This window comes from Podarcis tiliguerta (assembly GCF_965153285.1).
Source record: "Podarcis tiliguerta genome assembly, chromosome: Z".
NCBI lineage: Eukaryota > Metazoa > Chordata > Lepidosauria > Squamata > Lacertidae > Podarcis > Podarcis tiliguerta.
In genome coordinates, this window is record NC_139553.1 from 30,560,187 (window position 1) to 30,704,365 (window position 144,179).

General features: G+C 42.6%; 4 protein-coding genes and 1 long non-coding RNA gene across 17 annotated transcripts; 2 read left to right on the top strand and 3 right to left on the bottom strand.

Annotated features, from left to right (window-relative positions):
* Positions 1-361: 361 nt before the first annotated feature.
* LOC310669821 (SLAIN motif-containing protein-like) lies at positions 362-19,666 on the top strand. 7 transcript variants are annotated; one of them, XM_083424228.1, is made up of 10 exons: positions 586-626; positions 1,671-1,721; positions 4,548-5,300; positions 7,406-7,539; positions 10,962-11,111; positions 13,738-13,878; positions 15,463-15,777; positions 15,897-16,034; positions 16,862-17,183; positions 18,815-19,666. In XM_083424228.1, exons 3-10 carry the CDS (start codon positions 4,594-4,596, stop codon positions 18,867-18,869), a joined length of 1,962 nt encoding a protein of 653 aa, XP_083280354.1. In that variant the 5' UTR covers positions 586-626; positions 1,671-1,721; positions 4,548-4,593; the 3' UTR covers positions 18,870-19,666. The 7 variants fall into 7 exon arrangements, with proteins under 7 accessions (XP_083280353.1, XP_083280357.1, XP_083280354.1 ...); XM_083424226.1 differs by lacking the exon at positions 586-626 and adding an exon at positions 737-1,004; XM_083424227.1 differs by lacking the exon at positions 1,671-1,721 and having other exon boundaries at positions 362-626.
* Positions 19,667-21,638: 1,972 nt separating this feature from the next.
* VAMP7 (vesicle associated membrane protein 7) lies at positions 21,639-36,803 on the bottom strand. Of its 6 annotated transcripts, none has more exons than XM_083424277.1 (9): positions 36,675-36,792; positions 35,924-36,069; positions 30,980-31,138; positions 28,777-28,834; positions 27,650-27,787; positions 26,153-26,243; positions 25,561-25,628; positions 23,964-24,056; positions 21,639-23,534 (listed from the first exon to the last, which is right to left on the bottom strand). In XM_083424277.1, exons 2-9 carry the CDS (start codon positions 36,040-36,042, stop codon positions 23,466-23,468), a joined length of 795 nt encoding a protein of 264 aa, XP_083280403.1. In that variant the 5' UTR covers positions 36,043-36,069; positions 36,675-36,792; the 3' UTR covers positions 21,639-23,465. The 6 variants fall into 6 exon arrangements, with proteins under 6 accessions (XP_083280403.1, XP_083280402.1, XP_083280406.1 ...); XM_083424276.1 differs by having other exon boundaries at positions 36,632-36,747; XM_083424280.1 differs by having other exon boundaries at positions 35,983-36,069; positions 36,675-36,723.
* Positions 36,804-37,184: 381 nt separating this feature from the next.
* LOC310669851 (DNA-directed RNA polymerases I and III subunit RPAC2-like) lies at positions 37,185-44,202 on the top strand. 2 transcript variants are annotated; one of them, XM_083424287.1, is made up of 5 exons: positions 37,185-37,341; positions 38,709-38,806; positions 40,415-40,491; positions 42,902-42,984; positions 43,694-44,202. In XM_083424287.1, the coding sequence occupies exons 1-5, from the start codon at positions 37,297-37,299 to the stop codon at positions 43,745-43,747; spliced, it is 357 nt and encodes a 118-aa protein (XP_083280413.1). In that variant the 5' UTR covers positions 37,185-37,296; the 3' UTR covers positions 43,748-44,202. The 2 variants fall into 2 exon arrangements, with proteins under 2 accessions (XP_083280413.1, XP_083280414.1); XM_083424288.1 differs by having other exon boundaries at positions 42,905-42,984.
* Positions 44,203-46,186: 1,984 nt separating this feature from the next.
* On the bottom strand, positions 46,187-66,707 carry LOC310669830 (endothelin receptor type B-like). The gene is made up of 8 exons (XM_083424245.1): positions 66,434-66,707; positions 62,637-63,172; positions 55,019-55,131; positions 54,433-54,637; positions 53,068-53,217; positions 51,813-51,946; positions 50,980-51,088; positions 46,187-49,697 (listed from the first exon to the last, which is right to left on the bottom strand). Exons 2-8 carry the CDS (start codon positions 63,090-63,092, stop codon positions 49,554-49,556), a joined length of 1,311 nt encoding a protein of 436 aa, XP_083280371.1. The 5' UTR covers positions 63,093-63,172; positions 66,434-66,707; the 3' UTR covers positions 46,187-49,553.
* LOC310669865 lies at positions 57,900-58,630 on the bottom strand. Its single transcript, XR_014507435.1, has 2 exons — positions 58,000-58,630; positions 57,900-57,942 (listed from the first exon to the last, which is right to left on the bottom strand). It is a non-coding gene; the product is annotated as an uncharacterized lncRNA (long non-coding RNA).
* Positions 66,708-144,179: the final 77,472 nt, after the last annotated feature.

Here is a 144,179-nt window from a genome sequence, read left to right on the forward strand (position 1 = left end):
CAACACCTTTTGCGCAACTCCGCTTCCTCTCATCCTAATAAACAGTAGTAATGATAAATAATTAAATGTGTAGCGCAGATGCGGCATGAGGCTGCGAGGGCACACCGCTATTGGCAGGGCAGCTCCCCGTCGTCGTCCCCCGACCCCGCGTTCACCTCTAACGCATCAACACAATCTACCCAGCACCTCCTGCCCAGCAAAGCAAACTCCTTGCCTTGTCTTAACTAAGCCACCCTTCTTTGCCCCTAGATCTCCCTGCAGCTATCAACGCGCAGGCGTAAAAGAAGATATACACCTTTAGGACACGCGCGCCGTCAGGAGGCTTCAAAAAGCCGGAGGTGGGCGGGACTTTCTCTGAGCGCTGTCCCTTGTCTCTATCTCTCTCTCACACACACAACGCTTCCATCCCGCCCCTAACTCCGCTTCCCTCCCTCCTGATTCGCTTTCGCTCGGCCGACCGTGCCGTAGATATGCAAATGAGGCTGCGAACGTAGCCAATCAGCCACAAGAGGACGAAACGAGAGGAAAAAAAGAAGGAAAAAAACATAAAGCAGTAGCAGCGGCGGCAAACGGTCGCCGCTGGAAGGAGAGAGAAGAGGCGCGCGCGCGTGGTGTGTGTGTGGCAGGTAATGAGCGCGCTCTCGGGGATGTGGCGGGTGGCGGATGGTGGAGGAGGAGGCGGCGGCGATGATGATAAGGCAACGGTTGGTCGGCAGATGATAAGGCAACGGTTGGTCGGCAGACCCCCCCCCCCCGCCTTCATTTCCCCTGAAGCGATGGGCAGCGGAGCCGGGCCTCTCTCGCTCTGCCTCCTCGCTCTCTTTCCTGCATCCTTCGTGGCTCAGTTTGGGTCCCCGGCGCCTCCTCCATCCGTCCTGCCCTCCGTCCCTTCCCTCCCACCTGCAACATCTCCCTTGAGCGGACGATCCCCTCGGATCTCTCTCTCTTGAGCGGACGATCCGGTGAGGAGCAGGTATCGGAGGGTCTTCTCCGGTGAGGAGCAGGTATGGAAGGGGCGGGGGGAGACCTGACTCGATTGCCTGCGGAAATGTGTGGGGAGGAGTGTTTAAGTCCCATAGCAGGTTCCCTCCCTCTCTATCTCTCCTCTTCATCTTTGGTTAAATTTCCGTGTGTGAAGGATGTGCATATTGTGTGTGGTGTTGCTGCTGCTACTGCTGCTGCTGCTGCTACTAATACAAAACCTTCCCTGCCTGCTCAGCAACTGCTGCTCTCCCCACCCACCATTCCCGGTCATCCTTTAAATAAATGAAATTAATAATAATAATAATAATAATAATTGTATTTAAAAAACTGAAGGGGGAAGGCACCCACCTATCTGTCTCTTCTGGCGGTGGCTGCCTTCATGGTGTTATGGGAAAAGGGGAACACCCCCTCACACAGCTTTTTTGCCCCAATTCTTTCTCCCGAGGAGAGTCACACCTTTCTTTTTTTAAGGGCTTGGCGAAATTAGGTTTTTGTTCGTCTATCTGCCCCTCCTGTTCTCTTAGAAAGGAACCCCATTTTTAGGGCAGGGGGCACTAGCCTCCATTCACAAGTGGAGAGGCCCTCCTTAGACATTAAGTGCTTCTGTTGTTTGACCCAGATCCTGCTTCTTCTGGCAATTGATTTGTTCTTTCTTTTCCTGGTTGTGTGTATCTTTCACTCCTCAGGGCTTCATGCAACGCCTCTGTCAGTCTGTAAGATCATCTATCCCGACCAGGGTGATGCTTTTGCTCTGCTTTGCTCTGACACTTACGCTGGTAACGACTTGACTGTTCTCCTGGAAAAAAGAGAGAGAGGGAGATGGATGCTTGGAGCTTCAGTTGATCTCATGGGTAGTTTAGAGATAATGGTTGCCACTTTCTGCTTAATTGCAGCAGCCTGCTTGAAATAGGGCTAAAAATAGTGGCTGGGAAACATTGATAATTACACTTTAACAGAACTCTTTTTTAAAAAAGAAAACGTAACATCACTACATGTGGCTTTCCTTCAGTTTTGTATGATATACAGTAGGCTCATTTCTGGTCTAAGACGGGACACAAATATAAGAGGGAAAGATGATTTGAATGAGAAAATAAAGAAAGTCAGGTCTCCCCAGAATACTTGGGAGTTATTCAAAACCACAGTAATAGAAACATGAGAAGAATATATACTGCAGATTAGGGAAGGTAGGACTGAGGGCAAGAGGATTCCAGTGTGGTTAAAGAGCAAAATCAAGGAATATATTATGGGTAAAAAGGCTTTCTTTAGAAAATGGAACTGTCCATAGAAGACAATAAAAATGAACACAAGCTTTGGGAAAATAAACACAAGCAGATGATAAGGGATGATAAAAAAGAATTTGAAATGCTCATTGCAGAATACACAAAGATTAAAAGCAAATCTTTAAATACATTTGTAAAAGCAAGCTGACTGGAGAGGCAGTTGGAGTCGCAAGTATGCTAAACAAAGAAATATTGCACAGAAGCTGAATGAATTATTTCCACCTGCCTTCCCTGTGGATTGTAGAAGATGTAGGGCAGATCCCTATATCTGAACTAAGTTTCACAGGAAAAAATTGAGGAACTGAAGCAAATGGTCTTATTGACAAAATAAAAACTGACTTGAGTTCAGATTGCATCAACCTCAGACTTCTTAAGGAACTCAAATGTGAAATTGCTGATATTCTATCAATTATATGTAGTATGTCCCCAAGATCAGCTTCCATACCTGAGGACTGGAAAGTGATTAGTATAATATTATTTTTTAAAAAGGGATTCGGGAGGAATTCAGAAAATTATAGGCCAGTTAGCTGGCTTTATAGTAAATTCAATTTTATGGGAGGGTGTTTTAGGCTCAGAATTGGGACAGATATTTCTCCCCTACAGATAAAGTATTTAATTGGAAATTACACAGTTTTTATATGATGGTTCCTTTAGGGCATGGGTAGGCAAACTAAGGCCCAGGGGCCAGATCCGGCCCAATCACCTTCTAAATCTGGCCTGCGGATGATCCAGGAATCAGCATGTTTTACATAAGTAGAATGTGTCCTTTTAAATTAAAGTGCATCTCTGGGTTATTTGTGGGGCATAGGAATTTGTTCATTTTTTTCTTTCAAAATATGGTCTGGCCTCCCACAAGGTCTGAGGGACAGTGAACCAGCCCCCTGCTGAAAAAGTTTGCTGACCCCTGCTTTAGGGGCTTTGATATCTGTTTTGCTTCCCAAGAGTTGTAAATGTGAGCAGAGAAACCTGTTCACTTTAACACCCTTACTAATAAGTCCCATGTACCACATTAATAATAGAGCCCAGAGAGTCTTGAGCTGTCACCTTGAGTTTTTTCATTGCTTCCTTTTTGTGCTCATCTGTAATTGGGTATGACTTAAATGAAAGACTTAGTGCATACTTATTGGCATCACTCTATACTTTTATGTGTGTCTCGTGCACTTTAAAGTTAATTGACAAAGGTGGTTCTGTACACACCCTTCCATGTGTCAACATAACCACTCAGTTTGAAGTAAAGTACTGAGCCAAAAAAGGCGTATGTGTGTATAATTGTTTTTCCAAAAACATACATACTATGTAAACAGAAGCCCAAGTTCACTGGCTTTTGTCAGGCCAAATTGCTGGAGTGGGGAAAGTATAGTAAAAAGTCGCTTATGGGCAGTGCCATGCATCTAGTTTTAAGTAAACTGCTGGTGTCCTTCATTCTCTTCCACTGTATGATCACTTGTTACCAAAACCTGCAGAAATAAGTTTATGGTTTACTGTTCCAGTGTAAACAATTTCCTCTCCTGCATTTTCATGATCCAATGTTAGCTACTGGCTTGCTTTGTTTCTTGCCTTCAATAAGTAATTTTCCTATGTTTGTGCATACACAATGTATGTAACCAAGCTGTCAGTTAATTGCAGAATTTATCTACTGAACATGGTAATGCAGCTTCACAATATAGAAACTTCCCTCTAATATCAGTGTTTCAGATATTTAACAAGACTTTCCATATCATTCAGTCTTTTTTCTCCCCATTGAAAAAGCTGGGTTACAAAAATCCTAAACACTTGAAATTTAATGCTGGCTGGCAGTAATTCAAGTTATACTTGAAATATCAATTCCATGGTAGTTTGTCTCTGAATCTATCATTTGGCACAGACTTAGGTAAATGTTGTATGTGGTTCTTTTTTGCTAGCTCAGAAGAATTTTGCAAGTTTGAGTTGGTCATGTCCTTTCCAAATTGACCTCACAGATCTAAAGCTGTCTTCCTGAAACCACATTTGCCTTGGCAGCTCCATGTGAAGTTGGGAAGATTATAGAGCACTCTACTTATTTTGTATGTGTTCATTATGGATATCTGCTTACACCATGAACAACAATGAGTTGCCTTTCCCATGGTAGTGATTATGGTTGCTGCTGGGCAAATTTAGTTCATGTCAACATGTCCATTGTAAGTAACATGCACTACCCTTGCGGATAAGTGCCTTCAGATTTTATTAAGGCTTGGCTCTGCACCATTACCCTGAAGACATTGAATTGTTAAAAGAACTGGTATGTTTACTTTATTTTTTTAACAGGTATCTTCTATAGTATCTTTTTCTAGCAAGTCTCCTCAGGGGTTCCATGAAGATGGTTGTCCCTGGGAGTGCCCCTATAATTCAGCCAGACCATAGTCTTGGAACTGAACTCAGCCGGGGCTCAGCAGAGAACTCTGTGATGGGTCCCGATACTGAACCAGTGGATGATCAAGTGGGCCCTGAGCTGGAAGAGGTGCGGAAATTACAAGAACTTGTGAGGAGACTTGAGCTCCAGAATGAGCAGTTGAGAACTAGAAGCCTTCAAAGTGTGCCAGAGGCAAAACTGCTGAGCCAAGCTGGCGCTAGAGTGGATAATTGCAATTCCAGGCTCAATGGGATGGAAATGAATAATAGCATCAACACTCTGATGGATAAACAGGAATTGCAGATAGTGGCAGACTTACACTCTGCACTGAGTAAAATGAGTTCAGAAGCAGAGGAGACTGATGACATCTTGCAAAAGGATGTAGAGGCCACAGAACAGAACAACTGTACCAGTGGTTGTGGGGAACAGCCTCCTAACCCAAAGTTTGTGAGCAGTACAGAAATGCAGAACAGTGATGCTAATACCAATGACTTGTCTAGTTGGAATGGTGGCAGCACAGTGCTAGTAGAAGACTTCATCACAGGTATTGAGCCAGCACTGAGAAAGAGCGAAGGGGATGCAGAAGTAGAACACCTCTTTAATGAGACAACTCTGGATGAAGTGGAGCTGTTAGAACTTGAGAATGCTGACGATGAAGAGGACACCTGGTAAGTCACTCAAAATTATGCCTATCAAGGGAGGAGGGAACTGGACCAAATTTCTGGAGCAGTTTCTATTTTTGTTTTGTTGTTTTGAATTGAGATAAAAGAAATGAGGCCTTCATCTATGTTCAGAGGAATTAAACCAGGACTCCTTGGTTTTGTCAGCAACTTTTCCTAAGTGTAAAGTCAAAGAAAAAAATGGACATTTGGGCAGCCCCTATCCACACATACTCTGGAAGTGGACAGGTTCTAAGGGAAGCAGCCCAAAAAAGTCCACAAAAAGTGTAACTGCTACTGGCCCCTAGAGCTATTAGTTAACACAGCAGTGTAAAATGTTGCATTACAGGTGCATCACTCCTCACATTGTAGTTGTGAGTGAGGCAGGTGGTTGTTTATTTTGGGCCCGGCCCTGATCAGTTCAAGAGACAGCCATAAACTGAGCTGGAAGATATTAAGGAGTGTTTGCCTCCGTAGTGTAGGATGCATTCCCACTACTACTCACATTTGATTTTGCCGAATGTGGTGGGGTGTTATTGCCAGTTCTTGTTCCTCATACAACACGTGTTTGGTACATAAATTATATATAGACATAATAAAACGCGTGGAGGCCCTGAGCCACTACTGCTTGTGACAGTTATTTACTTACTTTAAAAACCTGTATCCTGCTTTTCACCATCTAGGTCTCAAAGCAGCTTACAAAAATAGTAATATACAACATACAACAATTAAAATATCAACCTCATTTTTTTTTGCATGAATCCAGCTATTCATTAGAAAGAAATTATGTATAGTCATTTTTTTTCCTGGCTGGAATATGCTTGCTGTGGAGGCTTGTGCATTTATAATTTTTGTGGAAAGGTATGTGGGAATTGGATGTTAGTTGTATACACCTTGAATTTTTGTGAGAATAGAGAACTTCATTTATCTAAAGCTGTATGTGACTACTTCTCAGGAAGTGAGTCATGATACTGGTTGTAGTTATTGCTCATATGTCAATATCATAGATAGTTACCTAATAATTTGTGGCAGGACTTATATTTCATATAGCCATGGGTCTTGCTAATTCTCTGAAGGAATGTCACACCTGCTGCATTCCAATAAATGCCTGTTTTAAAGATAAGTGCTAGGAAGTTCCATCTTAATTGTTCATTCTGTTTTTCACTAACAAGCCTTTGTGAGTGAAGTGTGGCAGACTTACCAATGAGAAACGGAGGTAGAGGCATCATTTCTGCATTTCTGCACTTGAAGCTGGTATCTAGAGATTACTTAAAACACTGTGGCATACCTGCTTTCTGTGGTGTACCCATATCTTGTCGTGGATATCCTAGCATAATATAGCTTTTTGATAGAAAATGGATTGGAATACAGAAATAAAAGTGCATTATGTGTTTATACTGTAGTACTCTGCTTCAGAACAAGATGTTATAAAATGTAAGAAAAATATTAGTATTTTTTTCTATTTGGAATAAAATGGAAGACTTCCTCAGCTCTTAAAGTAGGGGCTTGTTTTTGTTTTGTGCTAGGACTTTTCCCTTTTAGTTAACCATGATTTTTTCCTTTCTTTGGCTAAAGAACCAGTCTTGTTTAGAAGTTAAACAATGAAATTTGTAAATTCCCAACACTTTCTTTTCCCATCCTTGATGTAGTGTCAGTTTTTTTTTCTCTTAAGCTGTATGAATGAGTAACTCAAAATCTTCCCATTTTGGAACTCCCTTTTAAAACTATTAAAAGGGGTCTCTTTGAGTACTTTACTAAAAATGTATTCGGCAAAAATTATCTGCTCTAACCACAAGCAGTTCAAGTTAGGAAAAGCTGCTGCTGGATAGCTTCTTTTGCTGTAGCACCATTGCTTGTTGGACTCCACCAGAACCACCTAATTCACCAAGTATCATTAGAAAAAATAAAATACAAAAATTATTAACTGACCTTGAAAGCACACTGACTCTCTATTTGCATATTTGTAATAAATGTAGTTATCTATTTGGGGTGGGAATGCATACTGTATATAGTTCATGTTGCTTATTTCAGCAGCTTACCCTGGCTGTAAAGGTGGACAAACTGATATAATTATTTACTGAATCAGCATGTTAAACTTTCTCCCTCTGCTTAAGGCTATATGTGTCTTCAAGAAAAATACCAGCAGATGAAAAGGAGTCTCCCCTGAAGTGGTGTAGGCATGTGTTAGACAATCCTAGTCCTGAGACGGAGGCAGCCTGCCGTACCCTAATTAGCAGACTTGACCAAGGTAGGTGAGCTGAATGTGTTTGAAAGGGTGTTTTAATATTTTGTGTTGTATGGCTGCTGAGAAAAAAAACCAGAAGGGTCAAAATTATTATTGTCAGTGTGATCTTGTCCATGTCTACCAAAAAGAAAGTGCAATTGAGTTCAATATGACTTATTCCCTGGAAGGTGAGTGTAGGATTGAGGCCTTGGTTGTCACAAGAATTACCAAGCAGACAAACCATGAAGGTTCTCAAAGCACGTGCATAGTTAAATTTGATTGGACAATTCTGCTCCTTCCATAGGTAGTATTTGGAATTTTGCAATTGAATTTAGTTCAAAGAGCTTTGATACCTTGATCTCTTGTTTTGCTCTTTAGCATTTTCTTGCCAGAGCTTAAACCACATTGCATTAGCACTAATGGCTGGGCAGGGTGCCATGGAGATAATCTTTCTAAGCTTGCCAGAGGCAAGGTGGTGTACATGATACTTGGGCTGAGGTGGCTTCATCAGTGGATGATAATACTAAGTAAACAGCTTTGGTAACTTCATGTCAAATAGAGAATCACTTTTAACCATAAATAAACATTTTCTTGAATTTTTGATACTGTATTTGCTTCAAACAGTTTTTCAGAATAAAGATAATTAATCATAACATAATCACTGTGTGATGTATTAGTTGTTTCAAAGTATACATGTCTGTTATAATAATAACTGTTCTAGATGTGACCAGTGCTATGGATGGAGCTAAAAGCTCCTGTACCCCAATTAATCTTTGTTTATTTTTTTCAACGTAGGGGAATAATATGGAAAAGTTATGCTTATTACCATATCTGACTCAGTTAGCCCAGGACTGCTAACAATCGTTAATGTTAAAGCCATCAATATTGTAGTAAACAAAAGTAAGGCTTTATGATCTATACTTAAAATCATCATGCAAACCTCATAATTCTTATTCACAAACAGGAGAGTGTTTTTTTTAGAGAGCTCTGAAAAATGAAACTCCTGTGGATTCTAATTCTATCCACATCTAATCAAATGTAAATTCTTTTAGTCCATTAGATTTCGTGTTAACTGTCTACACACCATATAATAATATTGAAGACTTCAATTTCCTATCATTCATAACAAGTAATAGTAGATGGATGATTAGCCTCCTTATGAGAAGTATAAACTTTATATGCCAACTTTCTGTTAAAACTTGTAGGCATCATGGAACAAAATAATAATAAATATGTCAATATAAAAACTGCAGGTGCAAAAGCTTTTTTAAGTTACAAGTTTAAAAGAATTACATTCTTGATTAAATTATGCTATTTTAAAATAAATATCGGGATGGGGTAGAATGCAAATAAAAATCTGTCCTTTTACTCGGAATCAGTATCTGAAAGATTTGTAGTTACTTATTCTGGAAGATTTGCATGTATTTTAACAAGCATCTCAACACTTTTCACACATTTCAGTTTGCTCATTGGTGTGTGAAAATGTTCAAACATTGATCATTTGCTTCATAATGCAGAAAATAGAGGTCTGAGGCAAGTGAGAAGCAAGAAGATTCAGAGGATGTGTTCTACATAGATAATTGTATGTTGCAGTGGCAATCTGCTTGGCAGAATCATTCTCTTGATTGCATTTCTGCTTCAAATACTGAAAATATGTTTTGTATGTACTCTGCAATACTCTTAAGATTGCTTGTTCAGCAATTAAGTCAAGTTGGTAGCCATGTTATAATTGCTAATTTTACTAGCTTTGATCTTGAATATAAAAGTTGCATCCATATGTATTAGCTGTGGTAGCAATATGTTTTAAAAATGCTTTCAGAATGGTTGTGCTTACTGTGAAAAAAAAGTCATAAAAGTCCCTTTTGCTCCATTTTAGGCCTTGGTTATAGGGGAGTAAAGAATTCCCACCCTCTTTTTTAAATGAGCCCTTCAGACTTGTGTTTTCCACAGATCTCCTCTTGCACCAAGGCACCAGGATTTTGTTAGCCTACATACAGCCAGCAACAGAAAACTGACAAGGCTCTGATGACTGGTAGAGTGGAGAGAGACACATCCCTCCAAAGCCCAGTTTTGTCACTTGGCATCTATCAGCCTGCTCAGGGAGGCAGAAACACAGTATAATTGCCTGCTACTGGGTGGCCAAATATTAATCTTACTATTTTCAAAATGGCTCTTAATATGTGTAAGGTGAACACTGTAATCATTTTGTCTTGAACTATTAAACAAGCCTATATTCACACACTGGAAATGTATTCAGACCACCTGGAAATGTGTTATATTGTTCAGGCTTCTACCCATTTCCATTTTATGGCTGAGTTGGTCTCTCTAGAAGGCATTCAGTTAGCTTTCAAAGAATCTAAATATCCATTGTATCATGAGGTACCATTCTGAGTTGAGGGATTTCAAGGACGAGATGGTTCAGAATAAGGCTTGATTGTTCTCTGCACTAATAACGCCACTCCTTTTTGAACTCTCAACATTAACTTGTTTTAGATCTTAGCTGCAACTAATGATGGGAAATCTGTCTTTGATTTTAAATGTCTGTATGCCAAGTACCTGTGGACTATTCATGCAGGGTTTTTATAGCTGTTATTTGCAGCATGTCTTTCAAAACTTCTTAATACACTTTAAATGAAAGTGCTTTAAGAGAGCATTGAGAAGAGGACAATATTATTTTCCCTCATTCCTGTGAGTCCACAGATGGCTGCTTCATGGGACTACTCTGCCTGTATCTGGATCAGCAGAATAGCTGATTCACACTGATTACTCTTGGATGTTTGATTTCTAGAATGCACGATGTATATTGTATATTATTATCCTGTACCACATTGGGTGATGTGAAACAAAGCTTCCTGCCCCTGCTTGGGGTAGGCCAGCTACTTTACCAGCATAAATGTTAATTGCACTAGACTGAGGCTAGCTTTGCTCCTCAGGACTGGCACAAAACGATATTTGTGAACCATTTAAATCCTCACTTTCAGGATGACGTAGAGGTCAAAATTATCTTGTCTTCCCACATAGGGGAGCTATCCCACCTACCCTGTCTATATATTATCTGGGAAGCATGGAAAGAGGAAGCACTATTAGTATTTCAGTATAATGCATGAAGCACTCTCCTTCTGTCTGATATTTTTGATGCTGTCTCAGGTATATATGGGGAGGGCATTATAAGCTGAGGCAGAAGCAATTGTATTGTTTGTCTTTACATTTGCAGGCATGCAGTATTAAGCCAAGGAGAGAACCCTGTATGCAGAACTGAGAACTGTCTTAATTTTTTTCTATATTCCAGACACATTAAACTGTTGGTAATCAAATGATTTGTTTGTATTGTGTTCAGGGTGAGTGTGTCTGGCATGTAATGCATGCAAATGTAGTCTGTCACTCCTTCTGCCCATATCTTTATTTAACTTGGTAAAGTTACATGGCTTTCTTGTATTTTCCTTTAGCCAGTAGGTGGAAATCCATGTATTGCGGTCCACTGGCATCTTCAAGTGTGCATAACTTGAATACAGACACAGGGTCCTGTAGCAATGCACTAAACATACCCGGGTACTGCAAATCAACTAACAAACCGCTACTAACTTGTGGCAGCTCAGGTACGGCATGGCATTGGGGACAGTTTCAGAGGACTGGAGGTGGGAGATGCATGAGGGAGTAGGGGAGGAAGAGGTGAGACTGGCTTGGTATCTTCAGGCTTAACGTGATTGCCTAGTTCTTTTTCTTGCCTTTGCCTAATGCTGATTGTTTAGACCTCTTTGCTTGTTTGTGATAATTCTGGGGAATTCAAAAAGTTTGATTTCTTGAGAGAAAAGTCCACCTCCCAGCACAACTGAGCATTTCATTTCTGGGGCATTTGATTGGTCTTTAAGATAAAGCCCTGATGAAGCCTCCTCTTACAGGACTTCCCTCTGCTGCTTTGCCACTTCATGGTTTGTATGAAGACTTGTTGTTTAACTTGCATGTGTAAAATTCCTTCTGTATTGGGGGAGGATTAGCTTGACATTTGAAGTCAAAGGACTGTATATAAATGGGCATGTGAGTTTCTCTGCTTAGACTTGGGAAAAACCTCAATTGGTCAAAGCGTTTTCCAAAGAGTAGTGTGACCAGTATGCACAGGTGACAACAGCATAACCAGACCACATATCTAGAGGCCAATCAGATGCCTATGGAAAGCCCACAAGCAAGGCATGATAGCAATAGCCCTTTCTTGCTGTTGGTACTCAGCAACAGACAAATTCATGCCTCTGAATACAGTGGTACCTTGGGTTACGAACTTAATTTGTTCCGGAGGTCTGTTCTTAACCCGAGGCGCTATTTCGCTAATGGGGCCTCCCGCTGCCGCCATGCCACCACAGCACGATTTTGTTCTCATCCTGGGGCAAAGTTCGCAACCCGGAGCAACTACTTGCGGGTTAGCGGAGTTTGTAACCTGAAACATTTGTAACCCGAAGCGTTTGTAAACCAAGGTGCCACTGTACCTGATCATAGCTGTCATCATGTCTAAGAGTCTGAGGGAATTAAGATTGCTGAGGTTAGACTTGAATGCACATCCTGCCTAAATACATATGAACCATGTAATATAATTAGCTTAGGTTCTTGGTCTGTGAGTAAGCCTGTATTTTCCTTAAGGTGTCCTAGGGCTTGGTTAGTAGCCATTTACCTGGTTATCTATGATGAGTAAGAATATCTTTCGGCAATCAACCAAAGAAACTTGACAAATATTGGATTGTAGGTTGTTTCCTTTTAGGTCACAAATGAACTAGAAGATGGGTTAGAAAAAAACATGATAAATGAAAGCTTCCTTATATTGAGGTGGTACATCTAGCTCAATATTATCTACACTGACAATGGCTTTCCAGGGTTTCAGAGACTAGGAGGCTTTCTCTGTCCTACCTGAAGATGCCAGGGTTTGAACTCAAGACCTTCTGCATGCAAAGCAAATATTTGACAGCCCTTCTCCACAAACAAGCAAACCTTTGTGGGGACTCGCAGTGGGTTTGGACAGAAAAGGGGCTGTTCTTCTCTCTTGCCCAGTTTTTGTATTGGGCTTTTAAATTTTTTAAATAGTCAATTATTTATGATGTTTTCAGGCAAAAAGTGTTCCCCTCTCTGAAAGTGTCTTATAGGAAACTTAGGACTCAGCCTAAATCCACAGTGTCTGAATCGAGGAGGAAGGGATAACATGGAGGACTCCTAAATCTACCTCCAGCAAGAGGACAAGAAAGGTTTTGATTGTTCAATCTAGGAGGCTTTGACGCATGAAGATTTGGTGATCTGATTTGGTTTATTTGTTTTCACCATAGCCAGAAGAAGGGGTACCTTTTAATTTAAAAAGAACATGTCTACAAATATTGTATGAACACATTTCAGTCTAAAAGACATCTCCCTTTGACTTACAGTGCCTGTTTTCTTATTTGGGAAATGGGGAATGATGGCAGTTAAGAGAGTCACTAGGTCATCATAGGTCTAGCTGTAGCTCCACCAAAATTCTTTCAAGGGCCCTAGACTGTTACCTGCTCCCCTACTCCCCTGCTTAGATACTATATGCCATTGGGCCATTAAATTATTATGACCTTCCCAAAGTGAAGGGCAGGATGTTAACAATAATAGGCAAAAAGGTAAAGGTAAATGACCCCTGGATGGTTAAGTTCGGTCAAAGGGGACCATGGGGTGTGGTGCTCATTTCGCTTCAGGCCGAGGGAGCTGGCCAGTATGACTAAACCGCTTCTAGTGTGATAGGACACCGTGACGAGTGCCAGAGTGCATGGAAACACTGTTTACCTTCCCGCTGCAGCAGTACCTATTTATCTACTCACACTGGCATGCTTTCAAATTGCTAGGTTGGCAGGAGCTGGGACATAGTAATGGGAGCTCATCCTGTCATGGGGATTCGAACCACCAACCATCTGATCAGCAAGCCCAAGAAGTTTGGTGGTTTAGACCACAGCACCACCCGTGTCCCTAGATGAAAACTATGTTAAATGCAAACTCTGTATTTGTGGGCTTTCTCTGTAATTTAGTTACATAAGGAAGTTCTCTTACTCATAAGTAATTGCTAATTAATCTTAATGGTAAACATGAATGCTTTATAAGGAAGTGTCACTGTACTCATTACTAGACTCAAACAAGGCTGTGTACCTAGTATGCTACTACTAGTGAGTTTTAAAGAATACTTTCTAGACCTCCTTTTGACTTTTCTCTCTCCTCCACCACTTCTGAAAGGTTATGTGGGCATGCATTCAGCATTGAGCTCTCAGTCTTCCGTTGACAGTGAACTCAGTACCTCAGATGACTCTATCACGATGGGATACAAACTGCAAGACTTGACAGATGTGCTGGTTATGGCCCGTCTACAGGAAGAAAGTATGTGAAAGCAATTTATTTTCCTCTACATTAGGACAGTATCGCCTACAACAAGAGGTTTTAAAAAACTGCCCAAATAGAGGTTAAATAACATTTTACTTTTGTGTTTTCTCCCTATATGTAACATTTTAATTTTGTTTTCTCGCATTATATGTAACACAGTAACATAAATTCTCCACTTAGATTGGGTAATTGAGTAGCCCTGCTGAATAAATTATATTGATACTAGTAAATGTTGTGAACAGTATATGTGTAAGGACTACTGTTGCTCTGATGAATGTAAAACCTTTCAGACTCATTGCAGCTGCTTCTGGATCAAGAGCACCTTTTCAGTTTAGGTGATGGTCAGGTGTACAGGCTGATTTGGGGGAAGAAAATAAGTTTGACAGCAAACTTAGCATTTGCTGAACAGGAGAACAGGTTGGAATAGCATATCTAGTCCTGGGGCCTTGGTCTGGAAACAGTATCTTTGTGAAAAGTGCAGCAAAATTCCGCCAGCTTCTTTAAACTAAATAAGTCTTTTACTATCTGCAGTGTATGAAACACATATGGAGCATTTGGTTTCTCATACATATATGCACTTCACAGCTAAAAAACTCGTTGAAATCTCCATGGATTTTGTTATGCCCTGAATGTGGGTGTCATGACCTGTAAGCAGCTGCTTTGCAGGGTGTATAGCTTTCACAACTGCAATTTCAATGTTCTGAAGTTACTGAGAAGACATGGGGTTAGAGGCATCAAAAGCTGTGGCATAAATTAGTGTTTTTTGGTGCAAAAATGTGTCCATCTTATATATTGGGATCTTCAGTTGAGCTGTTGTGTTAGCTGTTGTGTTAGTCTGCAGATGTTTTTGCTTAGGTGGGATTTAAAATGGAAACAAAGTAACTTGAATTATCCTATTAAGAGAACTTAAACAGGAGCAAATGGGCTGGGTGGCTGCTTGTTAACAGTATTCTCCCACTGGAAGACAATCCAGTCAAATAGTGGGGAAGCAAAGATCCATAACAAAATAATGGATGCAGTGTGTGTGTGTAAATGCTTTTTGTTGTTGTTTCAACAAATGTCTTGTTAACCTTCCTGCAATTTAAAATTCAAGCGATTCATTTTAAATAACCACACACATCGCTGTAAAACTATATGTGTAGTCAGGGCTTTCCCCCCAGCCGGAATACATAGCAACGCAGTTCTGGCACCTCTCAGGTGGGTGTCATTGCCATTATAAGAGAACATGGTAGGCATTCATGGTGAGTTCTGGCACCAGTCTAGAAATATAGCATTGTGTACACAGTGCTAGTACTGTTTGTACAGTTTGTAACTAGGTTTTAAAAGTAGCATAAAATGTGAGCACCTGATGGGAATATATCTTGCTGAATGATTATCTTCCGTCTCTAGGGTTTGGAACAATATTTCTGATTGCACCACTGTGATTGTGACAAGCAGTGTATTATGTCTTTGCTTTCTGTCTGGTTTAGTAGTTCAGTGGTGGGTCATATCGTAGAAACTTCAGCAAAGATATGTCAGGCAAGAACTCTGGGAAAAAATAATGATCAATAACTGTATCCTTTGTTGTTGGCCATACTTTAGGTCTTCGCCAGGATTATGCCTCCAGCTCAGCCTCCGTTTCCCGTCGTAGTTCCAGTGCTTCTTTGCATTCATTGCGCAAAGGCACCTACAGTGACCAAGACTTTGACACATACAGTCTGGAGGATGAGGATGATGGCGGTTCCTTTTCCTATCATAGTAGCCACAGATACTCACCATCCCCACTGAACTCACCACGGTGCCAGTCCCCATCCACAAACACAGACTTTGGCAGGGCAACAGGCACCCGGATTCACACCTCCCGGAGAGCAGTGCAGAATTCCATTCCGGAAAGGCTGAAATATTCTGGGAATGAAGGTATGTGATTCTCTTGTTGAATCCAATCATGTTTGAGAAGATCACGTGCCTGCAGTGGTTGTGTAAGTGAATACATTAAAGCAGTTGGATTTCTCATTGTCTTTGCATTTCCCTTATAGATGAGCTAAGGCACAGCATGCCTAACCTGGCCAGAACAGGTCGGCGTTCCTTGGAGTCTATAAAGAACAGCCGCAGCTTGGAGTCAGATCTGCAGGTTCCCGGTAGTCGACTCTCCAGAATCAATCAGCCATCAGCTGGTAAGTTAGCTTTTCTTTCTGTGAATGTTGGTTACTTATCTTAAAAACAGATAAGACAGAGGTACTGGTGGGTTGGGGTTATGATAATCTTGCAATAGACATGCAGCCTGTTCTGGATGGGGTTACACTTTCTGAGAAGTAGCTGGTTCACAGCTTGGAGATGCTCTTGGATCCATCTCTGCAAACTAGTTGTACATTTTCACGAGGGTGTTGGACCGAAGTTCATTCATGGCATTGTCATCTCCTGGTTTGATTATTGTAATGTGCTCTGTATGCAGCTGCAGAATACAACTGCTGTCCAGAATACAGCTGCTAAGGTTTTGTCTAGAGCCAGGAGGTGGAACATGCCATCCTAATTTTTACCAACTTGTTTAGCTACCAATTTTGTGTCTAGGATCAATTCATGCTTCGGTCCTAAACAGCCTGGAACAGGTTATCTCAACAATCGCCTTCTTCCATAAAGCATTTCTTGAGAATTCTGCTTCACTTCTGAAGCACTTCTTTCTGTCGCTGCATTGATAATTAGGAATGAAAACAGGGCCTTTTCTGTTGTGTCACTCAGTCTGTGGAACTACCTCCCAAGAGAGGTGCATCTGACTCCCTCGTGGTCTGCTTTTAGGATGGCATTGAAGATTCTCTTCCAATGGGAAGTCTTCAGGAATGAACTGTAATGGCTATTCTTGGGGTTGTTTGGGGGAGGGGGTGTCCTGGTTTTTTTGTTTTGTTAGTGTTTTATTTTAAATTTTGTAATCCTGAGGAGACAGGATATAAACTTTGTAAATCTTTTTGTGGTCTCACTTGTGCTTTTTCTCCCACCCCACTTCAAGGTCTGGCTCCAAGTAAGCTCCGCTATTCTTCGGGTGCTGGGAAGCCACCCTTAATAGTCCGACAGCCAATGAAAGCAGGTTCTTGTGCTAGTAGTCCCATAACACCACAGCAGTCCGTTAGAGCTGCTGGTTTTGCCAGTACTGTTGGCAGAGTTCGAAAGCTACAGTCTTCCACACAGCATCCAAATTCTGCTGGTGGTGGCAGTTTGGTGGCTAGAAGCAATAGTATGGCCACAGGAGCAAAACACACCCTTCCAAAAAGTAGAACGTCCATTGGGGGAGCATCCTCCCTGAAGAGCAAGCTGGCACAGCCAGCCAAGAGGTAAGAGCTAAAAGCTTTAAGTGCAAAGTAAAAAAAGCATGCTCTGGGCTTGTGCCCTGAGAATTAAGAAGTATCTGTGCTGTTGGCTTGGTTGGGATAGCAATATTGGCTTCTAATATTATTTGCATTGGAGTCAGGACTCCACAGTTTTGCTCAACACAGCAAAACACCCATCACCCTTGGGCAAGAGTCCAAAGGCATTCTCCTAGTTCTGGAGATGCAGTGTGGGGCAGAATGATTCCTACCTCCTCAGCTGAAAAATTGGTAAGAAAACTGTAACTTTTTGTTGTTGTTGCTACATGGCCAGGTGCTTGGAGCATCCGGCAAGCACAGGCACAAAGCAAGCTTCTGCCTGCCGTCCACTTTCAAGATGGAAGTTTGTTTCCAACTTCATGACATCTCAGGGACACAGTGCAAAATCAGAGGCAATGCTTGATTTGTGGTTATATGATCCTGGCATCCACAATTTTTTTGGCTCACCAAGGCCAACCAAAATTTGTCGACCAATTGTGATAATTTCCTTCAACTTTAGAGGAAAACACAGAAGCTCTATCAGAATTCAGTGGAACTTCCTTCTGAGTGGTCAGGTTTAGGGGCAGTGTGTTAAGTTTCTTTGCTTCAACCATGAAATGTAAAAGGCAAACATGATGTGGGATTGAGGATTGATCATTCTATGATATTATGGCAGTGGACAAAGCTGTATTGTAACTTTTGAATAAATACTTTTATTTTTTTAAAACGGCAAATATAAGCATGGAGGTGGATGTGAGGGCAGGTGCTTGTAGCAAGAGATTAGGGAGTCATTATAGTCGTGAGTTGCTGTTACTTTTGCTAATTCTGAACTGACTTATTGGGTGAAGTGCTGTCTGCATAATTCTGTCCTCAACAAGCAGTAAGTGGCTGTAGTAAAGGAAGATTGCTTGGTATATGTGAAATATATGGTGCTTAAACCATCTATTTTGAGGTTGGCCTTCTGTTTGGTATAGAATTGATGCTAGTGCACAGGGAAGAATCCTGGTTCTTGGATAGCTACAGGGATGTTGAGAAGCATGCATGTTTTAAAAGCCAACCAATGTACTGTTGCTTTGATGACATTTATTTCAGCTGTAGAGCTCTCTGATATGGTAACCACTGTATCACCTTGGATTTCCTATGTGACAATCAAGGTTCCATATTTGTGCAACATCCCCGGAAAAAAATCACCCCCTATGAAAAGACTGCATTTTTAATTGAACAAAAAAAAGTACTGCTCAATACCTAATGTTTCTCTTTGGTGGATATAAGAGAAGCAGTATACATTGTAGTAGGGAAAGTTGTGTTAGATCTATTTTGCTGCATATCAGTTTTCTGGAACCATCCTTTCATTATAACTTCCCAACACATGCACATGCAGTAAAACACATTAACACCTGTTTTTCTTGCAGCTGTGTAGAAAACAGACGTCCTGAGCACATTTGGGGAGAAGGCTAGTTTTCTTTGTGCTTGGAGTTTTTTTAATACAGCAGAGCATTCAAACATTACTTTAGCAACAGATACAGCACATAAGTGCTAATCATGTATGTTGGCTTTTACTCTATTACAGTAGCATGAGGCTACTCCTCTAAAGTACTTAATTTTTTGTATCCCAACAGATTTCCGAAGGCCAGTGTTTCTGCTGATGACTCTTGGAAAGAAGGGTGCTTCTGAGCCAATGTGAAGTTACAGTGGTACCTCGGGTTACATACGTTTCAGGTTACAGACACCGCTAACCCAGAAATAGTACCTCGGGTTAAGAACTTTGCTTCAGGATGAGAACAGAAATTGTGCTGCGGTGGCAGCGGGAGGCCCCATTAGCTAAAGTGGTACCTCAGGTTAAGAACAGTTTCAGGTTATGAACAGACCTCCAGAACGAATTAATTTCTTAACCCGAGGTACGACTGTACTGATAAACAGTGACTGGTTGTTTTGGGAAATACCGCAGTTGGACCAAGAGCCCAGCTGGCTGGGCAGGAGAGGATCTTAAAAGTCTACTCATCTTTAGCATCAGTGCACCTGAGCAACAGGGATATTTTTCTGAATTCATGCCACCTCTTTGCCTTTGTTTTATTTCAGTGGTAGAAATTGACTGCCTTTATTTTGCTTTAGCTGTTATATTCTTATTGCTTTGTACTTGGGAATATAGAAAGCTTCCTGATTACACTTGAACATTTGTTTGAACATTCCCCCCAAGGGGGGGGAGGAGACGAGCACAGGATAGTACCCCTATGGCTATAAAAGCATTTGATTTTTTGGGGGGTGGGGGTTCCCTCCCAAAAAGCATCTAGAGAAGTAGAAATAATTAGAAATTACAGTGTCATATGGGGTATCTTAACTTTTCTAGGAACTTTTCAGAGGTTTTCTAATTATCCCAAGTATGGGTATCTCAGTTACTTTGATTATAGTAGTGGTTGAAGCTGGTTTTTGATCATTGATAGTACACACTCCCAAATAAATATATCAAAACACCAAGACTCTTATGTGGTTTCTTGAAGGGCTGCTGTGTACCCTGCAGTGAATTCATGTGTACCTATTTGCTCTTTTCCTTGTATTTTAGCTGAGTAATGATGGTCTTTGGTGTATTATTATAATTTTATTATTTATGAAATTTGTATGCCACCCTTCATCACAGGGAGAAGTACAAAATGAGAACATGAAAGACATAAAAACAAACCAATAACCCCCAAACCCATTTAAAAGGCCACAGAATATTTACTCAGCTTAAGTCCTGGTTCTAGAAAAGGGTTTTTGCGTGGCACCTAAAGATATGTAATGAAGGTGCTAGGTAGGACTCTGTGGAGAAAGCATTCCACAAGTGGGAAACCACTGCAGAAAACGCCTGTTTTCATGTTGCCACCCTCTGGAACTCTTGTGGAGGGAACACACAAAGAAGGACCTCTGACGATGATTGCAGAGTCTGGGTTGGAGTATATGGGAAGAGGTGGTCCAAAACTTTCTAGGACAAACCCAGCAGTTTGAAATGAACATGGAAACTAATTGGCAGCCAGTGCAGTTGGGCCAGGATTGGTGTAATATGCTCAAACCACCTTGCCACCGAATTCTGCACCAGCTGAAGTTTCTTAACTCTCTTCAGAGGCAGTCCCACATAATGTGCTGCAGTAATCTAGTGTAGGTAGTACTGCATCTGAAAGCAGAACAAGTGCTTGATGTTTCTCAACTGGTAATCTCAGATACTAAAATTCTCCTTTTCTGCTTTTTGTACAACTCGTTATATTTTACTGTTTTTAATGAAGGAAATTGAATTTTCAGCTAAATCAGTGCCTGCTGGTGCTTGCTATAAATACAACACAATCATACCTGGGAATGCAAACTGGCCTGCCACTCCTAGTTCCTGCCACCAATGTGACTTGATATTGTAGTTAATACCTACCTTCTATTTAATACTAAAGTTCTGTCTTTAGGGAAGCTTTTAATGTTTAATAGGTTATTGTATTTTAGTGTTTTGTTGGAAGTCACCCAGAGTGGCTGGAGAAACCCAGCCAGAAGAGCGAGGTATAAATAATAAATTATTATTATTTCAAAGGGGTATGTGCACAGAGTGGGGCTGTATGGTTTCTTTTGTAAAAGCAAAAAACCCCTTCCCTATGGCACTGTCTTGCCTTGAGGATAATGTGAATTCCCATGAAAAGACCTGCATTTGGTGTAAGTCTCTGGGAAAGTTAATTATATGTAGGTATTCTGCGGGAGGAATATTGCCCTCAAATAATGAAAGCTTTTACTTCAGTACTTGTATATTAATGGTGTCACTGAGATGGCAACAGCTGAACTCACTATTTAAATTTAGCATTTAAGTGGGATGGGCTTGTTGGTAATAAACCTGAACTAGTAATTAACAGTAACTTGCAGCTAAGAGTTAACTAATAAGCAGAAGAGTGGAGTGGACAGTCATGCTTGTGAATAAAGCTGGACTTAACCTAACATAACAAAAATAACAAAAGAGGCTGTATTCATACTAAACAATGCTCAAAGGTAGAAGAGCATGCCAACTCAAGTACTAGTGACTGCCCATTTACAAAAATAAAGCTGTTGCATTGCCAAAAAGCAAGATCTAGACTAAGCTTAATATACCCTCAATCCAGACATCTGAGGGTGAGGTGCAACATCACAGATGCACATTCCAATTGCAGAAGTGGGTCTACAATATAGTTTTACAACACTACCAGCTTGCGCAGTATGTTATTTATATTCTGCCTTTCATGAAGTCTCAAGCCAGAGAGATACAGAATACAGTGAAAGTTCCTCAGAAGCGTTTTAACATACTGTGCGACTTCCACATATATCTACCATACACATTCCCTTTCTCAATGCACTACCTACAGCTGAGATGATCCCATATTACGTTTCTAAGATTTTTAATGTCATTCAAGAAAAACAGTAAGCTCCCCCGCAAAGGTTCACATCAATTATTTGTACAACAGGTTTATTCAAACAGATTAACTTTATTTTACAATGCATCAGTGTAATTTTAAAACAGGAAGAAGCTGTTTCTCTTAAAGGTTTTACATAAAGGCAACAAAAATAAGAAAATTAACTGCTACCAACTAATTCTGAAACATGCACAATTAAGTGAACATTGACATGTGCCTGGAAAAAATATTAGGGGAGCCCTTCTCAGATAGCAGGCCCTGACAAGTGAGGACATGCCCAGGATAGCCCAACTTCTGCAGCACAGTGGATAGGGCATAAAGCAACACTCACCTATGTTGCTGTTGAAAATTACCTCATTACAGAAAAAAAGCATTAGTAAAAGAACAGCACAGAGGGAGTGGCAAAGTGCCACCCTACTTTAGGGAGTTGCCTCAGTTCTTCAGTAGCATATAAACCTGGGGAGGAGGAACGTTAAAATGTCCTATGGCTGCCGTAACCAGCACAAATCAGTGTTCATTTCCTATATAATTTGTTCTTGTCCTATACTCCCAACACACAAGGATGAAGACAGCCAAAGTATCTTGTCAGTTTGAGGTCTTGGGGCTGCATATGTAGAGTATCCCATTGGGACTGCAATCTTGCCTTGCCCACCAACATTTCAAACAGCAGCCCATTATTTTTAGTGCAAGATCCCATAGAAGCTTTAGCTCCCAGGTAGAGTCTGCCACAAAAATCACTCCAAAGTGTCCAGGAGTGCACTCAGCATGCATACAAGCTTTGAAATGGCATCCAATTGCATTTGCGCAATCTACCAGCAGCTGACAATGATGTGAAACTCCTGTATGCAATTAGGGCAATGCATGACAGGAGGGGGGGGGGCGAGGGGGAGAGAAAGTACTTGATGGGTCGATTCCATGGGAATTTTGAGTAAGCCTTAAGCAGTTCTTTTCAGCCTTCCCCCTGCCCCTCCCCCAGATCAGCAGATGAGGATCTCTGTGTTGTTTTCTGGCCCGTCATCTGACTTTACTCATTGCCTGTTAAGAACCCTCCCCTCCCCTCCCCACCCCACCCCACCCCATTCAGAATCAAGTTGACTAATAGCCTATGTTGTGCATTGTGCAAGTGCTCTGTTACAGGGCTTTGTTCACTGGAGCAATATTTTAGCCCCTTCTCACTGACCCTGCAGGTGGAGCCTGAGCCGAGCCCTTTTTCCAGACTGAAAACATTCCAAACCAGGCAGGAGAAAAAACACTTAACACTACAGAGCAGATACATTACAGCAACATCGAAACATTACACACTTGGCAATCACCCAAGTCACAAAGCAGAGCCCACCAGTGTGCACATCAGGTGGCCGCAGGAGGCTCCTCCAAGGACAAGTCACAGCCTGACATGAGTTTAGGAAAGGCACCACTGGGAAAGCAATTGTGGGAGGAGCTGATCACATGCATCTGGGCTACGGTATGTAAACTGGAACCCATTGGCTTCGGTGGTCCCACCCACATTGCCCCCTCAAGGGCCAAAGGATGAACAGGACAAATGACCATCAGCTCTCCCCTCCTCCCAGGAATCAGGACAGTAAAGTGCAAAGCATGGTAATACAGAAGTATGTTTAGACCCTCCCAATGTCAACCACTTTCCTTACTTCTTGGGAAGCCTTGCAATTAAAAGACAAAACTCCCTTCAAGTAGGTAGGTTTAAAAGAAAGATGCCTCCCTCTGGCTTGGGGTCACACACAGGCCCTTTTGGGGTGATAAGGCAAAAAGACCTGAGCGTCCTGGAAGGATGAAGAGCAAGGAGGTCCATGTTTGTTTTATGAGGGTCGTTCCTTCAGAAATTCTTGCTCACGTGTGCTCTCATGTAGACGTGTTCCAACAGCTACTTGTGGACACAACTTGGCCACGAGAGCCCACCACAAGCAGCTGACACAATGATGTAAATTATGACCTGTGGGGAAGATAAAATCAATAGTTGTAAAGAGAGCTACTCTACATTTCAACCAAGGTTGCCTTAAGTTTCCCTCTTGCTTGGGGGGTGGCTGTTCAAAGGCCTATTTGTCTCTTCTGGACAAAAAGTAAAATACTGGAATCCAGGAGTTCAAGGGTACCAAAGGCACTCAGAATTATACAGACCTATTGCTTAATTCACCCTAGCTATAATGTTCCTTCCAAAAGGCCTGGAAAGAATGGGGGCATAGGAGACAGATACCAGCCACAAGGAGGGAAAAGTACTGTAAAGGACTACACAGAATACCCCAAGAATTCGCTTTTGCAGTGCAGGACAGAGGTAAACATTAGTTTATTTCATTTTACACTGAGATCTAGACTCAAGTGTAAAGCCCCCCCCCCCCAATATCTGATGTGAACAACAACTTACAATGGATACTATGGTGATTATGATGGTGAGCTTGAGGTTCTTCATGCACATCGCTCTAGCCAGGTTTCTGCTGGTTGTTTTGAAAGTGACGGACTAAGGGAAAAGCACAGACGAGATGCATGCTATCAGACATCCAACACCATCTTAGCCTTTTGTGAAAGTCCATGCCAGTTTCTCCCTAGCCATCCCCCCAGTGTTAGAAACTGAGATATGAAAGCTAGGAGCTAAATGGCACCTTAATCCTAGGTTATGGGTGCAACAACAGAATGTCTAGGCATGCTTTTTTATAACAAGAATACAAAGCTAAACCGAAAAAAAAAACTACGTACATCTAAAATATTATGTTCATTGTTCCCATGGTCTAGTCCTTCCCCTGCCCACCCCCCTAATATTCTCAAGAGGGTCTCTTCTCCAGTCTTCAGAGAGTAGCTGGAAGTGGGGAGACAGAAAAAGCTCCTCCTTTCCTTCCACTCTGCAGTTTTAATCTGAAATCTTAGGTGCAGTACTGCAGCCAGAGCTCAGAAACTGCTAGTGCTAATGAAATTCAGCCACTAAATGTGCCTATAACAATGTGAGTTTTGAACACTGCATCCCCTACAAAGCTTGCCCAGCTATTACTTGGTTTTGCAATTCAGCCTCAACATATAAGAATAGGCAAGTTTTAATTTGCTTCCTTCCAATACACTCAAATGAACATTTAAGCGGGTCTAGTTGTCATTACTCTCCCCTAGAATAAGCAACCCTTCTGCAAGGATCACTCCCCCCAGAAAGATGCCTCAACCATTAGAAGCACCTGGTCTCAGGGTCAGAACTATTGATTGGGCCCTGCTTTGCACACTGGAGAATTTGAACTCCACTTGGGAATCTATAATCCATTCACAAATTACAGCAAAAAGTGATCCTGTTCATTAGTCTGGTTCTTCTTTTCTGATCCTTGTGATAATTTCCTATGCCCTGAACAGATAATGTTCTCAATCTCTTCCTACTGTGCACCATGCAATGGCTTTCTCACCCTCAACTTGCTTTTCACATAGGACAAAAAAAACAGCCTAGCACCAGGATAAATTCTGGCATGAGGAGGGTCATTATACTGTCTTGGTCTGGAAGCTTCTCTAGACTGGGCTTTAGAGAAATCCTCAAAATGCATCCACTCTTCACTTCTCTTAGTTTTATTTCCGAACACACATTTCTAATTTACACTTGGACTATGGAGGGTCTAGCTATCCAAGGACAGCAGCTGGCAACCTCCACTCTGCTGTTTTGGTCTGCCAAGCTAAAGTTCTGCTAGGTTAAACAGCATCCTATCAAACATTAACTAATTTTGTTCTGAACACCTAGGTTAGAAGGTCTTGTGTGACCTGAGAACATGCAACGTATGTTCTAAGGAGTGGCTGCTCTGAGAAAAAGCATCACCCGATTTGCTCACCTCCCAGCCCCACATCTGTATGCTACTTCTTTCAAAGCATTTTCTTAAGATGGAAACACAGCAAAAGCCTGAGAGCTGGGAAGTCTTCCCTTTTAATCCTGCCTTTTTTTGCATGCGTGTTATACGTACCCTAAAAACCCAACCAATTCCCCCGCCAATTCCAGAACTTACCGAATCCACAAGATTTTCAGTTTTGTCTATCAGCAACTCCAGCTTTTCTCCCCTTTGGGCCACCAGATCTGGGATGAAGAAAGGCTACAGTAAGAATCCAATGGGGAGGAAACGCTTCCTTTCCTGCTGTTAGCTAAACAGGCAGCTTACCCTCAAGACCGCAAACAGTGGCCGACTGCATGGGCATTGTACTCTTGATCTCTGGGGCAGGTATGTGTGGGTTTTACCCTACCTCAGAGCAAGATCTGCAACAGCAGAGCACAAGGCAAAGGGGCTAGCAGCATAAGGGTCAGCTCCATGCCAGGTTCAGGGCGATGGCAGACTGCAAGTAGAACAAGCAGCTTGTATTTTGTCCTATGCAACCTTTTTGCCAGGTGAGCCAGCTGTACAAGAGCTGTGCAAGAGTGTGACAGCCAACACAGAGAGCCATCCCTCCTTTCCCATATTGATCTTTCCCACAACAAAGCAAGGTCCAGGCAGAAGCACAGCTATGCTACTGCAAGAAAGGGACTCTCATCACACCCAAGCAGTCTCATCCTCAGTACACATGCAGGACCTTGCACCATCTTTATGCCAATGAGCGCTACAATACCTATGTTGCGGACCATGATCCCTTTCAGCTCGTCCACCTGGGCCTGTGTCTCTGCCACTTGGTCAGGGCCCTTGTTCTCTGAGTGGTACTTCTGCATGAAAGGAAGAGCAGATGTAACGAATTTCTGGTTCTTGCTTAATTTGATGAAGCAAGAGAAAGTAATGTCTCTGTAGAGCAATCTGAAAAGTCCAACAGGATCCTCTCATAGTTCCTTTTAACTATCCTCAGCATTAAGAGCTGGGCAGGGTGACCCTCAGCTCCACTTTAGTTGCTTCTTCAGCCCTCAGAACAATTCATCTCTGTGCTTCCCAGTACTGTAACTTAAAGAAGGTTTCCCTCTACTGGCTGATCTGAGATTTATCTGCTCAGCATTTAGCCCCAAAATTCCTAAGCTACGTTTCAGGGCAGACCAGCACCATAAGTCCGGAATACCAGCCAACAGAAGAATCTGCTTAAAGCACTGCTGCACAAGTTACTGCAATCAGGACAAAATAGAAATGCTCTCCATCTGAGGTCCAACAAACCCAATGGCAGGGTGACTGCCTGTTTTGGATTGGATTTCCACTGAAATATCAGGTTGGGAGTGCTCCTGATGTCCAAGCAATGACAGCAGCCAGAATACTTTTGCTCAAATTTGAATGTTGTGCCGGCTGTGCCTAAACCCTGAAGATCATGGAGCTTGTGCAAGTCACACATGCCTTTGTTACAGCTGGGCTGATCTAATGTTAACATACCCTCTATGGGGTTGCCCATGAAGATCATCAACTAGTCCAAAATGCTCTGCAAGTGTTCTGACTGTTGTCAGGTTTGGGGAGCATGCTATTCCCAAACCGTACTAATCATGCTATCTACCTGTTCATTTATAGGTGCAATTCAATGAGTCAGTCATTGTCCTTAATAGTTTAAGCTACCCACACTTAAATAACTACACAAACAATGAAACCATATGAGCTCCAAGATAGTTTCATGAGGTTCCTACTTCAGAGTTCTGCCATCGCCTTGAATGGCTTCTTTTGCTGCATGCTTTCAATTTGTCTGCTGCATAGGATTCTCCTTGTTTTCGTCTCAGTTCTTTTCAGTGTTAACTTTAGGTCAGTTACTGCTTTCTCACTTTTTATGGGTTTGCCTGTAATTCTTGATCAAAAAAATTGTTGTATTGTTTTTAATAATTCATTATGTTAAACTACCTTGAGCACCTCAGTTCTGGAGGTGGAAAGGCAGAATCCAAGACTCTTCCTCGGAAACACAACGATGCAGGTTCTTCTAAGAGCAGAGTTTACCCCCTTTTACTATAATGCATGCAAAGAAGCTTTCTTCTGAGGTTGAATAAAAAATCACTGCCAATTTTAAATAAAAGAAGTGTATCACTAGTATTAGAAGCCTGGGGAGGCCCTGATCTAGCTGCAGGATAATTAGCCAAGCACAGACCTATTCCCCAACATCAGGTGCTCTATAGTTGAATGCTGTGTCCAGCAGACTGACATCAATGAACCTCACCAGCTGTGCAGCCAGAACACTGGAAAACTCGCTGTTCATGGCATATGGCAGAGCTGTTTGTGCACGGGAGCCATAGGTGGTCTGAAACCGCTTCTTGATTTCATTCAGGAACGTGAAAGCTCTGGAACGCTCAAAGTCCTAAAAGCAGAACAAATTCATCAGAGCAACAAATGCACTTAGGATAGGTGCATTAACAGCTATGAACTGCGACTGCAAAACAGAAACTCAGTGTACATGGGCAGTACAGTGGTACCTTGGTTTAAGAACAGCTTAGTTTATGAACAACTTGGATTAAGAACGCTGCAAACTTGGAAGTAGGTGTTTTGGTTTGTGAACTTTGCCATGGAAGCAGAACATGTTTTGCTTCCTGTTGAGTGTGTTCCATTTGTAAATTGAGTCCCCCGCTGCTATGGGAAAGTGCGCCTCGGTTTAAGAATGCTTTGGTTTAAGAAGGGACTTCTGGAACGGATTAAGTTCGTAAACCAAGGTATATCTAAACAGGAGGTGCTGGGGACAAACCACAGGGGCACCTGGTTGGGCACTGCTGGAAGATGGGGCCCACAATAACCTTTGTTCTCGAAACAAAATAACCTCAGAACACTGTCACAGCAAAAATTGCCAGAAAACTATTTAAAGCAGAAAGATGGGGGTACAAAGCAAAAGCAATTTCTCTCACTAGCCACACTAGAGTCTTCGATGCAAACAAGACACAAACAAGCAAGCCTGCAAAGACCTAGATAGAGATGAGAACTGGAGGGGAAGAAGCTGCTGGTGGAAAAAGGGCCAACTTCTTAAACCTTAACTACAAGGCCTGGATTGCACTGCGGGGGCGGTGTTGCTGCATATATTCAGTGTGTAAAATAAAATCCAGGTGACTAACCTGTGGCCTTCCAGATGCTGATGGACTTCATTTCCCACCAGCCCCAGCTACCATGGCTAAGAGTCAGTGATGCCAAGAGTTGTAGTCCAACAACATGTGGAAGGCCATAGGATAGCCACTGCTGGTCTAGACCTTGCTCTACATAATGAAGATATATAGCAACTCTACAGTATTTGGGCCCCAGTGGGCATTTCCAGCAATCACCTTCAAAGAGCACAGAAATACATTTTTTGTCCTACATACTTACATCATCAGTGATGCAGAGGTATATAATCCGGTCCTGGCAGATGTAGTGAAACAGATAGCTAGAGGAAGACAAGATACCAGAACCATGTTTAAAGAAGTAGGTGGGTATAGATTTTGACATAACAGCTACTAGGCCATATGTTGCCATACACTCAACGGCATTTCAAGCACACAGGTCTAAGTTTGCACTAAATCTGTACATTAAAAAATTTCTTCTGCTGGCAACCAGACCCCATTAATTCAATGTCTCAAAGACAAGACAGCCAACCAATTCCTCAAAACATGGAGAAAACTTGAAAGCAAAATTACCTGAAAACAAAGCTATATTCACATGGTGCAAAAGCCATTACTGAATAGCACAAAACACAAAGCAGAAACATCAAACATAGCCACCTTTCCAACATGGATCCAAGCAGGCAAAGCTATTGCTAGCACATTTTCATTTCACACAGAAGTTAGAGCTCCCATCCTGAGGTGGGGCACACCTACTTGGCATCAATCATGGAGCAGTGTTATTTTACCCCAAAGCATTCCCTGGACTCAATCAGTAAACTGGTAGTTGGGAAGCTAGGAGATCATGAGAAGACTTCAACAGAATGAGAAGCCCAACCATTTATAGTTCTCTGTAAGAACTGTGGATAGTGCAACTTCCCTCATGCGTTTGAATTAAATCACATGAATACAAACTCTTCTACAATAATGCAGGGGTGGGAATTAATAAATAATAATAATAATAATAATAATAATAATAATAATAATAATAATAAGAAGTTGCCCATCTGACTGACTCTAGGCAGCTCCCAACAAAAATTAAAAACACAATAAAGCATTAAACATTAAAAAAACTTCCCTATACAGGGCTGCCTAAAGTTGTGCAGTTCTTTATCTCCTTGACATCTGATGGGAGGGCATTCCACAGGGCAGGCGCCACTGCCGAGTTTGCTCTCTGCTTGGTTCCCTGTAAGTTTACTTCTCACAGTGAGGGAAGCACCAGAAGACCCTCGGAGAAGGACCTTAGTGCAGAGGCTGAATGATGGGGGTGGAGAGGGCTTTAAAGGTCAGCACCAACACTTTTATTTGTGCCTGGAAACTGTTTTCTGCCTAAGGGCCATATTTTCTCCCAAGCCACCTTCCAGGATTGCATGCTATTGGTGCGTGCAGCCAGAGGCAAACATGTGGAGAGCAATATATGTAAATTCTACATTTATACAGTAGGTTTCTACACACACTACTCTCCCTCCTCCATTCAGGTAGGCAAGAGATATTATCAGAGTTGAAGGACCTGTTCCAGCCAGGCAAAAACTCTCAAGAAGAGTGTGAAGCAGGGCTTGTGAGAGGCATGGCCTGGGAACAGCCCTTAGGGCTATATTTGGCCCCCAGGCCTGATATTCCCCACCCCTGCAATAATGTATTAGTAGTAGTAGTAGTAGTAGTAGTAGAAGGCCACTTTTCATCTGTAGATTTCAAGGTGGTTCACAACATAAAATTATAATATAAAAGAACACAAAATGCAAATTAAAAACAAGAACAATTTTTTTAAAGCAAGCCCTCCTCCCACAACACAACTAAAATGCTATTGGATGTTACTTAGCCAAAGGCCTGGCTAAAGGGAACATTTCTGCCTGGTGCCTAAACATTTATTACAGAGGCACCAGTCAAATCTTTCCGGGAAGAGTATTCCACAAACATGGAGCTACTGCAGAAAAGGTCCCTTCTCGTGTTGCCATCCTCTGGACGTCTCATGGAGGAGGCACATGAAAAAGGGCCTCAGAGGATGACCTCAAGGTCCAGGTAGGTTCATATGGAGAGAGGTGATCCTTGAGATATTGATAGCATCAATTCGATTTGATTAAATAACTTTTATGTTTACAAAAAGTAAGCAGATTCAAAACTCCAGGAGACAGAACTGAGAACCGTAGTTCATGAAAGGAGTCTCCTCTTTAGGTGATTTGTTCCAGTGCTGCTAGATAAACACATGGTCATATACTGATCAAGGCAGGCCTACCCCTAACCACTGCTCTAGTTGGAGAACATAACAGAATGGATCTGGGAAGCATTCCTAGATCAGCTGCATATCACCTGGGGCTATCACACCAACCTTTTCATGAGCAACCACCACCATCCCATCCCGCTTTATTTCCTCATCTGCAACAGATCCATTTCTCCCACCCTGCCACTTCCTTTCTCCCCAGAGTAGTACTCACTTTCCATGGGAGTAGGTGAGTTTGTTGTTCTCAGAGGGTATTTTGGCCAGGATCTGCTCCGTCACTTCCAGGAAGTTTCCTCCACACCAAGCGTGTTTGGCCAGGATCGTGGAGCCCCTGGCTACAACTGCAAACAGGATAGCCATGGCTGTAGGCTGGCTAAAAAGAAAGGGAAAAAAATGCATAAGAAAACTTTTGTCTATCAGAGCAAGGCACACACACACCTCAGCCACTGCCCCATCTTCTTAAGTGTGCAGCCAAGAGCAAAAGAAACACACAGCAACAGAGCATTGGTGGTTCTGCACTTTTCAGATATCTTGCAAACCACAGCCAGTTTTAACTATCATCGGCAGAAATCCACATTTTAGATAAGCAACATCACAAGAGTTGCTTGCAACAATTATTTTCCCCCCTTTCCCCTTACCCAAAGTCTGCATCACTTGCATTCACTCCTAAGAGCTTTGCATTCTGAAATTAATAGTTCTTGCAGGACACAAGGAATGGGGGACCAAAATGAGAACATCATTGTTGCTGCAGGTGGAAGGAGGGGGAAGAAGAGGCTCAGACCTGCAGACACCTCTACTGAAGAGAGCTGGCGCTAGGCACCATTCAAGTAAAACGAAAGGAAACAAAAAGCAGCACCCCACAGAGCATCATTCTATTTGATAATCCTTGCCTATGTGGCAATCCAAGTGGAGTGACTAAGGACTTTCTGAGTTCTCTGCAAGAGCTCGTCTAAGTATTTGAGGGAATCTGAAAGTGATTGGCATACTGCCCTTTTTAGAATTGTTTTGAGTATCATAAATGCATATGGCATATTGCCTTAAATGAGAGTCACATATTGTCATTCCATTGCAGGTTGTATAACTAAACAAAGTCCTCTCCAGGTCTTTTAAGAGGTTTGTTCACATGTTACTGGTGCTATGTGGAGGCCATGTTTCACACAGTAGTGGGTTATTAGTAGGTTCCTCTACACACACCAAGAACTCCTGCGTGGGGGAGGTAAACAAGAAAGGGGTTTGTCCATCTAGCTCAGTATTCTTCATCCTTGAGACATGTAGAGAATTTTTCTGCAACTTTCAGGGTACAGATGCTCAATTATGTATATTTACAGGCAAGTGCAAGGTCCAACTCAGTGTACAGTAAATACCACTTAATCGTAAAAATTCACTAGTCAGGAGGACACAAATTTACATGTTATGCCTTAATCTGCTCAAACTCATATTTGTTGACCTAGCAACTTCCCCACAAAGTCTACTTTTTAAGGATTAAATTAATACTGGCTGTTGTCCACAAAGTATTGACTCTAACGCTCCCTATGAAAAATGTGGATATATGTGACACTTCAACTGGCTTACAAAGGAATTTATAGCCTGCAACTAATGTCAATTACATGCCTACCAGTGGCAAATATGAAGCAGTGCTATTCCAGCTTAAACAACAGTTCTCAGTCTCCCTATGGCATGAACAAAACACCAGGTCATCTCCAGTGATTGTGTGTGTGTGTGTGTGTGTGTGTGTGTGTTGGTAAGCAAAGGAGCACATGATTCAATCCAACTAGCCACCTGACCACCTCAAGATGCTTATGGAATCAAACATCTGGCACAGAAAGGAAAACTCAAACAAAGAAGCAGTCATAGGAGCAGTGAGCTGTGGGTCCCTAGATAGTGAATAAAGTTTCTTATAGATACTGCATACATTAAAATTTTCACATGGAACAATCACAGCATTCCTCTTTCCAAAGGTTTTGCAACTCCAACCACTGAAAGCTAGAGCAAACCTAAAGTGACACTGCAGCGCTGCTCAGAGATTCCCATTATTTGTTTCCATTGGAATTCAGTTCCTTTAAGAAGGGGGGAGAGGAGAGCCACTGAGTACCTCTGTACCAGGACCAACCTAACTTAGTTTGCAACTACAGATCACATTACATCCATCCTTAAAACCATGGACATTTCTCTGTGCCACCTACACTCACGTTCCACACTCTGTGGGCATTCAGCATACATTTTTCTCTTGCTCATCTTCAAACTGGTGAGACTAAACTGTCTACTTTAATTGTTCTCCTCAAGCATGTTGTTTCCAAATTCACACCATCATCCTATTCTTCAGAACACTGTTAGAAGAATTTCTTATTTTTCTCATATTTTTGAGTGTTGGACAGGAGCACTTCACCTTCAAAGTGAATGTACCTTTGTAACTAATGCAATAAATGTATACAGAACAACAAGTTAAATGCTGAATTGGTGAGTAAGCTAACCTTGTTATTGTTAAGTCTTGTCAGTCTTAATTAACTGTACAGTTTAAAACCAATAATAATACAGATTGCTCCAGGTGGAATGAGATGCCAACTAGAAGCCATGCTGGAAATCTGCAGAGCTGCTTTCAGAGGTTGCCTCCAGGACAGAAAAAGCAAGCATTTTTGAATACAACAAAGAAACAATCAAACTGCCTTCACTACTCTTTAAGTGATGTATTAATTTTTGCCCTCTGCCAAAGCTTTAAGGAGAGGAGCTCTGGTATTCAAGAATGCTCAGAAGTCCCAGGCATGGCGAAAAGGCACACAATCTGATCTAGAAGACCCTCCTCACCTCCTAGATGTAACAGGCAAAAGCCACACTTGCTCAGTGTAAGCTTTGCCTTTTTTATTACTATCCATTTCCCATGCTGTTGACCTTGTGTTGAAAAGGTTCGAAAAGTCCCAGGTTTTATTCAACCCTGCTTCTTGCACAAAACCGCACAAATATAAGACAGTTTAATGTGGTATCTCCCAACCACTTCCTAGCTCCCTATCTTGCTAAAGGCAGCAGCTGTTGCTCAACTTGATCCAGCCAAGAAGGGTCTTTCTTGCATGCTTCCCCCAACAGTTTAAATGCCTTCTCTTTGCCCGGCCAACATCACTTGTTTTCTTTTGTTTGTGTTCTAGACCCATATTAAAGTCCAAAGTTCCTTCCTGTCCTTTTCCCTTATTCAGCACAACTGAAAGTCCCCACTCATTGCTTGCACTGGGTACAGATGTTACCTTCTCAATTAAGTTTTTCAGTTTGGAGGATGTTGCATGATTATTTAAGCAGACTGCAATATACTGTTGCTGAGAAAATGCAATTCTTTCTGTCCGCTTAGCAGGGGCCATTGTAATTTGATGCGCTGCATGGTTGTGCAAGTCAGACATCTATGGGAAAGTACCCATGACAATACTGAAAGTAAGCTACATATTTCCACCACCCACCCCATTCTGCAATTACAGTCTGCGCTTCACATATCTGCAAAGAGAAGTTTCACAGAAAAGTGGACACTGACAAGTCTCAAAGCAGAAATGTAGAGAAGTGTCAGTTTTTCTGCTGCTCAGAATCTTCAGACTTTGCCTTGGAAGTTCAGCTGGACTTGCCCACTTTGAATGCCAGTCACACATCACACCTAATTGTTATCAACTTCTCCTCCACATTTCCCATATTTCCCTGGCAGGTGCAATGACTGGACTAGGACTGGGGGCTGTACCCAGATTCAAATTCTACTCAGACATGAAGCTCACAGAATGACTTTGGACTAGTCATTCTCTCACAGGCAAACCTATCACATAGTGGGTTTTTGTTTATATAACAGCAGGGATAAAGGCCACATATACCACCTTGAGTTCATTGGAGAAAAGGTGAGATATAATTTAAAAATTAACAGATTTGTGACTGTCGGAAATTTGGTAGCTGATACTTCCACTAGCAATAATTCAGGCTCCTGAATGCATTGTTCAGCACAAATAAGCAGTTACTACCTATCTGGGATCCAGATAAATTATTAAGGAAGTGCTTGTTTCGGTGATGTTGCCTCAGAATATTTCTAAATCCTTCCTCAAAATCTTTTCAACGAAAGCTTCAGTTGAACCCCACCACTAAAACTAAGCTTAAGTCGATATAACCAGACTGAACACTCATTCTTCCTCTTTACCCTCAACTCAATCTCACTTCTTTTCCTATATTCATTTACTGTACAAAATGTAAATTGCAAACTACTTGAAACAAGAACTTGTTTACCAAGAAAGAAAAAAAAACTTGCTGGTTTGTAAGACACTTGAAAATTATGAATAAATTTCCTGAAAACATAGTCTGATCATTTTTACCACTGCCTCCATCTTCCTCCAAGACTCTATGCTGTCTTCTTTCTCCCTATCTTTCCTTTTTGAGAAATTTTAACTTTGTCACTGCAGGGTCCTATCCTTTTATGCTCTGTCAAATAAGATGTGCATTGAGAAGGGCCCTATCTAAACTTGCCTCAAAAGTGAGGGATGTGAGATGAGAAGCATTTCTTTTTGCTTATCATTATAATAATTTCCAGAAGTGTACCTGTATTAGTCTCATACAAAAAACAATAACTACGAAAACAGTTACTCTGTGGCACTATAGAGATCAATGCATTTATTATTGCATATGTTTTCACAGTCCATAACCCACTTTACTATTTCAGATATTTCTAAGCTGCCTTTTGTGACTATTGCCTTTCCAAAGCACCTTGGCATTAATAACACACACACAACTTTGCATATAATGCAAATCACAATAATAATAAAAAACATTCAATCAACATCAACTAAAAACCCCAGCAGTCATGATAACAATCATTATCTGATGGATGATGATCCAGGAGGCCTCTGTCACAATGTCAAGACACACGAAACACTTCACTGCATCTGTTCATCATACTGTTGTAACAACAAATAACATTCGCTTTCATAAAACTAACTCCACCTTTAGCTGAACACACTTCCACTAACTATTACATTGCAACTAGCAGCCAGCACTTAATAAGACAAAAAGCACTTCCTTTTTTATTTTAGGCTGTGCACACACTGTATATATTTAAAGCATATTACTCCCTCCTCCAAAAAAATCCTAGGATAGCAACTGTAGTGTGTTAAGGATGCTGGGAACCATAGTTCCCTGAGGCATAACTTACAGTCCCAAGGATTCATGGGGGTTGGGGATTATATGGGTTAAGCAGCCTGGTATCCTCACCCTAGATTTCCTACACGCCCTTTGATCAATGGACAGAAGATATGACAACTCTTGCAACATACGAACGGGTTCCTTTTAGATAAGATTCTGTGTGGATAAATAGAACGACAATTTGGAATGCATTTACAAAAATTATAACAACTTGTTAAAAATTTTACATTTGCTGGGATAATGGTACTACCTTATATACCCATATATCGTATTGCATCATAATTTCAAATGTGCTATTGCTGTTGTCTTTCTTACTGTAATTTCCACAATAAAATATAAATATGTTTATAAACACACACACACATATACACACAGAAAAAACCAGTGAATTATATCCCAATCTCAAGCTACAGTGGAAGCAATGACCTCCCTTTATTCCCATAGAGAGAGGGCAGGGGGTGCAAGCGCCCCTCAACACACACACAAAGGGAGGGGGCAGACCGACCCTTCCTTGAGGGGGCGTTGCCATGGCTACAGCTGGGGTGGGGGCGTTTCTACCCTGAAGGAAACTCACTGCTCCCTTTCCTCTCGGCAGCCACAGCCAAGGCCTCGTAGCAGGGAGGGGGTGAGGAAACGAAGATGAATCCCCACCCCCCGCAAGCCCCACAACAGCAACAACAACAACCAGGCAACAACCGAGCGCCCGCCCGTTCCTTACCTGCTTGGGAACCCACCCGGAACCCCGTTTCTCTTCCCCGTACCCGCGTCGCGTCTCTCGGAGGACAAGCAAACACAGCACGTGAGCTTCCGCTTCTGACCGCCGCGCGGGATTCTGGGAAATGGAGTTCTACTGCCACCGACAACAGCCAAAGCAAACACGGAGGGAGGGCGGAAACATTTATAAACGCACACCCCGCCCCCTGTTCTTGTTGCCTTCCGTTGGAACGCATATCGGAAGTACGCCAGCAGAGCCGGCTCCGGATTGGGTCAGCGGATGGCAGTTTCCGCCTCCTGATCTCTATTAACCCCTTCGCTGCCGCCGAACTTAAGAATCGGGTTCCTTCCTCAGTTTTTCTGTGGCGGCGGCGAAGTTATTGCGGTTTGTGAACATTCGACTCTCCCACTTCACTTTTTTTTTTTTACCTCGAATTCCCGCTCTCTGAGGGAATTGGTCCTGTGCGGACCCCCAACTCCCCAAGGAACTACGATTCCCAGTAGCCCTTTGCGCGCGGGCTCCTGTACTTGGACTTTCTGCCGCAGTGGCTGCCGGGAGCTGATGCCTGGTAGGTTGGGCTTTTGCGTGCGTGAGGGGGTGTGTGAGGGTTACGTGCGTGACCGGGACTCCCGTCTTCCTCTGCGCTTGGCGGCCTCGCGGGGAAGAGGATGGGGGACGAGGAGGACGGGAAGAAGCCGCGAGTGCTGCAGATGGTGAGACCGAAGCGCGTGGCGGGGAGGGGGGGGGCGACCGGGCACTCCACAGGGGGTGCGACAGGCTGACATCCAACAGGTGAAGCTTTCCTCTGTCCGGGGCTGTGGACGGGGAAGGTGGCCATCCGAACCGGGTTGTTTTTATTCGGCGAGAACCACCGCGGACAACAGATATTTATTTGTTTTATTTACTTCATAAAATTTCTAGGCCGCTTGATGGTAAATGGGGAGTGGGGGAAACCTCAAAAGCGGTTTACAAAGAGCTTGAAACAACTAAAACCGACCTTGCTTTAAAACATAAAAAAGTAAAAATGCTAAAACAGATTAATATTAACTCGGCTTACAGATCCCCTAGGCAGAACCGAAAGGCACCTGCTCAGCCCGTGTAGAGTTGAAAAACACCACAATGTTGTTATTACTACTATTGCATTTATACTAGCTTTGTTATTGTAACAGAGTAACACGTTATCCCCACAGCATGGCCAGCTGAAAAACACCATTATTATTATTATTATTATTATTATTATTATTATCAGCAGTAGTAGCAGCAGCAGCAATGCCGCCATTATTTACTTTTATATTCCTCATATGTGACCCAGTGTGGCCTGCCTAGTTCTTACCTTCTCTCCTGCCTGCTTTTATCCTCTCAGCAACCCTGTGGAGTAGGTCAGGTGGATGGTCTGACCAGGAACCCTCTTGGCTGAAACGTGGTGTTTTAAAAAATGTTTTTTAAAATTATTGCTTGGCCAAAATCCATCCACAACTGGCAAGAGGAAAAAGTGCCCTCCTTAACCAGATAATTGTCTCGCTTTTTGCACATGGAGACATACTGCAAGCGTGAAATCAGTATATCACCAATACCATTTTGGTGGAAAGGTGGTATTAAAAGAAATGATGGAAGGGCCATAGCTCAGTGGTAAAGCACATGTTTTGCATGAAGAAGGTCCCATGTTCAATTCCTGGCATCTCCAAGTAGAACTGGGAGAGTCTCACATGAAGGAGCCTGGAAAGCTCCTACCAATCAGTGTAAAGTAGACAGCACAGTGGTACCTCGGGTTACAGACGCTTCAGGCTACAGACTTCGCTAACCCAGAAATAGTACCTCGGGTTGAGAACTTTGCTTCAGGATGAGAACAGAAATCATGCTCCAGCCGCGCGGCAGCAGCAGCAGGCCCATTAGCTAAAGTGCTGCTTCAGGTTAAGAACAGTTTCAGGTTAAGAACGGACCTCTGGAACGAATTAAGTACTTAACCCGAGGTACTACTGTACTGTGCTAGATGGACCAATGGTCTGACTTGGTATATAGCCACTTCTTACGTTGTCCTTCAGGGACCTTGTTTTCTTTATCTTCACTACTTCTCTTTTAGGTACGGGCAGATGGGACAGATAAGAACTGTTTTACATTTGTGCTCCACAATGAGGACCACACCCTTGGCAACTCCCTTCGATACATGATCATGAAAAAGTAAGTAAGAGTCCTATTGCCTTTGTGATGGGGTGCCGAAGGTGAGGCCAACACATAGGCTGCGTGGGCTAGCCATTGATTGCCTTATGAGGAGCACCTATGTGTGTTCAGATGTAGCTGCGACTGCTAAAGGAGTCAGCTAAGTCAGTGGCAAGTTAATTTTGCCCATTCTGAACCTGTGGGATCTGGCTGATTCAGAAAATTTTGGTTCAATTCAGTATACAATTAGATGGGACATAGGAAATTTGGTTTCCCAGAATGTCCTGGGATGTATGTGATTTTGTGTGTGTGTGTAAGGGTAAGGTAACTACTGCAAAAAAGAATGTATTTTTCTTAACCTGAAATGCTCCTAAGAGCAGCAATCTTAACACTGTGGCTGTTGGATTGTGAGGAGTTGTGGTGAGTTTCCTGCCCCTGAAAGCCACACATGCCCAACCAATCAACATTTGCAAGAGACGTGGCCCTTTGCCAAATCGCCTTGGGTTCAAGTGCACTACCAGTTTACTTTAAGACTGCCTTTATCTTCACTTACTTCCAATAAGCACACATTGCTGATAGTGTTCTTTTTTGGTTGTATTTGGACATTGTGATCGAGTATGATTTATTGTGAGGGGAATGAACCTAGGCTCCCTCTTAGCACTCCCCCTTTACATTCAGAAGCAGAAGATAGTGATTGTTGCTTCTGTTTTTGATTAACTAGAATTTGTCATGTTGTTGAAATGTGACAATCTTGGTTAACCTTAACTCTGTTTTGTCTGAAACAAGCCAAATTCATACTGGGGTTTATGAAGTTGACTTGCTTCAACAAATTGTAATTAAATCAAGTTCTGCATAGGGTTCAGATTGATATAAAAATTGGAGACCCCAGGAGGGCTTGATTTTTGTGTGTTCTGCATTTGTGAGTCTGTCCCCTCCTATGCAGCATTCCATTTCCTTACCTACCTCTGAAAATGGTACAAATGGCATGATGTTTTAGCATCATGTAAATCATTGAAGCTATCTGAGACCCAGGAAGAGGATGCTCTTCCCTCACTGAAGGCTAGATTGCCAGAGTAATGTCAGACAGCCAAGACCTAAAATGGTCAAATGTTCTGGGCACATTGGGGCCACTCCAAGGTGATGCGGGGGTGAAGATACCAGTATGGAGTCATGTGTTCTTTACTTCTCATGATCTGTAACCTTTCTTGATGCATATGAAGATGTTTTATAATGTTTGCTGTGTTTGAACTACTATATGAGCTTTTGCTCTGAATGCTTCAGGGCAGACCTTCTCAATTACCACGTTGAGTTGAATAAGCTCTTTCCTATTGTAATAGCTATAATAAATGCTGGATCCCTAAATTTGGATGATGGACTTTGAAATAGTTTCCTTGTTCTGTGATTTATTCAAAAGGTGGTTGTTCCTCAGCTGGGTAATGAACAAGGTAGTGTAGAGGTGAATTCTTAACACAAGTTTTAATACTACACTGTGGTTAATTGAAATGAGAAGCCACAACCAAGTCAGAGGAAGCATGCAAGCCTGGGGGGTAGGGTAGACTTTGTTCCCATCACTATAAACCACAGCTTATTGTGATATCCAAGAGTAACAACCTCTTCATTTCTCCATAGCCCTGAAGTGGAGTTCTGTGGATATAGCATCACCCATCCTTCTGAAAGAAAAATAAACCTCCGCATCCAGACCAAAGGTGAAGTGTGCAGGCCTGCTTCTTGGAGGTCTATTTTGCTAAAGGGCAGCTGTTCTTTGTGATTCATAGGCAATATACAGACTTTTGGGTGAAAACTACATATTTTACTCACACATAGCAAGAATCAACATACAGTACACGTAGCCTACCTGATTCTGAGCAGAACTACCCTGCAAATTGCATATTAAAGCACAAATGGTTCTTTACAGCCGCAGTACAGCATCTCTATCAGCTCTGCGTCTTTCCTTACAGTACCTGATCAAGGTGCCACAATCTGAGCTAGGTGGAGATGTCCTTCCCTTCCTTACATTGTCTAGCTTCCTCTTACATAGTGTTGCACTATTTTGACAAGGCTGATTGGTGTATTCCTCACATCCACCTGGGCTATATATGTCATTAGCTGCATCATTCCATATGCAACCGTGGCGAACAGGGAGGCCTATTGTGGTGAGCTCTGTTGCCTTCGGGAAGCTTGCCAGTTAACTGTTCTTTATATCATAGAATCATAGAATCATAGAATCATAGAATCATAGAGTTGGAAGAGACCACAAGGGTCATCGAGTCCAACCCCCTGCCAAGCAGGAAACACCATCAGAGCACTCCTGACATATGGTTGTCAAGCCTCTGCTTAAAGACCTCCAAAGAAGGAGACTCCACCACACTCCTTGGCAGCAAATTCCACTGTCGAACAGCTCTTACTGTCAGGAAGTTCTTCCTAATGTTTAGGTGGAATCTTCTTTCTTGTAGTTTGTATCCATTGCTCCGTGTCCGCTTCTCTGGAGCAGCAGAAAACAACCTTTCTCCCTCCTCTATGTGACATCCTTTTATATATTTGAACATGGCTATCATATCACCCCTTAACCTCCTCTTCTCCAGGCTAAACATGCCCAGCTCCCTTAGCCCACCATCAGGCTTGGGCAATCCTGCAGAATTTATTCTCAGCTTCAACATAAGGGATAATAATACTATCTTGTGTAACAGAAATCAGTGGTCTTCTGGTTGTTGGACCGCAATTCTCATAATCACTGACCATTGGCTATGTTATGTTGTGCTCAGTGTTTGAAACCAGGAAAGAAAAGCAAGGCCCTACATAGTGCCTGGAACCTGGGTTGTGGGGCACTGAAACACAGTTTCTGGTCGCATTTGTGCTGCAGTGCTCGGCAGATCCTCTGGCTCATGCAGCACCCAAAGAGGCACATCTAGGGCTGCTCCTGGCAGTGGCAGGGAACAGTGGGGTGCTTGGCTTCAAATGCGGAGCTGCTTGTTCTGCTGCTTTAACTTCTTAAACAGCTCCCGCAGCTTTGGCACTTCAGTGGCAGCATGGTTGCAAAACCACCCCGCAACCCTCTTGCTTCCCAAGGCAGCAGCAGGAGCGATCCTGCTTCCACAAACATCTCCTATTCTGCCTCCCTCTGTCAGGCGAAGCCTCCCGTTCTTCCCCTTCTCCAACACTGCTGCTGCCTTGTGAAGTGAGAGGGTTGTTTGGAGCTACAAGCAGCTCCTCAATTGCAGCATTGATGGGGCTCCAGGCAGCAGCACCTCTGCAGCATCCACAGCGGCACAGGGTCTGGCAGGGCTTTCTGAAGCCCCACAGCTCTCCCCATCCCACCTCCGGGCAGGCAGGCTACGGCTCTCTTCAAATTCCCACTTCAACAGTCTCTTTAACATAGGGCTGGTGGAGAGGGACTTCTCCTCCAGCACCCTCAGAGGCAATTTAAATTGAAAACTTAGGCGCAGTGTACTGCGACAAGAGTTCAGGAAATGCTTGCAATAATAAAATTCTCTAACAGAGAATGCGTCCATTACTACTAGAGTTTCAAACACTGCTTGTGCTTCAAAGTACATTTCCCTCCAGGGTGCTATTCAGATGTTTTTATTATTGTTGTTGTTGCTGTTAATGAATGACATATGGGAGGAGGAGACTAATGTCTCGCAGCAAATTAAACTGATCTGTAGAAAGCACAGCTTGAAAAAATGGGCAATGCACTTTTTTTGTAAACTAAGAAATCTTTAATAAAAATATACAGTCATACCTCGGGTTGAAGTGGCTTCAGGATAAGTATTTTCGGGTTGCGCGCTGCAGCAACCCGGAAGTAATGGAGCGCGTTACCTCTGCGTTTCGCCGCATGCGCAGACGGTCATAATGACATCACACGCAGAAGCGGCGATTTGCAACCCGCAGATGTGGGTTGCGTTCGCTTCTGGATGTGAACGGGGCTCCGGAACGGATCCTGTTCGCATCCAGAGGTACCACTGTATAGGAGGCAATTATTATGGTCTCTTGCCTGCAGGCAGTTCTGTTTCACAAGTTCATGGCTCACCTGAAAATGGAGGAACCCATTAAAGCAGAGGAAGGATCTGGGCCCTCTTTAAGTCTTGCCTGACTCTGAATGCTTCCCTTTCTTCATAGCAGGCCTACCAGCTGTCGATGTGTTCCAGAAGGGGCTGGAGGATCTCAGGGGTGTCTGCCAGCATGTACTCAGCAAATTTGAGGTGGGTCTTGTCCTTTCCAACCTTCTTGAAATGTATTTATTTTAATTTAAGGATTGAGGTCCTTCTGCCAGAAACAGAGCACCATTTTACTATTCTTGGGGTACCACAGCTGCAGTCCTTGGCTGCATCATCATTTCTGTTCTGAGCCGGGCCGGAACCAATTATCAGTTGTTTTTCTAGGTTACCCAAGAGTACTCAGCAAGGTGCAACATATTATCAAAAGCAACTAAGATCTTGTAATATACATTATAGAGTGACGAGTAGGACCTGTTACAGTGTGAAGTGCATGGGTTCAGGATTCAGTTACATTCTCTCTCCATCCCTCCCAATCCTTCATTCTATTGACACTGAGCATGTTTGGTACTCAATGGTTTTTGAACCTCTTCCCTTTGTTTTTCTCCTCTTCTGAACTTGGAACATATTTCAGGGTTCCCCCCAATGCTGCTATTACCATCCTCTTGTCCATGGGTGGTGCCATTTGACTACATAAGCAATGGCACTCACATCTTGAATATCAGAATTAGAAGGATGGATGAAGAGGCACACAGCCTGAGCCCAAAAGTTCTATTTACCTATTACAGTTAACAGAAGGGGACTGTAACAGAAGGTTGTGGTGCAGCTTCTTTGGTCCACCCACCCCCTAGGAGCTGCATCTCACATGTGGACCACAAATCCCTTAACCACGGCCTTTGTTTGCTCCCCCTTGCAGGCAAGTGTGGAAGAGTACAATGCCCAGAAGGATGTGATTATGGAGGAAGTGTAGTCTTCAGTTCCAATCTGTTGTTCAGACTTGGCCACAGAACTTAATCTGCTTTGGTTGTTATGATGAATGGCCTTTGCAGAGTGTGGGACGGAGAGTGACCTTGCTCCTGCTTCTTGTTAACTCATTGGCATTTGATGCTATTAACCATGGTATCCTCCTGGACAGGCTCCAGCAAATGTGATTTGGGGAGAGCGTTTCCAACCCTATCTTCAGGAATGAGTCTGACATTGGGAGGGTGCCTTTTGAACTGGAAGCTGCAGTTATTGCAGAATGCTGCAGCATCATAATCAAGCGGTCTATAAATTTCATTACATAAGTAAATAATGGCACCACTGTGACTTAAATTGAATTGTCTTGTTGTGGGGAGGGGGTGGGGTTGGAAAAGAAAGTGTCTTGTTTCTTATGGAATAAAGTTCCCCCCCGTAATAAATCTTGGATGATAGAATCCATTCCAACTTCCTGTGTGTGTGATTTTTTGTTTTTAAATGCTTTTGCTCCCTGTTTAGAATTCTCTTTAAAATTGCTGTTTCGTATCTGGTAGCAAGAAAGCATCAGGTCAGTGATCAGGTCAATGACACAGGGAAGTTGAGCCAACTTGTCTGTGTTACTAGGAGCACCAAAAAAGGAGATTTTGTTCACATCACTACCAATGGCCAGGCACCTACTGATAGCCTGACAGGGGCCCCTGGCCCAGCCTCCACCTCACCATTGGAACCTGCTGGTTGTTCACCTGTCTTTTACTTTGGCCCAGATGGTGGTGAGAGAGAGGATCAGCAGATGTCACTGCCTGCTTGCTCTCTGCATGGCAAGCAAGCAGATGGGAGCAGTGATGAGGGAGAGTTGCTGCAGCTCCTGGCAGTGAAGCTGTCTCATCCTCCATGGTGCCCCCTCCCTCAGTATCCACAGCCTGGAACCAGAACAGTTCACCAGTAATTGTTAACAAAGGGCTGTATCTGGTGCTCTTTGCTGGCTAGCACAATGGCTGTTGTGCTAGCAAGCGAGTGTCAGTGTTGCACAGAAGAGGAATCCAATCAGCTGTGATAGTGAAAGCTTACAACAGGGTGCACATGCAGTCTGTTGTGCAACAAAATTAACCCACAATCTGTTTATGGTTTTTCTCATGAGACAATGTTCTGGACTTCGTATGGCAGCTTAAAACATGTTCAGATAAGCCCAGCAATTACATGGTACGTGCTGAGCATACTCTCTCCTTCCCATGTCAGCCACTGGGGCTCATGGGATTGTCTGCACTATGTTTGCATTCTCCAGAGGCACACACGAGAGGGATGAATTAGATAGCAGTATGAAGTATTTAGTAGATTCCCAGGCCCATGTAACCATTAATAAGAATCCCTCTAAATCTTTCATATAGGGAAATATTTTATTCACACTGAGCTGGGAGAATGACAGGGGTATGAATGTCACCATTTGCCGTACAATTGTTCCTTCACCTACAAATTGACCAACATGGTCCTGGGGGTGGCTTGATGGTGTGCTTTGCTTATGCAGATGTTAGGTTAGGAAGCAAGCTAGACCCAGGTATTTCTGAATAATGCTCCTTCCTAGTTCTTCAAGTTAGTATTTCACATTCACTTCTGCTGAGGAGGTGACTTCTTGGAAGACTGCGACAGAGTTAACGACTTGGCAGAACTGCAGCATGGTGACTTCCTCCCTGCAAGGGTTTTCTTTTTTGTGCAAAACGGATGCAGGATAATGACTTCAAGCTGAGTGCACAACTGCTGGGAAGGGATGCGAAACCGCTCAACTAGTGGTGGCTGTTGCTCATTGCAACTGGTTGGGTGGAAAGGATGGAGCCCAACAGCAGGTGGAGCCAGAACCAACAGCAGGCAGATATGACAATTTCTAGTTTCCTCCCCATCCAGCTTAATTTTGCAAGGGGAACACCAAGGCTAAGAAGGAGGAAGCACAAAGCCAGAGCCACCCGCTGAATTGGCTGCAAGTAAGAAAGCAGGTTGAGTTTGTGAGGCAGTGATCTATTTTCCCTAATGGACCAGCCTCCACTCCCCACCTTCCAGATGTATTTCTCCCTCTTTGGGAGAGATGTATCTGAGGCAGTGCAACCCAGCACCCAGTTCTCTGACCCAACCAGCCAGCATTCCATGGCCACTTTGTATACTATTTGTGTTGAACACTCTCTTCTTTGGGTGCTCCTGCCTCAGGTCCCCTAACCTCACATTCTGTACTTTTGTAAAGCTTGGAGTTCCTGACATCTGTGGGTACCTCCTTGCAGAATAAATGGTGCTATTTTCAGCTAGTTATGCAAAAGCCCTTGCTCCCAGCCATCACAAACAGACAAATAGAATAAATTATATCCAGGCAACTAGGAAGTGGTTGGCTTATAGTATGGCTGGGGATGGCTAAGGCCTTCTGCCATTACTACTAATGCTTGCAACTGCCAGCATATTAGCCAGAAAAAAGTTTGAGGCACAGTCAATGAACTTTTAATTGAAATTCAGCATAATGTATATCGCGGCTACATATGCTACAGAATAAAATGACAACCCAAAATTATGATGCGTTCATTCTGTTGCAAAGAAATCCTTTTCAAAAAACTTGGAAAAGGAGGCCCGGGTGTGGTGCTGATCACCAGCACATGAGTTGATCACATTCACAAATGTAACAGGTTCAAATCTCATTGGTAGCCTTGAACATCTATCTACCTGATGCGAATGGAAACCAGTCATATTGTAGCAAATTACAGCTGCTTGTCATTCTTAAATCACAGCACTATCTTTTCTAGCAGAAGCTTAGGAATTTCTCCAACGAAATCCTACTCTGAGTAGGCCAACTGAAATTACTGGAGCTAAATTAGCTGTGTCCATTAATTTCTATGGGTCAGCTTCACTGGATACAGCCCTTAAGAGTTTACTTGTACTGTGATTATATGAACTCATTATATATAACTCAGAAGCAAATCCCACTGAGTTAAATGCTAAATTGGAATAGGACGGAAGACTTAATCTCGAATAGATTCTGTAACTGTTTCACAGTTACCTTATTGAAGTCCGAAAGCTTACATGGTTTTCTGTACAATATATAATATATACATGCATGAGAGATAAGCTACTGTCTACACAAACACATTCACATAGGTAAGCACTGAAACACCAGCAGGCTAGCAAAATCCAAAATAAAGAAGACTGAGCTATCTTCAGAGCCAAGTAGTCCAGGAGAAGAGGTGAAAAGAAGCTGATGAAACAAAATGGCTATGGTGGATCACAAAAGCATTCCCATTCCAATCTCATATTTTGCTTTCTTCAGCTCACAATAAGTGATGTCACATATGCAGAGCAGCATTCAACTAAGTTTTACTCAGAGTAGATCCATTGAAATGAATGGACATAATTAAATTACATATGTTCATTTCAATAGAGCCACTCTGAGTAAAACATACAGTGGTACCTTTGAAGTTGAACAGAATCCGTTCCGGAGGTCCGTTTGACTTCCAAAACATTCAGAAACCAAAGTGCAGCTTCTGATTGGCTGCAGGAAGCTCCTGCAGCCAATTGGAAGCCCCGTCGGATGTTCAGCTTCCAAAAATAGTTCTCAAACCAGAACAGTCACTGGTTTGCAGCATTCGGGAGCCAAAACATTTGAGAACTAAGGTGTTAGAAAACCAAGGTACGACAGTATTTGAATACCACCCATATTCTGGAAGTGATGACACAGTAGGTGGAGCACTGGTATTGTCCATGTGTATATGATCAACTCCCGCCCGGAAACCTATGCCCCCACCGTGGAAGGACATGTGGATCCAGAATTGGTCTCCACAGTCACTTACAGACTCACTTGTTTATGGAAGACAATCCTACTTGGCTACAAGTGATTGCCAAAGAAGAAGAATGGGAGGAACCTTTTCCAGCCTTAGGACCACATTCCGTCTTGGCCAACCTTCCAAGGCCTACATGCCAGGAGTGGGTGGGGCCAGAGACAAAAGTGGGTGGAGCAACAGATAATGATTGCAGTCAGCTATATTGGAATCAGAGGTTTTCTATACATTCATGCAACTCTGTCTTCCATCGAAAAGGCAGTACAATAGTCCAAGGACACATTTTCTAACCTCAAGTTAAGTTCTCCTTATTTACATATCAGTTAGCATTTTAAAAAAAAGTCTGCATGAAAATTCATCTGCATTTCATTGTGAATTTCTGCTCATATACACATATTTGTAAGCAATCTTGCTTGATACACACATGTTTTGCAAAGCAATTCCCATTAATGTAACACATGTTTGTATGCTATTGTCATGTTTATGGGTGTGTGTTAAATTAAATGTGGGTGAAAAACTGCAAAATTTAAAGACTTGCCAATATTGTGAAGGAGGGCTGAGTTTCAGTTCACCTACTGTTTCAGAAAGTATGAATCAAGTAAGTTTGCCTTTAAATGAGAACGAAATCAAATTTCTCCCTCATCCCTACCTGCACATGTGCAAGATAGAAACCTGGGAGTGTAGGAATGACTAGGGGTGAAAGGGGGAAGTAGGAGAGGCACGGGCCATAGCAGGAAATCTACCACCACTTCACCCCAATCCGTAGCCACACAGTCTGCTCTGCTACGGATAGGAATGGAAATAACTCTCAGTTTTAGTTCTTTCACTTTCTCATTTTTCCCATCTTAAGTTCAGTTTCCCACATTTATGCAGCAATTTGCAAAAATCTTTTCCAAAAGAATTCTCATGAAATTCCTTCAGTGTATTAGTGCCTAATAAAAACATTTTTGCCTTCGGTTTTGACTAACACATGCATTTTTTATGTTATCTTCACTAATATATTCAATTTCTATGCACACTGCCCCCCTGATACATGCATTTTTGTAAACATTCTTTGGCTGCAGAACTGACTTGAGAATCTGGACACATGCAAATTCAGAAGGACAGCTATGTTTTGGTTCTCATACTGCTTCAGATGTTGTGAATTTGATAGATTTGGCTTTAAACATGACTTGAATAAGATTTCTCTCCCTCCCATCCCTAGCTACAGATCTACCCACCCGGCTTTAGGCAAGAGGGAGAAGGGAATTTGCTATATTGTCCAGTTCCTTTCCAGCATTCTGTCCCTTCCAGAACCACATCCCTTCTGTTTTCCTGTTCTCCATGTCCTCCCTCTCTCCAACTGTGCCCTTATTTGATATCCAGGGAAAATTGGAACCTAATACATCAACTGCATCTTTGGGTGCAGAATCTTTTTCAGCTTAAGGGCCACATTTACCAGTAGGCAACCTTACAGGGGCCACATGCAAATGGGCAGCAAAAGTGGGCAGAACAATGAATTTGACTCTTACCTTTGTACAGTAGGCTACTTTCCAGCTACGCATGTTTAAAAGGTTTCGCACACTCACCCCTACTCATCTCTCTCTTCATACAGGCAGGTAAGGAGCGCAATCACAGTTCATTCAGGGACTCAGTCTCAGCAGGCAAAAGCTGCCAAGGAGGGTGCAAAGCAAGGCTGTTGGGGTGTGTAGCATGGGAGAGCATCAGCAACCAGCCAGAGAGGCCCAAATTTCCCCACCTCTAGACTATAAGCGCCTATGGTCTGCTCCAACCTGCCATTTATTTTTATGAAGGATTCTGCTGTTTAGAAAGAGAAAGATTCATTAATTGGGTGGGGTTAAGGAACTAATAAGGGGCTAAGGAACATCAGGTGAGCAAGACCTTTTCAAAGGGCTGGGTGGTGAAACTGCCAGTTCCTTCCAGAATAAAGCAGAGAAGTTGAAGAGGAACCACAAGGAAAATCAGGCTGGCCATCTCCATAGTCCTGGTGGACCCTCCTCTTCTTTATCACCTTGTCTACGAAGAGCTGTACTTCAGGTGGGAGCTGCTCCGGTCGAGGCCCAATTCTTGCCCGTTGGCTTTCCACTTCCCAACAGAGCCCTTGTCATCTGTTGGTGCAATGCCAAGAGCTGGTCTCTGGCACCAGCAACAAAGGCATGACTATGAGAAAGAAACCAGAGATGTTTAGGGCTTCTGAAGAACCACCCTACACCACAGCCCTAGGAAGATGACAAACCTGCAGGGTATGGTGGCTAGAGTGTTGGACCAGGATCAAATAGCCGCTCATCCATGAAGCTCAGTGGATGATATTGGGCCTGTCACTGTCTCCTTAGTCTAGCTTACCTCACAAGGTTGTTGTGAGGATAAAATGAGGAGTGGGAGAACCATAGATGCCAACATGAGCTGTTTGGGAGGAGAAAAGGTTGGGCTGAAAATGTAATGAATAAATAAAGGCTCTGCCAAGGTCCCCATCCCAGAGAGAGGCTGGGACATTACTACCAACGGCAGGCCAAGATGGAGACAATATTGCATTCTGTGCTGTCCTTGAGATATTTTTCTCTGGATGTTGAAAAAATTGCAAATCTGGCTTTTTGACCTTTGGACTCAATTAACATTGTGATAAGAAAATTGTGTGCCAGTTTCAGTCCCTTGGGTTCCTCTCACTCACTGCCTCTACTGCAACAGCACTTTAATATATTTCATCTGATTAATTGTGGTGCTTATTTGTTAAAAGGGTTATATATTATTTTATTGTGGATTTTATTGTTGATCTTTGCCTTAGACATTTTTTTAAATGGAAAGGCAGGTCATAAATGCAACAAATAAAAATCCTAAGAGGTAAATTTAAATGTTTTTGGGTAATGTTTACTTCTGATGATACTTGTTCTGCATGTGCAAATGTATTGAAGAACAAGAACATACTGAGATGGCAGGTGTGGGAACTCTTTTGTCCTCCAGATGTAACTGAACTACAACTCCTACCAGTCCCACCAAGCATGGTCAATGCCCAGGGACAATGGTCAATGACAGTGGTACAATGGGTCAGTGCATCTGGCTGTTCATCAGAATTTTAGTGGTTTGAGCTCACCCAGAGATGGTTATGGGCAGGATTCCTGCAATGCAGGTGGTTGGAAAAGATGACCTTCAGGGTCCCATTCAACTCTACAGTTCTGTAAAATCTATGATGATGGCAGTTGTAGTTCAGCAACATCTGTTCATAATATTGTGCAGTATTTTGTTTTAATATTAATGTGTTTGGATCACAACCTGCCCTAGGGTGAAGGCTCAGTAATAAAATATAACAACAACAACAACAACAACATCTGCACTAGAGAGAGAGAATTAGCCCCAATAAAGTTTTCTCCTCCTCGTCCCAGTAACAACTTGGTTGGGGCACTTGGGCCTTTCCCATGCACCACCATAAGCACAATCCCGATCCTACCTGAAAGCAATTCTTAAACTTCCGGCTGACAAAATAGAGAGCCACGGGGTTGATGCAGGAGTTGAGTGAAGCCATATTGATGCCAAAGTAATCCATGACCAGAAGGAAGCTGAAGTGGAGAAGAGAATGGAGAGTCAGTGCTGTCAGAAGGGAGCATGATGGCAGCTGCATTTTTCAATCCTTTGACAAGTCTTACGGCCACCATCATGCAAATTTTGTAGCAAGGGCTGTGGCTGACAGCACATGCCTCATATGTCAATGGTGTGAGGTTCAACCCCCTGTTGTCTCCTCTAAATATTATCAGATAACGGGTGATTGTAAAGACCTCTGTTTGATACTCGGTAGAGCTGCTGCCTGCCAGAGTTGGCAGTGCTGGATTAAATGGGCAAATAGTATGACTTGGTATAAAGGCAACTTCCTGTGCCCTAGGAGTCTCCAGAGTTTGGCAGTGGGTTCCCAGGAGAGGTGTGGGTCAGCATAAAGTACCCAGCAATGCCAACGTTTGACACTAGTCTTGCCTGGAAATCTCAGTGATCAAAATGCATTATCAACAGCTCATGAGTAAGTCTGAAAGCCCTATATGTTGGAGGATCCCTTTATGCCTCTTGCATTCCTTCACCCTTACACCATATCACCATATGGACCACTCATACATCTTGCTTTTAGTTAAGAGTAATGTGGACAATACTGAGTTAGATGAACCAGTGGTCCAAATCAGTATGAAGTGGCTCCCTGTATTTCTAACACTGGAAATGGCCTCTTTAATTTCAGGGAGGGTAGAGATCTCTTCCACCACCAAGAAGAAAATAAGGAGCTTCTGATACTGAGCTTACCTAAGCAGTTCACACCTATCAGCATCTTGTGGACTATAAATGGTCTTCTTAAGGATCCTGCTGAGATGGAGAGGTAGCCAGCAGAGGGCGAATATCACCACAAGGCAGAACACTGTCTTGGCTACTTCCCGGCGCTGGAATACCAGCAGTCCAGTCATTGAAGTTAATGAATGAAGGAGCAACAAAAGGCAAAGATGACTTGAGCATGTGTATAATATGGTAAAGACATCAATAAATACCATCAACCCCATTCTTCACACCCAAGCCCTGTCTTTTCCTGTCTTTCTCCTCCCCATTGCTGTTTCATACCCTGGTTTCTCTGTTGTTCATCCTGCACTATTATGAGCTGAAAGTTCAGCTATTTGCTGAGTGATGTACAGAGGCAGAGACGAAGGAGTTGCTTTACTATGTTACTGTGCCCACAAATGCAGGACTTCAGACAGTTCCAGTGATTAATAATAATAATAGTTATAATAATAATAGTCCAGCCTGAAGTCTGAACTGACTCTTCCAGAAGACAAGAAGCTGTGATAGAATCTCTTTCTGGAATTATTTTTTTAAATTGCATTTATGGTCCACATTTTTCTCCATGCACAGATCCCCACCTCCTCTCTTAATCTCCACAACAACCTCATGAAAGCTAAGGAACTCTCTAACCACTGCACGATGTTAGCTCTTCAGATGACTACCATATTCTGGTATTAGGGAATATCCAGAACACCCCCAGAGTCCTGCATGCCAGGAATGGAAGAAAGGGAAGGATGTTCATATTTCACCAGTTGCATGAGGGAGACAGGCTGTCCAACCAGAAAGCCCACCTCTGTATCAGAGCATACTTCTAAAATTCAGAGGACAGGCCACTATTCATTCAGATGTTCATTCCATGGCATCACCAGCTGTGGCTCTCCACCCCAGATACAGGCAATGAGCACAGACGATGGGCAGCGGAGCCCAAACATGCCCATAGAGTCACAGGCTCCCTACTGCAATGAAAGAGATTCCAGTTAGCAGGCCATCTTCTGGGCACCTTGCACTCAACTGAGTGAGCTTCCCATAGGCACCTGGTTGACCCATGTGACAACACCAGATTGGCCTTTGGCCTGATCTACCACAGCTCGTCTTATTTTCTTATGAAAGCCACTGCCAGACAGAGCAGGCAAAGCCTAGCCATGTGGTCTGGTGGTCTGATGTCATTCCTTGTATCTAAACCAAGGAACAGGGTTTGTTCCCTTGAGCCTTGGTTGGGGGACCTCACCCGTTTCATGTGGTCGTTGAGTGCTATCCTCATGCCATTCCTCTTGCTCAGCATCTCACACGACATGAGGGAATAGAAGACGCCAGTGCAGGCCAGAGGCAGGCAGAAGTAGAAGCCAAAAAGCCACCAATCTTTCACATCCCTGTAGAACTGCAGATGGAAGGGAAGGAAGGTATGAAAGCAGCTGCCTCTCCAAGGGAGTTGTTAGCTGTTGTGTGGAGGGTGGGATTGCCTTGGGGGCTTTTGTCCCTATGCCACCTGTGGAACACATGAAGACCAGAGATGGACTGAGCCTTTGATTCCACCATGTTCTGGTTTCACTGGCATTCAGTTATTGAGCTGTTCTCTCCCCTTCCCTCCCATGATGTGCCATTGCATCCAACTGGCTATCAATGGGTACTAGCTATGATGACTATACTCCAATGCCTCCAATGTTAGAGGCAGTAATGCTTCTGAATACTAGTTGCTAGGAGCTGCAGAGGGGAGGGTGCTGTTGTGTTCAGGTTCTACTTCCGGGCATCTTGTGCACATTTGGCTGTCCACTGTGAAAAAAGGAGGCTGGACCAAATGGGGCTCCTTTGGCCTGATTTCTCCAAGAAATCAAGTGCTATTCTTATGTTCTTATGTTACGTTAACTGCATGCTATTCTGCCCTGCTCCACCTCATTGTATGCATTGTATGCATTCCCTTGGATCCGGCTGCAAGAGGCCACAGCTCTATACCTGCCATGAGCAGCCCAGGAAAAAGCAAATGGAATCATCTCATTGTATGCATTTGGGGCACACTTTTAACATAAGAAATCACACTTTGATTCAGTTTGCATTTAATGGCAAATTTACACAAGTCACATTTTCCGAAGCAATATGCAAACCAAAACACAGCCATTGTTCAAATTTCCCAATGGTCCAAATTTTAGGAATGCAGTTCTCCATCCAAATAATGCGTAAAATAATAAATAAATGCATAAACTGTAAGTGTACGCATTTGTGAAAATAGCATACAAAAATGCAGCTTGGTACCTGCCATGACCAGCTCAGGGGAAAAACAAACCAGAATCATGGAACTCTACATATGGTTGTAGAGTTGGGAGGGCCCATAAGGGTAATCCAACCTCAACCCCCACCCCCGATTTGCAACAATATTTGTATTAGGGAAAATTGCATATAAAAATGTGTAAACAAGGGGGAAATTGCACCAAAAAAAGCTGTCTATGAGAGCTGTTTTACAAAATAAGAATTCACAAGCTGATGCGGAAATGTGGGGAGCTGAATTTAAAACAAGGGAAATGAGAAGCTGTAGTTGACAGACTGGCCCACCCCTTCCCTTGGTTATTCAAATCATCTGGCTGAACAAGAGAGAACATACCGTCATGAAGCTGGATTTCTGTTCAGCGGCCAGCATGCAGACCCAGTACCTCTGTTCACGGTAATTCAGTTCCACCAAGTCAAAAGCAATGGCTTCAGGGACAGCTAGGATGATCGCCACTGCCCAGATTAGGGTCACCTCAACAGCCTTCCACACGGGGATGCCAATCCCTTGAATCCGGCTCCAAGAGGCCACAGCTCTATACCTGCCATGAGCAGCCCAGGAAAAAGCAAATGGAATCATGGAATCATAGAACTGTAGAGTTGGGAGGGACCACAAGAGTCATCTAATCCAACCTCCCTGTTGCACAGGAATCTTTTGCTCACATCTGAAAACTCCCACACAATGCATGGAGAAAATACAGCAGGGGAGTTGAAGGTGGAAGTTTCAGCCCAGCAACATCTGCAGGACCACATTCCTCCTCTAAAGACAGTGTAGCTCCACTGGGCTGAAAAGATTGTCCACCACAGTGTTGAGGGAAGATTGAACAGGGTCAATGAATCATATAGGTAGGGCTGGCTAAGTGAATGGCTGAATGGACCTAATTAACCAGGCTTGACAGGAGGCAACAAAGGTGGTCTGTTACCTGTCTATGCTGAGAGCACAGAGGCTGAGGACTGTGATGCCAACGGAGGCCTTCTGAATGAACGGCACCAATTTGCACACCTGCACACCAAAAGGCCAGTATTCTGCAAGCAGCTGAAAGAGAGGAAGCACATCATTAGCATGCCATCTCAGCGGAGAACTAGATTCTTATAACTTTGTACTCATTTCTTTGCATGTGTAGGGGCATCAGGCAAACCCATACACCAGCCTTTGACAATTTGCTGCCCACCCCCCACCCCCGGCTTTCTGGTTGCCAGGAGTACTTTTTAATGTTCAAAAATGTTCCTTGGTTGTAGTCTACAGTCCCATTCTGCACTTTCACCATTGTATCACCTCTTTCTGTTGTGTAAAGCTAACCAACAACAAAATGCTACACAAAAATGCTAAACATCCCCTCGCCCTAGTAGCAAACATGGATGGACTCAGTGGTACAGCAACTGCTCTGTACAAGATCACTTAATGAACATATAAAAATGCCTCATATAGAGTCAGACAATTGGTTTATCTAGTTTACAGATGGGGAATCTGTGGCCCTCCAGATATTTCTTCACTGCAGCTTCTAGTGCGCCTGACCATTGGCTGCTGTAGCTCTGGCTGGTGGGATTCAGAGCCCAATCACATCTGAAGTGCCACAGGCAGTAGTGAATGGGGGGAGGGGCTGTGGAGGACCAGTCACACTGGGCATCAGTCATTACTGAGTCCAACTAATAAGGTAAAGGTAAAAGGTAAAGGACCCCGGGATGGTTAAGTCCAGGCAAATGTGACTATGGGGTTGCGGCGCTCATCTCACTTTCAGGCCAAGGGAGCCGGCGTTTGTCCACAGACAGCTTTCTGGGTCATGTGGCCAGCATAACTAAACCACTTCTGGTGCAACGGGACACCGTGACGGAAGCCAGAGCGCATGGAAATGCCATTTACCTTCCCACCACAGAGGTACCTATTTATCTACTTGCACTGGCATGTTTTCGAACTTCTAGGTTGGCAGAAACTGGGACAGAGCAACAGGAGCTTTCTCCGCTGTGGGGATTTGAACCGCTGACTTTCCAATCAGCAAGCCCAAGAGGCTCAGTGGTTTAGACCAGAGTGCCACCCGCAGCCCTATGAGTCCCTATGAGTCCAACGATACCATTCTGGCTATGTGTAACCTCTTCCCTAGAAAAAAACAAATCTGCAAGTTCTCGTATGAAATGCAAGTGTTCTGCTCATGTAACAAATATGTAAAATATCAGTCAGCTGTATTCTGAAGAATGTCAGCTGAAAAGCAGAAAATAATTTCTGATCATTAGATGAATGAATTTTGGAAACAAAATAGTTATAAAGGTAAAACATCTCAGTTTTGAAAACTGTTAGAAGAATTTATGAAAGCTCTCCTTACACGTTCAGAAATGAATTGCTGGCTGAGGAAGTTCCTCTTTCCTTTTTTAAAAAGCTCTTAAATCAGTGAATCAGCTGTCTTGGAAATCTGATTACCAGACTGGTTTACTTTGAATTAGACTGGAAAGTTTTGTTTCAGTTCACGCTAAATATTAGATTACACAGATACGGCAAATAAAAAAATGTGGATTAATGAAATAAATTGCGTAACAGTTAGGATATTCCATTCAACAACCAGAATGAGATTTCCTCTTTGTGTTAGGTCCAGAACAACTTGTCCAGTTTATAGAACAGTTGCCATACAAAGCCTATTAAGACTATGAGCTTTGGTGCAGGAATGAACTTCTATGAGTATCTCAGCTTGAAGTTCTAAGCCATGGGAAACAGCTAAAATTAGCCATTCTTGGACCATAGGTGATAGCCAACATTAGTCATAGAGTAGAGTAAATGAGTCCTCAGTCCATTTCAATGGGTCTAATGGGTATGACAGGCTCCATCTGCACCATACATTTAAAGGGCTAAGATACTATTTCAGCAGTCATCGTTCCCCCCCCCCAAAAAAAACCATCCTGGGAATTGTAGTTTATTAAGGGCAAAGAGAGTTGTTACAGGACCCCCTGTTCCCCTCCCAGAACCACAATTCCCAGGGGTTTAACAATCAATCCTGTTCTCTAGGGCACTCTGGGAACTGCAGGCTTCTGCGGAGAATGGGTTCTCCCAACAGCTCTCAGCACTACACTTCCCAGGATGCTTTGGAGGGAAGCTATGGCTGTTTAAAGTTGCATGATGCTGCTTTATATGTTTAGTGCAGATGGGACCAGAATAATAATAATAATAAACCTGTTAAGTTGTGGGTGAACATATCAGACAACACAGTGATTCTTCAAACAGCTCTTGTTTATTCACAGGCCCAGAACAGAACTGGACTGAAGGGTTCAGCCAACCTGATTATATAGAGCTCCACTACAAAGCAACAGTAACAACTTGCTGTAACTATCCAATCACTGAACGTCACTTTCAATTCCTTATTTGCATATGTGGATCTGAGTGAAAACTATCTACAGTATCCCCCTGCTGGCCCAGGGTGAGAACTTCAGTACATAACAAAACCCTTCCTGCATATGGAAAGCTAATATGTCAAGGCAGGGAAAGGGATCTGCTGATCTTTATCCTTGAGATGTTAGTTTTTGGTGTGCATGGCACTTCGGAAAGCTTTCAGACATTCATTCCCACCCATTCACCCCTTAGAGAAAGAAATGGTAGCAGTCATGAATTGATTTAGAACCTTTAGACTGCTCCAGAAAAAAATTGCATGAGGGCTAGAAAAACAAACAATTCATTTGCTTATCTTCTGGGTACAGGGAGGAGGTGACAGTATTTTCATCCCTCCCATTGCAAGATCACTAGATCATGTTTGTTTTCCTTTCTGTCTAAAGGAGGGAGAGGAAGCTACTCTTCCAGACTTCCGTCCCTAGCACTGTGTGTCTTTTTCTTTGACCTGTCTAGAGACAAGATGGCAGTATGAGAGAGCTGTTTCTCTCGTACATGTTTGTTATGTTCTTTTATTTGTTTAATTAGAAGAAATACATTAGGTATGCAACAAAACCTCCACAGCTTTGCTTCTGTTACTCTGCTGAGTTTCAGGTGCTCCCATGAGCAAATGTGAGTCCACTGCACCAGGACCTATTCCTCGGGAATGCTGTGTTGATGTTCCTACGTTACTGTGATTGGAAGGTCAGAGAAGGTGCTCCTGACACCCAGCCCATGCAGGTGCTGAAGACATGGGCTGAACATGGGTGTACGGAAAGGAGGCAGACTCTGGTTGCTTGCAAGACAGGGGCTTTGAGCAGGAGCTTAGGGACAGGGTGCATGCTTTGCACGAAGAAGGCATTGACTTCAATCTCCATTATCTCCTAGCAAAGCTGGAAAAGACTCCCACCTGAAACAGAGTAAGCTGCCTTATACCAATTCAGGCAGTTAGCACATCCAGTTCAGTATTGTCTAGACTGACTATCAGTACTGCAGGGTTTCGGGCAGGAGTATCTCCTAGCACTATGTGCAGAGGCTGAGGATTGTACCTGGAGAGATGCTCTGCTACTGAAATATGTCCATTTCTCATCTGAAACCATGGAGAGTGTTATGTACTGAGTTGAATGGGATTCAAAACACAGCAGTCTGATTGGTCCTAGAACAATAGGATTCAGAATGCAGCAGTCTGATTGGTCCACAGGAGCCACCCAAGGTCACACTCCAGGTGGAAGTGAATCCGCAACCTGATTGGCCTACAGGAGAATCATGGAATTAGCCAGTCACGTGGGGCCCATTGTGTAAATAATGTACATAAAGCAGACATTCTGGGGGAACTTCCATTCCTCCTCACCACTATGAGCTGAATAAAGAGCATGAAATCCACTCTTGGCTCCGAGCATATTTCAGAGAGCTAATGCTCATCTTGGAGGGGTCACATAGCACACTTGGCACCAGTGAATCTCAGCAGGGGATCTATGGGAGTGGTCAGTGGTCAGTAAAATTATGACCATGACCATCACCGCTATTTTCAAATGGAGAAAAATTAGGGCTCACTTGAGGGCACAAAGACCTTGTGTCATCACAGCGGGCTACTTCTCAGAGTGGGCAGTAAATGCATATTTTAAAAAATAATTAATTAAAAATAATTTTTTTAATTGCTATTTTTTATTTTAAAAATGGACACATGGCACAAAACCCCTCTGGCAGCACAGTATCACAGCAGGGGGCCTATGGAAGCAGCCTCTAAAAAACGTTATTTTAAAAAATGAAAAATAAATAAAATGGGGCCAGGCCTGGGGGGCATAAAAAACCTTTGGCATCATGGCATCACAACAGTGATCCACAAAAACAATAGAATTAATTGTTAGTGAAAATAGCATACAAAAATGCATTATGGGTTTTTTTTTGGGGGGGGAGTGTATTTTAGGAGAAATGCTGATGAGTTTCCTTGAAGATTGTTCTTTTAAAAATAAATAAATTGCAGACTGATGAAGAAATGCATCTGAACTCAATTTAAGACTTGAAAACTGAAAAAGTAAGAAACAGAGAGAAAGTGAAAAATATTTAGTTATCCCTAGGCTGCATAAAAAATGCAGAACTAAGTGAGAACTCCTACTTCCTGTGATCTGGACGCTACGTTTCAGTTAATTCAATCTACAATTGCTGCTTCTATTTTGTATACATAGGTAACTCGGGTTACATACGCTTCAGGTTACAGATGCTTCAGGTTACAGACTCAGCTAACCCAGAAATACTACCTCGGGTTAAGAACTTTGCTTCAGGATGAGAACAGAAATCGTGGGGTGGCGGCGGGGCAGCAGCGGGAGACCCCATTAGCTAAAGTGGTACCTCAGGTTAAGAACAGTTTCAGGTTAAGAACGGACCTCTGGAATGAATTAAGTTCTTAACCCAAGGTACCACTGTATTGTGAACTGCTTCCATCTCCTTCATGGGAAATTGGCAGAGAAATTAAAGATCTAACTTAATCTCATCTTTTCTCTTTCATAAAACCACTCCTTTCTTCTTTAACGTAGGGAAGATTTTGTTCAACTTTCTGTTCCTTCTCTCTGTCAGTCAAGGGATGTACAAAGGCCTCTGCATCTAGAAATAGAGAAGAGGGCAGTTCTTGGGAAGGCCCATAGCTTAGTGGTTACAGCATCCGCCTTGCAAGCAGAAGGCTGCAGGTTCAATCCCTGACATCTTCAGGTAGGGTTGGGAGAGACTCCTGACTGAACCCCTGGAAAGATCCTGCCAGTCATTGTAGACAATACTAAGCAAGATGAACCAAAGGTCAGATTGTATAAGCTGTTGCTGCTGTACCAATTTCAGAGAAGGCAAGCAGGAGTAGCAGCCCTTTCAAAACAAAGTCCCCATGAAGGAGACCCTACACTCACATGCCATGTGTCCACAACTGTTCTGGCTCCTCACCAAGGCACCTCCTGATTAATTGTAATCAGGAGGTGCCTTGGCTAACATCCAAAACAACTTGAAATATCCAAGTCAGCCTGCACAAACAGTTACATCTCACATAAATATTTTGCACTGGAGGCTTCCCTGCTGAGTACATGCGAAAGCCGAGTTTTGCTGCTTCTCTGACATCTGACCAACTTCTGGCTCTCAGATGCAAAACAGTAGCTTGATTGTGTCCTCAGCTGCAGGGCTAAGAAAGGAGTTCAAAGAGGGATGCTTCTGCTTGGAAGTAAACACCAAGCTTTCCTAAATGCTTCTGAACTGCCCATCTCTGCACCATTGTGGAGTAGAGAATTTTGGATTTTGGACTGGGGTTTCCTAAACTTGTGTCTCCAGCTGTTTGTGGACTACAATTCCCACCATCCCTAGCGAGCAGGATGAGTAGCCAGGGATGATGGGAATTGTAGTCCAAAAACAGCTGGAGACCCAAGTTTGGGAAGCCCTGCTCTGGACTTATTGGCCATATTAGGGGGTGGGGCAAGGAAAGTCCTCTTTAAATGGTAATGTGTACATGACTTCAATTATCTGTTAATGGTCACTCTATACCATTTCAGAGAAAGGGGGAGTTATCCAGTGTCTAAATGTTCCCCCAAATAAATTACTCTCAAAACAGTAAAAAACTGCTGTGCTTGTGTCTTCCCCAACATGCGGCAAGCACTTATAGCTCATAAGAAAAGAGGACACAAATTTACATAATATGAGGGTACAGATGGGCATATCTTCCAATTTTGGTTTCTCTCAGTTTGTTTTTCCAATTGTATCTGCAGTTCTCCAAACTTCCACATAAGTTTGTTATGGGGGGGGGGAGTCATGAAAATTCATCAGCATTTCAGTGCAAATTTCTGCCCGCATAGCCTCCACAACTTGGAATAATTTTGATTAGCACAGTTTTGATTAGCATACACATTTTTTACAATATCCTCAAATATAATTTTTTTAAAAATGTTATTTTCTACAACGTGCTTTTTCATGCATGCTTTATTATAGTATATGCATTCTTAGACACACTGTTGGACTGAAGAACTGCACTGCTAAATTTGGAGCATTCCTAAGGATGCCTGTGTTACAGTTTCAGAAAGTATTAATTAGGTAGGTTCACCTTAAAAACTGAGCCAAATCAAATTTCTTCCCTATTCCTCATGTTACCCAAAAGAGAAGCATCTTTTAGTGTTGCATGCTACCCCTAAAATAGTGTTCTAATAACCCTCACAATTAGGTCATGCAGAGTGGGGATGAGTGTGCTTGCTCTGAACCTTGCACCAACTGTGATTCATGATCAGGGAGGCAAATATATATAGCAGACAACCTGTTCTGCTCATGGAGGATTTCCTTGTGCAACCTAGAACACTATGAGATCCAGGTTTCCAAATCTGCATGGGGACCCTCAGGGACAGAAAAGTCTTCCTGTATCAGAAGTTTTCCTTTCTATGTGGGGCTACCTTTGAAGGTGACCCAGAAATTACAATTAATGCAGAATGCAACAGCTAGACTGGTGACTGGGAGTAGCTGCCGAGACTATATTACACTGCTCCTGAAAGACCAACATTGACTCCCAGTAGGTTTCAGAGCACAATTGAAAGTGTTGGTGCTGACCTTTAAAGCACTAAATGACCTTGGCCCAGTATACCTGAAGGAGCGTCTCCACCCCCATCGTTCAGCCTGGACACTGAGGTCCAGCGCCAAGGGCCTTCTGGCGGTTCCCTCACTGAGAGAAGTGAGGTTACAGGGAACCAGGCAGAGGGCCTTCTCAGCAGTGGTGTCCGCCCTGTGGAATGACCTCCCACCAGGTGTCAAGGAAATAAACAACTATATGACTTTTAGAACACATCTGAAGGCAGCCCTATTTAGGGAAGTTTTTAATGTTTGATGTTTTATTGTGTTTTTAATATCCACCCAGAGTGGCTGGGGAGGCCTGGCCTGATGGGTGGGGTATAAGTAATGAATTATTATTATTATTATTATTATTATTATTCCAAGTTGTGGAGGCTAACAAGAATGGGAATGATGGGCCTCATCTCCCACTCACCCTCCTTGCACAAGGGATTGAAATGCGTGGATAGGTCCCATCTTCAGCCTAGTATATATGGCAGTCACCTAACTCGTTGTCACTGTTTATTGCTGAAGAGTCTTGATTCCCCACGCACTGCATTGCAATGATATAATAAACTCATCCAAACTTGGGTGTTTTCTTCCTCTTCCCCAACCCTGGCCAAGAGGGGCCTTACCTTATATACATTGATGGGCAAGGCAATGAGAATGTAGAGCAGATCCCCAAGAGCCAGGCTGGCAATGAGGACGTTAGGCCCATTCCTCATGCATTTGTTCTTGTAGATGATCCTCAGGAGAGTGGAATTCCCAATGATGCCCACAATGAAGATAGTGCAAGACACAAACGTGTTAATGTACTTGAAGGCCTGTCGGATTTCTGTCGGCTTAGCACACTTGACTGACAGCTGTGGGCCCTCTGTGATGGCATCTCCAATAAGGTTGCCTGAATGGTTGGCGGTGGCTCTGGAGTTTGTAAATATTCCAGGCTGAATGAGACTGTAAGCTTTATCTTGATCCAGAACCTCAAAGGGGATGGGGGTATTCCTGAAGCTCACGGCTGTCTGACTGGAGACTCTCAGGATGAGGCAGGCCAGGCAATAGGCCAGAACAGGTAAAGTAGAAAACTTGCCCATTGTGATGGAAAGCTTAAAGCTCAGCCAAAGTTTTGAGTCTGTTGGTGGGACCTGGAGCTAAAGATCTTTCCTGATCTTGCCTGTGGAAGGAAGATAAGGATGAGTTCTCTGAGTTACAGGAGAGGAGAGAAACAGTGATATTGAAACAGTTACTCTGCATGAATTTCCCTGGGACTGATTATTGTTCATATAGGGCTGGGATAGAGAACCTGTGTCCTTCCAGATGTTCATAAAATCGTAGAATTGTAGAGCTGGAAGGAACCAAGAGGTTCAACTAGTCCAACCCCCTGCAATGCAGGAATCTTCCACCCAATGTGGCATTCAAACCCATGACTCTAAGATTAAGAGTCTCATGCTCTATCATCTGAGCTATTTATTCATCACTGTTTGACTCCAAGTGCCATCAGCCCCAGTCAGTATGGCTGATGGTCAGGAGTGATGGGAGTTGTAGCCCAACCAAACCTGAGAGAGTCATATGTTCCCCATCCCTGCTTTAGGGTGTGACAAAGACTTAGGGAAATGGAAGAGACAAAAATTCTGTCTCCTTTCTGTAGCTACCATGAAAATGAGAGACACAACCCGAAAAAGCAAAAAAGAAAAAGAGGTCTATCTCTATCTATCTATCTATCTATCTATCTATCTATCTATCTATCTATCATCTACCTATCTATATCTATCTATCTATCATCTATCTATCATCTACCTATCATCTATCATCTATCTATATCTATCTATCTATCTATCTATCTATCTATATCTATCTATCTATCATCATCTATCTCTATCTATATCTATCATCATCTATCTATCATCTATATCTATCATCTATCTATCTATCTACCATCTATCTATCTATCTATCTATCTATCTATCTATCATCTATCTAATCTATCTATCTATCTATCATCTATCTATCTATCTATCTATCATCTACCTATCTATCATCTATCTATCATCTATCATCTATCTATCTATCATCTACCTATCTATCATCTATCTATCTATCTATCATCTATCTATCTATCTATCTATCTATCTATCTATCTATCTATCTATCTATCTCTATCTATCATCTATCTATCTATCATCTATCTATATCTATCTATCATCTATCTATCTATCTATCTATCTATCTATATCTATCATCTATCTATATCTATCATCTATCTATCATCTATCTATCATCTATCTATCTACCATCTACCTATATCTATCTATATCTATCTATCTATCTATCTATCATCTATCTATCTATCTATCTATCTATCTATCTATCTATCTATCATCTATATCATCTATCATCTATCTATCTATCTATCTATCTATCATCTATCTATCATCTATCATCTATCTATCTATCTCTATCATCTATCTATCTATCTATCTATCTATCTATCTATCTATCTATCTACCATCTATACCATCTATCTGTGCATCTGCATAAATCTGTCTATATCCATCTATCTATATCTATCTATCTGTGCATCTGCATAAATCTACAAGGGTAATTTTCAGTTCACTGAAACTGCCTGTAATTTATTTATTTAAATATTTTATAAACCACTTAATTGCAATCATCTCTAAGTGGTGTATAAGAAGCTCATTGGAAAGAAAAGTGTGCTAAAACTATGAAATCAAAGTTCAGTTAAAATGTCTGTTGGACAACCAGTGACCAGCTTTTTATTTATTTATTAATCTTCAGTCCATCTAGGCCAGGGGTTAGCAAACTTTTTCAGCAGGGGGCCGGTCTACTGTCCCTCAGACCTTGTGGGGGGCCGGACTATATTTTGGAGGAAAAAAATATTAACAAATTCCTATGCCCCACAAATAATCCAAAGATGCATTTTAAATAAAAGGACACATTCTACTCATGTAAAAACACTCTGAATCCCGCACCGTCCACGGGCCGGATTTAGAAGGCCAGTGGGTCAGATCCAGCCCCCGGGCCTTAGTTTGCCTACCCATGATCTAGGCATTGCCCATACAGGCTGGTAGCATCTCTCCATGGTTCCAAGCTGAGAACATTCCCAGCCCTACTTAAAGACACTGGGGACCTTCTGCATGCAAAGCAGATGCTCTGCTACTGAGCTATGGTCCTCCCTGTTGACAGGATCACTGATGCTTGGGACTGAACCTGCGGTACTGCTCATGCCGTGAGTTACTGCTCCTTGCCATGTATGTATGTATGTACCGGTATGTATGTATACATTGAACAGGGATGCATACCATATTTTTCCTACAAAAGTGCTGCTAGGAATGTACAAATCTGCCAATTTTTGTTTCTCTTAGTCTTTTAATTTTCTAATATTCAGCACAGTACGATTTCCTGCATTTCCACAACATACATATATAAAATATAATGTGGTTTTGTATTTCTCTCTCTCTCCCTCATCCCCTCTCCCTCACACACTCCCTCAATATAGGTTTTCTTGCACACATTTTCTTTTGTTAGATAACTGCATCACAAAAATTGGAGGAGTATATATTTTGAAGGATAGCTATGCTGCGGTTTGCATTTTATATTGGAAAGTGAAAAATTGGAACGCTTGCATTAAAATGAGAACTGAACCAATTTCTCCACCATTCCCAATCCACACAGAACCCCCATTCATTTTTAAAGCATATTGGCAGTAGGCCTTCATTTTGAAAAGCTCTTTTTTTAACCCTGCCCCCAATTACAGATGGTTTCATTCAGCTACCAGAAAAGACACACTGTCAAACTCCATCCATAATTAGGACTGGAGAGTGTATCAATTTCAGTTTCCCATCCCACATTTTTTCTTCTCTGCATTGCTGTATCAGTTTGTGAATTTGTTCATACAAGTCCTCATGAAAATTCATCAGCATTTGGGTGCAAATTTCTCCTCATATACACATTTTTGTATGCAATTTAACCTAATATTGTTATTATTGCAAAGCAGTTTCCCTAATTTGAGTACTTTCATGACTATATACATTTTATTGAAAACTTTACCATCTTGGTACACATTACTTGGATGGATAACTGCACTGCAAAATGCAGAGAAGTGTAAATTTTGAAGGATGGTAGTGTTTCGGTTCATGTATTGTTTGGGAAAGATTCACCTTTAATTGCAGATTGAATCATATTTCTCCTCCATTCTAAGCCACAATATTAGATATTTGTAAAGGATAGGACACTTAAAATATATTGTTGTTGTTGTTTAGTCATTTAGTCGTGTCCGACTCTTCATGACCCCATGGACTAGAGCACGCCAGGCACTCCTGTCTTCCACTTAAAATATATACAGGCTGTTAAAAAAGAATATCCTGCAGGCATAACAACCCTAAGATAATTATCTGCCCTAAAAATATTCAGTTACCTTCCCAGTCCTTTTGAAGGAGGAATCCCTCTGTGTTGGTTGCATTCACACCAAGGAACCCTTTCACCAAGGAGAGTTATCCAACAAAGTGAGCTGGGTGGTTTTGGAAATCAGAGGAGTTTGGATCCAGCCATTTCCCAAAACTGATGCAATGAAGATGCTGCTCAGCCTGGATGTATGCCCTCCTAAGAGTTTGATGAAAAGTTTCAAAAAAGGAATGGGCTGTAATTATAGAGGACCTAAGGCCTGTCCCTCCTCTGTGTTGGCTCGGCAGCCAATAGGCATTAGACCAGAAGGGGTGAAGGAAATAGGGCTGACATGGAAAAGCTGTCATGTGGGAGAGCAAAATCATAAACCAGTTTGTGTGCTTCAGGCAGAGGGAGGTGGAGGAGGGAGATAGCTAGAGGAGGAAGAGAATGATGACAGGAATTGAATCCCAAAGAGCAACCTCTGTCATATGCTCAATCGCCTGACCGTCTTGTTATACCAGGCACATTTTTACCAGTACTGAGACACAGTACTGGTAGGAATTTGTTCCCTGAGAATTTAGTAATTACTAAGACATTATTTGTGCTACACGATCAATGTAGGGCATTTTACAAAGTTTTATAAAAGGAGGCAGGTCTCTGCCTTCAAGCAGCTTACAAATCTGGGAGAAAAGTCAGACAAGAAGAGTGTGGACATATATCAATGCTTTTGTAAAAGAAAGAAAATATAATCATATATCAATATAATTAGTAATTAGATAACGTTTTTAGATTAATTATCACTAACTTCAAACTGGGTGTGATTTAGAAAAGAGTAGAATTGATATTGCTCTCCTAGACCCCCCGCAACTCTTTTTTGTGAATAATGTAGAAGCTTCTGTCAGCTTCTGCCCAGATGTTTCAAGGAGGCAGGTCCATCCTGACTGGCTCTCCCTAGCTAGGCTTAACAGGTGGGCTTATCTAAAAATTGTCTCAGGAGCTGAAGTTCTCTTGCCTTGCCTCACAAAACATTACAACCTGGTTTAACAGGGGTGGGGAACCTTTTATGCTCCGCAGGCTAGATCATTATCAGCATAAGCTTTGTGGGCCAAATTTGAAAGGCCAGTGGGGCTGCCCATCTGCCAATTGTGTGACATCATTTTGATGTCCTATAACTGGCAGATGCGTTGCTTCTGCCCACCTGTCAAAATTCCTTGCACTGTTCCTGTAGAAATGGCAAGAAAGACATGTACCCTGTAAAATGTAGCATTTGCTCTCCTTCACACAGCAGCAGTGAGAGTAGGGGAGCGGGGAATGAGGCAGGAAATAAGCTTATTTGTCCCATTCATTCTCACACTTCACACTGCTGCTTTCACTGAAGAAAGGGAGAGGAGGAACTATGCAGTCTCCTTTCCCTACAGCAACAGAGGCGACAGTGGTGAGGTGAGGGTGGGGAATGAAAGACAGTTAGAAGCTGCTTTGGCCCATTCATCCCTCCTGCCAGCAGAAGCAGAGGGAGTGCAGGAAGGCTTGAAAAGCCTGCTCTGGGCTGATCCTTTCAGCCTTGGACATAAGGTCCTTTGTCTCACCCTTACTTTGTCCCACCTCCAACAACATGTAAGCTATCAGGTGTAGGGCACCTGGGCATGGTTTCCCTCAAATAGTCTTGCAGGCCAAATGAGGCGATATCAGGCAAAGTTTGGCCTGTGGAAAGGAGGTTCCTCATCCCAGCTGTAAAAGGTTTAAGGTAGTCTTTAACACAAAATATAAACGATTTTACATAATTTGAGATAAACACCAGAAACAGAGGTAATCGTGCCCCCGAAGGAAAGCAATTACCTTGAAAGAAAGCAGATAAGCAGAAACAGCCTATTGAAGTACTGGCTGGTAATATTTGTTATTGTTGATTGTTGATTTTGACAGGGAAATTGAAAAGGAAATTTGTTGACCAGGTGATGCATTATCATATCAATTAACATGAAATCCTCTTCTTAAAAAAGGGCACTTCCATGACATTTATCTTTTCTGCAAATTTAATGTTGAGCTGAAAATACATAAATCATTAGGTTGCCAGCTGTAGTTTCCTGTGGGCATTACAACTTTCCACATGGACGTCATACTAACTTGCAATTCCTTAATGCATAGTAAGAATTCATATGCACAGAGTGTTGCACTGGAAGTATTTATTTGTGGGGGCCTGTCAACAAATTGTGACATGTTATGCTTGTTAGAAAAACACTGGGGCCTAATTTGAACAGTAGAATGTCTGGCATCTGGTGGGCGGGGCTTTTGTGTTGTGCTCCAGAATCAGCCCCTCCCTTCAGGTGTTCAGTTAGGTTCAGATAGTGACACCAACTGTCATACTTGCTTGATGTTGTTTTAGTTTCTCTCAGATAGTATGCTATTGCATTACAATTTTCTTTATTATTAAAGTTTTGTTGGCATATATGTGAGCCGCTGACTTTGCTGAAAGAAAAGAAACTCTCGTGAAGAATGGTGGAATATCCTAAATTTCATGACTGAGGGGATATTCTCAATCTGACAGGAGAATTGATTGTTTTTAATCACCCCATTCTTCACAACAATGCTGGCCACAGGTAATATGCCCAGAAAGGGTTTTCCCACTGTTTCACATGGACACTTACATAAGCTTGACACTTGTCCATAAAATTATAGCTTTTGTGAAAAGTGAAAAAATATTAGTGAAAAAATATTTATTTTTCTCCTTGCTGAATAATGACTATAAACTATTTACATTGATATTGGTGGAAAGATTTGAAAAGATTCTACAGGACCTTATTCACTATGATCAGTGTTTATTTTTGTCTAAAAGACAGCTAAGAGACAATATAAGAAATGCATTAGGCATTTTTGAATATTTGAATTATCATAATGAAAAGCAAGTTGCTTGATTTTTTTGGGTGCAGAAAAGGCCTTTGTCAATCTGAATTGGGTGGGTTTTTTTTTGAAGTTTTGCAAGAAATGAACTTTGGAAATAATTTTATTAAATGGGTAAAATCAATTTATACACAACAGACAGCACAGATACTGGTTAATGGAGATTTGACTAAACCTTGTGATATGCAGAAGGGGACGAGGCAAGGATGCCCATTATCCCCATTAACTTTTCATCTTGGTCTTAGAAGTCTTGCTTAGAAACATTTGACAAAATGAGAGAGTTATGGGAATAAAGATTTTAAAAGAAATGTATAAATCAAGAGCATTGGCTGATTATTTGATGTTAACTTTAGAAAACCCACTGCAGGGACTAGGAGTTCTTATGGATAAATTAAAAGAGTTTGGTTTATTAGCGGGTTTTAAGATTAACCATCAGAAAATGAAAATGTTAACAAAGAAGACCAGAAGGCTTTGATGGAGAAAACAGGGTTTCAAACTGGAAAAAAGTACTTGGGTATAACCATGACAAATATGAATTGTGCATCATTTCAAAATAATTAGGTCTAAACATGGGCTGAAGTTAAAAAAGATATGTCAAATGGGTGAAGCTAAAACTGTCATTGCTTGGCAGAATTTCAGTGATAAAAATGAATGTTTTGCATAGAACGATCTTTCTATTTCAAAGAATACCTATTGTGAATAATGATCTACCATTTAAATAATGGCAAAGAGATTTATCAAAGAGATTTAAACACAAGTTAAAATGAAAGTACTGCAAGATGTGAAAGACAGAGGAGGACTGGGACTGCCTGATTTGAAATTTTACTTTGCCGCTTGTTGTTTAGGCTGGATGACTCTAAAAACAGGAGAATTTTGAAAGTAGCAGATCATGATTTAAAGTTTGGATGTTAGGGATATATGTGGTGTAACAGGGTTGAAGTTAATGTGGACTTCATAAATCATTTTGTTAGACGTTCTATATTGAGAGTCTGGAATAGATCCAAATCTAGGTTTTATATGAAGATACATTTATGGATTTCAATGCAAGAGGCATTCTATAGAAGAGAGACGATAGGTAATGAGAAATGGTTAACTAAGTGGGAGCAACGAGATTGTAAAATTAAAACATGGGAACAATTAATAAGAGAAGGTTACAGTCTTCAATGGTGTGCTCATTTGCAATTGATTTGAGAGATTTAAGTTGGATAAAAAGACTTGTGGTATAGAACAAAAAAAAGAGAGACATTTTGAAGTACAGCTATGCATGTGATGAATATATTGCAAAAAATGAATAAATTACTGCTGAATTGTGAAATGAAAGAAGAGCAAGTCAAAGTTTGCATGCTTAAATGGGCAATAATTTTTGGTGATAATATACAGATGGCACAGTGGAAAGATATGTGAACTAAAGGGTTAAAATATACACTGTGGTTCTTAACTCCTAAGAAATTATTTAGAATGTAAAAAAAAAAAAAAAATCCAAATACACATTGGAAATGTAAAGAACATGCAGGGACAATTTATCATGCTCGGGGGGCATGTAAAAAAGCCAAAAAATATTGGATACAAATACATAGTTTGATACAGAGAATTTTGAAGGTTGATTTTCAACTGAAGCCAGAGCTCTTCCTGGTGGGACTTATTGATATACAGTTAGAAAAGGGTTATGGAATTTTGCTACAATATATAATTATGGCTGCAAGACTTTTATATGCACAAAGATGGAAGGACCCACTTTTATCAACAATGGAAGAACGGCTGTCAAAACTAATGGACTTAGCTGAGATAGTGAAATTGACATGTTTAATGAGAGAAAAGTCATTGTTACCATTTGTTAAAGATTGGAAACCTCTCACAGACTTTTTGTGTGAAAAAAACAGAAATAATGATATTTGGATTTGAGGATTGAAGATATTGTTTGTTTGTTGCTTTGTGGGGTGTTATATTGGATTCGATGAAGTGAATATTGTTTTTATATAGTGGACAGATGAAGAATCAGATTTTTTATTTTCCGTTTTTTAAAAAAATATTGTTTTATTTATGATTTTCAGTTTTATACATTTCAATAATTTTACAATCATTTTAACATTTCAAAAATCAAGTTCCTTCTCCCTCTTTCTGTGGTTCCTAAATATATATTTTTTAATATTTTCTGCATATTCCAAATTAATTTAATTTACTCATTTATTCATCTACTTTAAATTCATGATCTTATAAGACTGCTTATTCGTGATCTTATAAGACTGTTCTTATTTTTCTTATTTTTTACCATCTCTGCATATTCCATAAGTTTTTGTATCCATTCTTCTTTTGTTGGGACTTCTTTCTGTTTTTTGGTCAAGTAACATTCTTGCCGCTGTAGTCACATACATGAATTAATTTCTATACAGTATGGCTAGTTTTGTCCCTATAATTCCCAAAAGGAAAGCTTCTGGGTTGTTGTTTTTTACAAACTTCATTTTAAACATATTTTCCCATTCATTACATATCACTTCCCAGTAAGCTTTAATCATACTCCAAGGCCACCACATGTGATAAAAAGAACCTGCCAACCTAGCAGTTCGAAAGCACGTCAAAGTGCAAGTAGATAAATAGGGACCGCTCTGGTGGAAAGGTAAACGGCATTTCCGTGCGCTGCTCTGGTTCACCAGAAGTGGCTTAGTCATGCTGGCCACATGAACCGGAAGCTGTACGCCGGCTCCCTTGGCCATTAAAGCGAGATGAGCGCCGCAACCCCAGAGTCGTCCGCGACTGGACCTAATGGTCAGGGGTCCCTTTACCTTTACCATCAATATAACATTTTTGTTTAATTCTCACTTAAACTATAGTATGCTCTAAATTTTATATCCATATTCCACAATAGTTCCCATGCTTCTTTTGCCCAATGTATCATTGAGGATTTTACTTGCTCATCCTTTGTCTTCCATTCCAATAATATCTTATACATTTTAGACAGAACTTTTACATTCCAATAGATCTCTCTCCAGTTGTGATCTTTGTTCCCCTATTCGACAGTTATCAGAAGTTTTTATTTTCTGAATCTTGTTTTTCTACATTTTTCTTTTAACCTCTTTTCTACTCTTTTTCCTTTTTCTTTTTCTTCCTCTATTTCTTTCTTCCCCCTCACACACTTTTTTTTGGTGTTTTTATTGCATCTAGATAAAAGTATTGGTTTGGGTTTTTTTAAAAAGGAAAATATATTAAGTTTTGTATTTTTCTCTATAAACCTTAAATTTTATTTAAAAGGAAAGAATATTGTTGCAGATCTGAATTGCTCCATGACGGTTTCTGGAAGAAACAAACCAGTCAAAACCAGAGCTTAACAAATGAGGCAATGAATAAGAATTTGGATCTAAAATAGAAGCATAAAGAGCTATGCAAAAGCTGAAAGAAAGGAGTATAAACACCCATACAGAAGTTCAAAGCACGGAGATGTTATCTGAGACCAATGGCATTAGTGGTCACTTTTGAATAAAATGTTTGTTACTGATGAAGCATGAAGGCAGAAAGTAAACATTTAGGAGTGAAAAAGGAGATGTGTGACTGTTAGATCAGTTGTCAAATGCAGTCTGAGAACTGGGTTTGGAGAAATAAAATACACAAAATACATACCACTTGCCCAGCTGCAGCTAACCATTACTGCTTCAGAACAGCAGCAGATGTGGATATCTTTTGGGAAAGTTATTATCCACTGGCTTTTGTTGGTCGACATATTGTGAATTGGCCACCAGCTGCTCCCAATACATGGTCTACACAAAACAAACGATGGATGTGTGTCCCTCAGCTCAGTTCATAATTGGTTCCACATTTATGAGGTTTTTCTTGGAGAGTTCAGAAAAAGTTCACCTGCTTTCCAACATTTTCTCCCATCTCATAATTTTGTGTATGCATGACGATGGTCGTATGCACATGCACATTGTCAGATTGACCCCCTGGGTGCAGGGATGAACGGATCAGTCTATTTCTATTCCATATCCATTTTTGCACATGTGCTTAAATCCATTCTCCCGCGTTTCTGCACCCACCCACCCACACTTGTTTGTTTGTTTGCAAAACTACACGAAAACTTGTATTCTTTTTGTATGCATTTCCCCCCTCACAATATACCTTTTAAATGCATTTGGCCCTAAAATGCATATTTTTGCACACACCTTATCCTAAAGTATGTACTTTTGTATTCATTCAGTTGCTGAGCCCAGAACTGCCTTGCAAAATTGGGATAAGTGCAAAAAACAAAGGACAACTGTTTTCCAATCTGTGTATTTTAATGCAATCCAAATCCTCTTCCTGCTGGATTGGGGAGGTTTGAATTGGATGAAGGAACAGCTTGGTTGCCTACTACCTGCAGAATGACACCAGAGTCATTTCAGCAGCACAGAGCTCTTGCTTTGGGTGTGTGGAAGTCGCATTGAAGAGTTCTCTGCTGGAAAGAGTTCTCTTTCCCAGGAGAAAGCTCCCAACTTCCATTTATTTTGAAAGCTAGATGTCAGGAAGAGGAATTCTGACCTAGTCTGCTTCCATAGATGCTCATGTAATATTTAAGGGCATTTTTCCCCTAAGAGGAAGAATTCAGACTTGTGACTTCACCCTCTTGCAGTCTAATGTGGTATGTTCCAAGGTGATAGGATGATGAGCTGATTGTCTAGTGCCATCATAGTGCCATTCCCTCCTGGGTTTGAGGCTAAGGGAAATGTCTCTTCTAAGATGGGATTTGCCACCTACATTTTTAAATTACATTTAAAATAATGGCAAATTATGTAAAAATCCATAAATGAAAATGTTTGAAATTGATTAACCAAACCAACTGATTAACCAAACCAAATCTTGACTAAATCAGGAATGGGGAACTTGTGGTCCATCAAACATTGCTGGATAGATTGCAAATGATATCAACTCTTACCAATGACCATGCCAGCAGGGAGTTATATTCCAGAACCATCTGCAGAGTCATAGCCCCACCCTGCTCTGCCCTCACATCATTTGACTAAATGGAGCAGACACTGCTGTTCTCTCTTTTTTCCGCAGTGTCCTAAAATCTTGATTAATTGATTACATTAAGGCTTTGCCCTTGCTTCAAGGGATTCCCAGGCTGTGAGTTATTGGGACATCAATGTCCATGCCAAGGTGACTGGCTCTGGGGTTGCTCTGGACATCATGGCTGCCACGATGCCCATAGGGCTGTCCCAACATGTGGGAGACCAAACTCTGGACCTTCTATTCTCAACTAGGCAGGAAGAGGGTGATCTGAAAGTGGGGGGGGGGGTATTGACATTGCTTCCTTGTCATGGTCAGATCACTTCCTGATGAGATTTAGGTTTTCAGCACTCCCCCCCCCACCTGCAGAGGCAGGACACCTATTAGGATAGTCATCCTTCAAAATTTGCACTTCTCCAAATTGCAGAATTGGATGCATTTGGCAAAATTGATTAGAAAACGGGGAAAATATTAGGAGAAATTTGTTCAAAATATCAAACATATATATATATATATATATATATATGTATTTGCTTTCGTAGATTTTCACGGGTACAGGAATGCAGGTTTTGGTGTCCTCGGGTGTCTTCCCGTGTAAAAGTTGGGGTGTCTAGGCGACGTTTCGACGAGGTCTCACTCGTCATCTTCAGGCTGGTGCTTTCGGCTTCTTGTTACTGGAACAGAGCAGGATCTCAGTGTTTGAGTTCCTATAAATACTGTTGAGGAGGTGTGGTGTATAGCCTCCAATGTTCTGGGCAGAGAGGAGGTTCCCAGGCTAGTGTGCCTTTTCTTCTTTTGTTCCTTAATTACTTGAGGGATATCTTGAGTGATTTCTTGAGTGATTTCCTGAATCCCACTTAGGTGGGTCATTAGGTGTGGATTAGTTGCTAAAGCCTTCGTGTCTTGAACTCTTGAACTTTGTGAAGAGTTTTTCTGAGAAGATGGCTGTACTGCACTTGGTTGTGCTCTGGCTTGGCTTCGTGTATAGGGGCGAGCTGTGGTTTTGTGGCCTGTGCCAGCCAAATCTGTGTAGGGATTGCAGGGGGGTGCAGCATCCGGAGGTGCCACCCTGGTTTGGCTACTGGATGTTGTCTGTAATTTATCTGTGGAGAGGGTCTGGGTTTGGGTTTGGTGTGGTTGATTGGTGATGGCGTTCTGTGTGCCTCTGGATCTGGTGTCAGATTTTGTGGGGAGGGCTAATTTCCAGATGTCTGGCAAGCGGGATGTGTCGTCACGCTTGTTCATGTTGTGAGGGTGTTTCTCTATCTCGATGGCTTCCATGATTATTCTCTTGTGGTGATGTTCCATGTTAAAGAGCAATTTGGAATCTGCAAAATTAATTTCGTGTCCTGTTTCTTTCATGTGTTGGAAAAGAGAGGAAGTTTTTTCTTCTTTTTTGACGGCATTCAAAAAATACATCTTGGACCTGACCAACCACTGCCTAACCAACACGTACTTCATCCACAATGGACAAAGATACAAACAGATAGAAGGAGCACCTATGGGATCACCCCTCTCACCGGTCATCGCTAACCTGTACATGGAACACTTTGAAACCAATGCTTTAGACAAGTCAGAACACAAACCCAAACTTTGGCTCAGATATGTTGACGACACCTTTGTAATTTGGCCACACGGGAAGGAAAAACTGGATAGCTTCCTCACACATCTCAACAGCCTACACCCCAAAATACAATTCACTATGGAAATAGAAGCCAACAACCAACTTCCCTTCCTTGACGTCCTAATCTACAAAAAACCTGATGGCTCCCTAGGACACACTATCTACCGGAAAAAAAACACACACCAACCGCTACTTACATGCACAATCACACCACCACCCTGCACAAATAAACTCCGTAGCCAAGACTCTCATCTCCAGAACCAAACGCCTGGCTGACGAAGACCACTTGACAACTGAGTTACAGAATCTCTCAAATGTGTTAATTGCCAATGGATACCAGCAAAACAGGGTTACGAAGCTAATCCAAAAAGAAACACCCCCCAAAAACCAAGACACAGAAGAAAACAATGGCATAGCCCTCCTTCCTTATATCAAGGGCACTACAGATAAAATTAGCAAAATCCTCCATAAACACAATATCAAAACAGCCTTTTGCACCAACCAAAAAAATAGCCAATATCCTCAGAAACCCCAAGGATAAAATTCAGTTGGAAAACCAAGGGGTCTATGAAATACCCTGCAAAGTCTGCCCAGCCACGTACATTGGACAAACAAACAGACGAATAAATGCACGTATCGCAGAACACAAGAATGCCGTCAAAAAAGAAGAAAAAACTTCCTCTCTTTTCCAACACATGAAAGAAACAGGACACGAAATTAATTTTGCAGATTCCAAATTGCTCTTTAACATGGAACATCACCACAAGAGAATAATCATGGAAGCCATCGAGATAGAGAAACACCCTCACAACATGAACAAGCGTGACGACACATCCCGCTTGCCAGACATCTGGAAATTAGCCCTCCCCACAAAATCTGACACCAGATCCAGAGGCACACAGAACGCCATCACCAATCAACCACACCAAACCCAAACCCAGACCCTCTCCACAGATAAATTACAGACAACATCCAGTAGCCAAACCAGGGTGGCACCTCCGGATGCTGCACCCCCCTGCAATCCCTACACAGATTTGGCTGGCACAGGCCACAAAACCACAGCTCGCCCCTATACACGAAGCCAAGCCAGAGCACAACCAAGTGCAGTACAGCCATCTTCTCAGAAAAACTCTTCACAAAGTTCAAGAGTTCAAGACACGAAGGCTTTAGCAACTAATCCACACCTAATGACCCACCTAAGTGGGATTCAGGAAATCACTCAAGAAATCACTCAAGATATCCCTCAAGTAATTAAGGAACAAAAGAAGAAAAGGCACACTAGCCTGGGAACCTCCTCTCTGCCCAGAACATTGGAGGCTATACACCACACCTCCTCAACAGTATTTATAGGAACTCAAACACTGAGATCCTGCTCTGTTCCAGTAACAAGAAGCCGAAAGCACCAGCCTGAAGATGACGAGTGAGACCTCGTCGAAACGTCGCCTAGACACCCCAACTTTTACACGGGAAGACACCCGAGGACACCAAAACCTGCATATATATGTATGTATGTATGTATACACACACATACACATCAAACTGATATAGAAATGTGGAAAACTGAACTTAAGACTAGAAAAATGATAAAGTGAATGTAACTGAAACTGACAGATTCATTGATACCCACGTCTAAGGCATTTTGGGCATGTTCCATTTGGGGTTCATTGATTTTGTACAGGAACTAGCCTCTTTAGAGAGGTCAGTGTTTGCTTTTAAAAAACAGGAAGAAGCCAACACCTTGGCTTGTGGTTAGTCAAATGATAAGGCCTCACTGTGCAGTCTCCAATAAATACAATTTTTTTTTTTCAAAAAAATTTTTTAATCATGCAAACCGTAGCTGGAAGAACGTAAAAGATCATTTAAAGGGAAATAAATCACAAATGGTTTGCAGGCAAATGCTGGTCATGCCCATTAAGGGTGACTGGTTTTATGTGATGCTGGTGAATGTAACCCTTATCCCCAGAGGACAGAAAGGTCTCTGTGGATTCAAGTGTGCACAATGCTGGCTGGTGAGTCACAAGCAGAGCATGTGACTGCGGAACGGTGGAGCCTCAATGAGGCCTCCTATTCAGAGAGCTCTGGTCAGAAATCCGGATAGTAGTGGAGCTCAGAGCAGGTTCTGCAGGAAACATCCTGTTAGGAATTTCCCCAATGGGAGAGATGTTATTGGAGGAGTTGTAAATCATGTTGCGGGAGATTAGGGTGCTTTGGGATCTCTTAGATTTGAGGGTCAGCATCACAACCATCATGAGCAATGGCCTGCTCACAGCGGAATGTTTTCTAATTAAAGCAGCTTTGAAAAAATGATTATTTAAACAATGGACTGCAATATTTAATGGATTGATCCATGGATGAGGAACGTCAAGCCCCAGGGGCCAAATGTGGCCCTCCAGGCATCTCTATAAGGCCCTCAGGTTACACCCCTTACTGGTCCTTCTTTTCACCCTCCACATTTTTGTCTGAGTAGAACAAAATTGTGATACTGCCTCTTGCATACCTGGATGGAGAATAAAGAGGGATTTGTGGATAAATTAGCATTTGTTGCCCTACCCACTTTTGCTCCTGGCCCCGCCCTCCACTGGCAGGTGACCCTTGGGAGGCTGCCTAGAATGGAATGTGGTTCTTGGTCTTAAAATGCCCAATATTAATCCTGGATTAATCAGACTGGCTGATTTTAAGAAGAGAGGTGTTCTGTTTTCTCTCAAAGGCAGGGGAGAAAGCCTCTTCTAAGGTGGTGCCTCTTAGACCTTGTGTGTGCAAGAATTTAAAACAAAGAAAACATGCTTCTTGCTTCAGAAATATTGTGGGTTTTTTACCCATGTGCCTAGGTAATTTATCCAGTAATTGAATAAGTTCATAAGATCAGTGATGCACTTAGTTAAATCTAGACTCTGGAATTAATGCGGGGAAAATGTCTTTTAGAAGGCTATGGGCATTTCTTAAGTTTTGAGGCATAACATAACTCTTCTCCACTGTTCCATGATTTACAGCTATTACTACATTCCTGATTTATTAAGAGCCAGCAACCAACCAACCATAGATTACCAATCCTGATTTTTTAAAAGCAAACAAACAAACAAACCTTAAACTCTGAGAATGTGTAGCTTCCTAGTTGAAAAAGTTCACTGAAATCACAGCACCATCAAGAGCACAGGAATAAAATGAAGTTTGCTTCTACTGCTATTCCACTGTTTTGGATGCTATTCCTGATTAAAACATGTTAATTTGGGAATGAGCACAATTTTGTTGTACGAAAGGACAATGCATTTTTAAAGTTAAAATAATAAAATGAGGATGAGTAATTATGTCTGTGCCTCAACAACCCTGACTTTAAAATGGTTTTTAAAATAAGGAGTGTGCTCAGCATAAGTCCTAGCAATCCCATGCTGGTTGGGTACTGACTCCAGGTGCTGCTGGCCACTGCCTCCTTGCTGTTGTTAATTTGTCTACAACCAATATTCTGAAAATGTCTGTAATCCATTTTAATCTTATGCTTTCATGGTAATTTATTCTTTATGCGGCAAATTTCTTCCCAGAACCCACAGGGATAGTGGAAGTGAATGCCATAGATTCTTCAAGCTCAAGTCAAGAAGACAGTAGTGAGCAGTGGAGTGGGGTGGAGATGCTTATTGTGACCTCCCGGCAGCTGGGTCACTGCTTCCTGCCAGGTGGAGGTGGAAGGGTATTGTGGTGCAAACACACTGGCAGGAGCCTTAGCACCACTGGGGCCTTTGCACTACATTGACCTGGATCCCCCCAGCCCACCCCTCATCTGCTAGGAGGTCAGGTAAATGCATCCAGTCCACTATACTTTCTGCTACTGGAAAAAAGAGTCCTGTTTGATCGGACCAAAGGCCTATCTAGTCCAACATTCCATTTCTCACAACCTACCAGATGTCTATTAGGAGCCCATAAACAGGATATGATCGCGATAGCTCTGTCCTGCTTCTACACCCCAGTAACTGGTATTTGGAAGTCTACTGCCTCTGATCCTGGAGGCAGTACAGTTATCAGTATATAGCCATTTTGAAGGGCCTTGTTTGCCAAGCCTTCCTGCTAATTAGCAAACTTGGAGAGGCACTGGGAAACCTTTCTCAAGGGGGTTTTGCGCATCCTGAAAACATGGAGAGGTTAATTGAAGGCATGGGCAAACAAGCTCTAACCATCTTAGCTTGCCCTTGTTATGCTAACTTCATTGTGCAGACAGATTTAATGACTCCTTATTACCTGGCTTCCTAATTAACCTCCTGCCCCCAAATGGAGAGAGTTTAAAGAAGGCACTCCCAGCACAGGGACTTCCAGCTTCTCCAGGCCTCAGGGTGAATGGAGATGTTTCTTTTTCAGCCAGGTTCACAGTCTCTTGGTGCTCCAAATAATTTATATTTAATAGCATGGGCACAGGACTCTGGCGGCTTGGGAATTTTGCTGTGTTCGTGCTTACTGATGCCCAACACTGCCCTATAAAGTTCATGCAATGGAGAGTGGTCTCTGCCCTGTGTTATTTTTGTCACTGCTGACGCTTTGCTGGGAGAGCTGCAGGCCTACATTTTTACTAAAAAGTAGGGCTGATCCCTAAAGCACCCAACTTAACCACCTCACTCAGCAACTGCAAATAACTCCCTACTTACTTTACAGTGGTTCTAGTTATGACTAGAGGCATGCTGGGAAATAAACTGATGATGGTGGCAATCATGCCCAATGCCACTGCTTAGATACTTTCCCACTTTCTTTGTGCCAGAGTCAGGGCAGAAAACATATCTTTGCCTTTTATTTGGTTTCATGATGATGCCACATAACTAATCAGATGTAGCTGTGTCATCAAATCATGATGTCTCCTCAGTGGCTGCTCCCAGACTCTAGAACTCCTTCCCTGGAGAAAGCTAGATTGGCTCCCTCATTGTTGTCTTTCCATCTGCAGTTGGAGACTTTCTTGTTTCAACATGCTTTTGGGAACTGACTGCTGGTGCCATGCTGTTTTTACTGTAATTATTTGTATGCTTTAAACAGTTTTTATATATGCATATAATTTTAATTCTATCAATTATAAATTGTCTTTAATGTCTTTATTTGTCTTTAATGATTGTATTTTCTATGTTTTTAGCAGTTTTAAAAAATCTGTGAGTCTCCTTGAGTCCCATAATGATGATGATGTCAGTTCAGAGTTAGTGGAGTTAGCAGAAATGATTGCCCTCACTCTGATTTGGTTTTGTGGTGTCACGCGGTCAATTAGATTTGGCAATGTGATGACAGATAGGGTTTGGTAACATGATGGCATCATATGCAGACAAATAAATATTAGAGCCCCTTTGATCATGCTTGGTTGTGGGTATGGCTAGTTTGGGTGAACTTCACTAGTGATCAGTCATATCCAGGAACTGCTTCCTATAGAAGTTTAGCCCAAACTGCTCCATGTTAGTGAGCATTTTCTGCATTTCTTGGGAACATTTTGCTTACTCATTTACATTGACCTCACATGCCCTCAGTGACATCATTTAATAGCCAAAGGTTCTTCCCTAAATTTATTTCCCATCTTTTTCATCCATAAAGGTAGATAGTCATCATTACATATTCACTATTTCACATAAGACTTATTTTATCAGTTCTATATTGATTTCACCACGATGCAAAAAGTGCCTAGTTCTGTTGAAATATCCAAGTTGATTGAATGTTCTCATCCTACAGTTGCTTCTAGTGATTTTATTCATCACTGTGATGTACCATATTTTTCTCAAATCACTGGCCATTTGTTGGTACTGCCTCAAACTTGCATGTCTTAGTTGATACAATCTGGGTTGCTCAGTGGAAGTTGGTCCATAAGGGCAAATGAGGAACTGCCCCAGCAACCTCAGCCTGCCCCTATTTAGTCCTTGCCTGCCTGTCTTCATTTTTATAATTCATCCAAAAGGGTGGCCATGGACGTCAGCTTCCTCTTCCTTAGTCTCAGCATTGTCTTTGTAGAACTCAGTAGGAAGAAGGATGGGGACAAAACTAGAATTGGTTGGCTCTGCCTGACATTGGCTCTTGCTCCACCCACAGTTGACCTCCATGCCTTCTGTCCTACTAATCCCAATGGGAACGAGATGAAACAAAATTTTTTAAATCTTCCATTATTGGGTATCTTGCATATCCCTAAAGCATAGTGACAGGAATCATTCATAATTCAGGTGCCATAATATCTCCAATTGTTTGAGTAACCACTTTCCAATAGATGTTTATTAAACTACAATCCCACCACACATGGAGAAAACTGCCTTGAACTTGTTTACATCTTCAGACTTCCAACATTGTTATGCTTACATCTCCAGCAGACATCCAATATTGTTGGGAATATTTTGCATTATTCACACAAACAACACCAACTGGATACATAACACTGTGGTGTCATCCTGTTAATTGTGTGATGGGCAAGCTAGCATCACCTACGTGACCTATCCAGGAAAACAGAAGGCATCTCTGTGTGTTGAGAGGGGAAACTGCTCATTTCTCCCTCAAAGTTGACACTGGAGAATACATGGTCTTGATTTATTCAACCAATATCAATTTATAATGCCCAGTAAGCACTGTAAGCACTCTACAGAACCCAATACAGGGTAACCAAATTTCTGATGACATCTTATGCTGAAAGTAAACTATATTTTCATTAGGTTCCCACAATGGTTTTTCTGGCATTTTAAACATAGCAATTAACATGGTGGAACCATTCTGTAAGCATCACACAATGCTTTGAATAAAAATTCATACCTATCATTTTTTGTCTTTTTTAAAAAAAGATAAGAGGCCCTATGATATGATGATGATGATGATGATGATGGAAATACATCTGCAAACTGCAAACTTCTAACACTTCCAGAGTTGGGGGCACTTGGCTGCAGGGCTTAGGCTTGGTCCTCTCTCTGTTGTGAACCTCTTCATCTCTCCTGCCAATGTTTGTTACGTGCTCAGAGTCAAAGCAAGAGGTTTTCTGGGCTTGCTGTAGGCCATGTTGCTTTAATCACCGGTGAAAGGAATGTTGAAACCCACCTCCTGCTGTGCTGCAGTGTTAATAAAACATCTGTGCTGGTGTGTGTGTTCCCCCCCTTTCCCTGCCCCCCAAGCCATTCATCTCTGTTTTTCTACTATTTCCTTAGACAATTTTATGTTTCCCAGTTTGAACTGATCACAGGAGACATTCCAAATGAAGGCTCTAAGACCAAGGGGAGTGAAGTAGTCTGCTCTCTACATTTCCCTACGTTTCCAGTGTTTGAAGCCAGGGCTTGACTAACAGCCAAGGATTAATTAAGTACCTATCCATGAATTTCACATGCTTTATAGGAGTCCAGTGTTGCAGACATAAACATGCCCAAGAAGAGCCCTGTTGGGTCAGGTCAAGGGCACATCTAGTGAAGAACTCTCACAGTGGTCAACTAGATGCCTATGGGAACCCTAAGTGAAGCATTACTCCCCCACCTGTGATTCCCAACAACTGGTAGCCAGAGGCATACAGCAGATTTGGGTACCTTTGGTGCCATCCCCCATCACCCTCCGTCACTTGGATCTCACTGTGGCAGCTGCACTGCTGAAATTGCCACCTCCCTCCCTCCACTCTTTCTTGCACAGCCATGAATGCATGGGCTCACTTGGTGCTACATAAACCTGCTCACAAGTGAGCATACTGGGGAGGCTGGTGGCTTCAGCGGCATCACCATCAGAAACCAAGCAAAGCATCAGGTCTGGTGGGTCCTGCTGGGGTCCCTGGGCCTCAGAAGCACTCCCCTCACCCATATGTTGGATACTGATACTAGGCCAGCAAACAAACCATATTAGTATTTGACAATGTTAGGAGCTGTGCCAGAAATCCAGGTGAGAAGGCCATAGCTCAGTGGCAGGGCACCTGCTTTGCATGCTGAATGTTCTAGGTTCAATCCCTGGCAACTTCCGTCCGAGAAAATAAAATTACAGCCGCTCCAAAATCAACTTTGGACTCAGCTAGACTGGCAAAGAAAAAAGCAATTTATATGTGTTGTATGTGCAATGTGCCACCAGATGGCGACGTGGAGTCCCGTTTTTCTCTACCTGTTTTCACTGTTTATCACAAGGCTTTAAACTGAAACTCTTCTTTGATATGTCTAGATCCAGCCTTTGTCTGCTGTCAGTGTCTCTGGAAAAAAAGACAAATCTCTCACACCTCCAAATGGAGAGATGGAGGAATAATTTGTTTAGTCTGCTTTGGACTGACCCAGTTTGACAGACCCAAACCTACTTGTGGTTTGGAATGCAACTTGTGATCAGATCATACACTTCTTTGAATTTTGCAGTAGTATTTTAGTGTGCAAAAAAAGTGCATGTGAAAACCATATTTTATTATTAAAATGTGCACAAAGTGCATATTCTACAGGGAAATGCACCAGGAAAAAAATAATACAGTGGTGCCCCGCAAGACGGATGCCTCGCAAGATGGAAAACCCGCTAAATGAAAGGGTTTTCCGTTTTTCAATGCGCTTTGCAGGACAAATTTCCCTATGGGCTTGCTTCACAAGATGAAAATGTCTTGCGAATCTTGATATTTTTTTCCACTCCCCAACCCCTTTTTCTAAGCCGCTAAACCGCTAATAGCCTTTTAGCAGCTAATCCGCTAATCCCTTAAGCCTTTAATAGCCACTAATAGCCGCTAAACCGCTAATAGTGCTAATCCACTAAGCCGCTAATAGGGTTGCTTCGCAAGACGAAAAAACCGCTAGACGAAGAGACTCGCGGAACGAATTAATTTCGTCTTGCGAGGCACCACTGTACCTATTTTGGTGAAAATATTGTTACAGGCCACCCCAATCTCTGCTGAGCTGTGCATGGGATTCCAGGGGGCTTGACTACGGAGAACTGAAGGTAGGGCAGAGGCTGTTATGTTTCCACATATTTACACCTGAATTTATATGAAGAGAGTCCAGATATTACAGCATGGTCATCTCAAGAGGGGCTTGTTCCCCATAGCAGTGCAGCACTGAAGTCCAAGGCATCTCTCCCTGCCTGCCTTCAGCCAGCCAAAGATCATTCTGTTCTTTCTCAGCTATTCCAAATCTCATGCCAAAGGCCCCAAACCCTTATTGTGCCATCACACCCAGTTACCCTGGGAACCTTCCAAATCCTCATTCTCTGTTTACACCTCAAAGCGTGTGTGTGTGTGTGTGTAAGGTCAGTTCTCTTCCATTGCCAAGGGCCCTCAATGGTCCTGTATTGTTTCTTAATACCCCTAGCTTGGCCAGGTCATTTTGCACAGGGTAGACCACGATTTTGTATTTCTGCCTTCATACCCCAAGTCACTGAAATCCTATCATTTATTAATTCCTAGGGTTTAGCCCCACTCCCCCACCTATAACAATATACACGAATATTCATACAGAAATGTGTATAATAAAATTACAGTTTTTACAGTACATTCTTCAGCTAGATTCTCCTTTAGCAGCTTTTGCATGGTGTACGTACATGTAGAATATTGCAGTGAAATATGCAGCAATTTTAACCACTCTAGGGAATGTTTCCAGCTTATTAACCTGCTGTTGCAGTTTACACTGGCCGCTTTTGACCCTCGGTAAATAATAAATAACAGCCAATTGTCTCTTTAGGTAGGGCAAGGATGGAGTACATCTGGCTTTGATCTGGAAAGCAGAAAGCCAATTTTAAGTAGGGTGGGATGCTAATCAGTCTCCCCTTGCTCTGTGTTTATGACTATGTACCATTAGTCTTTAAGGACAGCTCATTGGTTCTAGACATTTGCAACACACCCCAGTGAACGTCTATTCAGAAGTAGGAGTAGAGGGATCTGTCAGTTTCAGTTTTCCCAGTTTCTCATTTTTCCTGATCTTAAATTTTGACTCCACATCTCTGCAGCAATGTGAAAAAATAAGACTCTCATGAAAATTCATTAGGATTTTTGTGTGAATTTCTCCTAATGAATATATTTTTGTATGCAGATTTGAGTAATGTGCACATTTTTTGAAAGCAAACGTCCTTAATATAGTACATTTTTGTGCATTATTTTTGTGTGATAAATCAGCCTTGTATAACCTACATGCTTAGCTCTAATTAATGCACGAAAGGGTTAAGACCATAGAATAAGCTGCCCTGCCAGGCTTAGCTAGGTCACACTCCCTCACCTTTGGGAAGAAGGTTTACCAAACTGTTTGCTCTCTCATTTCCATCATGTAAAAAGAAAAGAAAAGAAAAAGAATCTCTAAGCTGGATGCTCCAAGCTTTGACTGTGTGGCTTTAGCAAGCCATCTTTGTGTTTCTATACAAATAATTTAGAAAAGCACATGAATCTGATCTTTGAAGAGCTTGTAAGTATACCATTTTTAACTTACTAAATGTATGGTATATTTCTATGCTAAAGGAAGTGGGGAGCTTTAGAAATGACTTAGAAGGGGATGTTTTAAAGGTGTAAAGTAAAGGTAAAGGGACCCCTGACCATTAGGTCCAGTCGTGACCGACTCTGGGGTTGAGGTGCTCATCTTGCTCTATAGGCCGAGGGAGCCGGCGTTTGTCCGCAGACAGTTTCCGGGTCATGTGGCAAGCATGACTAAGCCGCTTCTGGCGAACCAGAGCAGCTCACAGAAACGCCGTTTATCTTCCCGCCAGAGCGGTACCTATTTATCTACTTGCACTTTGAGATGCTTTCGAACTGCTAGGTTGGCAGGAGCAGGGACTGAGCAACGGGAGCTCACCCCGTCGTGGGGATTAACAGCCTATATTTCCATTCTTTAATTTGCTGCATGTTTAGTGATTTTAAATCTCTGGTGGGGCTCTCTCACCAAAGCGTACTTGTCCTAAATCTGGATCTGGATCTCCTTTTACTTTACATATACAGCATTTTCCACACAAGTGATAACTTGCTTGATTAATCAACTAAGGCTATACTATGCTTACTTACCTGGAAGTAAACACTTGTTGAATTCCACAGGGCTTCCTTCTGAGCAGATAAGTTGTGCTGTAACAAGAAGTGCCTCTGAGTTCAATGGATCTGACTCCATCTAAATGTGCATTGCAGATTTTGGGGAAATGTGGCCATGTAGATGTCGTTAGACTACAGCTCCCACCATCCCTAACTACTGGTCAAGCTGGTGACTGAACTGATGGGAGATGGAGTCTAACATCATTTAGACTGGAGTCTAACATCATTTAGGACTGGGGGTTCCTCATCCCTGATACAAAGGACTTAGCTTTGCATCTCAATCCTATGCATGTCTACTCAGAAGTAAGCCCCATTAGGTTCAACGACACTCTCCAGTAAGTGGATATAGGATTACAGTCTAAAATAATTCATATGCTTAATTGATTCAAGTTTTTTTAATTGGGGTGCAGCTACTATCACTATTAATATTTGCACCTTCTTGGAGGCTAAAACACTTCTAACCTCTCTTGCACAGAAGGTAAGAGGAGCGGAACTGTATGTGGCCAGCTTGTGGTTAAATGGTTCTCTAGCCTAGCGAATGGTTACTGCGGCTGCTGCTGCTGTCTAGATTCTTTGCCACAGACTGCTGCCATCCAGTGCTGGCTTGCTGAGCTGCACTATTTTGAGGCAGGCGTTTTTCTTTTGGCCTGGGTTGTGCACACTTCATACATTTTAAGCACTCTTAAAGCACACAACTTCCCCAAAATGATCCTGGGAACTATAGTCTACCCCTCACAGAGCTGCACCCTTAACAGTTCCCAGGATACCTATGAGGGGTGGAATGTGCTTTAAATGTGTACGTATAGCATGCACACAGCCGCAGACAGGTGACAATTAGTGAGGCTAATAGACTAGATACAAATGTGCAATAAAATAAAACAAATGCAAGGGCTGGAGGATGGAATGGCTTGCTGTGCTGCAGGAGAGCTGTTTAATCCTAGGCATGATGTCAGGTGAACATAAGAAGAACCCTGCTGCACGAGATCAAAGGCCCATCTTGCCTCACATCCAGCTCCCCACAGTGGTGAGCTATATGCCTCTGGAAAGCCCAGAAGCAAGGTAGGAGCACAGTGGCAGCCGTCTCCCACTGTTGCTCCCTAGCAACTGGTATTAAAAGACACAGCACCTCTGATCCTGGTAGCAGCACACAAAAGCACCTTTTGCCTGCCTTTTCTTCCATGCACCTGCCCCAAACGCAGTCCAAACAGGCTTAAGAACAGTTAAAAGCACCACAGAAAATAACAGGCAAATGACATGAAAGACAATAAAAGGGGACACCTGTGGCAGAGACCTGCTCATCATCAGAGGGGGTTGCTTCTGCAGGGTGATGTCTTTTTTACACCCGATCCTGTCCAAGTCTACCTGTAGCTGTTTCACTTCCCTCCCTCTGGAGGAAAGGCCCTGGCCCTGGCCCTGGATTGTTTCACCAGGGAAGACCAGAAGAAACTGACATACAGAAAGAGACATACAGAGTTTATCTGTACAGAGCCCAGAGCTGCATAAAATCTGCATGTGCTAATCTTTAAAGCCATAAACAGCCTCAGCCCATTACACCTGAAGGCGCGTCTCCACCCCCATCGTTCAGCCTGGACACTGAGGTCCAGCTCCGAGGGCCTTCTGGCAGTTCCCTCTCTGCAAGAAGTGAGGTTACAAGGAACCAGGCAGAGGGCCTTCTCGGTAGTGGCGCCTGCCCTGTGGAACGCCCTCCCATCAGATGTCCAAGAAATAAACTTTTAGAAGACACCTGAAGGCAGCCCTGTTCAGGGAAGTTTGTAATGCTGCTGTTTTATCGTGTTTTTAATATTATGTTGGGAGCCGCCCAGAGTGGCTGGGGAGACCTGGCCAGATGGACGTGGTATAAGCATTATTATTATTATTATTATTATTATTAGTACTAGTACTAGTAGTAGTAGTAGTAGTCAGTGCTTTTTTCTAAAAAAATGTTTAGGGATACTCTCATTTTCCTACTCATATTGAAATACTACCCCCAATGAGGCCAAACTTAGATTCAAAAAATGTTTAGGGGTATGCGTCCCCCTGCGTCCCCCCAGAAAAAAAGCACTGGTAGTAGTAGTAGTAGTAGTAGTAATAGTAATAGTAATAGTAATATTATAGATACAAATGTAGAAATGATTTCAGTAGCAATACGTCCTGCCACTGTGAGGGAGATTGTGTGCCTGCCTGAACCTGCTGATCTGAAGCTCACTGCTAGTGAAGGGCAGGCAATACATTTAAGGATGATGTTAGTGTCAAGGTTCCTCCTGCTCAATCTTCAGACATGTACTGGACAGACCTTCAGATAGGATAGGCCTTCTCTGCAGTGGCTCTCCATTTGTGGAATGCCCTCTCCAGGGAGGCTCACCTGACACATATCTTTAGGCGTCAGGAAAAAACATTCCTCTTCCCTCAGGTTATGAACCTACCCAGGTCCTGAGATCATCATCTGAGGCCCTTCTTCGTGTGCCTCCTCCACAAGAGGTCCACAGGGCAGCAGCATGAAAATGGCCTCGATCCAGTATACCTGAAGGAGCATCTCCACCCCCATCGTTCTGCCCGGACACTGAGGTCCAGCTCCCAGGGCCTTCTGGCGGTTCCCTCACTGCGAGAAGCCAAGTTACAGGGAACCAGGCAGAGGGCCTTCTCGGTAGTGCCCCCCCCCCCTGTGGAACGCCCTCCCACCAGATGTCAAAGAGAAAAACAACTACCAGACTTTTAGAAGACATCTGAAGGCAGCCCTGTTTAGGGAAGCTTTTAATGTTTAATAGGTTATTGTATTTTAGTGTTCTGTTGGAAGCTGCCCAGAATGGCTGGGGAAACCCAACCAAATGGGCAGGGTATAAAATTTATTATTATTATTATTATTATTATTATTATTATTATTATTATTATTTCTGCAATGGCTCCTTGTTTGTCAAATGCTCTTCCCAGGGAGGTTTGGCTGGCACCTTCACTGTACACCTTTAGGCACCAGGTGAAAACATTCCTATTCTACCAGGATTAACATCTTATACGGAGGAAGCGGGTTATTCGTCTGTGGTTTTTTTTGTTTTGTTTTTGTTTTTATCATATATTTTGTGATTTTATATTGTGTTTTTATGTTGTGAACTGCCCTGATCTGCAAATGAAGAGTGGTATACAAATTTAAATCATCATCATCATCATCATCATCATCATCATCATCATATCCCAGGTCTTTGGCTAATAAAACTATTTATGGCCATTTAAACTGGGGGGTATTGCTTTTGTTTGCTACTGTGTTATGTATTTTTGTGTTTTTATATTGTAAACCACCCTATGATACTAATATGAAGTGTGGCATAGAAATTTAATAACAAACAAACAAAGGGGTGTCTGTGAAACAGGTCACAGCCACCCCAGACTGTCGTTCATACAGCATTCCATCCCTACAATTACCTTGCTGCCCAGCTCTCAAGACCAGTAACACGTGGAAAAACTTCTGCATATCTTCACCAGCTCTCCATGAGTTACTTTGTGCTGCCTGCGCTTTCCCTGCACTGGCTGAGTTTGCATGAAGGTGGGATGAGGAGGGATGGGTTGGAGAAGAAGCTGCAAGGAAGAAAAGCTGTCTCACTTCCCTTCGTGCCCAGTAGATGGTGCTGGCAGGAAAGTCATCGTGGAGCCACTGGCTTCCCTGAGAGTTTGCACTGGCCATGAGTCTCCCCCCCCCCGCCTCTCTACGAAGAAATCCCCCCTCCCCTGAGCCCCTTTCCTATCAGCAATGCTGTAAAAATAACCCCGCATGGCTAAATTCACTTTGTGGGACATAAGGAGTTATTTATGACATCCAGAAGATTACCGAAAGAGCAAAGATACGCTGCAGCAGTTCAAAAGCCGCAAGGCAAAGCTGTCTTCAAGGCAACGTGTCTCTCTCTCTCTGTGTGTGTGTGTGTCTGTGGAGGGCAGGGAGGTTCTCCAGGTAGCTAATGGAAAATAGCCCTGATTAATGACCAAGTTCAGGCTGTTCAGCTTTCCCCGGATACTACTTGCTCAAGAGCAGCCAGGCATCCCTTGCTTGGGGGTTGGAGAGGGATTCCCTCAGGCCCTGAAATGGAAGCCACTGGAAGAGGAGGTGAGCTACTTTTGCGAAGGAGCAAGCCTTGGGTGTTTTTCAGCTGAGAGCCACACTGACTTCTGGGCAGGCTTCTGTGGACCACATGCCAGTAGTAGGTACATGGTAAGCAGCACTCAAGGCTAACATGGGCAGAGCCGTGAACGGGAATTTTACCTTGATGGCAGTCTAATTCTACACACGCTTCAGCACACTTCTCTACCCTGCAGGCTAATTCAAGAATTCAACGGCACATTCCAGCCAGGCAAAAACACTCAAGGAGGGTGCAAGAAAGTAGGGTGAGTAAGGGATGTGGCCCAAGGCTAGGGTGTGTGACCTGGAGAGGTCTGAGAGCTAGCCAGAGGGCATGGAGGGTCAGAGCAGGTGGATTGTGCTGCCATCAGGGACAGATCACACATGTACAATTATCCTTTCGTAAAAGTGGTGCAGGTAGGTAATTTTGGGCTGTGGCCTTAATGGTCTTACCAGGCTCCCCCGCTCCTTTAAATAGTAATGTGTGCGATGTCACTTACGTCAAGATGTGGTGAGCCAGCCTTGTTTTGTTTGGGGGCCCTTTTGCTCAAACTCTGAATGGGGTCCTGGATATCCGCCCCAAAGGCGGAACCTGATGGTACCATTGAAGTCAAGCGATGCACATGTGTGAAGCAACAACAAAAAATTGAATCATCCTGGACTACAGTAAACATTTTTAAAGGGGTTGGAGCATTTTCTGCAGGGGGAAATACTGCCTGTCCATGTCAAGTGATTTCCTCTCCTTGCCATAATCTTTGGATGTATTCACCGCTTGGATCAGGTCCATCACATTGTGGGAAACATGAATGGTGATTCTCAATGTGATCATCCCAGTCTATTTTATGATTAGGTCAGCTTCCAGCATATAGTTGGACTTGGGAACTTGCTCCCACGGGGGCAGTGATGGCCACCATCTTGGATGGCTTTAGAAGAGAACTGGGCAAATTCATGGGGGAGAGGGCTATCAGTGGCTATGAACCATGGTGGTTATGCATTGCCTCCACTGTTGAAGGTAGTGATGCTTCTCAATACCAGTTGCTGGAAACCATAGAATAGAAGAGCACTCTTGTGTTCAGGTCCTGCTTGCATGTTTCCTATAGGCAGGATGGGCCACTGGCTTGATCCAACGGGCTGCTCCTACGTTCTTATGTCTGTGAGGAAGAGAGAAAAACAATTTATTTACACCATACATAATTAATTCATGGAACTGGCAAGCCAGATTATTTACTTTGGTTTTAGGACACAAAATGGCATGGTGTAAAACAATAACAACATGATATCCCAATACGTCTTGATGATCACTAGTTAAGATGCATAAATAGCTCATCTGGTGGGTGGTGTCTCAAAAGTGATTGGCCAAGTTTGCCAATCAAAGTGTAGTCCAGGGATGAGGAACGTATGGCCCTCCAGACATAGTTAAACTACAGTTTCCATCGACTTTGACCACTGACCATGCTGGCTGGGGAGTTGCAGCCCAACAACATCTGGGGATGCAAGGTTGGGAAGGACTTTACTAGAGAATTGGCCTAAGAGACAATCTCACAGAGGGTACTGTAGGAGATATTGTGGACTACTGGAAGGAACAAAACAGGCAAGCAAGATCTGTATAACTACATCAGGGACAAGGCCCGCCAAATGTAGTTGAACTCCAACTCCCATCAGACCCAAACACCCTGATTATTTGTCAAGGGTGATGGGAGTTGTAATCCAGCTACATCTGGAGGGTTAAACATTCCCTACACCTGGACTATACATTGAATCTTTGGGTGTGAAGCCAGAGAGACCTGCAGTAGTTGTGAAATTCACATCTGGATTTGGAGCAGCAACCCCCATTGCTTTCAATTTAAGAGTATTCCTTGTAATGTAGGGTTGTCATTCTTCCGTTTGTGAGCTGGACTGGAGAGGTGGGTTACGTGTTTGGGGATGCAAAAAAAGAGGGTTTAGGATGAGTTTTCTGGTCAAGCAGGTGGAGGGTGCTAGCTCTGGACAGCCTTCTGACTGAACCAGACCTCCAGTGGGGATTCCAGCGCCGATTAGGAACTGATTAAATATTAAAACAATTCATTTTGTACTTAAACTGTTTCAATGGCTCCTGCTGACAGCAGCTTTGAAGTCAGCAGTGAGAGACAGGCACTCTTTTGTTTCTGACTCACTCATGTTGCGTGTGTGTGTTTTCCATGGTGGAAACAGCCAACCTGGGAGTTTTCATCATAAGCACTCAGTTGACTGACACAAAATGTGTGCAGAGCTGTCAGAAGGCAGCCTCAGTACGTGAAGGTGGTACTTGCATTTGTGGAACTCATAAAGAAAAGGTCCAAGACTTGGGGTGGAGATAGCACATGAGATAGCTAGGTGTAAGGAGGCCTGTAGATGCTGGAGCAATCGATTACACATTGCCTGGTGGGTGGGGTCGCTTACGCATCACCAAAAAAAGAGGGCAAAAGAGGGTGCCAATTTGCATAAGATTTGCATATGCTGATCTAGGGGAAGGAGAACTTCATGTAGCTTCTCAGGCCTCCAGACCCTTGGAACTTTCCCCAGACCACACCTACTTCACTGGTCCTACACCAAGCGTGTTTTTGCCTACCATGAATGTTTCCTGAAGATGCTTGTAGCTTGTGTGGCTGCAGGATAGATATGGTGTGCATGTGTGTGCAGAAACGGGTCTCCTGTAGAAAGGTAAAAAATTTACATTCATTGGTCTGTCCACTTTTGCCTCTGGTCCCACCCACCATAGACATGTGCCCCCTGGAAGGTACAGCAAAAGGGAATGTGGCCCTGAGGCTGAAAAGGGCTCCCTACCCCTGTGCTAAACCATAGGTATAGGTGCAAATTTAGAAACAATAACTGTAATTTTAATGGAAATGGCATATCTCGCCATAGTATGGAAGAGTGTGACCAGGGGGCCAGAGTGCATGCACCTTCTGCTGCCAGGTGCTGACTGTGGATGGGCAGCTGTGCTCTCATTTCTTAGGGTACTTTAACTTTAAGCCAGATTTGGACAGGACACAGACCCTCAAACATGTGTAAAATAAGACACATGGTCCACCCTATGCCAGTGGTCTCTATTTGGGCTGTGCATAGGACCAGCCCAATTCAGGAACACATCCAATGCATTGGAACATCCCCAATCTGACCCAGGATAATACAGGGCTTACCCAACCTAGATCTCCTCTCTCCTTGCACCAGGCTGCCCCTCTTTTGACAGCCCTAGATTGCTCCTGATGGACTCAGTCTGATCTGGGATGATCCTGAGCTGCGTCATCCCTACCCATCCACATCCTGGATTGACTCAGGCTGCATGTACATGGTAGTTTATTTTATTTTCACGACGTAGGGAAAACTGTCAAGTTCCACATTATATTTGAACTTTCGCATGATGTAAAGGCAATTTCTGAGAGTATAGTGGAATATAGTACAAGTTTAGGTCTCATTTCTGTGTTATCCGTTGCCAGGAAGAAACGAAAACTGTTTGCAAGTAACATGGAAATGAGTGGTAAACTTGCACTGTATTCCTCTGTGGATCCCAAAGTGGATTTCACATCACATGAAAGCTCACCTGCAATGTGGATGTTAAGGGTTAGGGAAATGTATTGAAAATGGAATAAACTGCCATGTGAATGCAGCCTCGCTCAGTTTGGAATCCAGGACTGAATCAGGTCCAGTTCATAGCATCAATGCTATGTGGGTTGGATCTGAAGGAGGGACAGGGTTGCTGTTCACATGAGGCCAGGAATGGGAGTGAAGGACAGAATTTGCAGCCACTTGTTTCTGTGCACCAGTGAGCAAACATACAACTGTAGTCTGTGCTTCTCTCTCTCTCTAGCAAATGGAGCATGCACAACAGGCATGCCAAACTGAGTTCCCTGTGCATGCATAGCTTTCAACCTTCCCTTTTTTTGTGGGAAATTTCCTTATTCCAGCGCTGTTTCCCGCTGCTTCCCGCTGCTATCCCGGATTGTTAGATATCCCATAGACTGTCCCCGGGACAGGTGAGGCTGCTGATCCCTTATTTTCAAATCCAAAAGTTGACAGCTATGTGTGCATGTGCAAGAGGCAGAGTGGGCTCTCACACACAACACATATCTCTTTCCTTAGTGCATCTGGTTGTTGCTGTCCCCCTGCTCTGTCTGGGGTTCAACTGATACCAGTTCTAAAACATGCCTGGAAGTTGGAATCTGTCGTCTGAAATCTGTCACCTCCACCCCAATTGTCATGAAAGCAAAGCACTTTGCACTCCCATTCTTCATTGATGGTGTTATCCAGTGCCCTTATTATGTTAGCACAATAAATTACAAATGCACAGAAGTCCCCCCCCTGCCTCCCACCCCCCAATGTGATCCCCTTACGCTCCCTAAATCTTCTCCAGAGGGTTGAAGGTGATAGAAGAGCTTTGTGGGGTGTGGGGACAGGAGCGGTGGTTTCAATTGTGCAGGTGTAAATCTTTGCACTAATGGACCAAGAGGCTTAGCACCACTTTGGACACAAGCCTGAGGCTGTAGTCCACTGAGTCTGGTCCTGCCTCCACTCTGGGAGGATCACAAGGTCCTGTGAGATGCAGAGGATGCAGGGAGCAGCTTGGGATGCGACAGCGTGTGCATGGATCAGGTGGCAGCATAGCCCTTGCCCCCCATGTCCTCCTCATGAGCTTCCCAGTGGCATCTGCTTGGCTGCAGAGGGGAAAGAGGATGCTGCACGAAATGGACCTCTGGTCCGATCCGGCAGGGCTTTCCTTATTATAGTTGTGTCCTGCAGAATGCAAAGGAGAGTATGCGGTGCACCAATCTGCAAGAGAATCTTCAGGCCCCCCAGCCCCCTTCTGTGGTCCTGCTCAGCCTGTTACAGGATGTGGAAGGTTACTCACTTCAAACAGACACCAGCTCCCTGGTCAGCTAGGTGGGGAAGGAAGAAAGAGGAGATGCTCCCCCTCCCTTTCCCCACATAATCAGAAAGAGCAAAATTCGTTCCCTTCCCTCTGTTCTTCCTCCCCCCCTCCTATATCCCCCCCACTAGTGGTGTGGAAGAGCGGAGCAAAATCTCTACAGAGCTCATTATCCCGCAGCCCCAGCGCTCTGGCAAGGGCGGAGAGGTCCTGCGTGGAATGATTTGGAGATGATTTGTATTTAAGACATTCAGTTTTTCACATCGCTGGGGGAAGCACCACCAAAAAAAAAGGGAGGGGGAGAAAGAAAGAAAGAAAGAGAAATAAAAAAAATTAAATAATTGAAATAGCAAGGTGGAGGTGGTAAGGAGGGAAAGAACTGAAGGAAAAGGAAAGGGGGGAGGAGGAGGAGGAGAAGGAAGGTAAAGGGGAGCACTTCCACATTCAGAAATGACTATATATCCTGAACAGATTTGGCAGATGAGAAAGCCCCAGGAGCTAACTAAACGCTTAAAAGAAGAAAAACCTATTGGGGAAGAGCCATAGCTCAGTGGAAGAATGCAGAAGGTCCCAGGTTCAATCCCTAGCATCTCTGGGTAGAGCTGGCAAAAGCTGGAGAGTCACTGCCAATCAGTGTTGGCAATACTGAGATGATACATAGACCAATGCTCTGAAGCAGTATAAGGCAGCTTCCTATGTTCCTGTGTTTTCTGGAACCTAATATCAACTTTTGTTTTAGAGGTGGAGGTGCTTAATTCAGCATGTCAAAAGCTAGAACATTTCTGAACAGAGGTGCCAGCTTGTGCATGTGACATCTGGATGTTGGGTGGCGCCAGGGATGGAGCTGAACATGGCAGCCACATGGCTTACTCACTTCTGGCTGGTGGCTCCTCCTTTTAAAATGCCAAGTGAATGTATGGTTGGAAAAGGGGCAGGGGAGGGAGACACCGTGTCTTCTTCCCTTCTCCTTCTGCACTGTGAGCAGAAGGGTCCAATCCTGTTGGGTGCTGCTCTGCAAGCTTGTAGAGGAACATGCATCAAGACTGAATCCTCTGCTCACTAGCGAGTGGACAGAGGATTCAGTCTTGCTGGGGTCTGTTTCCCTAGTGCATTCCCTGCAGTGAACACACGGGCAAAGAAGCGCCCTACAGTCGTAGTTTCTGCTTTGTACACAGAAATTCCCAGATTGTGTTCCAGGCACAGCTGAGAGAGAATGATGCCTGAAACCTTGGAGAGCCACTGCCAGTCCTTGTAGACAACACTGAGCTAGATAAACCCATGCTCTGATGTAGTTTCTTATGTCCCTGTTCTCCATCAAGACTCAAGACAAGCAAGGTATATTATCAGAGTGCAAGGATACACTCCAGCCAAGCAGAAACACACGTGTGTGTGTGTGTGTGTGTGAGAGAGAGAGAGAGAGAGAGAGAGAGAGAGAGAGAGAAGCAGGGCAGTGACCCAAAGAAAGGACATATGCCCAGCTAGAGAGGCTTGGAGGGCCATACTTGGTTCCTGGGCCCAATGCTCCCCACTTTTAGCCTGTATCCTCCCTAAATTATGGCACCCAGGCCAAAACCAGACACGGAATTAACTTGCCTCTCTGTGTGATGGACATCTTTCCTAAGTTGTCCAATGGAGCAACCAAAGCAGCAGAACACATGGAATCCTAAGGTTGATCCAGACACTTGATGTGCAAGAGTACACTTGCATGGGTGTTAGTCGTGCTGCAGCATGGGAGCAGTGGATTCCACACTTACATGTGTTCACTAAACCAAGTGCACACAGTCCCTTTGCATATACAAATTGTATTCATGTACAGAGCATATGCATGGACAGGGATTGTAGTACACACGCACATGGGGATGGTACACAGAATCTAGTCAAAAGCATGTAGTCGCTGACTCCAGCCCATGGAAACTTTGCTCTATTACACCTTTTAGCCTTTTAGGTGCCACAAGACTCTTTTGTTGTTAATGTAAACTGAGTGTACCTGCTCAGTTAAATGGGGCATCCTGTTAAATGGGGGGGGGGGGGGAGGAGGCATGTGCATGCATGTGCATGAGGCAGAGCCAGCAGCTAAGACGATTCTCTGGTGGTGAGTCCAGCTCAGGCAGCCCCAAACAATCTTTATCTTTGATTGCTCATATACTGTAACTCTACAGGAATCCACTGGTAGCAATTTGCACACAGAGGGTCTGGACCAAGCTATTGATTTTGTATGTTTCTGACAGTAAACTGGATGCAGGGCTGTAACCCTTGGGAAAGGGAGCTGACTTTCTAAGGGAGATTTCTAAGCCTTTTCTCTAAATTATTGGCTTTGATTTTTTTTTTTTTAAGCAAGCAGAAAGGATCCTTTTACTTAAAAAGAACAGCATATAAGTGTCTTAACTGTGCTTTAACAGTTTTCCATTGTAGTAACTTGTCCTGGGACCAGATGGTGAAGGGCAGGTAATAAATTGAAATGACAATAGTAATACTAATATTTACTCCATTCAGCAAGAAGTAAAAACCACTCCTCCTAGACTTCTTTTTTTTTTCCGGGGGAGGAGGATAATGAATACTAAGCTACCATAATGATTGACAAACAAATGAACATTTTTTGCTAACTGAAATATGTTTTTGAACTGTGAAAATGCCTCATGCTTGCTTGGAGGCTGCAGATATGTGATTTGTGGGTAGGGAATGTCAAATTGGTCACTTTTAGTTTCTCTCATTTTTCTCATGAAAATATTCTAGTGAAAATTCATCAGAATTTTTTGCACATTTTCATATGCAATTTTGCAAAACTTACACTTTTGCAAGGCAATTTCCCCCATACATAATGCACTTTTGCATGTTATCTTCATAAACTAATCTGTGCAAGTACATAATCCAGCATCTACATTTTTGTACACACTATTGACTGAAGAACTGCATTGCAAAATTTGGTTAAGTGCGAATTTCAAAGGATGGCTTTGTTTTGGTCCACATATTACAGTAGTACCTCTAGATACGAACGGGATCTGTTCCGGAGCCCCATTCGTATCTAGAAGTAAACGTAACTGGTGACGGCGCATCTGCGCACGTGTGCGTCACTTTTTGCCGCTTCTGCGCATGCGTGTGATGTCATTTTGAGTGTCTGCTCAGGCGGCGAAACACGGAACTAACGCACGCCGTTACTTCTGGGTTGCCGAGGAGCACAACTCGAACATGCTCAGCTCTAAGCGTCTTCAACCCGAGGTATGACTGTATTTCTGAAAATGTGAAAAAGGTAGGTTTGCCTTTAAATGCAAGCAGAATCAAATTTCTCCTCCCTCCTTAGTGGTGGGTGTAGAAATCTCACTTTTGCATGGCTGGGATGTAGCCTTCTGTACAGAAACAAGAGTAATCTCTGTTGCTCTGATCCCCTTTTGCCTCTGGCCCTGCCCACCATTAATGGGTGGCTCACAGAAGGTTGCCCATGAGACCGTGTGACCCTCAGGCTGGAAAAGATTGCTGTTTTTTGTGTTAGATATGTCTTAAGGGGCTATTGATTTCAGTCTCTCTTAAGTTTCTCATTTGCCAAAACTTCTTTTTTAAATACTGTTTTTGTTTATTTTCATGGTACGGAAGATAAATTTTGAGAAATCAATTGTTACAACAGTAAACAACAAGTAACTTGTCATGATGAAATTACAGGCTTTTATCATGCCCTGTGTTAAAGTTTCATTTGATTATTCTAAGAGATCATGCCACATTTGCCCAGTATTGAATCCAGTTATTCACATTTCTGCAGCAATTTGAAACTAAAAATAAAATAAAATACAACCCTCAAGAAAACCATTCAGATTGTTAGTGCAAATTTCTCCAAATTAAAAAACATATTTTTGCAAGCAGTTTCCCTAATATATTCATTTACTATTCCCACCCCGCCTATTTATTAAGTCCCTTAACAGGAAATCCCAGGGCAGGTTACAACAATTTAAGATGCAATGCTAAAAACAGTTTAAAACAAAGGACAAGAGGAGGGTGGGTCGGTGCAAAGGCCAGAGTAAAAAGGCGTGTCTTCAGCATATAAAAGAAATTGCATAAAGAATGTTCGAGATACACCTCTGTGAGGATGAAATTTCACAACTTAGAGCTGCAATAGAGAACTCCCTTTCCTGGGCAACTCTGAATATCTGAGGGAGCTGAAACTACCAAGATAGCCCCCTCTGGTGATCTTGAGGGTATGTACAGAAGGAGGCCATCTTTCAGATATTTGGGGCCCAAGTCATTTGTGGTTTTAAACACTAATGTGAGCACCTTAAATTTGGCCTAGAAATGAACTGGCAACTAGTGCTTTAACACAGGGGTTCTATATGTTCTACATGGAACCCTAGTCAGTAACCTGTAGGCTGCAATTTGGACCAGCTGCAGTTTCTGAGACGCCTTCCAGTGCAGTGCAAAGCAGAGTACGCTGCAGTAATCCAATCTAGAATGCAATTTTGCATGTTATTTTCAGCCATATATGCATTTCCATGTATACTTTCTCCTAACACATGCAGATTTGCACACAGCATTTGGCTGGAGAACTGCATCATGATATGTGGGTTAGTTTCTCATTAACATGCAAACAAAATCACATTTCTCCCCCACCTCTCTGAGCCTACCATGCTTCATTGGGGGGGTGGTTGGCTACTCCTTCTGGGGGTGCAGCCCTGGACCTCTGCCCCCCACAATCCTGCCCTGCTAAAGCACAGGAACTGCCCCCCTCCAAAAGAAATCAGGCTTCCTTGTAATTCAAGTCCTGAGTGAAGGTCCTTCTTAAAACTAAGATCTTCAGCTGCAAAAAGTCTTTCTCAGCCTTAAAGCTCTGTGCATTTTTCTTTGAAGAATAAAAAAATTAAACATTACCCTTACCATAATGCAGAAATGTAGACGGTTCCTGCTAATACAGCCCACCTCTCCCTCCTCCTCAGTCCCTGCATTCCCTGGAGTCATGCAGATGACCCATTAAGCAGTGCATTAAGACTGGAGAGAGCAGAGGCTTTATTTAAATGTGTCCATCTCTGATCTAAAATCAAGTCAGATTAGCTTGTACTTTAGCCTTTATCCAGAGCTAACGAGTCAGAAGAGGCAGGGAAGCTAAAGCCCCAAAATCAATAGCTTAGGATCATCATCAGTCTTGTATTCATTGCTTTGCCTCCCTTCAGTGCCCAAGAAAAAGCTTCCAGACACTCCAGCGCAGACACTCTTCAATTGGCTTAGAGTACAGCTGGGGGAGAGATACGGTTCAGTTCGCACTCTAATGCAAAACTCACTAATTTGCACTTCACAAAGCAATGTACAATTTGGAATGCAACTATCCTATGAAGTCTACACTTCTCCAGATTGTCCCCAAATTCCTTTGGGGAAGGGCAATAACTCAGCAGTAGAGCATTTGCTGTGAATGCAAAAGATCCCAGGTTCAATCCCCAGCTGGGAGGTGCTCCTACCTGAAACCTTGCTCAGCTGCTGCCAGTCAGTATAGACAATATTGAGCTTGTTGGACCAATGGTCAAACTCATAATAGCACAGCTTCCTATGTTCTTCATGCACTTTTCCAACCAGATGATGTTTACAAAAATGTGTATATCAGGGAAAGTGTACATACAAATGCATGCATTATAGAAAATAATATCCAAAAAAGCCTTATAGCGAGGGAAATTGCTTGCAAAAATGCAAACATGAGGGGAAATTGCTTACAAGAACTTGCATTAGGAGAAATGCTGATTAGGTTGCAATATTATTTTTGAAAAAGAATTGCAAACTGGTACAGAAATGTGGAGAATCGAATTTAAGATGCAAGAAACAGAGAAAATGAAATGGACAGATCCATCCAAACCCAGCTTAAGTAAGTTTTAGCACAATGCCACCTTTGCACAACTATAAGTTCTTGCTCGGAAATGGCAGAGGCAGCCAGAACATAGGAAACCGCTTTATACCAGATTGGATTATTTATCCATCTAGGCAATATTGTCTACTCTGCTGGACAGCGCCTTTCTAGGGAGGTAGCTGGAGGTAGCTGCTACCTAGATGGAGGTAGCTGCTACCTAATATCTTTAGCTGGAGATCTCAGAAATTGAACCCAGAAAGCAGGCATTCTACCACTGAAACTGGACTAGAGCCCATGGATTTCCTCATGCTACTAGCTGCAGTGACTCCACCTCCACAGTCAGATAGGACCATGGCTCACTGGTAGAGCATCTGTTTTGCATGCAGAAGGTCTCTGCATCTCTAGGTAGGGCTGGCAATGTTTCTGGTCTGAACTGAGAAGAGCCACTTCCATTCACTGTAGATCAGGCATCCCCAAACTCTGCCCTCCAGATGTTTTGGGACTATAATTCCCATCATCCCTGATCACTTGTCCTGTTAGCTAGGGATGATGGGAGTTGTAGTCCCAAAAGAGCTGGAGGGCTGAGTTTGGGGATGCCTACTGTAGACAGTAGATGGACTTATGGTCCAGTTCAATACATATAGCAAGCCCCTGTGTTTCTCTGAATGCCAATTGCTTCCCATAGACATCTGGTTGGTGGCAGTTACAAGAAGATGCTGGACTACAGGAGCCATTGGCCTGATCTGGATTTAACAATGATGCCAACAATTATATATACGTGTACACCTGTGTTTTTATTTAAAAGTAAAATAATAGTTCATCATCATCATCAACACCCCTTATTGAATTTATATATTTATAAATTATTGAATTTTCTATATGATTAAACTGTAAGCCTGCTGAGACCTCCAGCTATCTTCAAGTGATCCGTGAAAAAAAGAAGTTTGAGAACTTCTGTTGATTTCAGTGGGTGGAGCTAGGCAAGAGCTTACTCCTTCAACTGAAATAAACAGAACTTACAACACATCTTATGTGGAACCAAGTACCACTCTGTCCAATGGCTCTTACCTTCCAAGTAAAGTGTCCCAATGATTCCATCCCCAAAACGCTGAACTTGGCAGATTCATATACCCTAAGCTTCAAAACTTCCTATTTGAATGCATTGCTTACACTCTTTGGTCAATTGCAGCTTATCATCGTCATCATTCAATATCTTAATGATGTTTCACAATTTCATATTAGCACAGTCTGCATTTGAAAGTCCTAAAAAATTGTGCGTCTGGGTCCTCGCACAGAATCATCCAGAAAACGGGTTTCACCTCCTTGGGGCAATGCAAGGGAAATGCTGTTTGGAACAATGCTTTTCTGCTAGTTAAATGGAGAAATGGCTCTTTCCCAAGATTCTGTACAGCCTGGTTGCTGGTGGCAGACAACTGGGAACTAATGGGCCATTTGGCTGCTCCTGTCTAAAGTGATTTCGGAATGCAGATCTACCTACCTGCCAGGTTAGAGGTGGAAACAAATTTTTCAAGCCAGCTAAGAGGTTTATAGAGATAGGTGTGGTCAGTTCACAAATTTAAAAGATCGACAGAATGCAAATACAACAAAACCTGATAAAATACTAAGCATAAAAACCTGTGCCAGCACAATGTGAAACCAGCATAAAACCATCACAAAGAAGCATAAGATCAACAACTTGATGGGAAATGGCACTAAAAATTAGCAGAGGGAGGCTAGTTCTGATATGCACTAAAAACCTGAGTTATGTAAAGGGCTGGGATAATAATAATGTGGCACTGAAACATAGGCACAGGTGAGCCTTTCTGGGCAAAGCATTCCATAGTTGGGGTATTGCCACTGAAAAGGCCCTTTCCTTGTAACCATCTGCCCCGCCTCATTTGGCAGGGGGAACTGGAGGACAGTTAAGAGGGGTGCACAACAGCAGGGGGGTACCTAGGGATTGGCGAAATTGGCCCCTGCTGGGGGCGCAGGCTCAGGTAACCCCCTCCTGCAAAATCAACCACATTGCTCCAACAGAGGAAAGGTAGTTGGCTGTGTGGAATGCAGGGGTGCCAACTTGAATAAAATATTGGAGTGGCCCAGGTAAGCCCCGACCTGCATAATCAATCACATGATGCTGTGCACACACACCATCCAAATGGCAATGCCCATCAACTTGGGGGGGGGCTGGCTATCTTATTGGGGGGCTGATGACCCCTTGGCCCCTAGGAGTTGGCTCCTATGGTGGGGCGAGAGGGACAGAAGACAGATTGCCTGGATGACAGTGGGCTCAGAAGGAATTGAGATTGGGGTGAGTGGGAGGATGGTATGGGATGGTTGGGGTCACTGCTGCCACCTCTTCACACCCTCTATCAACAGGGGCTTTAAACTTCTCCCAATTTTTTGTGTGTGTTTGTGTGTGTGTGGCCCTCAAAGTCCCCCCTCCCCAGGCGACCTGACTAGACTCTGCCTGCTTATCTGCCTCCTTGCTTGATGCTGGGTGAGAGTGCAGGCTAAGAAGCCACACTGCTTCTATGTGTTCCCAGCTTGACCCTGGAGGTGGCGGCAGCCCCAGCGGCTTCTTGGACCTTTTGTGGGCCTTGTTCGGCTGGTAGCTATCATGGTAAAGTGAATTGGCAAGGGCGCTGATACTGCTCCTTGCTGGGGGCACTGATACAGCTCTTTGCTAAGGGCACAAAGGACCCAAGGTACGCCTCTGCACAACATTGTCAGAGAGAAGTGTAGTCTGGAAAGGGAGCATAGCTTGGGAAGAGTCTCAGGGGCTGGATAGAGACTCCTGGGCAAGCACAGGTTCCTCACCCCTGTATAGATATAATACCATGTGTATAACTTCAGAATGTTGAAGTTATCTTGGATTTGCTACTGCATATGTGTGCAATTGCTGCATCCCTACAGTGTCTTTTCAACCTAAATTCTAAGAGCAGTATCAACATTCCTGTGAATCCTCATGTTCCTTCTGTGCTTAATTCTTTTCCCTTGGAATATCAGCCTGTACATTTGTAAACAAACAAGATTATGACCAACAACACCATACATACAAACGTCCCAGCGCTCTCACTTCTGAATGCAGCCAGCCCTATAAAAGCATCTCTGAACTAACAAGTCATGCTATACTGAACCCTATTAATCTTTCTTGAATTTTGAACCATTGTGTCAAGGACTGCCCCACAGAGACTCTAACCATCCAAGGAAGGGGAGAGGGAAGGAAGGAAGGAAGGGGTGAGGGAACCCCCAAATATATCATCAATAGAAGTGTTTTCTTGGCAATCAGCATCAATAGTAAACATTTTACAGCATAGCCACCCAAGAGCATCCAAACCGAAGTCTTATAATATGTATTATTAATGGAGAGCTATTTATTTTTAACATATTAAATAGGTCACAGAGGCTTGCTGCCCATGGCTGATTCTCTTGCAGGCTGGCGGTGGGAGCTTTGCTATAGATGTTTCAGAGAAGGAATGCACTTGAAAGCTTTTATTATGATGCATTCCACATGTTGTATTACTCAGAAGTGGCCAAATCTATGAGCAGGTTTTGCACAGACCCTCCCAAGTGAGCCAAATGGAATACTTGTTCCAGCCCATGAGTGTCTAAACTCAGCAGGAACCTTGAATACTGAAAAGGTATTCATGAGCAACTATTTCAAAATGCTTTAGAGAAAAATTATTCCCACTCACTTCCAAATCAACTGAGTAATGCTTTACACTATTCCCAGTGTGTGGACATGTGGGGTGGGGGTGGGGATCTGTTGCTCTTGGGCCATCAGCTTTCCCTGTGAATGTGCTGCCTATGATAGATGATGGACCGGAGCTAGCTCTATAGTTAGGCAGCCACTAGGGATGGGGGAGAAATTCAGTTCAGTTTGCTTTTAAAGGTGAACCAGCCTAATTTGCACTTTCTAAAACAATATGCAAGCTGAAACACAGCCATCCTTTTTAAAAATCTGCACTGCTCTGAATTTTGCAATTTGGGTTTCCAGCCAAGAAATGTGTACAAAAGTGCATATAATATACTAGGGTAAAGCGTGCATTAAGATCCACACAGAAGTGAAAAGAATACACAAAAATGCATTATATATTAGGGAAAACGTGTACTGAAAAAAAATGTGTATATCTGGCAAAATGGCACACAAAAACGTGTATATATTTGTAGAAATGTTCACTAAAATTCCGGTGAATTTTCATGAGGATACACACACACACACCGCACCCCCACAAAACAATGTAGAAATATGGAAAACTAGATTTAACGCTAGAAAAATCATGAACAGAGAGAAACTGAAATTGACAGATTCACCCATGTCTAAAGACCACTTCAGATAGTAGATGCTCCAGGAGCTGAGAAGGAATGCAGAGGTGCTAGGGAATAGAGTTCCATATACCTAGGGTTTTCACCTTTGTTCTGATAAAATACATGGTGGGCGAGTCGGGGCAGTTGAGGGGCGACCCCCCCCCCCCCAATCTGGTGCTGAAGTGACTTCAAAGCAATCCGTTACAATCTATTGCAGCCTAACTGGATGGCCCCTCTGGAATTTGTCATACAGGCACGTATGTCATACATACACACACACACAAATTTGTAAATCTGCCTGTACTTGACTACCCAGAGCTAAAATGCATGACCTTTCACACACCCTTTCAAACACATGCATTTGGAGAGGATCCCTAACTTGGGGGAGAGAGAGAGAGAGAGAGAGAGAGAGAGAGAGAGAGAGAGAGAGAAGATTTGAAAAACAGGACAAAACTGCATCAATACAGGATATAGAAATTTACGTTGAAGTACAGGACAAGTGGCAACCCTACACATAACTTATGTCCTTGCAGCTGATAAACTAGACTATGCTAGGTGTGGTGGAGGGTGTTTTCTTGTTGCTAGAGAACTAAGATGCAGCTACCAGTCTTGGATATATGGAAGTGGTTTTGTTATTTGACTCTGGCATAAAATGTCTTGTATCAGCCCTGAAGATGGCATCCTGGTCCTGACCAGCTGCCAGTAGCGGGATCTAAACCAGAAGTTCCCAAGCTGTGGTCCATGGACCACCAGTAGCTTCATGCAGGTGGCCCAACATTCTTTCACATCTTTTATATCATAAAGTTAACGGTAGGCTAGAAAAAAGGAGGCTGGTCTTGATAATATTGCTTTTAAAGGTGGCAACATGTTGAGACCAAGAAGAAGCAAAGCTCTCTACCCTTTCACATACTTTTTAATGCATTTATAAACCTTGAAAGGAGTGGAGAGGATTAACTGCAAAGTCAGTGGAAGGTTGCAATCAAGAACTTTAACACAACTGTCACATCAATAATGTTAAATATTCATACTAATTTCTATTTCTTTTGTTTCTAGTTGTCGTAAGAATTTGGTTTCTACACCACCTGTTCATTATCCAGGTGAGCGAACACCTTTTAAATAAATCAGGGGACCAAGAGAATTACAGCAAGCGTCAGCAGAACCAGTTAGGGACCCGGTTTATTAACTATCACCAAACAGTTGCTCAGCAGAACCAGTTAGAAGACTGTGCAGAGACAAATCAAAATGAGGCTTATATAATAGTTTAAACACAGTAAACAAAGAGTCATAAAACATCAAACATTCTACATACATCAAGAAAGGTTCAGATATTTAAAGAGAAAGCTCCTTTAAAGATACTGGAGGCAAAAAATGGACCTTGATTTCCCCTTAAGATATATACATGCCCTTTATGAAAGTAACACACTTTTTTCTAGCTGTCATTCCTTGTGCCCAAGATCATATAAGATCATATAAGCTCAGCTTAGCAACCCTTAAAAATGGCATTTCTTATTCTTCCTAGGGATGCTTCAAAAATTATTGGACAGATTTCACTTGAGATTCTGTCTGAACTTCCATATTGCCTGGTCTCATTTCCAAAGAGAGAAGGGAAGGGAGTAATTAATAGGAGTAATTTCCCCTTCTATACTGCCATAGCTTTGGCCCTGATCTTTAGATTGATAACCACAAAAATGTAATGGTAAAAGGGGACATTTTCTGCATGATGAGCAGAAGCTTTTTTGCTCTGTTTTTCCTACTTCCTAATTACAGCTGCTTTCCCTAGTTCTATGCAAGTCAGCTGGCAAGTGAAATTGACTAGACCAGGTAGCAAACAACTTCTGGGCTAGTTAATTACACTCGTAAGATGAACGTTTTAAAAAAGTGTCCTGCACTTTAAGATCATGGAGCAAAGGAGAGGTAATTTTCCTTCCCCTAAAGTTATTTTAAAACAAAACAGGGGGACACATATTTGAAAGCAAATTCATGTCAAAAGAATTTGCTTCAGAATGCTTTCTCACATATTCATTTCAGACAGAATGGAAACAAATATTCTTCACAGAAGAATAAAAGTAAATCACAATTAGTCAAAATGTTCATTCACCTTTAATGCAGAGTATTGAATTTGAAATTAAAATTCACATCTTAAATCTACGGTTTTTTACTCACATTTTTAAAAGCTTAACCTTTTTGGCATTGTCTGATTTTTATTTTTATTTTAAAGTCTGGCTGGTATCTAATGTGAACTCTAACAAGCTCTCAAATACAAAATACCATAGACCTTAGCCAATTAAAGTCATACTCAGAGCCATTTAAATGAATAGGCTTCTGTTAGCTAAGTTCATTTACTTCACTGGGTCTCTTCTGACTTAGTTGGATGCCCCCGCCCTCACTGCTTGCCATCTCCCACAGACAGTCAGAAACAAAGTACATGCCATTTCAGCAAGTAAATAGTCTCAAGCATGCAATCTTGAACGTCAAAGTTATATATAAGGTATCAGGAACCTCTTTTGTGGATATGTGAGCAGAGTTTCTGCAAATTTTTCAGTAAGCAAAGTTTGCAGAGGAAATTTTTCAGGGGATTAATTGCTGCTCTGTGGCAGGTCAAGACCTTCACTTCAGATTTGTAATTGCTTCCATTGCAAGGATGTCCAGATCCTGGTTCTAATGTCAGCTATGTGTGGGACAGCAGAGGGAGGGGGGTTAGGGAGACTTCCAGCCTGCGAACCTCCTAAACGAACCTCCTTTCAGTTGCTTAGTGCTCATCCGTTCACCTCTCAATATAATACCAAAGAATGCAAGGAGAGAAGTGTCTCTGATTTTGCACTGGGCTTCTCCTATGGCAGAGATGGAGAACATTTGGCCAGATGTTGTTGGGCTCCAACTCCCATCATGCCTGATCATTGGCCATGTTGGCTGGGGCTGATGGGAATTGGAGGGGCACACGTTCTGGAGGCCCAAACGTTCCCATACCTGTCCAATTGATCCAGCAGCAAAGGATCGCTCTGTGGTGTGTGTGCTTTAATGCATCAGGCAAAAGAATATTCACCGAGTCTGTTAACATGCTGCCCTGATGGAACATTAACATTGATAATGAAACAGTTTGCCCCACCAAGAGCATTGCTCTGAGGACTGCCAGTGTGCTGGAAACAGCATGTAAGTAATTTGTTCAACACTGGTGATAATAAGCTACATAGAGCAATAAGAACATAAATGCAGACTGGGCTTTGTGTGAGCGTGTGTAGCACTTTTCTTCCCTCTATCCTCCTTTTTTCTTCTACTCTTTTATTTTTTTTAAAGGAACCTCGAGGGGGGGAGTAAAAGGCATGAATGATTCATAGATGCAAGGGGAAAGAAAAAAAAGAGGGGGGTGAGAAAGGGAGAGAGAAAAAGAGAGAGATTAAGAGTGAGGGGAGCTTCAAAGTGACTGGAGCCAATTTGATGTCCTGAGTGTTCCAGTGCTGGGCTAGGCCAACAATTCACTAGGGACCTCCTGTCAAGCCGCTATCCCTTCCTTGCCATTCCTCTTCCTTCCTTCTCTCTGCTCCTCTCCAGCGAAACAGAGGCTCCAAATCAGGAGTTCAAAGTTCACCATCATCTAATGATGGGAAGGCCTCCCAGAACCTGTGTGAGTGGCATCTGTTTATAAGTCTGGAGTTTCCCAGGTGAATTAGCCCAGGTTTTCTTCGTCTTCTTTTTTAAAAAAGAAGACACAGGGTGAAGCAGGAATGAGATGCAGGGTTTGGAGGGAGGATGTATTTTTTTAAAAAAATCTACTGCTAGCAAAGCTTATTTAATTCTAAATATTAAGAAAAAAGATTTAAATGCAATGGAATTAGTGAAGTAACTTCCTCGGTTTGCTTTTCCATGCTTATAGCAGATCTGCTTTTATTGCACAGAACAGAAAAACACACATAAAATAGTTGCATATCACAAAAAAATTCAAGGTCTCAAAGAAGTACAAGGTAATTCAAACTTAAAAATGAAACATAGTGAACTGTTGTTCAAAGACGGAGAAAATGGTTTTGATATTTTATTATTCTTTCCATCTTGCAGCAACACAACAGAACCAAAATAGCCTCTGAAAACATTTTCCCTGACAAATAGATATATCTATCTAAGGCACAGAAATAATGTCTGCTAGCATCATTTCACCAGAGCACCTTCTCATTGGAGGCTTCATTTCATTTCAGTCATGTGATTTTTGCCCAGCAAAGCACCAGCTCAACGAAAAAGCAGTATTGGCAGCTGCCTATGGTAGTGTGTGGAATTTCAGGCCTAGGGGCTCAATGCAGCCCTGCACATCTCTCTATCTGGTATTAAGAACTCTCCCCAGATGGCACCTCTCACCTGCCATGGTTCTCTCCCTCCTTGAACTCTGATAATGTTTCTTGCTTGCCTGGCTGGAGGTTAGAAAGGGTGTGTGTAGAAACTAGTCTATTGTACAAAGGTAAAAATCACATTTGTTGTGCCATCTACCCCCCCCCCGGCCACACCCACTAATAGCATGTGGCTCCTAGGCCACTAAAATTGAGAGTCTATGCAACAATTTGAAGCCAACTCCTGCAGAGGTGAAGTTTGTAAGCTGCAGTCTCTCTCTCTCTCTCTCTCTCTCTCTCTCTCTCTCTCTCTTAAGGCAACTTTACCCATCTGGAGCTTTAACCCACTTGGTACCCGGAGCAGGCCAGGCAAACTTGGAGACTTCAGGTCAGCCCTGGAGTTCTGGCAGTCCTCCTTTCTCAGCTCATGCAGTTGGGAACAAGATAAAGATAATAAAGAACAAGAGATATTGCAGGTTTTTCATGGAGAAAGAACTTGCGTTCCTCTCATTTTTTCTTCTTTAGATAACCTTGTACTATTCCACCCAAATTCTTATTTGACACAAAAAGTCCATATCCAAAGCTACCCCAACAGAAGGTTATCCAGCCCCTCATGGACCATTCAGCCATGTGCCCATGCTTCTACTGGGCACACAAGGAGATGGCATCTAGAACACAAATAGCCCAGCCTTTTAGCCCACTGTATAAAATCGACCCTGAGTGTTGCCAACCCATTAATACACTGTGCACTTTTAATTCATGCAATGTTTATAAAAATGTGCAATAAATAAACCCAACCAGCACACAGCCTAGTTGAGACATGGGTGACAACCCTTCTGAATTTTTAATAATGCAAAAAGAGGAAATGAGAGCCTTGAGTTAATAAGACTAGTTATTGTGTTTGATATTTTAAAGCGACACGGCTTTTACTGAGTATCTCAACAACAACATCAGCAACAAATGTTTCAAACCCCTCAAGAAATATTATTCTGCTGTAAGAAATGGGGGCAGATTTGTAGCTCTGTGCTAACCTGAGCAGTTGGGAGTTTCGGGGGCTGTTGTTTATAGGTAGTTTTCCTGGAAGCATGTGGGATGGTTGTGATACAATTTATTTACAAGAACACAAACTGGACATGAGTTGGAAGACAAACACCTGAGCAAAGAAGACTAGTATTTATTTATATACAGTAATATCTATCTATATCTATATCATCTATATATATCTATATAACAACTGTTGGAGGTGGATTTATACCAGGAGTATGGTCAAAATGAAAGAAAATATAGAATGAAAACTGAAAATTTGTGAGAGAAGGGTTGAATAAGTGAAGGCTGAAGCTTCTGCAAAAGGGTTGCCAGACCTCCAGGTCTGACCTGAGATCTCTAGGTTTACCTGGCCCCTCCAAGTTATAGGAGGAGAGCTTGAATCTCCTGTGGGGTGAGAGTGACAACAACAACCACCACTACAAGAACAACTGTTAAGGAGACTGTGCATTCAGCTTGCAAGCTTCAGTCTGGCAGGAGCCAGCTGCAATTTATAGCGTTCTAGAGGTCTGTCCTCCTCTGCTCCACTCTCCCAATTAACCTCTCTCCAGGACATCACTGGAGTGCTGCCCCAAGGCCTCAGGTTCAAATCCTGAAATCTCAGGGTCTGGGATTGCTCCTTATCTGGCCAGCCTTTTCCCACCCTGGGTTAAACATGGCTCCCCAAATGCTGTGATCCTGATTCAGTTGGGATGTGTGGGTTTGGGTGTGTGCTTTTGTGTGTGAAAGAGATGGGCTATTTGAATGTGGGTCTCAAATATTTTGCTTAGCTACCTCCCATGCCAAGAGCTATGTGAAAGGCAACTCCTCAGATGTAGAACTGTTACACTTCCCCACCCACCCGTTAAATCTTGACCCGAGCTCTATTTGCTTCATTTTTTTTTTGCTTAGTTTCTTCTGGCCTGCTGTTACAAAAAGCCCTGCCTTGTGTACATTCAGCCCTCCACTTTGCTTTGCAAAATGAGTGCTTGTAGCAGCTAGCCTATTCTGGTTGGCTGTGCTGCACCTTGAGAAAATGGGGTCGCTCCACTTGCACACAGCTGTGTGCTCAATGCTTGGTGTCACTCCAAGAGCAAAGCAAGCCATGAAGACCTTTGGGCCAAGAGGCTCCTACTGCACCCTGTCAGCACTTCTGCCCTGTTCTTGCTTGTGCATTATGCAACAAGGAACTTGTTGACTTGGTGCTCGCATCCTTTCCCTGTCAAGTGGGGCACCTTGTTTCCATTTGCTACCTCTTCCTCCTTCCACAGCCACAGACTAGCCAGGGAGGATGCTGGCAGCCAGCAATGTCATTGCCCTCAAGGAGAGAGCTGGGTGGCAAAGCTGAGAGCCTGTGGGGAAGGGAGATAGGAGGAGGAGAACGAGGAGGGGTGTTCCAGAAGGAGGAAAGTGGGTGAAATGCCGTTGGAAGCGAGTAGTGTTAATGAAAAATTCAACAGTGGTGGGCCCAGACGCATTGGCAAAATTGCAGAAGCAGGGATGATTAATATTTAAAAGGGTGAACTGCTGCTTGGCCGCATTTTACGCATAGATTCTACACACCCCATGCATGCACACACACACCCCTTTCAAGCCTTCCCTCCTTCCTGCCCATTTTTTTAAAAATGTAATGGCTTGATCTGCTGAATATGGGCTGGGGTCAACGTCTCCACTCAGGTGCCTGCTCTCTAGAGATCAGGCACCCTGCTTTGATCTCCTGTGGGGCTGTCTCCCTGAATGGGGGGAGGGTTCGAGGCCATCCCATCGTGGCGAGTGCATGGGGTGGAGAGGAAGCCGAGCTGAGAGAATGAATAAAGCACATCATTTATTTTTCATGGGGATGGGAGAGCAGGTTGTCCTATTTAGTCACATTAGATGCTCTGTTAACACAACAGATATATATATATATATATATATATATATATATATATATATATGGCATAAACCAGCATTAAATGCTTCTGGGGAGGCTGCTGAGATCATCTTTTGAGAGAGGAAGGCCCTTGCCTGCTTATGGATGTTAAACACTTAGGATTCATCAGGTGTATTCCATGCAGGTATTCTCTGCATGAAAGTGATGCCTTGCCTTAGTTAAGGTGGGCTAGCTAAAGTCACGGAAGTAAAGGGTGCATGAATATGAGTGCAACCAATTTCAGAATCTGCCTTTAAATCAAAGGCTATCCGTGTCGTAAGCTTCTAGTCCTCAATATTCCAAGTGAAAAAATTCTTTTTACAAAAAACCAACCGGTCCAACCGATACCTGCTTCAAAAGAATGTGAAACTAGAATTCTGTATGTGTCATTGTTTATTATTCTTACACTAGCACCCTGGCTTTCTGCTTACTAGAAGCCCTTAAACTGGCTAAGAATCATAAAAGGTCCATAGAATATAAATATTAAACACAGCACAGTATTTTAAAAGTTGGGACTGCTTAAAAAATTCTTGAAGCAAAGGGACTTGTGCCTTTACTATGTGTACCTTCCTCACAAACCCATTTCAGATACAGCTACATGTCAGGCTGCCATTTCATTTAACAAAATTTGGCAGCTACTTCTCTGCAAATTAGCAGGAAACAATGGTGATTAACATATGCATGAAGGGTACTTATACCTTCCCACATGTATGCAAATTCACCCCAAAGCTGCAACAAAAACTGGAGCTAGAATTGCTGCTGGAGATAAAGTAGATGGGGAGGATGTGTAATGTGTAGTTCTTGCCTTGTTTGTAGCCACTTGGGGCATAGAGATAGCGAAGGGACCAGAAATATTAGTGTTCTTCAGGGATATTCACATGTGGTCTGAAGAACGTGCTACTATGCCATACCTTGCCCTGTCCACTTTCCCCACAGATATTTCTCAGCACTTCAGTAATCCACCATTCCCAGGGTGCCTTGGAGGTAGCCATGGCAGCTAACATGGTTAGAAATTTATGGTGAAGCACCATTTTTTCTCACCACAGGAACCTACCCAATAAATAAGATGGGCATTTGAGGTCCAGGTGCATTCATCTGCTGAAGTTAGATGCATGAGTATCTACCTATATACCAAGGATAGGACATTCTCCACTGTGGCTTTCCAGCTGTGGCATATCCTCTTGATCTGACGTATGTTCACTTGATGTCTCCTTATGATATCTCAGGCATCCACTTCAAATTGTTCTTTTTGTTTCTTTTTTAACCCAAACATTTGGTAGATCTATATTATTTCTAATTTTGTTTATCTGTTTATCCAGCCCTGGTTGGCATCCATCTGTCTTTGGAGACAATGAAGGCGTGCTCCTTGGCAGTGTAGTCAAACTGTTGGAAGATTATAGCACCTACTGTGACTGTAGAGACCAATATGGGAGAAGCATGTTTCGTTGCAGCTAGGGCAGATGAAGGTATCTGGTTGTGCTGCTGCAGATGTACCTCGGCATTTCTTCTCTCTTGCGCTCCTCCCAGCAGTCATTCTTCTTCTGGTCACTGCTATGGGTGCACAACCTGTTGTCAGCCTTTATTTCATGTTTGTCAATATCTTTGTATGCAGAGTTGGTCTGCCATTGGTGCCTGAAGCCAGCTCCCTAGAGGCTATGTCCTTGGGAATCCAGCTATCTTCCATTTTATTGACAGCGTAGATGTTGCTGAGACAGAAATGCAAATATACAGGGCATGTGAGCTTGGGAGAGCACATCTTTGTTTAAGACTCTGTCTTATCCTGTCATGTGATGCCCCAAAATCTTCCTGATGTAGCACATGTGGAAGGCACTGAGGCGTCACTCCTGATGGTTGTAAGTTGCCCATGACTCACTTCTGGGAACTGTAGTTAGTTAATTATTTAGATATTTAAGGGTGCTGACAGTTCCCAGAATTCTTTGGGGGAAGCCATGACTGTAGTATCTGTACCATGCAAGTTCTGTACCATGCAAGTATCTGTACCATGCAAGCTTATCTGTACCATGCAAGTTCACATTAAAACACAAACCAAACTGAATTTCTCCCCATCTCTATTTGACATACAGTAGTTGACAAGACTAGCAATTGAATCTTGCATCAACACTGGTAATAGAATATTGTTTTCAATGTAGCTGCATTCCACTGTATCCTTCAGCACCCTGCTGCTGCTTGCTCATTGCTACACTTCACTCTTGTCTCTCTTCACTGCCCACCCCCCAATATTTCATCTACCACCTCAAGCATGTGGTCATCTCTACTGAAGCACTCCACACATCAGTACTGATGACCACATGCTTGTGGTGGTAGATGATTTTGTCCACCTGGGTTCCACCATAACCAGCAACTTCTCCATTGATGCTGAGCTGGACAAGCATATTGGCAAGGCAGCTATGACAATGGCTCTCTTCTCCAAAAGGGTATAGGAGAATGTGATGCTAACACCCAATATCAAGATAGTCAACCTGGCTTGGAAGTGAGTCATGGGCAACTTACAACCATCAGGAGCGACGCCTCAGTGCCTTCCACATGTGCTACGTCAGGAAGATTTTGGGGCATCATATGACAGGACAGAGTCTTAAACAATTCCCTTCACAAAGTCACCTGGGAAGAGAGGGTGATTGCCAAATCACTCTGCAGATTGTAGTTCCATGAGGGGAATAAAGGTGTCCTAATAATCTCACAGCACCCACTTCCCATGATTCTTATGGCGGTGGTGGGGAGATACAACCGTTTCAAATGGTATCATGGTACTTTAAATGTTTAGGTCCTGATTCACACTTCTCCAGGCAATTTGTAAACTGAAATTCAGCTGGCCTTCAGAATTGCACTTCTTTTAATTTAACAATACAGTTCTCCAAACAGATAATGCGTACAAAAAAAAATGTTTATAACTGCATACATTTATGAAAACAGCATACAAAAATGCATTAGATATGGGAAATCTGTTTGCAAAAATGTGTACATTGCATTCAAAAATGTGTTTATCAGGGAAAATGTACACTAAAATACTGACGTGTGTGTGTGTGTGTGTGTGTGTGTGTGAGAGAGAGAGAGAGAGAGAGAGAGGACCCTATTTTATTGGGTTTTTTTTTTAAATTTTAAAATTACAAAAATCAGAACCATTAAAAACAAATCCACCAATACATCTAATGGTGCTTGTTCTATCCATTGACTTTAAACATAAGCTTACACATTCAGTGTTCAAACATATTGCTTATCATACACTGCAAACTGATGCAGAAATGTGGAGAACTAAACTTAGGACTGGAGAAAAATAGGACTATGAGCAGAACTGAATTTGTCAGATTCACCCATTCCTAATGTGGAGCTGAAGTAGATGAACATCATCTTGTCTTTCATCCCAGGTAGGACCAGCTCAAGACACTTTGCTTCCTGAAGCAAAAGAGAAGATGCCCCCTCCACTCCTATGGCTGATGGAACTGACAACTGAATTGTCTTTTCAACACTCATGATGTGAACAGCATCCTTTACTGCAGTGGTTCCCAATTAGCTAAGTATTGCAGACCCCCTGCTTTTCAAAAACCAAGCTCTCACGTGACAGAGCACGCCCTCCAAAGACAGGATGTCCCAGACAGTTGACGAATATGTGCCACACATACCCTGGATGGGTTACATGGACCTCCTGTGGTCCGTGGACCCCCAACTGGGACCCACTGCTTTATTGTACCAGAGGGCAGCAGGATAGATCAGGATCTTCAGGGCAGGCCACATGACACACACAGTTTTGAAACTTTGCCAACACTCCCTGCCCTTCTACATCTGCCACCCAAGGCAGCTGTCTCACTTTACCTAACGGTGGGGCTGACCAGACAACAAGCATGTATTGGGATGGTCCTGTATAACTGATGGTGATCTAAGAGGTCTTCTTCATTCTTTGGATAAATTGTTTTTTAAAATGAATATTATGTAAGCCACTTCGGATATATAATTTAATAGAAAAGCGGAGGTGTCTATATTTAACAATACATAATGAAAAATAAAGCCACGAAACTATCACTGCGCTAACAAGGGCCAGCAAGTCACTCAAAACTGCCCCCCAAAGCAGGATGTGGGGAGCATGCTGTAGAAACTGCGTTCATGTAATACACTTTGAAAGGTGATAAATTCATCTTTCCTCCAGAGATATGTCTGCAAAAGGGCAAGACAGTACAGAATGGCTATGCTTCCTTAGAATTGCATGAAGAGGGGACTTGTGTAGGATGGTGGAACTAACAGATAGAATTAGGGAGACAAAGAATGAATTTCACCGTCATCCCAAATGAGCTTCTGCCAGGGCAAAGGTCAAGTGTATCGCATGGCAATGTTTGGGTTTGAAATTGAATGAGCAATGAGAGTAAAAGACCAGCTGGTCACAGTGGGACCGACTCAAGAGTCCATACTTGATATCAGAAAGGGTTCTCTCTCTAAATCCCCCCTTTCTCATGCAGTGGGCTATTAACAAGACCAAGAATGACCTTGTGACATATTAACATGCTCTGGTAATCTGAGAGTAGCAAGGGTCTGGTATATGGATGTGCAGAACCGGAACAGGAGAAATAGGGTACCCATCAAATCTGCTTTAGCCAGAAATCTTGCAGCAAAAGTGATCAAAGAGGGTTTGTAATCAGTGCAAAACGGCCAAAACATAAATATAGGTAGTTTCTATGGTTGGAGGAGAAATACAATTCCTTTCTCATTTAAAGGCGAACCTACCTAATTTGCACTTTCCAAAACAGTATCTGAACTGAAACACAGCCATCCTTTGAAATTTGCAATGTGAAATCCGAAGTGCAATTCTTCAGCTAAGTAAGGTGTAGAAACATGAATATACTAAAATAAAGTGTGCTTGCAATGCATGAGGGAAAATAACATGCAAAGTTCATTATATTAGGTAATTATTGTTTTGCAAAAATGTGTATATCAAGCAAACTTGCCCATAAGCATGTGTATATCAGGAGAAATTTGCACCAAAATGCTAGTGAATTTCCATGAGGAACTTTTTTTTTTTTAAAAAAAAGAAAAGGTAAAATGATGTGGAAATGTTAAGAACTGAACTTAAGATTGGAATATTGAGAAACTCAGAAAATCCTGAATTGCTAGGTTGGTACATCCCTAGTAGTCTATGACAGAAATGACTGAACCGTCCTTTAATACTGAGCAGTCCTTTAAATGTCTCGTGTTTAAATGTCTCAAGCTTGCTCTCTCATTGGCCGGATTGCTGGAAGCTGAAAGCAAGTTTATTACTTAGTTAGCAACTGAAAGAAGACCTGTATGCTTTTCTTTATAGGTTTCCAAGTAAAGGGATGGTGAGCCTGTGGCCCTCCTGTTATTGCTGGACTAAAACTCCATCAGCCTGTCATTTGCAAGATGACTGGAATCAGGGATTATGGGAGTTGGAATCTGGAGGGCCACAGGATCTCATCCCTGAACCAGACTTACAAATCAGGGTCTGCATCATGGGTGAGCTTCTGCCATGCCAACATGCCACACATACTACTTTAAACAATCATGGCTGCCCCCATCCAAGAATTCCTGAGAACTATAATTTATTAAGGTTTCTGAGAGCAGGAGAACCCTATTCTGAACCTCACAGTTACATTTGTCAGGTTGGTTTGGCAATCCGTCCCTTTTTGGGCACCTATTTTTTTAAAAAATGTGTTTAGGCAAGCCTTTCAACACATGCAGAAATTATCATGTATTTAAAACTGGTTTTAGTTTATTGTTGAGTTTAATTATTTCAAAAAGTTTTATATTTGGTTATAACTTTGAAAAAAACCCCTAATAATTTTGTTGGTATTTTGTTGGTTTTTGTAAACTGCTTTAAGGCTTTATTACAATCAAGCAGTATATACATGTTGTGAAATAAGACAGATAACTAAATATACAGTACATCAGCCTTGGCCAACACAACATCCTCCCAGATGTTTTGATCTACAACTCTCATCAACCCAAGCCAGAATGTGCTGAATGGGCTGATGGGAGTTGTAGTCCAAAGCACCAGGTTAGTGAAGACTGCATGACGCTATGGGAACAGGGCTCTTGTTTTCTATACTGAGGCATTATTCTTCAGTATGGAGGAACATTGAGACCAGAGAGCCTCCACCTGCTGTCTGAAGTGATACTGCTCAGATACAAGTCTGCCACCTCAGAGAGAACCAGGCCTTAGTCAGGCATTAATAATGGATTACCAAAATCAACCAACTGCAAAAACACTGCTTCTGTTGTCTTAGATTAATCTCACGCCCATGAAGAGCAGGTATTGATTTTGTGTGTGATTCCTTCCTCCTCAGTTAAAAAGGGCACCTACAAGCCAGCGCAGCAGAATAGCGTGGCAGAGGTTGCCTTCAGATTCCCAGTTTGATCCATTGAGATCTGTTGAATTAGCCTGTTCAACCAATGGTTTCTGCTGTGTAATACCGTAGGGGGGGGGGGAACCTATGGACTAAGAAAGTGAGCTCTGCCCTGAAGCCATCAAACTGGACGACATCATATAGCTCAAGATACCCATTTTGGTTGCGAGTCCTGGAAGACCTGCTCTGTGCCTTGCAGACCTTTTCCACCTGGCCTGGGAGAAACAGGGCCCAGACTGACTCCAGCTACAAAAGCCGATACAGCTTGAATAGACTCCTAAGTTGAGTTTTGTTGGAGGGGTGTGTGTGTTGCTGTTACTGATATTAATTTGTTGTATCTGTATTTTAGATCTTATGATTTATATAGAAATTGTTCAGTTTGGTGGGGTATTTTTTGATGTTTTTATTTATTGCTTACAACCACTTTTGTTACGTTGCAGTTATGTGTTTTCTTCATGTTGTAAGCTGCTTTGAGCATGGTTTGAACCATGTGGAAAGGCAGCATACAAATAAAATTAGGTAGGTAGGTACCTTGTATTAGATTATTATTATTATTTAAAAAATGCATACTGATGTGGAAAAGAGGTGAACTGAACTTTCAGTTGGGAAAATGAAAGAAAATAAAAATTGACAGATTCATCCATATCCAGTTAGGAATGAATGAACCCTGCTTGCTGCCACTTAGGCTTGCATATTTGTAAATAAATATATTTTAACAAAATGGCAGGCGTCTCCACTGACCTCTCCTGCCAAAGGAAGCCAAACCTTAGAACTGCAGTGGTACCTCTGGTTGTGAACAGGATCCATTCCGGAGCCCCGTTCGCAAACTGAAAGGAACGCAACCTGCGTCTATGCATCTGTGCACGCATGGGTCGTGATTCGCTGCTTCTGCGCATGTGCGTGACATCATTTTGCGCGTCTGGGCATGCGTGAGCGGCAAAACCCGAAAGTAACCCTTTCCAGTACTTCTGGGTCGCCGCGGGACACAACCTGAAAAGACGTAACCTGAACCAAACATAACAAGAGGCATGACTGTACTGACTATGGAATTCCTTGCCATTTGGAAAGTGCAAGGTGTATGACACTATATTGGTCATTCTTGGCATAAACTATTAGTGCTGTCAGTCTGATGACCCCCTCATTTGCAAGTACACAAGGTTTTTCCCTGCTAAAATGCTGAGACAACAGGCTTCATCTGCCTCTGTGGGCAGTTTTACGGCTGCCTAGTTGCAAAGGCTGCCACCCATGTACCATAAGCAGCCATTCCTTGTCATTGAATCCTTCCAAGAGTGCATCAATTAGCCAACCTCCTTGATCACCCAACCTGCCAATAACAGAGACTTCAGATAGATTCTCTCCTGGATTCCACCCAGCCTGGTTCTTTTTTCCCCTTAACATTAAGCAGAACACAATTATGTCAAGTAATAACAGCAATCTTTCCTTTGCACCAAGTGCGGAGATGAGAGAAAACCAATTGCTTTATGGTGGTTTGCAGACCAAATAACGTGAGCCTAAGAGTTAGTCAATAATTGACTTTAATTAAGTCAAAGTTATTTCATTAATATCCTTTTAAATGGTTATTTCTTTAGAATCTGGCTGGGCAGGTGCATGGCAGTATCTTGCTTTGTAAGGTCTAGGCAGATAACTGAGCAGGCCAGATTTTGCGGAATATTGACAAAGAAATCAAGAAAACCTAGCCGGATCGGTTCATTATAAAGTTCAACCAACAGGAAGCTGTTCCATTTTCATGCAAAGGATTATTTCTAAGGAGCAATGCTTGCACATGAAGTCAGAATTAAGTGAGGTTAAGCCAAAAATCCCCCCTTCTTTTCCTGAAAATAATTTGTCACTTTTGGGGAGAGGAGGAAAAAATTATCCAACCTTTGGGGGGAGGGGGAGGCAGAATAGCACCTACCCTATTGGGTATCACCAGAAAGTACAGAAGGTGGGAAAACTGAAGAAAGCTTCACAACACTTGTAGGCCACTGAAGCCAATGGATATGGCATTGCTCTCAAGGTATTCCAGGAAATAAATAAAAGTTTGGAAAATAAGGGGGGAAAGGGAAAGCCTGTGGTGACTTGTAAGTTTATGTAAAGTACATGGTAAACCCATCCCAGACATTTGAGGTATATCTTTTAAGGTGAAGGGTCATAGCTCAGTGGTAGAGAATTTGCTTTGCATGCAGCATGTCCCAGACTCAATCCCTGGCATCTCCCAGAGAGACCCCTGTCTGAAACCCCAGAAAACTCCTGCCAGTTAGGTAGATAATACTGAGCTAAATGGACCAGTACTAACTGAGTGTCCGGCAGCTCCTTATGTCCCTATGTTAGTGAGCTAGATGGATGAATGCAACTATCTGTGCTCCTCATAGATTTTATCTAGAGAGTTTCGCTTTGCCCCACTCACCTAACAAACAGCTGAAAAACACAGTTTTGAAATTTTTGAACTCTTGCCTTGAAAAGTCTTTTTTCACCACTCACTGGCAAAGGTGGCTGTTGGCAGAAATCTTTTAGCTCAATGTGTGAGTTGCATGCAGAAGGTCCCACGTTCCAACCACAGAATTTGTTCCAGTCAGCAGGGCTGACCCAATCTATTTTACTGCATGAGCCAGAACAGTACATTCTCCTCCTCGGGTAGTGCTGTCAAGGTAGGGCTTTGGGGCAGGTGTCCATGGCCTTACTCAGCAAAAGGGATCTCAGATGCAGAAGAGTTGGCTTGCCACATTCTGAAATATGTGAGGCATAGCCATCTAAAAAGGGAAGCATCTATAAGGCATTAAGTCCACAGTCTAAAATCACCTAACTGCATCACTGCTTCTTCTCAAGTCAAGGTACATAGTGGCATATCTTCCAGGTGCCCTGGAAAAAAATGGGACATCTCATTTTTTTGCATGTGACCTCAGCAGCCACTTTGGGTGGGATGAACAAACAATTAATGGGAAAATAATATAACTATTGTTCAAGTGAAACAAGTTGAATGTTCATTGCTGTATAACCTCCCACAAACATATCAGAATGTATGCTCAATAAGTCCTAGTCATAATTTAACCTTAGCATAACCTCCTACTAAAGACCCGTCTATTTAAGCAGGCTTTCCCAGGCTCATTGATTCATCACGTTCTGTTTGATTATTTATTGATTGATACTTAACTCAATATTTTATTGATGGCTTCTCTGTTTTACTGATGTTTTTCTCTGCCTTTTTGGTTTTAGATGTTGTATATACATTTTTAAATTTTTTTCTAATTATCTTACTTTGTTTTATGTAAACTAATTAGGGATTCAGCATATTAAGCAGTATATGTTGTTGTTAATGATAAACAAGTCACCTGGTGTTTCCTTCTTCTTAAATTCAGGTGGGGGGAGGCCTAGTCCCAATTTTAGATTTTAGCTTAGCTTAATTTTTACCTCTCTGTCTGAGATGGAAACCCTCTCATAAGGTTGTGGGTCCTCACTCCACAAGGTCCATTTTGATCCTGCCTGAGAATGTACAGCCCCAGGCATTCACACTATTTGTAAGAGGTAGAAGATTCCACTCTACCTTCAGAGACATAAGGAATTGGTTTTGTTATCTCTCTCTCTCTCTCTCTCTCTCTCTCTCTCTCTCTCTCACACACACACACACACACACACACACACACAAACACACACACACCAATTACTTGGGTACAAACACTTGGGAAGAGAAAGAGAAAGAACGCAGACTTTCACTCTCCTCTTTTCTCTCCCACCTTGACTTTGGTGATCAGCTCCACACTGCTGCCTCTTTCAGACAAAGATGTGTTGGTCCTTTTCATCTGCCTGGCAGCCCCCTCTAGGGAATTGGCTTGGAGGTTAATTACTTGCTTGCCATCTCCAGCTGTGGCAAGAAGGCTACAGGATGGAGAGAAAGCTGCTCTGTCCCCCCCCTCTCCTCCTTTTCTTTCCTTCCCACCCCTCCCCAGTTGCACACTTCAAGGGGACAGGTGGCCCAGGAAGGTGCTGCTGAAACGCCTTTTTGATATGACAAATGGTGTCCTCGCAGTCGCTCTGGTTCCTATTTTGTTTGTATAACTGGGCTGTGAAATATGGATGAGCTCCTAGTCCTGTGGGTTTGTGTACTGCTTTTCACCATGTTATTGCTTCTTCTTCCCTCCCCCCACCCCCATTTCTTTTCTGCCATGGCGATGGAACAAGTTTTGTCATGTTTTACTCCTGCTTGCTTATCTTCCCACCGATTCACTCTTCTGATATTGACTCATGCATTTGTCTGTTTAAGGCATTTATGCCAGGGTATGTGAACTTTTCTTGAATCCTGAGGGCTGCATTCTCACATATTGAACATTCTAGGGGACGTGGTGCATGCCAGTGGTGGGCGGGGCTAGAGGCAAAAGGGCATGAAGCAATTTTGTGACTCTTCTTTTTGTACAATTGCCTATGTTCCAGGCATCCAAGGGTTTACATTGGGGCTGCCGCATGTCTGGGATTTCAAAGGTGGAATTGACATCTGGGAGGAATTTCTGAAAGGTGTCGCTTTATCCTGGATCATAGGGAAGTCAATCAAAAAATCATGGTTCAACAACTTTAAAAAAAGCTCAACAAACAACTTTCGGGGTGTCCTGGTTTTTACTCCCACCATTCAGCCTCTGGATAATTCCATTGGGTTCTAGTAATATGTGAGAGGGGGAAAAGAAATTGCGATTCACTTTCTCAATGCATAATTTGTATGATCCTTATTACGTCATCATCCTGCCTTAGATCTTTCTAGATTTTAAAGGGAATTAAGTGGTGTTAAACTCACCCATTTACCACCATTTAAAGAAGATGAGGCCTCATCGGCACTATATAGTTAAAGAATCAGAGACCCAGGGTATATATTTTGATTATTAAATATGTTTTAATGTTTCAAATATGAATGACAATTTTACCTTTAGAAAGATATTTTGTGTGTGGTTCCTGTGTGCCTACATTTTATAACCCCTATGCTCTCTAGGCCATAAACTAGAAACCCTATCTAACATGGAAAGTGGTACAAATGGTCATTCTAGTTAACACTGGAGTGCACACCCAAACATATCCTTGAAGCTTCCTGAGAGATAGGAGAGACATATCCAGAAGGAGACAGGGCTAACACTGGTTAAGAAAGTGAAATATTTGGGGGTGAATTTGACTGCTAAGAATGTAAACTTATTTAAAGACAATTATGAAAAATGCTGGTCTGAAGTGAAAAAAGATTTAGAAATATGGTCAAATTTGAAATTATCATTGCTAGATTGAATTGCTGCTATAAAGATGAATGTACTGCCAAGGATACTGTTTTTGTTCCAAACATTGCAAATTGTGGATAAAATGGATTGTTTCAAGAAGTGGCAGAGAGATATTTCGAAATTTGTCTGGCAGGGCAAGAAACCTCGAATAAAATTTAAGATACTAACAGATGCTAAAGAAAGAGGTGGATTTGCCCTGCCAGACTTTAAACTTTATTATGAATCAGTCGCTTTTTGCTGGCTGAAAGAATGGATGCTTCTTGAAAACACTGATGTTCTGGACTTGGAAGGTTTTAATAATGTATTTGGTTGGCATGCATACTTGTGGTATGACAAGGTTAAGGTTCATAGGGCCTTTAAGAACCATATTATCAGGAAAGCACTGTTTAATGTTTGGATAAGGTACAAAGACTTGCTAGAAAATAAAACCCCAAGATGGGTGTCACCAATGGAAGCGAAAGCATTGAAAAAACTCAATATGGAGGCCAAGTGGCCAAAGTATTGGGAAATTTTGGAGCAAGAGGGGGACAGGCTAAAATTGCAGAGTTTTGAAAAACTAAAAAGCAGAGTGAGAGATTGGCTCCATTATTATCAAATAATGGAGGCATATAAATTGGACAAGAAATTAGGCTTCCAGGTGGAAAAATCAAAATTGGAAACAGAATTGTTAGAATCTAAAGTTAAAAATTTGTCAAGAATGTATAACTTGCTGTTGAAATGGAATACTCTAGATGAAACGGTGAAATCGGCTATGATTAAATGGGCACAAGATGTTGGACATAACATTATGATGGTTGACTGGGAACAGTTATGGACCACTGGTATGAAATTTACGGCATGTAATGCCGTAAAGGAGAATTTAATGAAAATGATTTATAGGTGATACATAACACCAGTCAAGCTTGCAAAAATTTACCATCTGCCCGATAATAAATGCTGGAAATGTAAAGAAATGGAAGGTACCTTCTTTCACCATTGGTGGACGTGCCCAAGGATTAAGACGTTCTGGGAAATGATATATAATGAAATGAAAAAGGTATTTAAATATACCTTTCTGAAGAAACCAGAGGCCTTTCTCCTGGGCATGGTTGCCCAATTGGTGTTAAAGAAAGATAGAACCTTTTTTATGTATGCTACAACAGCAGCAAGAATACTCATCGCAAAGTATTGGAAGACACAAGAACTACCCACCCGGGAAGAATGGCAGATGAAACTGATGGACTACATGGAAATGGTGGAAATGACTGGCAGAATCCGAGACCAGGGAGAAGAGTCGATGGAAGAAGATTGGAAAAAAATTAAAGTATATTTACAGAAATATTGCAAAATTAATGAATGTTAGAAGAATATTGGAATGAAGCTACATGGTTTTAGCAGAAGTGTTATTAAGAATTATATGAATATTAAGTGTTAATGTGTTAAAGTGGAAAATTTAAAGTTAAATTGTGTTAGGATAAATTATAGAACAAAATTGAAGAAGAGGGAAAGGATTTGTTGAACCAGCTAATTTGAACTAGAATACAAAAAAGGGAGGTGCGAGGAAGTCGAGGAAATAAGCAAATGAAAGATATAGATATAAAATTTGGATGTGTGTGTAAATGTTTTTGTTTTCTTTATGTTGTATTGTTGTATTGTATTCTTTTTATTGTTGATGTATTGTTTGTTGAATCTATGTATTGTTTTTCTTTATTGTTTTTCTTTTTATAATTATAAAATATTTAATAAATATTATTTTAAAAAAAGAGAGAGAGAGATAGGAGAGACATAGGGAGGTGAGACAGGGACAGAAATGTCATCAACCCTGTGAAGTGCCTGGTTGCTAAGGAAACAGTGATAAAGTAGGACCCAAATGGCATGAGCACTATGGGGCACCCCCCCCCCCCAAGAAAGTTGCAGGGGTGAGGGTACTGGAATGGAGCCATGCGTGTTTCACTTCTCGTGAAGCAACCTTTCTTGATGTACGTACTGTAGAATGATGTTTAAGAATTTTTATGCTCACTTTATCTTAGTATATACTTGGCTGGAGAACTGCAGCAAGGAATTTAGAGAAGTTTGAATGCAGAAGGATGATTCATGTATAATTTTGGAAAGTGCAGATTAGGAAAGTTTGCCTTTAAATTGAATTCCTCCGCCCGCACCCCTGAAGCATGAAAGTGTCCACCAAAGTACAAGGAGCTCAAGTATTTCAGCAATTTCCCCCCAACACCAGATCCCCCCCCCAACACCCCCACCCCACCCCACGGCGATATCCAGCAGCACTTTCCTTGTGTTCCCAAGAACTGGGAAGGGACGAGTGTAGCCAAGTTATCTCCCTTTTGCCAATGAATTCTGGTGCACTCGTTTCTCCTCCCCCCACCCCGCCACCCCGAGGAGCTCAACCACTTCTAAGTGGGGGGAAGGAAAGCAGTCTCCCTCTTTAAAAGTCACTTTGCATCCCCTCCTGAGTGGGAGAAAGGAGCGCGGGTCACAGCGATGCCCTCCGCCCGCTGGTACACTAATGACACTGGTAATATGCTAAGAAGCTGGCAGACGGGAGGGGGGGCTTCTCTAATGCGGTCACTTCCTGGGACCTCAAAGCAGCTTTAATTGCAGGGCTTCAGAGACAGCAGGTGTGCCTGTCATCTCTAATAACCGGAGCCGGGTGCACTTGGCGGCCCGCTGGAAGAAAGCAGGTTTGCGGCACTCCCCGCTTGAACACTCGCCCTCGCACCCCCAACTCTGCAAACGGTTGCACACCTGTCAAATTGATTATGGGAATGAATTTCTGCCGTGGCGATAAAGCGCAGATTGGGAGGAAATCCTCTTTTCATTCTGGCTTTCGCTTTTTGTTCTTTGGCTCCTGTTCTCCCAGCTCACGGGAGGATTAAAAGGCAGAGGGAGAAAGAAAGGACCCATCGTTGGCAAATGAGCCCTAAATATGCACTGCGCAGGGTTAGTGTATGCATGGCACCGAGTGGGGTTAGGACAGATATCCAACAATGGGAGACTCTAGAGGAAGCCTGGAATCGTGGCTGCCCGTCTAAATGCAAGGCATTTCAAATATCTGCAGCCAGATGTCCCTGCTTCAAAAGACTGTCACTCTCGAAGGTCAGGGCCCCAGAAAATACAGTAGGCATCCCATATGTCAGAGTGTGGCTGCCCCACAGAATGGATTCCAAAGGAACAGCAGGCTCCTGAGGCCAGTTTGCTTGCTTTTTTTTAAAAAAAGGGTATTTCTAGCCTGTCATTCAAATAGTTGCTGCTGCTGCTGCTTACTACTTCAACATGTATGCTGCTTTTGCATATAAATACGGATTTCCTTGCCATAAAAATGAGGGTGAGGGGGCCAACCTGGAATGTATTATCAAAACCTGGGAAGGCTGAGCATTGTGGGGCTGCTCTGAATCCACCCAGGATATTCAGTGCAACGCCAGCCCAGACTGGAAGGTTGGGAGTGAGTCACCATCATTGCTTTATTTTCATAATTAATAAATTGCTTAATAACAAAGGGCTGTCTCTTTTAGCAAAGTCGCTCAAATAACACAGATGCACCCTGGAGTGAAAAGAAATCCTGGTGATACTTTACTGAAGGAAAATGAACAAAAGGAGTGTATAATTAGAGCAGAAAGAAACCTGGGGGCTTGTCCACAATTCCTCTTATCCCGCTGCTTTCCCTCAGGGAAATCCACTCTTTAGCGCTTAATCAGAGCAAACGGCAATTCCACTTTTCTCTGGATTGACGTTTGCTCCAGTTTAGCACTAAAGAGTGGGTTTTCCCTAGGAATGGAACAGGGCAAGGGGAAAACTTCTCAGACCCACTCAGAAAACTCTGTGGACTGTTTGCACAGGCCATAGGAAGTGTGGATGAGCCCAGAGACATTTCATCAGGCCTTGTACATAGTAGGGCCAGTACTGGGTACAACTTGTAGTTTCTAATGGGGTATGCAATAGGAATAGAATATCCATTTCTTTAAAAATGGTTAAAAGTAACTATGATATCAGAAAAACACACCTAAAATGCCTGTTGAAATTAAAAAGTCATGCCTGATGAAAACTTTATTATTATTAGTTCAGCAAGCCTACCCACACATATAATTTAGTTTATGCTTGTTTTAAAAGATTTCCAGAGGTGACTATGCTCTTGTCTTGAATATTGTATGGAAATTGAAAACAGGACAGCGAAAATGGATTCTAGACACCCTAATGGTAGCCCAGAGATTGATACTGATTAATTGGTAGAATAGAGATATGATTCCCCTTAATCAATGGCTTGACGACATGACAACATTTGCAACATATGACCGGACAGCTTATAGATGCAGACTTTCTTTAGATAAAACACAATGATATTTGGAATGAGTATATTAGGCTATTGACAATCATATGTGTATTAGGATAATAAGAATATACACACCTGTACTTAATGTATGGTAATATAACAGTAAGGAAATCAGCCCTGAGTGCTCACTGGAAATCCAGATCCTGAAGCTGAGGCTCCAATACTTTGGCCACCTCATGAGAAGAGAAGACTCCCTGGAAAAGACCCTGATGTTGGGAAAGATGGAGGGCACAAGGAGAAGGGGACAACAGAGGACAAGATGATTGGAGAGTGTTCTCGAAGCTACCAGCATGAGTTTGACCAAACTACGGGAGGCGGTGGAAGAAAGGAGTGCCTGGCGTGCTCTGGTCCATGGGGTCACAAAGAGTCAGACATGACTAAATGACTAAACAACAACAAATATAACAGGTGTTTTTTTTTATTCTCACTCTCTTTTCCCCCCTCGCTCTTTTTATAAATGAAATTCTTCTAATAAAATGTTTATTTAAAAGTTTTACTAATTTCATCACTGTTTTGTTACCAGTGTATTTGTGTGTGTGTTTTTTTTTTTAAAAAAGATTGGCTGGATTTTAGCTGTGTTTTATTCACAACGTTACACAACGTTATTTTGTACACCATTCAGAGAGAGTCTCATGAAAAAGAAGTTTACAATCTATCACCCACAGGGATCCCATTTCTCTCTCCAAGAAACCCTTCCACTCTGCTACAGGACTTGAGGGATCTTGTCTAAATTTTGGCCAGTGAGAAAGAGCATGTGTAAGAGAGACCTGATAATGGACTCTCCATGTGCTGGCAGAAGCACGTCTTGGGTGTGATGTTGAACAACCCCAGGGCAATTTTCCTTGGGGGCTTCAACATTCACACCAAGGGCTCCTTGACAGAGGTGGTTTGGGACTTCAGGGCCACCACGATGACCATGAAGCCAGTGCTCCCCCCGCCCTAGAAAATAGGTGCCGGTACTCAACATGAAGTAGTTCCAGTAAGTGCCACACTTTTTAACCAAAAGAGAGAGAGATCCTGGTACTCACAAGAACAACAAAAAGAAGTGTTGTTACTGCATACCTTTGCATAATCCCTTAAAAAAACACCACATGAAGCTCTTTTTATAGATCACTGGCCCAATGTCTGGAATTGAGTTGAGTTCAATTGGGTTTCTTCACCAGACCATGGACAGGTTGGAATGGAATGGGGGGCAGGCAATGTATGCAGTAGGGAAAATTCTGACAAAAGCACAAATGGGGAGCAGAAACCATCCAACATTCACTTATTTGTCCCATGCCTGGAATGGAAATCAATCCAGCAAATACACCACGTACTCATTGTTGTTGCTGCTTTCAGTTCACAAGTGGCACATAACCAGTTGTGGTTTCCCCATTTTTGCATTGTACGTCTTTTGCATTGACACGAATGGGGTAGAATAACATATGGATAATGTCCCGCATTATCCGTATGTTATTCTACCCCATTCATTTCAACCTTCATCATGGGAAAAGTTATGGAAAGGAATAAAATTTACAGCATGCTGTGACCTGAAAGAAAATTATATGAAAATGATGTATCATTGGTACCTAACACCAAATAAGATTGCAAAAATGTATAAAACTAAATCAAATATGTGTTGGAAATGTAAAGAGAAAGAAGGTACTTTTTTTCCATATGTGGTGGTCATGTTGTAAGGTAAAAGACTTCTGGGAAATGATTTATAATGAATTAAAGAAAATGTTTAAAAATACATTTGTTAAAAAACCAGGAGCCTTTTTTTAAGGTTTAATAGGGGAAGAAGATCCAAGAGAAGACAAAAGAGTTTTTATGTATGCAACGGCAGTGGTGAGAATGTTCCTAGCCCAAAGATGGAGAGAAGAAGCATTACCAACGAAGGAAGAATGGCAGACAAAATTGATGGACTATGCAGAAATGTCGAAACTGACAGGGAAGATCAGAAACCAAGAAGACCAAGTATTTGCTAGAGAGTGGAGTAAATTTGTAGTTTATTTAAAAAACCACTGTAAACAGTTAAAATCATTGGCAGCATTGTAATGGCATTTGTAATGTGAAACTGATTGTGATAAATTAGGGATACATAATAGTTGGAAAAAGTATAAGATGCAAAAAATAATAATAATAAAATTCCCCTTTTAAATTTAAGAACCCATGGAAGGGAGGGGAGGAAGTCGGAAGGTTCAGAGAACCTTGTAATTGGATATATGTGACAGAGAGAATATGTATAAAAATGTGGAAACGAATAACAAATTATTTAAAAAGAAAGAAAAAGAATAACATACGGATAATGTAATTTTCATAAATTATTATGTAAATTATATAAGTTATGTAATTACACCACATTGGATAATGAGATTAATAATGTAGAGGATTTTTTTGCACTTTTACATGGGAGTAAACTCCATTAAACTCTATGGTACTTACTTCTGCATAGCCACAGAAGATTGCAACTTCTAATCCTTCTGATTCTGAACACCAGAGTGGCCTTCATCTTTCCCCCAACATTCATAAAAGGAAAGAAAATGAAGCATTCTGTTGAGCCCTATTTCCTGCCTGGTAAAACTGGTTTATTGCAGGGAAATAAATTCCTCTTTGCTGTGAAATTGTAACAGACCACTGGGAGGGAGGGGCAGGTGTCTTCCCTGGATTGGAATTTGTTTCTATTATTTTTATTATTTAATTCTTGTTTATCATGATTATTTAATGGTTTCCCTACAACAGCTCCTGGATTAGGTTACGGAGATGAAGGGGCCTTTTTGTATCTTGTTAAATAAATTAATAGAATCAGGGAGCTACTGGGTAGGACAATTCATCTGCCATGTGGCACAGCAGCTACAGAGGGGGTTGCACCATATATATATTTTATGAAACATGGAAAGTGACTTTTAAAGACTCTCAAGTGGTCTAGACCTGGAAATATTTAGCATCTCATTCATAGATGAAACAAGATTTAAACATTGGCACCAGAGTCTGACCTTCCCCTCTCTGAACCTCTTCTTTCCCCTGTCCATTTCAGTCCCCACCTTTGCCCTTTTGGGAAAAGATTGTTTTCCATGTATTTGGAAATGTTAGAAAAGCTAGTTATGCAATATAATGACAGTTAGTTGTTCCTTTAAAAACTGCATAAAGAAGAAGGAAACATAGGAAGATGGTGGTTAGGATTCTGCTTCAATATTTATTTTGGCAAGACCCATAGGACAGTACCCCTATGATCACAAGGGATGGAGAGGAAGAGGAAGACAGTGCGAAGGATTCGCCCCCTCCGCACACCCCAAGAAGACACCACTTTGCTAGAAACCTCCATCCCAAAACAACCTCAGGAGTAAGTCCTACTACCATCAAAGGGGTGAACATGAACTAGGATTACTTCCCTTCTGGACACAGAATCTTAGATCATGCTGAACTTGAACTAGAAATAGTTACTTTTTAAAATGAACTTTCCAAGTTATCTGGACAACACAATGCCCAGTTGGAGCAAAACAGATCCCTCTGCCTTTGTGCCAGGTTTACTACTGTCCAAATCTACTTTGCACTTCCTTGACATTTGGTGTTAACTGAGCAGAACACAAGTCTATAGTTGTTCTTTTCATTCTTCAGAGCTTCCTAGTCCCTATGTGAATCATTTTGAAAACTGGGTGGTAATTGTCTTAGGGACTATGCCGGCATTTGTGTGTTCCAGGAGATAATAGAGAAGTGCACCTTTGGGAGTGAGGTCAAGCTCTTAGAAGGTTACAGTGCCTGCTGTGGCTGTAGAGACCAATACGGGATAGGCATGTTTTGTTGCAGCTGGGCCAGATGAAGGCATCTGGCTGCGCTACTGCAGGTGCATCATAGCGTTTCTTCTCTCTGTGCTTATCCCAGTGCTCATTTCTCCTCTGGTCAATGCAATGGATACATGACTTGACTGCCTACCTTCAGGCACTGTGGTTGTCTGCAACGGATTCCCACATGGCAGGGCTGATGTTGCCAGGATGCTGGCATCACATTCTCCCGCACCCTTTTGGAGAGGCGAGACGTTGTAGCAGCCTTGTCCAGCTCAGCATCAGTGGAAAGATTGCTGGTTATGGTGAAACCTAGGAAGCAAAATTGTCTACCACCTCAAGCGTGCGGTTAGCAATGCTGATGCATGGAGTGCTGACGACATCCTGACTCAGGATGTTGGCCTTCGTAAGGCAGAGGGTAAGGCCAAACTCCACGCAGGCTTGGGCAAACCAATTGACGAATCTCTCTGTGCATCTTCCCCAGAGTGTGCTGCCAAGGCTGCATCATCTGCAAACAACATCTCTCAGATAAGGATCACCTCCACAGCATACCATTTTCATAATAAAACCATTTCTCACAAGGCCACAAGTAGGGAAGCAAATTGCATTACATTCAAAACCCACCCCCACCCCAAGAAAACCGTTAATGGTGCATAGTACCCTTGGACCTGTTTCTTTGTCATTTAGCAGGTTCCTTACCCAGGGTTACCTCTGCAACGTATGATATTTTCATACCAATTTCCCACAAAACATATGGGGAAGTTAAATCCTTATTTTTGCCACATCAGACTTGTACAGCTTGCTCTTCTGGAACAATCACTGCAGCTATCTTTCTGAAAATTGCCTGGATGCATCCCCTCAGAAGGGACTTCAATACCTGCAGAGCTATCTAATTCTGTGAAGAAGAAGAAGAAGAAGAAGAAGAAGAAGAAGAAGAAGAAGAAGAAGAAGAAGAGCAGCAGCAGCAGCAGCAGCAGCAGCAGCAGCAGCATGGGGGATCAACATCTAAAGGTGTTAAATGCAAAGACAACACAAACCCTGGACTTTTTGTGTATAACTTTATAGGCCTTATTGACAGGCCTTATTAACCCAGGAGTGAGTATTATGCCTGCAAGTTTAATCCACTTCTGTCAAAAAGAAAAAAAGCTATAGCCAATTTTCTATTACTGAAATGTAAACAAGAGAAGCACAAAGCTTCATTTCTCTGAATTGGGATTTACATTAGGACCCTGAACTGTTTAGCTTCCAAAGCACTTACGACCAAATCGTGCTCTTTTCTGAAGCACTGAATCAGGGTCCAAACTGAATTTGTGGCTTATGCATGCACTAAATGTCCTCCCTGAATAGTGCCCAGCTTCATTCACAGCTGGCCATGGACTTCCTTCGCACTTGAACTCTTGCTTTGCTTCACAGCATGGAAAGCAGCTTCAGGAAGCTGCAACTTTGAGCACTGGAAGAGTAGTGAAGGCGGTGGCTTAACCATTTCCCCTCTAGAAATTGTTCCACTCAGTATTCTCTTCTCTTCACCTGCATTTCCCCCATGAGGAGAAAAGCAGGGAGGGAGAATTCTGAGTAGAAAAATAGCCAGAGGGGAAAAGGCTTAAGCTGCCTCATCCTTTAATACAGTGGTGCCTTCTGGAAAAACAAATATAAATCCCTACTGCTACATTGACACATTACTCTAGGTTGGGGTGGGAAATGTGGCCCTCCAGATATTGTGGGATGCCAGCTCACATCAATCCTGTCCAACATGGCCTTTACTCACGGTTCTGGGCTTCCAGATAGGGTCTCTCCCAACCCTACCTGGAGATGCCAGGGGTTGAACCTCTTGCATGCAGCTCCACCACTGAGCTCAAGTCCCTTCCCCATAAGTTGGTGGTAGGAGTCAACAGTGTGCAGACTGCACCTGTTTGCAGGAATAACATCCTGCCCACATTCCACATGAATGCCTAAGAGGAAAGGGTGTGTGAGGAGGAGCAGCTGGGCTCATTTTGTGTATTGAAAAGATTCTCTTTAATGAAAAATTTAAGCAAGTTTAGCCTCTGAGAGGGGTTGCTCCCCTTTTGAATGAACCCAGTCCCACTATTCCTCGTCTCTGCATAGCTTCTTGCTAGTAATCAATCAGTCATTTGTTTTTGATTTCCCCATGTGGTGGCCCCCACCAGAGACACAGTGCTTCCATTCCCTTTGAAGCAAGCTCCTTTTCATGCCAGAGGGCAGGGAGTGCATGCATAGAGGAGTCTGAGTTGTGTTTCCACCCCCACCAAATGGTAAATAAATTCATGAACAAATAATAACCAGGGAAAACAAACATCCCTATTCAAACCTCAACTTTTTGCGCTCTTTCTCTCTCTGTGTGTAAAGAGATGCTACAAAAGACTTGCAACATAAGGAAGGCACTAGTACGGTGGTACCTCAGGTTAAGAACTTACTTTGTTCTGGAGGTCCGTTCTTAACCTGAAACTGTACTTAACCGGAGGTACCACTTTAGCTAATGGGACCTCCCGCTACCGCCGTACCGCCGGAGCACAATTTCTGTTCTCATCCTGAAGCAAAGTTCTTAACCTGAGGTACTATTTCTGGGTTAGCGGAGTCTGTAAACTGAAGCGTATGTAACCTGAAGTGTCTGTAACCCAAGGTACCACTGTATATATCTGGGCCATGTGAGCCCTGTACAGTGGTACCTTGGTTTAAAAATAGCTTAGTTTATGAACAACTTGGATTAAGAACACTGTAAACCCGGAAGTAGGTGTTTTGGTGTGTGAACTTTGCCTTGGAAGCAAAGTTGAGCGTGTTCCATTTGTAAATTGAGTATCCTGCTGCTATGGGAAAACACACCTTGGTTTAAGAACGTTTTGGTTTAAGAACGGACTTCTGGAATGGATTAAGTTCATAAACCAAGGTACCACTGTATTCCAGTAGTGATCTGGACCCTCCAGAAAGAGAAATTGTCTTGAGTTCTGTGCAGCAGAGGTCTGCGGCAAGGCAAGGACACTTTCCTGACCTCCTATCCCCAGCATCACTGTGGCTTGCTGGGAGGGTTGAGGTGGTGAGTGCAATGTGACTGCAACAGCAGGCATTGGCTCTACCAGGGGGTTGGCTCCACCAGTGCCTTTGCACCATGGCAGTCTTGCTATTGCCTCACCTTCTTCCTCTCAGAAAGCTGTAGCAATGCTGCTGATGGGAGGTCAGATAAGGGATGTCCACTAGGCCACCTAGCACAAAGCAGTTTTTACATGTCTTACAGTTATGTTTTAAAACTGTTTTTTAAAACCCCATCAAATTACAGGGTGAGGAGGAAACTCAGTGTAGACAATGCTGAGCTAGAATTCATTCTTCTTCTTAATAATTGTTGTTGTTGGGAGGTGATAGGTACATAAGTGTATCTCCTATATATTTAGGGAAATGTGGGTTTGTGGGTTTTTTTTTTTTTTTGTCTGTTTGCAAGGCATTTGGATACTTCTTATGTGCATGACACTTCCTGAGATGAAGGAACAGGTTTTTTGCTATGTTTAGATACAACTGGGTGTCATTTTGGATCAAGATGGTGGACTCAACCTTTCAAAAACTGCACTTATTTTAACCACTAATTTCAAAACTGCAGAGGTTTTTGTGTTTCTTCTAGAATACCCAAGCAATGCTAGGTATGAGGCTGCCAGTACATTAAAAATGAATATGTGTCACTAAAAGAAAAAAAGGGGAGGGAGTGGCTAGTATAAATGAGGTAGTTTGGCAAGGCTGTCAATTAATCCCCTTGACATGGGAAAATACCCACTGCCCATCTTACATACTAGGTACTTTAACAGAAGTCACAAACTGAGCTTGCACAACAGGTGAATAATCTATCCTGGGCACCCTTAAGACGTTGAATATCAGAGAGCATAAGAAACTGCCAAATATCAAATCTGACTATTGAAGGTGAAAGAGGAGAGCGCAAAATATGGTCTGAAGCTCAACATCGAGAAAACTAAGATCATGACCACTGGTCCCATAACCTCCTGACAAATAGAAGGGAGGCGGTGAGAGATTTTACTTTCTTGGGTTCCATGATTACTGCAGATGGTGACAGCAGTCACGAAATTAAAAGACGCCTGCTTCTTGGGAGAAAAGCAATGACAAACCTAGACAGCATCTTAAAAAGCAGAGACATCACCTTGCCAACAAAGGTCTGTATAGTTAAAGCTCTGGTTTTCCAAGTATTGATGTATGGAAGTGAGAGCTGGACCATAAAGAAGGCTGATCGCCGAAGAATTGATGCTTTTGAATTATGGTGCTGGAGGAGACTCTTGAGAGTCCCATGGACTGCAAGAAGATCAAACCTATCCATTCTGAAGGAAATCAGCCCTGAGTGGTCACTGGAAGGACAGATCCTGAAGCTGAGACTCCAATACTTTGGCCGCCTCATGAGAAGAGAAGACTCCCTGGGAAAGACCCTGATGTTGGGAAAGATGGAGGGCACAAGGAGAAGGGGACGACAGAGGATGAGATGACTGGACAGTGTTCTCGAAGCAACCAGTATGAGTTTGACCAAACTGCGGGAAGCAGTGGAAGACAGGAGTGCCTGGCATGCTCTGATCCATGGGGTCACGAAGAGTCGGACAAGACTAAACGTCTAAACAACAACAACAACAAATGGTCCATTTAGCTCAACTTTGTCTGCTTGCCACTGGCTGGCAGCCTGCCTGCTGCAGAGGTCATCCTCATCACCTGCTTTCCAACCCTCATGCCTGGGGTTGAAATATGGCCCTCAATGCCCTTGGAAAAATCCTCAAGCCACAGCACTGGTTTATACCCTGGTTTTTGCCTTGCTGGAATCTCTGCTTGCCTGGATGGAGGACAGAGGAGGGATGGGTGCAAGTGTCTAAACTGGCCTGCTGTGTCTTCATTGCTTCACCCACTTCTGCCTCTGGCCCCTCTCACCACTGCCATGTGGCCCCTGGAATATTGCCTGGGAGAGAATGTAGCCCTCAGGCTGAAAAATGTTCCCACCCCTCTTTTAACTTGAGAATCTGCCTGCATGACAATTATTTATGTGCTGAGCTATTATGGTCCTTCTTTTCATCAGCTCCCAAAGCCACTAAGCCAAGTCACAATGGGGATATGGAAGCTGCAGGGTTCAAAGAACAAACTGCCCATAGGCCAGAGGGAAAGAACAGACTGCAAGCAACTTCCTTTTTTTCTGCAGGTTTGGTTCCATTGCCCAGAGGCCTCAGTAGCAGTGCATCGGCACAGCACATCGGCAGCATAGCTAACCAGGAGAGGCACAGGCCATGCTAATTCATGCATGCCAGGGGAAGGGGAGGGCTGAGAGAGAGGAGGAGGTGGAGGGAGTGTAGGATGCCCAAACATGAAAATGTTGGCTTTCTCTGTGCCTTTTTCTTCCTCTCTCTCCCCATTTTCAAAGCAGGAATACAAATGATCCCAACAAAGACCCGGCCATCCTGAAACCCTGTAGCCAATTAGAGACTATCAATATTTAATCAGCTCTCTGCCATTGTGCAGCCTACGATGAGCTTTTCCGGCCTTGCCACGCGAGCGCTCCCCCCATCCCCCCCCCGCCCCCAATCGCAGACACACTGTTATGACACATAATGATATTGGCAATGAATAATTTACAGCAGTTTTTATTCTCCTCTCCCTTCCCCCACCCCCACCCCCACCCCACCTTGCACATTGCACATCACTCTCGCCATGGCCTTATTAATGGAAAATGTGCAACGAGATAGCAAGTCATGTACATTGGGGAGGGGAGGGGTGGACGGATGGATGGACGGGCAGGAGGAACCATTGGCCCAGTCATAGGCCTCTCTACCAGCCATGTGGCTTCCCTCTTGCTTTGCTGAAATCCAGTGAATTCAGGATAGGCTGTCTCTACCCCCTCTACACTTCCTAAGCAAATCCAAGCAGTTCCCTAAGGTAGGGTAATAATAGACTCAAAGAGGTTATTTATGTTCAGAAATCTTTTGCGGGGTATGTTATGGTCAAGACTGTCCAACAAGAGACACTGGGAAATGCCACTGATGGACCACGTATGGTATTTCTGCCTCCAAAGAGCATCCCAGCCCTCTTCAGTATAAAATGGGAGTCTATTTCCAAGCAACTTGGCATGATGAAAAGGTCTGTTAAAATGTCAAAAATGTTTCCTAGGTGACGGTCAGACATGTGTTGGGAAAGTTAGAAGCACTTTTTCCCCAATTTTGATGGCGTCACAGCCTGGTTAAAGAAGACCTGTTAAAGGTCAAGCTAAACATAATAATTTTGATAAGCTTTGGTCCTTATATCTCCGCTATGTCAACAGAAGCAACATTAATATAAGAAATCAAGCCACTCATGCTTACGTATGGAGATGCTATCCATAAAGTCAGGATGTCTTCATGATGCATTCAATGACTCACTTACTTGACACTGCTCCTGCTCAAATTTTATTTTTATAGGTGAGCCAAATAAACATGTAACACTCTATAGTTTTTGTTGGAATTGATCAATGTTCTTTTACTACAAATTAATAAAATACTGTATAAAAAAAGATTATTGGAGGGAGGGAATTAATCAACTGATCAATGCAATAACAGACTGAGTTATAATTAAACCCTGCAACAATGCTCTTGGGGTGTGTTAAAAATCAGATGGGGTGAGCTTTTACTGTTTGGGCACCACAAATATTGATTGCAGCACAGAGTTTACTAGCAACAACTTGGGCTGAGGGATACTGAAAGTTGACCATTGGAAGAGGAAGATTTGCAATTAAAGCGGAACATACAAACTAGCGGCGCTGGATATGCACTGGAGATAAACCGTTGTATGAGGTTATAATTTGTTCTTTACTGGAATCCAAACAGTGTGTGGACTAGTGATGTTGATTATACTAAACATGTGATAAGCCAATGTACTTGAGAGGTTGTATACAAAAATAATTGCACTGGGCAACAATTTTTTACTTTTTGAATGTTGTCTGGATTTCTACAACTGATTTAGGGTATTTTTGCACTGCTGAATCAGGAAATGGCATCCGTTTCTCTCCATCAGGTCAGGTTTTTGTGCTATGTTGATTTGAAAAAAATCAGATCTTGTGACAAAATCGATTACATTTTTGTGGCATTATCAGCTGATTTTTTAACACATATCATCCTAAATATGTTTTTAAGAGAAAAAAATGTTTTTCCAACAATATATATTGGTTACCTGATAGAAACATTGATTACTGTAAACTGAATGGTGGGCATTGATAAAGGTAAGTACACGTAAATTGCATGTTGCTTCACCATTTTTCAAACTTCAGGGCTTGAACTTCCATTTCTTGGAACTCCTGGAACGCTCAGCGGTAGAGAGGTCTCTCTTCAGAGTTCAACAGTAGTCAGCCATCATGACTGCATCCCAGCGACCCTAATACCTGGTCTCCATCTCTTTCATGTCCTGATGGAATCTCTCCCCTTGCTCGTCACTCATTGAACCCAGGTTCTCAGGAAACCAGTCCATATGTGAAAATAGGTAGTGCATCTTGATGCTCATGTTGCAGCCCAGGTTTCTGAAAGCAGTCAGCATGTTGTTGACAAGTTCTGCGTAGTTTCTGGCCTTATTGTTGCCAAGAAAATTCTTCACTACCAGAACAAATGCCTTCCACGCTTCCAGTTCCACTTCGTTCATTGAGTTTCCAAACTCTGGATCTCTGATGAGCTGACGGATCTGAGGTCCATCAAAGATGCCAGCTTTCAACTTCTCCGTGGTCAATCGTGGAAAAGCCTGGCACAAGTAAGTGAAGCAGTCACCATCCTTGTCTAGAGCCTTGGTGAACTGCTTGATTAAGCCGAGCTTGATGTGCAGCGGTGGGAAGAGTATTCTGTCTCTATCCACCAGAGGGTCGTTGATGACTTTCCTTTTTCTGCAAGGCACCAATTCCTCCCGCACAGGCCAGTCCTTCTTCGTGTAATGCTGAGCACGGTCCCTACTATCCCACATGCACAGAAAACATGGGTACTTGGTGAAGCCAGACTGTTGTCCCAACAAAAAGTTCACCATCTTCAGGTCAACACAAATAAACCACTGATGCTGATCATAACCAATTTTCTCCAGCACATACTTCACCCCTTCATAGTTCTCCTTCAGTGTACTCGAGTGAGCCAGGGGTTTTGATCCCCCAACTTTATGCTTTGCTGCACCAATTTATGGAAGATTTCGAGGTTTTATGACTTCAAACTGATCCCTTTTTGACATAATCACCCAGAACTATCGGACCTGAATACTTCTTGTCATTAAAATAATCATTTCCAATCAAAACAATTATTCGACATGGCATTTTACCCCCACCAACTTCTTCTAAAATGCTCCATACAAGTGTACATGTGAACAAAAACATAAAAAATGACATGTGGCCATAGCTCAAAAACTTGACCTGATTGAGCAAAACCAATGTGATTTTTGGATTCAGCGCATCAGATTTGTCCTAAATCAGCTGAAAAAATGCAGACAACAAATTGGTTGTTGACCAGTGTTATTAAACAATACCTTTTAGAAGTTTGTTGCTGGTATATATGTTCTTTATAGTCCTACTGTCAGATGTGTATTCCTACCACAATATATGCTTCAAACAGAGTTGCCATATATCAAAAACTGAAAATCCAGACACAAAAGTTGTTCAGCTTTTTGTGGCAACATCGCAAAAACAATTGACATTTTATGAACTATTTTTAAGGGAAATTGGCAAAAACGGCACTGCCGACACGGGTTGCCATACATCTGTTTTTTCCTGGACATTTTGCCAATTTCCGCCCAGAACTGCTTCTGACTGCAGCACTCTGTGTATGTCCAGGAAATTCTGGATGTATTGCGATTCTAGCTTCACATCTCACCAGCCAAACTGAAGATCACCAAAAACAATTGTTTCCTTTTAACTTCTCCAAAAAGACACTGCCCTAAGTCTGATGTAGAGTGTAGTTAATTCTTTTCTATTGAACTTCACATTGTCAGGATCCAGTGGGGATCAGGACATAAGTGGTCACATTTTCAAGGTCTGGAGGCAGCCCAGTTATGAGCCCAAATGAGGCCAGAGGAAAATCACATGATTCAAGGTAGACAAGGGTCTTTGTTTCTGCGAAAAACATAGATCTGAAATAGCCACAGACAGGTAGTATCCAAGGCAGGCAAAAGGTCAAGTTCCAAAGACAGCAGTATAGGGTAGAAGTGAGAAGGCACTTAGCTAGGTAGGGTATTCACCAGTGGGGGAAAATTGGTTCAGTCAAATAATAAGTTCTTGGGTTGAAGCTTTGTAGGAGGGGTAGGGAACTTCAGGCCTGGAGGCCAAATGTCCCTCCTTTCTGGCCCTTGGGATTTCCCATAAGTTACAGTCCTTCTATAGCCACACCCTATTTTCCCAGGCCACATGCCTCTTTGGTCTTACATCACAGCTTTCATGCGCTCCTTGAATGTGTTTGCCTGGATAGAGGATAGAGAGGGATGTATTGGTATGTTTAGAAACTAGCCTATAGTACAAAAGCAACATGTATATTCATTACTCCACCCACTTTATTGCTTCTGGCACCACCTACCACAGACACGTCCCCCCCACCCCTCAAGGTTATCCAGAATGGAAACAGCCCTTTGGTTGAAAGATGTACTGCTTCACCCTGCTTTATATGACCTGGTGAACAGGGCTTGGTCATTGGGGTCAGCTAAGGGCTCATCCACACTTTATTTTGTGCCACATTTTTCTAGGCACAGGTCTAGGCTTTAAAGGTCTATAAGTGGTTTCTTTTTTTCTGTTTGTTTGTTTTACCTTAGGTTTTCCCCAGGTTTATTGCTGAATCGGAGTAAATGACAGTCAGGTTTTCTGCGGGTTGCCATTTGTTCCAGTTCAGCAGTAAAATGTGGATTTTCCCAGGGAAAGTACTGGGACAAAAAAAAAAAAAAAGGTGAAACCACTAAGCACACAGAGATTGGAAACAGAGTGGACCTGTGCCTCAAAAGTGCAGCACAAAAGGAAGTCTGGATGAGCCTTGGGTCTGTTTGTATTGTAAGCTAGATGGCAACCCTGAATAACACAGCATAGAATGGGCTCTGGGGACCCAAAAGGCAAGGTCCTACTGCTTGATTACTGGGTCCCCAGTTCAACAAGCAAGCTATACCTGCTAAAGTCTCTTCTCTGCACAAGTTTTCAGCTGAGAGAAATCCCTGCATGCACTCCGCATCCTTCCTCTGGTCATTCTAGAAGAGGGTGCATCCCATGGCTATTGGTGGAGGATAAGTTGGATCCAACTACATTGTCTATTTGAAGGTGTCAAAGCTCTGCCCTCTCAAACAGCAGCAATACAGATGAGCTTAAAAACAAATAATGTGGTAATTTGTGCTTTGCTTCCTTAGAGACTAGCAAGAACTAATAGTGAGCAAATGGCTTCTCCTGTGTGGATAGAAACAACATCCAAGGTTGCAAAGGATCCATTGGGGATTTCAGACTGAGACACTGGCTCATCAAGAATTTAAACCTACAGCTAACAATAAATATCCAGAACTCATGTTAAACTGCCACCACCGCTACCACTGAGTGTTCATTTAAGGCCAACAGTGAGATTTACATGCACACCGCAACTTAAGGCACACAATAAAAGGTAGACTTTTTGTCACATACACTATTGGGTACCAATTCTATTTTGCAACCTGTCTTTTATAAGCAGGTGAATTTGCTGTCCTGTGTTCCAATGGAGTCAGTTCCAGTGCTCAGAAATAGCACGTGGTATGGTTTGCTTGGGAGTGTATTACTTGAGAACTTAGGGGGAAAGGCTTCAAGCATGAAAAATTAGGATGAGAGGGGAAAGTGGGCTATTCAGTGGACTGTTCAGTGGAGTCCCCTTAACATGCACTGCCAATGTGTGGAGGAAGCAGCAGAGCTAAATTTGCCATTTATGCATCACCCAAAGTATAAGGCAGAATAGATTTACATACAGTTTGCATGTGCTGCTTTATATTTAAAGATGAAAGTTTAGAAATTGCTTAAATAGAAATATATTTTTGCATTATTATTATTATTTAATATTTATTCTCTTCCTATTACCAATGGGTCCCAGAGTAGGTTACAACAATTTAAAATTAAGTATTGAAACATGTGCAAAACAAATTACAATCACAGTAATAGGGTGGGCCATGAAAGCATAAATTTTGGATGTTGAAGGCCAGGGTAAAGAGGTGCATGTTTAACATGGTGGAGAGAATATAATGGACACACCTCTGTTGAGGAAATCTAGGAACCACCACAGAGAATGCCTGCTCCAGGGCCAAACAAACAACTCTTAAGTGGGTATGTAGGGAAGGAGGTGGTTTCTCAGACA

What these genes read in the sequence shown, in the direction of transcription:
- VAMP7 (XM_083424277.1), bottom strand. Translation starts at nt 36,042, where the DNA reads ATGTTGCAAGAGTTGTCATATCTTCTGTCCATTGATCAAAGGGCGTGT. An exon ending in GTGTTCTGGCTGCACAGCTG is followed by an intron (nt 26,244 to 27,649) that starts GTGAGGTTCATT and finishes CCTTTCATGCAG; the next exon opens with AAGTACCACTCAGAGAACAA. An exon ending in TAATCACCATAGTATCCATT is followed by an intron (nt 23,535 to 23,963) that starts GTAAGTTGTTGT and finishes TCTTCCCCACAG; the next exon opens with GTCATAATTTACATCATTGT.
- LOC310669821 (XM_083424227.1), top strand. Translation starts at nt 4,594, where the DNA reads ATGAAGATGGTTGTCCCTGGGAGTGCCCCTATAATTCAGCCAGACCAT. An exon ending in GGCCCGTCTACAGGAAGAAA is followed by an intron (nt 13,879 to 15,462) that starts GTATGTGAAAGC and finishes GCCATACTTTAG; the next exon opens with GTCTTCGCCAGGATTATGCC. An exon ending in AATCAATCAGCCATCAGCTG is followed by an intron (nt 16,035 to 16,861) that starts GTAAGTTAGCTT and finishes CCCCACTTCAAG; the next exon opens with GTCTGGCTCCAAGTAAGCTC.
- LOC310669851 (XM_083424287.1), top strand. Translation starts at nt 37,297, where the DNA reads ATGGGGGACGAGGAGGACGGGAAGAAGCCGCGAGTGCTGCAGATG. An exon ending in CGATACATGATCATGAAAAA is followed by an intron (nt 38,807 to 40,414) that starts GTAAGTAAGAGT and finishes ATTTCTCCATAG; the next exon opens with CCCTGAAGTGGAGTTCTGTG. An exon ending in ATGTACTCAGCAAATTTGAG is followed by an intron (nt 42,985 to 43,693) that starts GTGGGTCTTGTC and finishes TCCCCCTTGCAG; the next exon opens with GCAAGTGTGGAAGAGTACAA.
- LOC310669830 (XM_083424245.1), bottom strand. Translation starts at nt 63,092, where the DNA reads ATGGGCAAGTTTTCTACTTTACCTGTTCTGGCCTATTGCCTGGCCTGC. An exon ending in TGCCCATCAATGTATATAAG is followed by an intron (nt 55,132 to 62,636) that starts GTAAGGCCCCTC and finishes CCTCTCTTTCAG; the next exon opens with CTGCTTGCAGAATACTGGCC. An exon ending in TGTGCTCTCAGCATAGACAG is followed by an intron (nt 54,638 to 55,018) that starts GTAACAGACCAC and finishes TGCTCATGGCAG; the next exon opens with GTATAGAGCTGTGGCCTCTT.